This window comes from Mytilus trossulus, chromosome 2, assembly GCF_036588685.1.
Source record: "Mytilus trossulus isolate FHL-02 chromosome 2, PNRI_Mtr1.1.1.hap1, whole genome shotgun sequence".
NCBI lineage: Eukaryota > Metazoa > Mollusca > Bivalvia > Mytilida > Mytilidae > Mytilus > Mytilus trossulus.
Genome location: NC_086374.1, coordinates 42144833 through 42289011, shown reverse-complemented (window position 1 = coordinate 42289011; position 144179 = coordinate 42144833). Strand labels below are relative to the sequence as shown.

General features: G+C 30.7%; 4 protein-coding genes across 7 annotated transcripts; 2 read left to right on the top strand and 2 right to left on the bottom strand.

The window, feature by feature from the left end:
* The first annotated feature begins 22445 nt into the window (after positions 1 to 22445).
* Positions 22446 to 30358, top strand: LOC134707288 (homeobox protein unplugged-like). The gene is made up of 2 exons (XM_063566931.1): positions 22446 to 23290; positions 29183 to 30358. The coding sequence occupies exons 1-2, from the start codon at positions 22858 to 22860 to the stop codon at positions 29680 to 29682; spliced, it is 933 nt and encodes a 310-aa protein (XP_063423001.1). The 5' UTR covers positions 22446 to 22857; the 3' UTR covers positions 29683 to 30358.
* Positions 30359 to 76059: 45701 nt separating this feature from the next.
* Positions 76060 to 96881, bottom strand: LOC134707285 (Bardet-Biedl syndrome 7 protein homolog). 4 transcript variants are annotated; one of them, XM_063566926.1, is made up of 20 exons: positions 96777 to 96881; positions 95857 to 95919; positions 95349 to 95411; positions 94750 to 94925; positions 93285 to 93471; positions 92668 to 92740; positions 91395 to 91409; positions 89932 to 89998; positions 89309 to 89358; positions 88090 to 88220; positions 86930 to 87014; positions 86536 to 86635; positions 82752 to 82944; positions 82262 to 82336; positions 81806 to 82008; positions 81527 to 81691; positions 80978 to 81087; positions 78454 to 78557; positions 77830 to 77953; positions 76060 to 76958 (listed from the first exon to the last, which is right to left on the bottom strand). In XM_063566926.1, the coding sequence occupies exons 1-20, from the start codon at positions 96813 to 96815 to the stop codon at positions 76822 to 76824; spliced, it is 2160 nt and encodes a 719-aa protein (XP_063422996.1). In that variant the 5' UTR covers positions 96816 to 96881; the 3' UTR covers positions 76060 to 76821. The 4 variants fall into 4 exon arrangements, with proteins under 4 accessions (XP_063422996.1, XP_063422997.1, XP_063422998.1 ...); XM_063566927.1 differs by lacking the exon at positions 86536 to 86635 and adding an exon at positions 84923 to 85022; XM_063566928.1 differs by lacking the exon at positions 91395 to 91409.
* A 168-nt stretch (positions 96882 to 97049) lies between these two features.
* On the top strand, positions 97050 to 121076 carry LOC134707287 (protein disulfide-isomerase A5-like). Its single transcript, XM_063566930.1, has 25 exons — positions 97050 to 97183; positions 99925 to 100051; positions 101758 to 101845; positions 102381 to 102446; positions 103048 to 103093; positions 103548 to 103640; positions 104346 to 104403; positions 104726 to 104793; positions 105210 to 105301; positions 108044 to 108112; positions 108714 to 108850; positions 109538 to 109605; positions 111034 to 111115; positions 111601 to 111613; positions 111998 to 112063; positions 112436 to 112575; positions 113856 to 113926; positions 114429 to 114557; positions 115108 to 115300; positions 115723 to 115790; positions 116271 to 116352; positions 116864 to 116876; positions 118233 to 118301; positions 119883 to 120127; positions 120888 to 121076. The coding sequence occupies exons 1-25, from the start codon at positions 97148 to 97150 to the stop codon at positions 121037 to 121039; spliced, it is 2271 nt and encodes a 756-aa protein (XP_063423000.1). The 5' UTR covers positions 97050 to 97147; the 3' UTR covers positions 121040 to 121076.
* A 1174-nt stretch (positions 121077 to 122250) lies between these two features.
* Positions 122251 to 142334, bottom strand: LOC134707284 (glycerol-3-phosphate dehydrogenase [NAD(+)], cytoplasmic-like). Its single transcript, XM_063566925.1, has 9 exons — positions 142132 to 142334; positions 139342 to 139522; positions 137172 to 137312; positions 135853 to 135991; positions 130778 to 130890; positions 129237 to 129357; positions 127567 to 127676; positions 125045 to 125151; positions 122251 to 124240 (listed from the first exon to the last, which is right to left on the bottom strand). Exons 1-9 carry the CDS (start codon positions 142299 to 142301, stop codon positions 124144 to 124146), a joined length of 1179 nt encoding a protein of 392 aa, XP_063422995.1. The 5' UTR covers positions 142302 to 142334; the 3' UTR covers positions 122251 to 124143.
* Between the last annotated feature and the right edge of the window lie 1845 nt (positions 142335 to 144179).

Below are 144179 nucleotides of genomic sequence, written 5' to 3'. Positions count from 1 at the left end.
TGATAACCCTTTGTTTCTTCGCTTCTCTTTTATACTGTTCTATAAGTTTTGGTTTGTCCACGACCAGCTGGACTTGAATATTTCGTTTACATAAATAATCTTATCTACTTTAAAAAAGAGGTGAACAATTCCAATATTACGCTCGTAAGTGGACTACAAACTAGCAATGTCATGCTAAACTTAACCGACGAGAAGACAAACAATAAATAGCACACAAATCAAAACAAAGAAAACTAACCTGAGCAACAAAATCCCACAAAAAGCATGGGTGATTTCAAAGAGTAAGCAGATCATGTAAATGATGTGGCAGCTATCATGTTGCTCATGTTAGTATAAATCCGGTGATAAGTATAATTCAATAGTTAACATTTCAGGAAAAAGAGGACATTATTGTAGTTTAAACAAGAGGAATATTGCCGTCGTCAACTGTGAAAAGGGTATTCCATAACAGTCGATCGACTCTACGATTGTAAAAGGAAGTCGTGAAAGATTCACGGCTTATTACTATGTACACCAGATGCGCGTTTAGTTTTCATGGTACTCATCAGTGGCTCTAAATAAAAAAAATGCGACTAATGCATATTATTTAGAAGAGATTCAAATGTTAAGTTTCGAATAATTCTAAAGCAGTAACTGCTCGACTCTCAAGTTTTTAAAAGAACGCACACTGTTTAAAATTACAATTCCATAAGTATATTCGATTTGGCCCTTTTGAAATTGATCAAGTGTGAATCGTTATGTTTTTTGTTAATGATTTGAGATTCCCATTCTATGTTTCCACTAAAAAATATTTAAAATCTTGTGTTTCCTATAATAATTCTTCAATTGGGGTTGGTTGAATAGGTGCATTGTGAGCAGAGGTCGTCTTTTTAACCAAGAGTGCTAAGTGGTAAATTTAAAGTAATCTCTTAGACCGACTAACGTAAATCTCAACGAGTTTGTTGACTGTTATTTATCTATGTCACATATAAAAATCAAGCTTGTGTTTTCTATCATGAACGCCTTGATAGAGGATCGATGATCACAATGAACCTAATTAACCATGCGTTCTTAGTTGGTAAATTTGAAGTCATCCTTTTAAAGTGTTGGAGGGAAGCGAATGATACTAAAAGTAAAATAACAAAAATACCGATTTCTGATGAAAATTCTAAATGAAAAATTCTAAAGAAACTAGCAAAATTAAAAACTCAAACACATAAAAAAAAAATAGATAACAATTGTCATATTCTTGAAATAGTACAGGCATTTTCTTATTAACAAACATTTTGGGTTAAACCTGGTTTAAGGAGGCTCGCGAGTATAAGATTTTCAGAAAAAAAATAAACATTATTTTTTTATTACACATTTTATTTATTACCCTAAGTAGTTGTTATTTTATCATATGGTACAAAAAACATTCCAAAAAATCAATTCGTGTTGGCCCAAGGTAACTTTGTAAATGTAGATATCATCGAAAAAGGTCCAAATTATCTCCCTTTGGTGCAAAAATAACATTTTTGGCATTAAAATTGAAATATCTTTCTTAAATCATCGGTGACCTACATTTTTCATTGTTGTTTTCGAATAAGCTTTTAGCTATTTCTGTAATTTAGTTCTTGTATTATTTCGATATTACCGCTATTTCTCCTATTAGTTCAACAGAAAAAAAGGACATTCACAAAAATGTATGCTTCTTTCGAAGGCAGATTGTGTAATTACAACAATATCGACTTCTTTTTCTCAATTATGACATCTTAAACCAAGTTTACTTACCACAAGTAGTGTGAATGGTACAACTCGTTGAGCAGGTTCTTTTTGTCTTTGTGGAGCATCTGAAAACAATCCAAGTATTTGCGGCATACGTGTTGTTCACTGTCGATAGTAATTTATGGACTTGTGTGTCTCTTTTTCGTTTTTTTCTAATGACATTTTGGGTCTCTTATGAGTTTTGAATATCATTTTATATCTTCCGCTTCTTTATATACGTGTATGTTCAATCGAATAATGAATTTAAAACACCGGTATACTTATGTTGCCTTTTAATAATTTTTGTTCATTAATTTTTACGCGGTCATTTTTGGACAAAATAAACAACCTTTCAACCAGTTACTTTAAGAAATTGCATAACTCGTAAATGAATTTGATTCGGTGGGGAATAGGAGCTGCACGATACGAGGAAAAATCAATAAGCACACTTAAGGAACAGGACCTTTAACAATATACAATGTATAGGTTCTCAACTGACTGTATGTCAAGGAAGTTATACATACATATAACAGGAACTCTTAAAGATCAATACCAAATTACCTGAAAGGGTAAGGTTATGTATGTATTTTATGCAATCGAATTTCCTACTTCAATCTCAATCAACGGAATAACAGACAATTAATGTACTGAAACATAAAAAAAATCATAATTTCACTTTAGACACATCGAGCTATATAAACAGCAAACACAGGGAAAAGGAAAATTCAATCAATAATAAATTATGCCTTTTAAGAATTTGTTATCTAATAATATTAACTAGAGCCATAAGGCCTCTACTGATGATACTAACTTAACAGTGTTTTTTTTTTTAATTAAGCTAACGACCATCTTCAAATTTTTGCTCCTGTGTATTTTCAAGTTGAATACAGTGTGTCATTTATTTTTTCTCTTGTATATTTAAAAATTCATGAGATGAGTAAAACTGTATGCGAATATTGAGACCACCCGGATATTAAAATTTTAATCTTCTTATTTATAATAAATTATTTAACCGAACAGCATATTTGTCAGAATATCTGCTTAATTATATTGTACTTAATATCTGTGAAAAGAGAATATTTGCAGAGCACAGTGTAATCACTTGCAGCATAAAAGTAAGTCATTGAAATTATAAACCATTTTAACAGATATATTCATATACCCCATTCTAAAGTAAATCAGTGTTAAACATGTATGTATAAGTGTAAGCTTATGCACGATAAGGCATTTTTTTTATTTCTAATTTGGTGTACGTAATGTTTTTTTCGAATATTAAAGTCGTTTATTGCTTTGATAACTATTATTGGAAATGTCCAGGGAATTATATGTGAATCTGCCCTTTCTTTCCTAACACTACAAAATCTCACTGAGATGATGACTTTGTATTATTTGAAATTGAAGATTGATACCGCTGACATTCAAATTAAACAATCAAATACATTTACTATAGATAAATAAAACCGCAATTCCTTTTTTACATCTTTACACCCTGTTCCTAAAATTAGTTAAAGGATAGCTAATTTTTGAAGCCTTTCCTTTTGGCAAATTCTGATTTGAACTTTGTTTGTGGATACCGTATCTGTATTTCAATTTTGAAATAAAAATAAAAAGGAAGGTTTGATTAAAAGGCCATCTCCAACTAGGATGTACTTCACTAATGGCCTGCAATAAACATAAAACAGCATTAGGTCTTTATTCATAATCTCAGGATACTAATAAATAAACGCACCTTATTCGACATATCCAAAGGAGTAATAATATTTCAAACGCGAATGATTTATTTCTTAATAAGTTATTGGTGTTATTATTGTGTTAAAACATTCTTTCCATAACTTTTTAATAGTTTTATTATTATTATTTTTTTATTTTATATTTATTATTTAAAATTAATAATAACCAAGTCATTTCAAATGGTCAGGTTGCAAATTACCGTATGGTTCTTTTACAGAGATTTTTTTCTGGAGAAAAAAAAACAAAAGTTTTGAATCATATACGCTGATAAAATCAGGAGATAGCTTTAATAGAAATAAATTGTAATTGTCAAACTCCAATTTTATTTTAGAACTTAAAACTGAATGGTACATGTTTAACTTTGCGCTTGCTTTTTATCAGCCTTTTGAAACTTTATGATACTTTTTGTTTTTGACGTGTAATAGTATTTTTATAAATAGTGTTTCTTGGTTTTGAGCTAAAAAAAAAAATGCTGTCTAGTTCAACTGAAAGAAAACAATTTGCATATTAATTGATTTCTGAGAGTAACAATAGAATATTTCAAATGGAACACTGATTTACAACATAATTCAACGTAACCGTCAAGCCAAATGTTCCAGTAGCCTAAATTGTATTTGAATTAATGTTTTTATTTTACATGGAGTTTCAAATATATATAGCGATATGTTTCTGTTCTTGTATACCTGTCTTACGTTTTTATTCTCTGTGTTCCGACGGATATTTATCTAGATTTTTCGGAGTTCTGTCAAAAACATATCTTTTTATATAACTTATGGTGATTTTAGGACTGTTTTAAATCTGGCCTAAAACTTAAATATTAAAAATTAAATATGGTGATCTAAGGACAGTCATACAACACTTTTTTTTTGGCCTGCCCATCGAAACATTATTGTCTAATCTAGGAAATTATAACCCCTAGTCTAAGTGTTGAAGAAGGAATGTTTGGTTCTCAATGCTCTTCAACGTAGTATTTAGATGGCCTTTTCAAAATTTCAATCCTGGTATCTATGACGAGTTTATTTATAGTTCATAGTGAGTTGACTGCGAAGTGTTAAATATTCATATATAACGGAGTTCAACAACAAACCCTGTGTCTTTCATATATTTACGTAGTAGTTGAAACTATATTGTTACTTCCAAAAAAGAACGAGTAAATATAAACAAAAGAGGAAATCCTGACTCTACAGATGCCGAACAACATACTCTTTTTAAGGAAACATACATCTCAACATTTCAGTAAACTTTTTAATAACGAAACCAGTTGTGCTGAAAATAGGACTACGGAAAAAAATTAAACATCAAGTATATCCTAAATTTGGAACGATCTGAAGTTCATCATTATACACCTCAAACAGAACGTCAACATTATACATAATCCTAATCGACATGTTTTATAAACCAAAAAATTACAAAGTAAGACGGCTTCGGTAAACAGGCTCCTGTTGTTTTACATTTTGGAATTTCGTGAGATATGATATAGGTGTTTTTGACCTTGGACATAACTTCTGTATTAGTACCGTAGGTGAAAGACTATCAACCTCAAGGTTACATACTCACCAGTAGTATGTCTTCGGTATTTGTATGATTTATATAATACAATGTATTCAATAAATTTCTCGATCAAACAATTGTGTAAGCTAGCTCAAACTAAAGTACTTGATTCTAACGCAAATATGACATCAGATGTTATTTTAAGTTGTTTTTCCTTACATATTCATTTGGTCATTTGAGTGCTCTAAAACGTTATAGAGTACATTGTTTTTTTCAAGTTTTTCTAATCTTGAACGTACAAAATATGATACATCATAAACACCCCTTGTGCGTACTATAGCATATGACTTGGGAACTTTACCCACACGGGTTCCATCCTACAGCGCTGGTGTAGTATCAGTCCCCATCGATGCTAGTTATCCAGTAACCTTTAACTTGGTACATACATTATTTTATTAATACATTTTGTTAATAGATTTCAAGCTTGTAAATAGTGAACTCACAAAAAAACTGAACTCCGAGGAAAATTAAAAACGGAAAGACCCTACTCAAATGGCAAAATTATGCTTAATATTAAAACTAAATTTCAAGTTTCGTCAATCAGAGTTTACTTTTGACTGTGTTGGTTGTTAAGCTTGTGCTTATTTGTTTTAGGCTTCAGACGATCTTCTATTTTAAACCTGAGGCAGTCTATATCTTAACATATAGTATAGACAGCAGACTACTTGATTGCTAAACACGTGATATTATTTGTCTGATTTTTTTTGTTCAGTTTAGTTGCATTTTTATTGCTGACTCGTATAATGCTAAAAAATAGAACAATAACAGACGAAAAACATAAAACGGCGGCCTAATATCTAGACTTGAAAAATAACCTGCAGGGGTCTACTGAATTTTTACTAATATATAGGTCTCAAATTATTTGAATTATAAGAAACAGTTTGGGTTTCTTTTCATCAGCTTTAATCTACAGTCAGACCATCTGTTTTGTAACTAAGAAATTCAAATCACAGTAGATTGATAAGAATTTCAAGTTGAATAAGCTTGAGGAAAACTAGAGGGGAAAATACGAAACAAGTAAAGAAGAATGCTTAAAAGTTGCAAGTAAAGAACAAATCACAATAATATAGTTTATTTTTTCACATGGATATGTTATATTTCTAGAATTAATAATAACGACATGTTTACCAGATATTTAAGATATCTATTTATTTGCCGCAAAATGTGTGGTATGTATTTTGTTTTTGTTGTTGTGGTACGCAAAAACGAAGTCAGTTTGTCGAAGCATATCCCACTACTTAATATAAACGGCGTCGTTTTAGCCGCTTTTGACAGACAGATTAATATGATAAATATTGAGCTAGAACCTGCTGTGAAAATGGACTGATTTTGAACATTTTAAAGGATTAAATACTTTTGATGTTATTGAAATATCGTTTCCTCGAGTAAATGGGGTACTTTCAATCAATTACAATCATTGCGGGGAACATTTCCCTCTTATATTTGAAAAAATCATTTACATACATACAGACAGATTTTTCACTGAAATAAATCGTTCCTATTTTTATGAAACGTTTATGCATTATTTCATCAAAAGCAGAGATTTAATAAAGCATGTGATTTTTTTTCAGCTTTTAAATAACATTTATTGAAAATTGAAGTTTTGAACCTCTAACACAATTGTAATCAAACTTTAACCACAATGATGTAACAAAGTGATGTAGTTTTCCTGCACTTTTGTAACGAAAGACGAAATATTGTTTTCACGACTTTAAATTTCTGTACCTCTGCCAAATCAAAAAGATAGATTACACCGTTTGTTTTTCCTGTTTGAATTGTTTTACGCTAGTCATTTTGGAGCTCTTTATTGCTTGCTTATCGGTTTTGAAGGCCGTTCTTTAACCTTTAATTGTTTCCATTTTACACATTGTGACTTGGAGTTGTCTTATTGCTACCCATATCACATCTTCTTATTTCTTCTTAAGAATAATCAGAGATCAATATTACAGTATGTGTCTAATGTATATGAGGCACTGTCCTACTTGCATTCATATATTGAAAAGGAGTATTGGCGTCGTATAAATCCCTATAATGCACAAGTTTACAAGCTTAAACATTATTTTTGAAAGGAATCTTAGAGAAAAAAAAATTAAAGTTATATTTTTGTTAGAAAAACATGGCTGCTTAATTCATTTGACCTCCATTTTGCATCTAAATATTAGAATTTTTTTAACTTTAATTAGACATTGGTCGAAAACTGACATTTTTCTAAGACAGTATTATTCAAACATCATCAGGTGTAAGTATTATCCACTTAATAACAATATGTATGCTTTTCCACTTTTGTCTGTTGCTCTTTACTCCACATTTCTTTGATGGACAAAAACCTTTCGGTTTCTAATGAATGATACTGATATCAGGTTCAAATTATTAGTATGCTTGATGGTGAAAAACTTGTATTTATATTAAATAATGATGATATGCAATTGTATACTGCCAAAATCGGCCATGATATATAATTAAAAAAGAAAAAGTGTTTTATATGTTTAATGATTTTTATAAATTAATTTTACATGTTTTATGTCAATATGTTTTAATCAAGTTCCCATTACTCGTTTTTTTATTGTTTTATGTATAAGCTGAAATTAACCTTATATATAGGTCGATTTAACAAAAAGGTTTACCACGTAATTTTTATGTATGTGTTTTGATCAGTTCTTTGTAACGTAACTCTTTTTATAGTGGCTAATGTATACGCTGTTGTTTATATATTTATATGTTTAAGATGTATGTACATATGGTGAGACTTTAATCAAGTATTTGACTTGTCTTGTCTTGTCTTGCTTACACATTTGATACATAATGATACGCTGTTGTAATTGTAAAATGAAAAGTTTTACCTGAACTTATTAAGTTGAAGATTATTAATATGTGTAGTATCATTATTACCTTCAGTCCATGATAATATTTTGCTTTTTTTTCCCATGAAAATTCTTAAAATGAGAGTATTTACCTTTTTATGTAATTTTTAATCAATTATCTTGCTTCTTTTAAATGAAAAGGTAAAACATTACGTAATAACTGTTGAGTATTCTTTATAATATAGTTTATCATTATGTTTAATCTTCTTCATATAAGTAATTTGTATTCTTTTTTAATAAATTATTATGAAACAAATAAGAAAAGCTTCATTTGCATGCAAATAAAAAGAAGTACCTGACCGCATATAACATTTAATACATATATGACTGTGTATGTTTCTCCTACACTAGCTATGACGGTGTCGTAAATCGACTTCCTAAAAAAAATTAGATAGTTTTATGATAAATATTTTTTTTTTTATATTGTAAATTACTTTATTTATCTAGTTGAATGCTTTGAAATATGCATCGATATTGTAACACTCGAATTGGTGTAGAAAGTATAATTGATTTACATGTAGTGTCAGTGTTGCATTATATTTCTAAAATCAAGTAAATATTTAAGTTTGAAGTTTTTGCGTCAGGTCAAGACAAACATAAAAAGAAATTAGAACGGCGATGCAAATTTTTATGAACATAAGGGGCATTACAGGGCATAGTTGCGCTGGTGTGAAGTCAGACGTGACACCAACAGCCGTCATACTCAGTATGCAACAAGAGACTCCTATTTTGACATAATGGAACTTCATTAAAATTCTTCCACGTGGATAACTGTATCATAGGTCTTCTCAATAGACTGAAATTAAGGCAAATATGGCATTGAAATTTCAAAGTGAAAGATGGCAATATAATTTGATTGATAAATATTATAATAACAGGATAATGAGATATCAATCAAAACGGTGTAGAAAACTGCTGTGATCGTCCAATTAACCTCTGGACCATCACACTAGATGATCACTAATTGTAAACTTTAAAAAATAGAATCAGTCAATTAGCCGCCATTGAAATTAAACATTGAATTATGGAGTACCGTCTGTACAGACATAATGATTCTTGGTGGTTTTGTGCTTTACACATATATTCAATATTTCACTTCAACATATGAAAGTAAGCTTAATCCCTCACGTTTTCGACTTAGATATAATTACTAATTTCTGATGATAAAATATCGATATTTTGTTATTATTTACGGATTTCTTTTAAAAATAGTAGTTTGTCTACTGCCTGTTTATTGTGATTCATCTACGCCACGATATATCAAACTTACATTTATTCTTGAAAAACAAAACAAATTTATTTGAATTTTATGTAGTACTTATAGTAATTTTGTTACTTTTGTCTTTGTTAATCTATTCTAACGGCACACGTAGTTGACTTTTCTCTCGACTTTAAGGATCTTTGGCCCCTATAGTTTGACTGGATATATATTTTAAGTCTTGCTCCATTGTGTACACTCATGGTCCATTATGTGAAAGGTAAATACATGAAAAGAGTAGTGAACATAAAAAAAAACCATTAGCAATATAACAAACACCGTGAAAGGTCAATTTAATATTAAGAGTATCAACCTTAGTTTTAGCAGATGATTTTAGCTGATTTTAGATGATTGGCTGTACCGACAGAGTAGGCGTCTTCTTTATCGACGCAAGCATTGCCTAACATTCGAATTCAAACCTAGTTTAATGGACAAAATCGATAAAATAATAGATCAAACGCCTGATCAGGTATAAAAAAATCCAAAACAGCAAAAACATGTCGTTAGTGAGTTGAAACACACATAACGTATATGTCAACCAATTTGCGATGGTAACTTTAAAAATTATAAGGTGTCGATTTTAGTCGGTCGTTCTCTGTTGAAAGAGTTTCGAGTAAGAAGCGCATGCATGTTAGAGAATTCCGTAAAGAGTGTTTATCTTACAAAGTCAATGAACCATGACTGAGGTACATGGCTAATCAATCTCCATGTAAATGAGATGTGCCAATGCTTATACAGCTGCATACCAAATACCATTGACTTATTATAAGATGTTCTTTAATACAAACCTAAACACAAACAACTGAATACAAATTAGCATTGACCTATCAGTAATGGTTCCCCTTGAACTGACCTAATCACAAACTAATATATTTTAACTTAGCAAAGTTTTCAAAGTCAATAGACCATGAAAAAGAGCCAAATAATCTCCATGGAAGTGTGATATAGCAATTGATGCTAATACAACTGTATAAAAAATATCATTGGCCTACCACTATTGGTTCCCCATAAACTGACCTAATCGAAAACTAATCCATATAAAAGCAAAAGACAATAGACCATGACTGAAGGGGTATGGACAAAGAATCGCTATGAAAATGAAATATAAGAATGCTTGTGCAACTGCATACTTAATATGATTGTCAATTAACTCAGTCCAACGTGTTTATAAATCTCTGTCTTTCAAACACTTGAGTTGATAGGGTTTTTTATGAAAGTAAAAAAAAAAAAAAAAAGAGCTGATGTGTTGGGCTTTTTATTTTATTTTTGTTTTAAAGGACTTTCCGTTTTAATTTAGCTTGGAGTTTGTTTGGTTTTATGAAAACCAAAATTTATGCATTATTCCTTTACTTGAACCGGGTCGATACCGATGCTGGCAGATTATAAATCTTCGAGGGTATCATTGAATCAGAAGCCAATGCGTCGGTACTGATATGATTTACATTGTAACTTTACTAAAAAAATCATCGTCGGTAGAATCCACAAATTACCATGGTGAATCTAAGTTCTAACTCTCCCAGGCAAGTTGATCTTTTGTTATTTCTCTGGGTCCCTTTTTGTCATATTGCGAATAACGTTTCTACGTATGTATACAACCCTGCCTTTTAAATGTTCTAGTGATACTTTTCCTGGTTAAAGGTTATCTGGAAAGACGTTTCAGACGCACGAAATTGATTAAGTGTTATTCTAATTCATTTGAAAAGGTATCCACTACTAGTTGCTTAAAATCGCTCAAGATATGAAAAATGACAACAGAGTTTTCTTGAAGGCTATATTTGTCTTCAACTACAATCAATAGAAAATATGTTTTTATTCGTTAGTCATCATTTAGAAATAAATATGTCTTGTTTCCCTATTTTCATTATCATTGTCCTGTGCAGCCGTGATTATCTGTTGTAGTGCAACAAATTACTTTATGGACTTTTTACATAAAATTATCATATTTGGTCAATTTTATTAACAAAGTAACTGATTTCCGTATTTAATTTCACTCCTTAAATGCTTATTTCATATGTAATTTCTTGTCTTTTTTAATGAATCACAAGCTGTGCTAACATATGTCCATCTGTGACATTGGTAATTTACTCACTTCACCAAATATCAAGGACAGGCGCCCTAATGACGAGTTGATTGAGTCAAAACATATTTGAAATATATTGATTCTATCAGTATGAAATTACACTTAATTACTGTTTTGTATAAGAAAAGAAGCCCTTTAAGCTTTTCTCTGAGCTTTTTTTCGCTAATTTTGTGTCCGCGAATGGATGATTTATTTGCAACTTTTCAGATCATTTTAATATACATTACTATGAAATACCTGAGATAATAAATAGGATCTTAAATGACTTTTTTTACGAAATAATGATATCATTCATTTATTTTTTTCGGCTATCAATTTTTGTGGATTGAGGAAACCTTGCATATTCGTGGTTAATTGATCTCGTGGTTTTGACAATCATTTAATACAAATCTTAGAAACAATCCACGAAAATTGGTATCACACAAATAATAATCCACAATAATATCATAAAATCATCTATACTTAGATTGTGGTTAAAATGGGTGACGTCACGGGGAAATGACTTGCACTGTTTATTTTTGGCAATTTTTTTTTAACTTGTATATCCTTTCTTACGCTTATATGACAATTCTATATCAGACAATGTCTACACTTTACTAATTAATATTGGTTTGAACATTGATACAAAATAAACATGTGTTCAAACAGAATTAATAAATTGTTATATCATAGAAAATGCCTTAATAATTCATCAAAATAAACACATGAAAATTCGCTTTTTTGCTTTGGGTGACTTAATAGTCTTTCATATATACGACTAAATATAAGCATAGGCTATCAGATGCATTTACTAAAGACACATTAAAACTCAATTTGAAAATCAGAACAAATCTCTCGAACTTTCAAGTAAAGAGTTGATTAAAGAAAGCAAAAGAACGTTGCATAAGAAGACCTAAAACAATTGTTGACTGCTTTCCCACAGAAAGACTCAATGCTTATCTCAAACAGAAAGAGACAATTCATAATCAAGATAAATAGGTAGCCATTGCACATAAAAGCTCCTCTAATAGAATAAAAACTATCTTCGTGTTGATATGCAAATACATCTTGCATGTTGTTATGATTCCTAAATATGCCTTAAGATACAATATGCGGAAATTCTGAACACGTCATGAATGTTTAAAATCATAATCCAATTCGGAATAACAGCAGCCATATCGAGTATGTATTACAGATTTCTGTGATTCATAGATTTTAGAAGATGTAGTATGAGTGTCAATGAGACCAATCTCCATATAAGTCACAATTAGTGTTATTAAATTATAATCCTAGTACCTTTTTTTTTTGTGAAAGTTAATGTTCATTTGTATCAAAATATCATTTAAGAACTGTGTATCTTCGAAAACGTTAATATATTAGGTCATGCAATGCCCGGCAAGGTAACTATAAATTACCAGAACAATACAAAACATGAACATGACTATGGAGCTCATTGAGAAAATAGTAAAAGTACTGTAAAAATGTGACAGCTAGTTGAAATTGTCTGTAATCATCTTTACTTCCCAACTTTTCGAAAGGAAGAACATGAACTAACACATATAAAGGAAGTAATCGAGAACAAACAACAACAAATAAGAACTGCGATTTTCAACAAAAACAAGGATAATATAAAATGAATAACATAAACGGTACTTGAACATTTTTTTACAATCAGCCAGGTTTTAATCCGATTTTCTTCATAAAACAACTAATGTACCAAGTTAGTAATAAGACAGTTGCTATCTTTTTGTTTGATACGTTTAAGCTTTTGTTTTTGCCATTTGATCAGGGGCTTTCCGTTTTAAATTTTCTTCGGAGCTCAGTATTTTTGTACAATACTGTTTATGTAACTTAACTATAAACTTTAAACTATAAATTTTTCACAAAAAGTGACGCTTTAATTCAAGACAATGCATGTGTAAACACCCTCTTGTTTATAAGTAAATGCAACAGCAGTTTATTTATGTCGATTTCATGAACATCGATTAGGAAACGAATCAAATCAACAAACAAACTGTGGAAATCGCATGGACTTTAAGAGGCCTTAAACAGTGGCAGATTCAGAACTTTTCATAAGAGGGGGGCACAACTGACCTAAGGGGCCCCGCTCCAGTCATGCTTCAGTGATTCCCTATATAATCAACCACGAAAGGGGGCGGCCCCCCCTCAGGCCCCTCCCCAGGATCCGCCTATAAAAAAGTTTAAAAAATGTTTAGAAATTGACATTAAAATAGATACAGTGCAGTGGTAAAAAATTATTCAATATTTCAAAATTGATTATATTGGCATTCTTCTCGTTACAGTCTTTACAAGACATTCCAGGGGATTTATGAATTTAAATATATGACTACACACGTTATAAAAATTCTCTTTGTGACATCCTGTGATTTCGTTGTTGTTTTCTCTTTCTAAAAGGTTGTTTCGATATCATCTCGGGGGAAAGCTGGATTTTGATTCTAAATGACAGCAGTGTTTAAAACATTTAAGTTTTGAAAATAACACTTGTTACTGAAAAAACATCACCTTTGTAGCAATATATTAACTTCACCTGCATATGGGATATACATTTCCAAACTTAATCTGTATTCAAGAGCTAGCAGCTCCTACTCTTGACTTTGCAAAACGTCACCAATTTCTGAGCAGAAATATGATGAACCAAAGGTATGCCAAAAAACGTCTCGTCCTTATTATAAGAAAAAGTTTATCGGAAGGTACAAAGGCCTTATTGATAAATATTCCGTATCAATTTCACAAATAATACACAATGGTCTTGAAGTATAGATTCTAAGTACTGGCAATGTTCACCATCTTTATAACGTGTTATAATACTCTTTTATTTGTCTTTATAAATATTACTTTTACTGTTTAGTCCGGGGTTGGTTTTTTTTGTGATATCCGTTTGACGCGACTCTGTACGTATACATCCCGTCATTGTAGAAACTTACAAAACCTTTGAATAGACTTATTAAGAAGGGATATAATTACGATACTGTTGTCAAGTCATTATAGATTGCGTATTTTGGTGTTAATATTGAGTCACTGATAAGGTCTTTGCGTCGGAACTAAACAAATGTATTCTAAAAACAGTTGTTGGCATGACACGGGTTATGTTCTTCTCATATATGTTATGATGGTATGATACTAAACCCCTAACGGGAAGGATTGTGCCTGATGTTCATATGATGAAATCATAATCTTTCAGTCAGTTAAATTGAAGTCTGGAGCTGGCATGTCAGTTAAGTCTGTTGTTATTTATGTATTATTGTCATTTTGTTTATTTTCTTTGGTTACATCTTCTGACATCAGACTCGGACTTCTCTTGAACTGAATTTTAATGTGCGTATTGTTATGCGTTTACTTTTCTACATTGGTTAGAGGTATAGGGGGAGGGTTGAGATCTCACAAACATGTTTAACCCCGCCACATTTTTGCGCCTGTCCCAAGTCAGGAGCCTCTGGCCTTTGTTAGTCTTGTATTATTTTAATTTTAGTTTCTTGTGTATAATTTGGAAATTAGTATGGCGTTCATTATCACTGAACTAGTATATATTTGTTTAGGGGCCAGCTGAAGGACGCCTCCGGGTGCGGGAATTTCTCGCTACATTGAAGACCTGTTGGTGACCTTCTGCTGTTGTTTTTTGTTTGGTCGGGTTGTTGTCTCTTTGACACATTCCCCATTTCCATTCTCAATTTTATTGTGTTATTGTTCCATGATAATTTTTGTATCCTTGTCTTTCAATATTGCTTATGTGCTTTGTCCATATGCCTTTTGTGTTTCTTTGATACATATGACATGGCTCTGTACTTACACCATCCAGTCATTTAGTTATTGTTCTTCATAAATGTTTGTATTCTTGTCGTTCTTTTTTGCTAATGTGCTTTTTCTATATAGCTATTGTGATCCTTCGACACATGTGACGTGGCTCTGTACGATTACATCCCATCATTGTGCTTTCCTAAATTTGTGCATTCTTTTCTTTAAGTTTTGCTAATGTGCTTTGTCTATATGCCTTTTGGTGTTTCTTTGTTACGTATTTATTGGTTTTTATTGTGATTAAGATCATAAATCAATGTTGACTGCTGTACTTTTTTTTTGACAGTTATACTCGTTATTATTTGTTTATTATTTGAACTTGGAATTATTTTTAATTTAGAATTTGCATAATTTCTTGTGTTTAAAATTTTTAATAAATTCCATGTTTATTTGGTATTATAATCTTGTGAGCGGATAATAACAGTTTCAATAAAATGTATTTTGGTTAGATAATGTTGTGCGCGGCACAGTACATTCTATTGAAAATAAACTATTTTCTTTGTATAGAAAGTGTTGTGCGCAGCACAGAACATTTCAGTACAGAATAAACATGGAATTTATTACAAATTTCAATAACAAGAAAACAAGCAAATTCCATAATTAAGAATAATTCCAAGTTCTATGGATTTTTGTTTTGTTCATACATCGTTGTCTATATAATGGACTTTGAAGCGACTGACATACATGTGAGAGGTTAGCTAGCTCTAAAGAATTGTTTCGTCCTCCATATTCTAAATAAGAAAATGCCTGTACTAAGTCAAGAATATGAAAATTGTTATCCATTCGTTTGTTGCGTTTGAGCTTTTGGTATTGCCATTTGATAGGGACTTTCCTTTTTGAGTTTTCCTCGAAGTTCAGTATTTTTTATTTTACTTTATACCAGGGGCCATCTCAAAGAAAATGACGCATAATAAATTAGTTTCGTTCAAATGTCTTTTAGCGGATTTACTTTAATTGGGAATGTTATAAGCCAAAAATTGAACGACAACGATTATTAAGTGCCTAAAACACAAGGAGCTATTATACCCAAACAGCTAATGCTAATTTAGCATTTCTCGATGCTTATAATTTCATAATTTAGTTCTTTTGATAGATGAGCGTTTCGTTGATACTAAAATTCGAAAGCGTTTACATATGTATACAACATCGAAGACCTCAATTGGACACCGCGTATCTCTTTAGAATAACACCATATATACCTGATTTTATTAAGTTCAAATCCATAAACAGGAGGCTGGTTTTTTTTTAATTTGTGAATTTTATTTTCACAAAACTGCTATCATGGTTTTTATACATTCTTGGCTTTCAAGCACTCAGTTTGGGCGTTCTTGGTGAAGTAAATCCAGAAAAGCGCCTTGAATGCATGAAATTTAGAAAGTGCTGGTTATTTTTTTTAACAGGACTGGGTCGATTCCGCTGCTGGTGAACTATCTATGTCAGAGATGTTCATCAGCTCAGTAGTCAGTATTTTGATACTGACATGGTTTATGAAAATAGTTCCAAATTATTCGTTTATGAATTTAGAAATTAAATAGTTATGGTTACAACTTCCTCAGACAAAGTTAACCGTAGATGGATTTGCTATTATTATATATGTCCTTTTTAATCATATATCTCATCCACAGTTTCGGTTTGTATACATCTTTGTCTTTCAATATTTGGTTTTGAGCTTTCATGGTAAAGATACAACTTAAAAACAGCAAAATTGAATATAAGGTTTATAGCATCACTTGTTGTAAAGGATATCAATGAAAAACCGTATGCCTTAAGTTAAGTTGACACAGTTTTTGCTATCATTTTGCCATCATTTTGTACTGTTGTCTTTTTTGCAAACACCTTTATTCGGTTTGAATACTGCAACTTATTGAAGGATACAGGACATGCATAAACAAATTCAAGTTCCGTGCTTTAACAAAAATAGCTGACACTCTTTTATTAGTATTCCTCACTCAAAACAAAAAAGGAACACATTTCCTCTCGAAGAGGATCCATCTAAGCTTCCAAAATAGCATACATACTGTTGCCAATTGCTTTTCGTATCACCGTTCCATTTCATCCCAAAGACGAAATGATATGTTTTTACTTTTTAAAGACAACGGTGATCAATTGATTTATCTTAGGCTATTACAATTAACAAGTTGCTATAGTTTCACGAAATCATATATTATAGTTTGAATTTCCGCTGACAACTAGATTAACAAAATAAAAGCCAAAAGTCATCTTGTGTGCTACCATTCTTCTCTCATTCATTTTGAATTTTCGAAATTGACGTATCATAACACTTATAAATGGATCTTTTTATGTGTTGTCCTCGTCCGTTTCAGTTTTACCAGATGTTGGCAGTTTTTTTTGGTCTTTAGTTTTCTAAGTGGTGTCTTATGATCTATATATTTGCCTGTTTGTTTGTCTTTTTTTTCACCATTACGTTGTCGGTTTAATTTCGATAAATGAGTTTGAATGTCCCTCTGGTATCGTTCGCCACTCCTTTAAAGTTATATCCATCTCCTCATCAGGACAGTTTGACACTAGAATAACTTCAGCAAAATATGCCTTGATCTTATTGTTACTTTGTTTATGTCATCCCCACTCGACTCAAAAATTGTTCTTCTAGTCGTTGTTGGTGTAATTTTGCCATTAATAATATGGACCCGTTAGATACATATACATGTATATCAGTTTTCTGTATTCATATAATTGTTATGTTCACATGCGACGCTTTTTATTTAGTGAACAATAAGGACAGTTTCTTGAGACAGTTTACTTTCTTTAGCTTTGTTCACACTATTGATTTATTGATGTTAGCATAGCGTCCCGTGAAAAATAATTCATGCATATTCAGCACAAGAACAAATTAACAAAGTCACTATGTATGTTTTGCCCAGTCGGACTGGTGCAATAATTGCAACTGCTATTGGATAATTCGGGTATGTTGAATATGGTCAGAAGTTTTGAATGCAACTACCGACCCCTCGTTGAAATTAAATGATTCTTTAAATGTGACCGTGGCACTCAATCACAATTCTTCTAATCTGTCATTTAGCGTCAACAATCAATACCCTTTGGTCAAATGAACTTATTTATCCGATCACAGACCAATACAAAATAAAACAGAAATCAAGATAAAATGTGTGCTAGCTACAAAATTAAGTAGTCTGACATTGTTTTGTTCACAAATCAATGACAATATAAGGGAATTTGTATGCGACTTTCATACAAGTGAATGATTTAGCTAACTATAAAACCAGGTTTAATCCACATATTTTCTTCATAAGAAAATGTTGGTACCAGGTCAAGGGATATTACAGTTGTTATCAATTCGTTTGATATGTTTGAAACTTTGATTTTGACATTTGATTAGGGACTTTCTGTTTTGAATTGTCCTCAGAGTTCAGTATGTTTGTGATTTTTTCTTTGTAAGCTGTAACATGCAAAAATTCTTAAACAAAATTCTACTAATCTGTCATTTAGTGTCAACAATAAATACCTTTAAGAGCATGTGTGTATCCAATCGCAAAAAAATGCAAAATAAACAAAAATGAAAATAAAATATGTGCCAATTGCAAAATTCAGGCTGAACTTGATAAATTGTGACATGGATTGCTTAGTTTCAATGATGGTCCATGGATTTTTCAATTGTTAAATGCGTAACGAAACTTTTAAAAGTACCAACTGATATAAAATTAATTTAAGGGGAGATGATGCATGATTGCTAATGATACTACTACCAACAATACTACTAAAATGTAAACAAAAACATACGGGTTATTGTATGGCTTTCAAAAAGGAGCAGTCCAATACGGTAGAGTAAGCCAGAAAAATGCTTCGAAATAACAAAATGTGCTACAATTCCAATATTGCCAGTGTACTTTGGTTCCTTGTCAAATGTTGAAATTTGTGGAATAAAGTAATTTGCCAAGGGAAATTAGTATGTGTTTAACCGGCCAATGTAACGCATATTACAAATGTACATGTAATAGTACAGGCGTTACTATACAAAGAAAACAATACTTACAACTGTCCCAAAATAAATTCATATATATATTTTTAACTTTCCCAAAACTAGTAGATTGATAACAGAAATGTATAGAAATAGGAGATATGTGTGATTGTCATTAGTGCTAATCGATACAGTGAATTCAATTTAATGTAACATTTATTTACATCGTAAATGTTCTGTAGAGTAATTGGTGATGACTGGTAGGTAAATGATTTCTTGTTGTCAATCAAATGGTTGTAAAACTTCTATAATTCAAACTTTTTAAAATACGTTTAACCGCAGCTTGAATATGTTTTCATATAATAGAGCGTATTTCAATTAATAGCAACAACAATTCATTTAGGGACGAAAAAATTCAAACGTTTTACACGAATGTACTATTTCTTAGGCAATGTGACATATAATGAACAAAGAGCTAACACATATATGTTCAATTGTAAATAAAACATGCATGTATTTGTACCTTATGTCAGTCTCTTGCATATAAATGAGAAGACGTAACACAAATATGTTACATAATATATATTTTTTTTAATCAATTTCATTTTTATTGGTATAAATTATTGTAATGTCTATATACAAATGCAAATGAAGGCCACTGCGAGATTTTTCATGGTATTTTAAACACTATAGTTCAAGATAAAATAACAAAACTTAGCCAATACGAACTATGAGTACATTTTTTTTTATAAAGGATTGAATCATATTTTCAAATAAAAAATCATTAGTCTTTTTAAATTAAAGTGGAATTCTACTGTCAATTCATATGTAATAAACGTTGCATCATCAAATCCTGTTGGGGTCCTTTGCAGCTTACTATTCGGTGTGAACCAAGGCTCCGTGTTAAAGGTTGTACTTTGACCTATACATTGTTTTGACTAGAATGGAGAGTTGTCTCATCTCCTTAAATTTGTATACTTGGATTTGGATGAATAGGGAAACAAGTTTGGTCAAATAAACATTATATAAAAATGTGATTTCTTCTGTGATGTTTTATACAAATATATGACTTAACGTTCGCAAGATCATAAACCAATGTCATTTCATGTGTAGAACCCCTATTCTGAACCTATAATACACATGATATGTCTTTACCTCCATCACTTTAAGTAGAGCCATCAACTTTTAAATGTTGCACTAGTTTTGTGGGATGCTTCAAATCAGGTTCGAGTCGCATCATCGTTGCAATTCTAGAATCAGGAAACATATTTAACTACTTATCAATGTTAAGAATGATCAGTCGTAAGTAAAGTTAACATATTGAACATACTATCAGTCGTAAGTAAAGTTAACATATTGAACATATTATCAGTCGTACTCGTGCACAATGTTAATTTTCTCCATGGCAATATTTATGTACATTCATCGATAGAATGTAGGTTCTCCTTTAGTTCCTTAACTCTGGAACGACAAACATGGAAATTAAGACAAAAACATAAGGGAGCTTCCTTCAACAATCCCATAAATAGTGTAAAATTTATAGGATATAAATTCAGCAATACTGGAGTAAGTGTACGTTTTTCAAAAATTTCCTGAAATCAAAATCAAAGTTCCATAATTCTGGAATGATAAAACCAAACGTAAAAAACGCAAGGCAGTTTTCTGTCGTAAAGAATAATGGTGCGTTAAATTTGAATGAGAATTGGTAAAATCGACTTTGAGTTATCGTACAAAGTGTGTACGGACTGACGGACGGACATTGGTATACCAAAAAACGTCCTGTGTTTGACGGGCGCATAAAAAAGGTTAATCAGAAAGAAGAAGAAAAAAACACATACAAGAAAAAATTTAACAAACACATAACATTACAGATAAATTGTATGTTGTATGTATATGATTCCCCAAAGAGGCAACAGTAAAAAATCCGTCAAGTTTATCTTCGTGAGATTTTTGTTTTGTTTATCAAAAACAACTACATTTACGCATGTTTTACAGTATGCCCACCAACTGAGTTCTTTAAAGATTTTCCAAACTTCTTACATCGATCATAGGTGATTCGCTTCAATTAACATTACTAAGTTAATTTCCAAACAGAAATGTATGATCGTTTCAGCTACTTTTTGCCCATAATCCTTTTTTTTTAAACACGTAAAATGTCACTAGTAAGTTTTAAACCATCTGTTACTACAACAGTTTTTTTCAATTCTTTTTCTATGTGGATAAATTTACGAAAACAAATAAAATTTAGTTTGGTGATTTATTTTACTTTCCTTTTTAATGAAGTTTGCTTTTGTTGTCTGCTTTTGTCTGTTTTTTTCATTTTCGAAAAATGATTTATTGTGTGCTGTTTTGTTAAGTTTACTTTTAATTAGTTTGCTCTTGCGTCGTGTAATTGGTACTGGATCTTTTATTATATATCACTACACACTAATAGTGTAACTATGCTTTGTTGTCTTTTTAATCTCCAATAAAGAGACGTTTTAGAATAAAGCTTCAATTTCTTTCTAGAGTTTTGATACATTTTTGAAGTATCATTGCTAAAATCTTCAGCCCTCGTTGATTTTCAAGCAAACATTTTAATCTGTGATTTATTGTCGGAATAAATATATAAATGATACAATTTAATTTGGAATCTTGAAAGATCTAAAATTTCCTTATAAAATTTGATATAATTTATCTTTCTCATGTATATATACAAATGTATATATTGTATTCATTTTTGAAATATTTAACAAAAACATGAAATCTATAGTTTCATGCATACATATACACGTAATCTGGGAATTGATATTCAATACAGGAGAAATTATTTGTTACCATATGCGCTTTTTGAGGATTTTATTCATTATTATGACTTTAAAAATATCTAAATTTTGTGCATTTAATCACATGACACTTATATATTCATTTATGACTTTCTAAATATTTTGTTTATTATTCTGTTTTTATGAATTATAATAAAAATTATCAAATGAGAAGCAAATTCAATATTTTTTAAAATCTTTTCAACACAAAAATAATTTGATATGCATACATTTTTGTAACTCGATTGAAGATCAAACTTCGAATTTACACAGGTATAAACAGTTGCAAATTATTTATTTCGCATAATTTCGAATACGTTGACGAAGTTTTTTTTTATATAAGTATATAATAATTATATATTGTGTATATTGTTTGCTGTACATTTAGAGACAAGAAAATAAGATACATGTATGTGTGGTAGCTATATCGTGTTTATTTATTGTACAAAGCGCTTGTTTTAACACATTTTATCATAATCTGATCAACACAAAATAATACGACCAAATAAGGTTAACGGCAATTTTATCGTTAAATTTTTATTTCTCTTTGTTTTAAACTCTACCTGATAAATACATTTAATCGTTTCACATTTTCTGCAGGCACTTGTACCCGATCAAAGGTGGCCACCTTTTGGTTGCTCAATTTCAGTATTCATTATTAATCTTGTCTCATAAAATAGTTTTCTATGGAAAGTTGTTCAAGCCATCATTTATCTTAATTACCTTCACTTGATTTCATCGGAGGACCAACTATAATTCTGAATTTAGAAAGTGAACCAATGAAAACATTTTATTGACCCATACAAATAGCCGAAGAGGAGGGATTTAACAATGAGCGTGTTTGGAACCAATGGGATTACAGGATATAATTAAAATTCTGTCACGGATTCAATCGTTTCCTAATTTGAGGAATAATACACAAAGTAATTTAAGAATGATATATACGTTATTCACCCCACTCCTTTCAATTTAATATACCTTGGAAGATCAAAACATATTCCTATTGACATTGGACATTTTCATATACACCTAGCGATACATACACATTATAGTTGAGTGTTTACTCTTGGGACTAAACAGAAGTAACTTTAAAAATCGGACTGAGGCATAATTCCGCCATGTCGATGCAACGCCCAGGTATTGGGTCGTTTTCAATTGATTCTCTAATGGCACCAACTGCAGTGGCATCCCGGTATGGACCTTTGTTTTGCAATTCTGGATATTTTTTCATGCCCCCTACAACAGGAATAACAGGATTTCCACCTTCTAGTCAAGCTTCAGATTCTACATTTAATTATCAAAACTTTACAACAGAACAACTTCTTGCAGCCAGAGCACAACAATTCACATTAGGACATTTTCCTAATCCGTATGGTCTTCCAAACGTAAACCCTATGGCTCCATTTGCAGGATTAAATTTTAAATCAAAACTTTCTCCAGGAGCACATGAGAAGCAATCATCACCATCATTGAAATCGTCTGCTGATGAGCACGCGGAGTTAAGAACAGACTCACGAGATGCATTTGACAGGTGTTCGCCGTTAAGCACAGGTATTGTTTCATTGTCATAAAAGTTATCAAAATAAAAAAATAAGAATTATTGTATAATGATGCTGATAAAAGGATAAAGAATGTTTTCGTGTTAAAGCTTAACTAACAAAATAGAATATAGCAATTTCTTTTTTATAATTTAACTTGTTTTAATCTTTGAATGATTTTAAAAAAGAAACGGATGCAATTGCTACAATTTAGATAACTAACCTAACTAGGATATAAATAATAAATTCATGTTAATGTCCGTTTCCAATTCCCCTTTTAAATATTGAAGCTAATATTGTTATTCCAATATGCGAGCGAAAATAAGGAAAAGTAATGCAACTGGCAGATCCAAAAACCGTCCAATCTTATCTTCTGTTCAAATGGTAGATCTGATATTCATAACTTTTAAATGTTTATATATTTAATACCAGAGATTTAAAAGATTAATTAATATAGTAGAGAACTTTTAAGATTTGATAAAAAATAAATACAAGAACTATTAGTATAGGTGTACTTGTGTGGTCAATAATAAGGGTAACCACAGAAACCGTTTTATGAATGGCTGGATTGCAACTCACGAAAAGTCAGCATATATAGGGATAAAATAGACAAAATGACGGGGCGTTCGGTACAACATTGATCCGACAACTGTTTCTTTCAAACTTCTGAATATTGTTTACTCAGAAACAGCACGTTGGCGTCTTATAAATTCAAATTTGATGAATTCCAACCGGGGTATGTGGATTAAATAAAAATCTCTAATTTCACACTTTTGCATTTTGCTTGACCCGATAACGGCTAAGGTCATATGATTTTACTCTCTTTATAGAATTGTTACTTTTCACTTTTTTGTACTAAAGTAATATTTAACAAGGAATAATCCTAGCTTCAATTTTCTGTTATAACTGTCACATCTTTTAATTTTCTACTCTTCTTTTTATATAGCTCTCATTTTACTTTTTGAAATGATTTTTTCAAATACGATAAAATAATTATTTTAAGCTCTTCAAAAACTACTGTGGTTTCATTTTTAGTATTTAGTCACTTCATTCTGTGTTGGTAACCGGGTTTACCTGCAAAACAAAGTATATATGTCATTTGAAAAATATATATACCTTTTACAAATATAATACTTATATTTGAACAGTTTTCCCAAATGTTATTATAACTTTTAAGCATGCGTCCATCCAATTACATTGCTTTAATCTTGTTAAAGAACGTTATTTTTCAAAAATATGCTTGATCTTTTAAGGTTTTTCAGGCAAACTAACTTTTAAGTTCTTCATATTTGTCGGCAACAATTTGTAAAAGATATAGTTGTTGATAAATTAAATTATGCAAAAATGCCAAAACATTTCAGCCATTTCCATTTCCTTTTAGAAAATTATTTCTTTCTGCAAATTTTTTTTTGTTTTTTGTAAAAATACAAAAGCTAAAAGGTCATTCGCTCCTATTAGAATAGACTTAAGAATATTATACAAAAATAATTTCTCCATTTTCTCTGATTTTGTCACGGCTACCAAATTTAAAGAACTTTAATTAGAATTGGTTTAGACATAAAATTATCTTTTCGTTTATCCAAAGAATAAGTCGATGGATAGATGCAACATACACATTTTGTTTAATGGAAGAGGAAGTTATGTTTTACATTCATATACAGTTAAACGTTTTTGGTGATGTTTTCGAGACATTTGAAACAAAATAAATATAATTACTGTTGTGTAATTTTTTTTATATCAACCATTTCAATCCAAAAATTAAACACACATATACACAACAAAAATAAATGTTGAACAACAAATAATTTGTTAGAGTCTCACCTCTTTAAAACATTTGATATAACACAAACTAATATTATTAACAGATCAATTCATTAAAGAGCCGCTCAGGCTAAGCATGTCGACTTTGGAACCTTGCAAAACTAATGTTCCAAGCATGAGCAGGATTCTTATTTAATTTTGCTCTTTGACATCAAAAAATATATATATATAGTCTGCTTCACTTTTCAAAGAACATTCGACGCTATTCTGATAAATACTTTTACTTCGAATTTTGTTTTACAATTAATTTATGTTTCAATAACAAACATAGTGATTTTTATATATTTTAGTACGTATTTGATAGGCATAATTATACATATTTGTAATTCGTAAAGCTGAATATGTGTAATGTTTTTGATATGTCTTATATTATATTCAAACATAACATATTTATGTTATTATAATCTACATACATGACATATATACCTATTCTAAACATAACTTTCTCAAAATCCAACACAAACGAAATCATTTACAGCCTTATAACCACAATAGAAAGTTTAGAAAATTGCACAAATTGTCTTAAAGTAAGATTAAATTAATGTATAAAAACAGCTACATCACTTTAATGAAAAAAAATAAAACGGCATTTAAACTGGAAAATAGCACTTCCATTCAGGAATATTGTGCAATGTGCCGCTTTTCGTAGAACATTTACAACTAATAAAAATATTTCAATTGACGGTGATTTGAAAGAGGTGGTATGCAGTTAATATGAACCGGGGTTAAAATGTAACAATTAGGTATGACTAAAACGATGAAATAATCAAAATATTATTTTACAATTTAACTGTCGATCAAAGAAACTGATTTGTCATACGATGACTTTTCATGTTGAAAGACTTCAAAATTAAGTCCCTAACCACTGTTGCATCAAATAATACTCCATTTCGTTTTTTCAAAAACTTGTAACATTTTCGCATGAGAGATTCTTATAAATAAATCCGCAACACATGTTTAAATCTATTTTAATATTTAGCCATCCTACAAAACAGCCTTTTTAAATAATCGTTTAAACTAAATTTAACAAAATTTGCTTTAAAAGTAATGAGAATGATTTACACTTTGATATGTTGCTTTCAAAAGCGCCATCTCTCGGGGATGGATTAACGATTAAGATTAGAAATGTCTTCTGGAGCTCATACGTTGTAGCTTAGTCATAAGTCCTTTAGAGCAAACATATTGAATCAAAATAAATTCATTATTGAAATAACTGTCTACATTTTTCTTTTTTTTGTATGCAATTTCTTACAGATAAAATCAAAAAGCATTTATACTACATATCATATGTTCAATTTGAAATAATATCTTTTCCAAACTTTTAAGTAAAAAAATCTAAAGATAGTTTGTGAAAATAATAAATGTCAGTGTCTTAAAGACAGTAATTGTGAATTTTCCTCATTTTTTTCAAATTTCTTCCTTTTTATAATTGTCCCTGAATAATATAGTAAATTACTTTAAAATAGAATTATTTCTTTGTTTAACTCATTGACTTTCACTGTACATCTTCATAATTGATACGTTTGTTAATAGTTCAATTATGTTATATAAAATATTGTACTTTGAATATCTATATTATGATGCGGTTGCTCAGGTCGAAATTTTAACGAGTTCTAAACCGTTGAGTTTGGGTACTGACGAAAGAAGTGTTAAATTTAACGACAGATAACATAAAATTCATAGGTATTTTTAACAATTTTATATTTCATAGGCGTTCTCTACCTAATATATAAGTATTTCAAACTTCTAATGACTGTCCTTAATTGATGCAAGTTCAAGAAGCTGTCCCCAAATCTACTTTCAACCGACATAGATCGTCTTTTTTATGAGTAACAAGCTGGGATTGTAATGACTAAGTTTGAAATTCGACATTAAATATACATCTAATATTTCTTAATATTCTGAACTATTTTCTAAATATAAAATCAATTTTCACACAAAATAAGCAAGGTGTTATTACATGTATTCAATTGAAGATTAAAGGATATTTTATTCGAAACAACAATTACGTATGCCTTTGATTTTTACGGTCCTAAATTGGTCAATCTATTTTGCCAATCAAACCCACCCTACCATACCAATCAAATGCTCCCAGGCGGATAATTCTACTGGAAACATTTCCAGGTTACGAGCTATCAAAAAGCATATGTTCAGCATGGAGCACAAGGAATGTATCATAGTGTAGTTCAGATTTATTTTTAATTCGTTTTTACTGTCAATGAACGGTACAAATTAGGCGTAATTTTTCAAAATCAATCAGGTTATATTGTCGTAAGGGCAACATCAGTTCCATTAAAAATTCCATTTTATGATATAATTACTCTTAAATGAGCCTCGTTTTGAACAATTAAGAAAATTCGTACATACTAAACAGCTGTGATTTTCAACATTAAGTATGAATTTGAATCAGTTTACCATATTTTAATTCTGACTCTATGTTCCACATCTGACGTACAAACAACCTTTTTAATGGTGTATTGAAAGTTCGGCCCTGGAGGTTCAAAGACCAACTACATGAAATTATTTTAACTGGGAAACAATTTAAAAAGCATTAAGACTTCATATGGTAACGATGGAAACGATTAGCTAAAATGCAGACTGGTGGGAATAGTAACGGATCATCCATATGAAAAAACAAAAACAAAACTAAAAACAACGAAGCCGTATTGGTACCAATCTTTAAGTTGGTAGCATTGAACCCTAAATTATAAATCATATATATACATGTGTGCAGAATTTGACTTTGGTCTTAATTACTTTCGGCTTACATTGCCGCGACTTCAATATTCTATCACCATATTGCCTTGTAGCTAACACCAAAACAGATGTGGGTGGCTTTTAATCACTTGGGTGGACTGATTTCTAATGGTTAATTTGCTGCTATTCAATACATTAAAATGACTAATAAAATGCACTTAAATGGTCAACAAAATATGGGAACCATATCATTTTCACGCCATTTCGATACACATTCTCACCAAAAGAGTTCAAATCATAGTTTAGTGTTTTGCAACAATTATGCACCATTATTTTATTGCTAAATCTTTGATAAAAAACCTAAGACTTCACAGCCCATCTGGAACTGTTAATTATTGGATACCATAATTAAATGAAATGAATACCATTAGAAAATTAATGGGCGGAGTAGTTCACTGTCGGTCCCTGTCAAGAATTGTATGACACTGGCAATCCTTTGCTTCATATAACAGACAGATATGTTTACTTTAAGGCAATAGTAAATTCAATGAAAACAAAATTAAGATCCATTTACAAGAATGGACTGTGACAACAGATTTTTATGTTGGACTTTTTCATTTAAGAAAGACATTTGTTGTGTAACATGGCTTTGTCCAAAACAGTAAGAAATGTCCAAAAGACGGAAAGCAATGTAAAACGAATTAATGTCAGTTTCTCCTACGATAGCTACAGAAAATACAAGACATGTCTAATATAAATACACAGGAAATTAACAACACTTTTGTGAAACGTTTTATAATTGAACATTTACATCTGGTCAGCCTTACGGGTAGACATCTAATCGATTTCATTATTCATTTATTACATATGGTTAAATAACCAACACCTTTATTTTATAAATAATAATTTATGTGTTTAACCTTTAAACAAAAAAAACCATACAATACAAGTGACATATGTAAATATTTATAAGGTGACTAGTAAGTTGATATATTATTTCATAAGTTGTAAAATTTAAATAGAAACTTTATGTGGTGGATTAAAAAAAATAGCATGCTGAAGAATATTGCAAGTTTTAGACGGAGTGTTTTACGCCGCAACCATTTTTTGAAAATTTTTGATTAATTTTGAATTATTTTACAATACATAAATGACAGATTTGTAACGATTGGAAATTAAATTGAATGGGCATTATGGGGAATGAAAAGTAAAAAATAAAATTCACAATTCAACCACTAATTAAAAAGTATGCGAGAAAAAAATATAATTTTTAAATCATGTTTAACGATTGGTTTTATTTTTAGCCTGGAAAGTGTAAAATAATGTTTCAATCTATTTTAACAGACAAAGAAATGTATTATCAAACTTTTATCGTTAATTTTTACAGACAGTTGCAGTAATAACAGATCGTTGAAACCAAGAGACTCTGATTGTGAAATTAACGAAGATTCTTGCGAAGAGAAAGATATCGATATAGACTGTGATGATCTCAACGATTCTTCTTCTGACCTCAAATCTTTTAAAAACTCTTCAACCGGAAACGATGCCGGTAGTGTAAAGTCAAGACGAAGACGAACGGCTTTTACGAGTGAACAATTGCTAGAGCTTGAAAAGGAGTTTCACAGTAAAAAGTACCTATCGCTTACCGAAAGATCACATATAGCACATAATCTTAAACTAAGTGAGGTTCAAGTGAAAATATGGTTTCAAAATAGACGCGCCAAATGGAAGAGAGTAAAAGCTGGAATGGTTCATGGCAGAACAGGAAGTGACATGTCTAATAAACCGAAAATTGTTGTCCCAATTCCCGTGCATGTTAACAGACTAGCTATCCGAAGTCAACATCAGCAGTTTGAAAAGACATTAAAACAGACATCACCCAGTTAGATGGCTAGTCGTTGAACTAAGATCAGTTTCTTATTTTGTGTTGGCATGTCTGTTTAGATAATGGTTGCCGTTCGCCGGCAAATTTACATTTTACTCAGAACTCTAGGACAAAGATTTGAACTTCACCCGGTTTGTTAAAAACAGAACATGTTTTACTAGAAGACATCATAAACTTTCAGTGCGAGCTTTTTGATTAAAAAGATCTTATCCCGTATTTGTGTACATATTAAATAACCCGTTACTTTCCAAATGATGCTGTTGTTTAATGTATTTCACACTTATGGAATGATTATTAAAATATATGTGTAAGGTTTTCATTTGATATTTAGTAAGAGAGATTTCAATTTTTTTTAACCTAGTCGGTTTAGTAACTTCTACTTGTTATTTGATACTAAACACGGTATATCTATGGAAGTATTGGACTGTTTGATAAGCATACATCGACATGATGTCAAAGTTATATAATATAAATAGATATATGATGACGAGTCTATCAGCTCTCAACATTTATCTCGTCTGGTTAGCTCGAGGACTGAATCTTAACTACCAATGCACAAGGAATATAACTAAACTATAACTATAACGTAACAAACAATGACTCTCTCTATCCAAAAGAATGAAATGTATATTTAAATTAATGTTGATTATAGGTTACCAACGGCCGTTTGAAAACAAACCTGACTGATCTTAATATTTAACTTTTGATTTTATTTTTAAATTAAACATATATATTACATCACTAACACATTGTTATGTGCCGTTTGCATACTATTTTCTAAGACTACACTAGCCCGTCAATCCAGAAATGCCATGGGGCCATGTCAATGAAAGTATCCTAGGTTATGTCCTAAGATAGGTCTTAGGACATTATTTAGGATGGTCTTAGGACGTGTCTGAGACATGTCTTAGGATGTAAAACAAAGCTGTCTTAGGACAGTCCTAACTACGATGGTCCTAGGACCATCCTAACACATATATTTTATTAAAAATATATGTGGAGATTTGTATGAACTAGATTGAATTGTATTTTAGAACCTATATATTAAGAGAGGTAGGATGACTCTTATATAGAAAACAATTAACGCATAATAAAAGTTAAAGTTTTTATGGAATACTAATAAATACCTTATTAAATATAAAAGATATAAATGAATTTAATACGAAAACAAAAGTAAATTGTCAACAAAACTTTGTGATATTCGATCTGCAATTTAAGTACATAAACTAGTTTTGTCCTAATAGGTCCACTCGATTTCATTACATGTATCGAATCAGGATTAGGTAAAAAAGAAGTTTACTTTTCCCATATTTGAATTATTTAAATTATGTGTTGCTATGATGATAGTATTGTTTAGGCTTCAAAAAAGGCAGCACGAAATAATTTAATATAAATTTACAATTAAATCTTTAACATTTTTTTTTTAATTAATTTTACCTAATATGATAGTTTAATGGTGTATTAGTATTTTTACTATTGAGTTTATGCCATATTTGTTGTTTTTATTACGTTTTAGGACGATGTAACCTTTAGGACTATCCTAAGACACCTAATTGTATATCCTAACTTTAGGACCAAGTTTAGGACATATCTTATTTTTAGGAGACTTTCGTTAACCCGACTTAGGACTAAGACGTGTCCTAAGACCATCATAAGACATGTCTTAGTCCTAGGAAAGCTTCGTTGACACGGCCCCTGATTGCTATCGTTACTAAAGTTGTTTTAAGATCGCCATAAAAAAATGCCGATTGTGCGAAGGTATATTAAGCAGATTGATTGAGATTGTTCTACCAAATTTTGCTTTTGTCGAATTTAAAATTGATTTTGGCGACTGAACAATTTTACACATATTTGCTTATGCTTAACTTCAGTGGCATATATATATACCATGTGCGTCTTTTTTGTGGTTGTAACTTTCAAACTTTAAACATTAAACTTTTCAATTCTCAATAACATACGAGACAATTACTCAACAACATAAAAAATACAATGGACATCTTCATGTCCATCCTCTTGCATTTTCTGTTATCTTTTTCGTTCATCTACTTTGCTCACTTTGCTCTTGAAATCGTATTAACTAGGTGGTTTTTTTTTAATTTCAAACTAAGCAAATCTAGATTATATAAAACACTGAAAACAGTATAAGTAAACAAATCCATACATCTTATTGAAATTAAATAATATACAAGACAAGTTATATATAATTATAGTTCCGATAGCAAATATTGATCCTAGACGATTATAGATTGGTTGAGTGACCACTTATATATGAATACTTTATGTAAATAATGAAAAAATCCTAATGACGACTAGTTATACAAAACAAATGATTTCATTATATAGAAACAGCCTCCCTAAATTTTACTGTAACCCTTTTCCTTTTTTTTTCTATTTTCGTCAATATTTTTTTTAAATCTTATGTAAAAGGCAGAACAGGCAATGTTTTTTTTTCTCAAAATATTAAAGTTAATACTATGACAATGTGTATCAGATTCTGAGCATGTTTTAATTCTTGGCCTTGATGAGAAGTTGTTTTTGACTGGATGATCCGTTTATTTTCTGCTCATTATTAAAGGTCGTATGGTGTGACCTTTGAGACTTTTTAAATAGTATGGTTTTTTTTGTTACTCGAGTTGTTGAACTTTAACATCGACTCCATGACCTCTAGCTACAAAATGTTCTAACTCGATGTTCGCACTCAGACATAGAAATCAGCCAACTATGTACTGAAATTAGTGTTTCGTGCAACAAATTTAGTACTCCGAGTATTGCAACATTTAATGAATGAACGGCCTGATCTCTTTAGAAATAGACAAAGTTATAATTTTTAAGGCAGACATAATAAAATTTATTTCAAGATTTTGTTTAATCATACTTATTATTAGTTATTCTTGAATGTTTCATCGAGAAACTTCGTGGACGGTACCAGCTTAAAAACTAATAGATAGGCCAGGAGGTTACCAGGAGCCAATGATTTGGTATGTGCAGATTGGAATAATATTTGTGTTTGAATTTACAGGTCACAAGTACACTCCCTCAATCAAAGTTGTCATGCTTTGATCCATCCAGGTTGCATGTTTTCTACGTTTTTTACCTTTGGCTTTCGAAATTGTATGTTCCCATCGTATGAAGGTTAATCCAAAATTCGCGGCGTGCGAATGCACATCGAAGTGAAATGGAAGTGTAGTGGCTGAAAACGCGGAACTACAATTTTTTAAGTTAAAAACGTTAATGATGCAGTGAAAGTGTGAACATGGAATAAGCTAAATTTAATTCCATATTTTTATTCTTCCAGTCTTGATTGATGCTTATTTGAGCGTACTTTTTAATATACTCAACCTCATAATAAATTTAAACAGGTTAGAAGACTTTAAAAAAATAAACTGACATCTTGCAAAATGAAGATTTAAATTGATTTCGTTCCTTTTTCTTTATATTATTTTCAACCAAACAGCTGAAAAACAGAAATTTACAATTTCATATCTCTGTATATTTTTGTAATTAAAATGATTATGTAACGACTAACATGTTATCAACAAGTGTTCCACTAGATCTTACGCTTTCTCTGTACTCGTTGTTACAGTCTGTTCATTCTCTTAAGGTGAATCTGGAGTTCGTGTTAAACTCGTTGATCAATAACGACATGTGGTAATTTTATTTTTTATTTTATAATATAATGTACTTCATACCCTAGGATTTTTTAGAAACAAAACGTATTTTCAGTTTTTCTGTTTATGAAAATCACTTGTGTATAACGTAACATTTTGAACATTACAGTAAATACTTTGCTTTTGAAACTTGCTTAGATCGTGGAAAAGTATCATCGGTTTTTATAGGTTTTAATATAAACTTAAATCACCAGAAGATACAGTTTCAAGACAGTATAAATCAAATTTTCTCAATTTGTTTATTTTTGTTGTTGTATTTTTCTTTAAAATTCCAGCAAGTTCATAGTGAAATCTGTACAACGTTCGTCTAGCAATTTACGCTATGGTGATATGACCCCTGACAAAAGTGTCTTCTTTAACGCGTGGGGGCATTATTCAAATTCTGAAAAATCACTCACCTGGAATCTAATAGACTTAAACATCATAAAAGTAATAAATATTTCAAAAGAAATATGTTATCCTCTTTCTTCCGATATTAAATATATTTCATGACAAATAAGTGATGGTTAATTTCAACAAGAAAGGGAGTTAACTGTGTTTTCCGTATCAGTTGATAGTAATAAAACCATGGCGTCAAGTAGCCAACTAACTTCGTCCGGCGTTTGTGTTGTTTTCATTACTGATGCATTTCTCTGAGTGCGGTTAAGGTTAAAAACTCATAGCTCATAAAGGAGTTAAATAACCGTGCAAGATGGAAAACTAATTTAAAAGGCGGGCTGTAATATTTTAAGTATATATAGTGTCTCCAAACCGCATATCATTTCAAATTCTTTTAAGTGACTAATAATTTTTAATGTAAAAAGAAACCCGACAGCAGATTCCGATAGCGGTCAAAAACTTTACAAAAAAGTTTTAGTGAAAATGTTCGAATTGCATGAGCTCCGAACGGATCTGTTAAGATTTGTATTGGGTTTGATATTTAAATAAGAAAGGACTGTACATCATTAAACTTTTGCCATTTCGTGACATCTACACGCCCCGTTTTATATTATTATTTTGTAGACTTTTTTGTTCGGAGTATTTCTGGACTTCCATTAAAAATAAATCCTCATCACACTATGATGCATTTATTTTATCATGCCTATTTGTTAAAGGAATAGTAGCAGTTTAATATCATGGAAATATATCACAGTATTGATAAATCCAGTAAGAGTACCCCATTTGATAGAAACGTTACATTTATTTTCCATTGTTTTATTAGGGAGAGGTGTAGATTTGTTCGCACAAGAAAAATGATGAGGGCAAATGACCTTTCGGCAGAGCCCACATTAGAATCGTACACTTAATTCTTTTTTGTCAAGAGAAAATATTCAAGGACATGCAATTTACCAATCTCCTTGAATGTGCGATGACATAGAATAACTAATAAACCAATCATTGCTTTTCATAACATGGCATGTACTGTATCTTAGAAGAGATTTGGGTTAATCTTGTTCAAGAGCGCTCAAACCCAAAGGGTTGGACGCCAGGAATGTATATTTTATCAAATACGAGAGGTGCTACTTGAATAGGAGGGACAGGAATATCATCCACCTAGAAGCCTGGCAGTAATTACGATTAGTTCGGTCTTTAATGGTTTACCTTTATAAATTGTGAATTGGATGAAGAGTTGTCTCATTGGTACTCATACCACATCTTCTTATATCTATATTTAGAGAGATTTTCAAAGATACACCAGTTTTGACGCCTTTCGGGTGAGACTGATTTACATCTCTATATGCATTATATATTTCGATATTCGATAGTATTTTTTTTTTTACAATAATCTTCACCTGGAACTCATATAGTCAAAAGTTCGTTTCAGAATCAACTAATTAATACCAGAAATAATATCATTGATGTTTGATATGATAATTCTTTCCCGTCAACATGTACAAGTATCGCAAATAAGGTTTACATGTCCATGCAGCAGTGAACGTCATATTCCTTGGTTCGGATGGCAACTTGTTTTTATCACTTCCTCTAAACATAAAAGTCGAATAGTCCATATCTATCTTTATAGGAAGCATAGCTTGATATCATGACAGTATTTTTCATCTTAAAAAGTTTATCTGTAACTTGACATACGCATAACAATACATAAAGCTATTCAACAACAATAATTTATCAATGATACTATCTTAATTTGATCGTTTCTCCTAATCGTCTGCTGTTGCTGCTGCACTTCATTTAACAAAGACTGCACTATACGAAACTGGTGTCTCGATTTCAGATCTCTCCAGAAATATAACCGATATTTCTCCCTTTTTAATTAGATATCGCTGTCGTCAGATTAAATGTAAACTACAAATCGATATAAGAGAAGACTTTTCATATTAGTTTTAACAGTGCTTTGTCTGTAGTATGTCTCTATGCTTTCATCTTTTGATCAATGTAATTGACATGGTTCTAAAAGCTTCTTGCTGATTGGCTAATCAAAGAAAGAGCGAAATCAACAAAAGAATTAATTTCACTTCGCTTTGCTTGTTATCCGGTTGCATGCGTCTTTCCTCGTATGGAATCAGTATTGACAACAATTACATAAATGAAGGTATTGGTTGCGCTTTTATCGGAATTAGCTAATTTCAAATCATTAAAACTGAATAAAGCTTTAATTACATGGGTAAATTTGTAAAAATAAAGGTTAAGGTGCGTCTGACTGCAATTACTAATGTACATATGAAATCTATAAACGTATTCAGTTTCTTTTTGTTAGAAATATATGGAAATTCCAGCAAATATTTGCACGCTTCATTGGCTTTTAAATTATTTATGACCACCAACTTCTTATTTGCTTTGATTTTAATCATGTGATTATTAACATTTCTTAGTGTGTCTTGTTTAAACATAATTATTTGCAAGCTTCAACGCCTTAAATTTCGGTCTTGGTGATATGGGAGTTTTTCAGTTTCAATAAATGGACTTTTCCGTATCTATTTTTGGTATCTGTAAGTCAGGCTAACCAACCATTGATTGGTTCGATGAAACGGTTAAAGAAATTTTTCTAACATTATTCTATTGTGCATGATGATGATGATGCTATCTCATATTCAACTTCAAAGCTATTGTTTTGTTGTTTTACATTTAAACGTTCATATCTGTCCAACATAAATTAGGGTGAACTGCATAGTTCTTGTGTAGTATGGAATGTTTTTATTTGGATAGTACGTTTGAATTGTTTTACATTTGTCATTTCGGGCCCTTTTAAAGCTGACTATGCGGTATAAGCTTTGCACATAGTGAGCTATAGTTGTAACTTCTGTGTTATTTTGGTCTCTTGTGGACAGTTGTTTCATTGGCAATAATACCACATCTTCTGTTTTATATTGTACATCAATATATATGTTTACTTCTCAAAAACAGTTTTGCGATACAACTGACAAAACACAAATTCTTTATTTATCATTCAGATAAAAGTTTTCTGTATTTTAAACTTTTATATATTCCAAGGAACTACTTTGTGTTGGCCAATTTTCAGACAACTACATTGTTCGACAACTTCCTCAATTATTATTAATTTAACATCCTTTAAAACAGAAATCATGTTATTTTCAGATCATTTTGTGCATTCCCTACAAAGATACGACCCTTCAAATTTAGATTCTCATTAAACTCAGTTGAAGACGGGCGAAAGATATCAGTGGAACAGTCAAACTCATAAATCGAAAAGAAACTGAAGGTGGCTCTTGGGTACACAAATTTTAGCAAAAAATTAAACCTTTATTTTTTCATTACAAATTTTATTTATTACACTATTAGTTGTTACTTTATGATGTGGTACAAAAAACAGCCCTCAAAAATGATTTGGTTTGGCCTCAGATGACTTTAAAAAATTGAAAAAGCTCCAAATTATCTCCCTTTGGTGCAAAAATGCCATTTTTTTGCCTTAAATTTAAAATATTTTTTTTTACTCATCGGTGACCTACATTTTTTATTATTGTTTTTAAATAAGCTCTACATAAACTAAATAATTGTAAAATTTAAGCGATTTCTTATATTAGGTTATTTTTTTATTTCGATATTTCCTCTTTTTCTCCTATTAGTTCAACAGAAAAAAAGGACATAAACAAAAATGTATGCTTCTTCCAGAGGCAGATTTTAGCTTAAATGAACGGTGAACCCATTTTTTTATTTCATTTTTCTTTTAAGTATATGATAAAGTTCATTTATGAAAAAATATAGCGAAATCCTATATTAAAAAAAAATCATTTATACCCAGGAGCCCCCTTAACATAGAAAAAAAAACAGACAAAAATATTACACAAGAAACAACATATAAACCTATAGACTGAGCAACACGAACCCACCAAAAACTTGGGGTGATCTCAGGTGCTCCGGAAGGGTAAGCAGATTCTGCTCCAGATGTGGCACCCGTCGTGTTGCTTATGTTATTACAAATCTAGTAAATAGTCTAATTCAGTAGGCCACATTCAATGAAAAGGAAGGGGATTGTAGTTACGCCGTAAGAAACTTATCCGATATCATGTGTGAAACAGTTGTTTCATAATGATCAACCAACTCGTGATGGCGTCCGCTAATTTACGAAGGGGTGATTTCAACTTCACCATTTGGTATTCTTGATTTAATAGCTTTCTTGTGAGCAGCAACCCTCTATTGGAAATACAAGCGCGGGAATATCGTATCAATTGGGAGATCAATACTCTATATGCACGAACTGCTGGAATGTTGCTACATAGAAATGGAAAGTTCACAATTGAGAAGCTGAAATCATCTCGTTTGTCGTACAATAAGGTTTTTAATCAACACTCATTGTCAATTTCTAGATGTTAGATGGAAGTGTTGCAAAACTTTCTTTGGGAAATATAATTCTTTTTTGTTTGACACTACAAGTAAGGAATTTTTATATAAAAAATAATCTAGAGTTTTATTCAAATGAGCTTTATAGTGGAATTCGATGATTCTATATTGAAAGCTAATACTGCGATGATTAAATTTAAATAAAGCAGAAGATGTAGACGAATAAACAGAAAACAAATTTCGACCTTCTGTAGCGCTTAGTAGGGAAAAAATGTTATTCCAAACATTAAGGTGATCAATTGTTAGATCTCCAGTATTTCCAAGTATAACCTTTTGGCTGTTTGGAATCTTCTAAGTTTGTTTTAGTGTTATTTTTTTTCGTACGTGATGATTCGTCAGATTGGCTGGTGAAAATGGGATAGTATGAGTACACACACTCGAATGGGTTGAAGGAAATAAGAAATATTGATTGAATCCTACAACCATAGCTAGTATATATTTGTTTAGGGGCCAGCTGAAGGACGCCTCCGGGTTCGGGAATTTCTCGTTACATCGAAGACCTTTTGGTGACCTTCTGCTGTTGTTTCTTCTATGGTCGGGTTGTTTGTCTCTTTGATACATTCACCATTTCTATTCTCAATTTTATTAATACAAATACAGTATACATGGTGCATTTGTCTATGAAATTACTTATTAACTGTAACAAAAAGCTAGTAAAGCTAACTTCCAATATTTTTTTATGTACCACTTTGACTGTTTATGTTTTCGTGTAGGATGCCATCAATATGACCATAAACATTTATTGATAAATATAAGTATACATTTGAACATTCAAGAAGATAAAATCAAACCCCATATTATTGCTTTACCAAGCTTGTGTCACCTGGTGTTAATCAGATAATTATAGCGTAAAATTAGTCAAATTTCTGTCCTCAATATCCAAAGGCATTTATATATATGTTCAATATCAACATTGTCAATATCAGTTACAGTGTCAATGAGTTATATCCACTATCTGAACATTTGGGAATGTTAGCCATCGTTTGAACAATAATGGCTCTACTGCTAAATACCAATCATTTTTAAAGCCTGGCACTTTTGTTGGCACATACCAGAATTATATGTAATTGAATTCATTTCAGTGCAAGCATATTTAAATCATATACATGTTTCATTGCAATATAAACATGATAAACAGAGGTTTAACTTTAAATTGAGAAAAAGTTTTAATATTATGTAAATCCTGCAAACACACATGAACGTAACATGATACTTAAGGTAAATAGTTTCACTTCTTCTTTTGTATCAAGCATCAGCAGTATTAAATAAAAGGAAAAGGTACTATATGTACTATTTTGTAAGTTGATTGATTCATTTAGTTTATCAACTGTTGCTCAGAAAAGTGTATGCTGAATCATCGTTTTTACAACACAATTATCGAATATATATGTTGATTATTTTTTTCTTCTTTGGCATTAAAACTTTTATGTCTACAATAACCGCAGTATATCAAAAATTATCAGCTAATTTAATTTAAAATAACTTTTTTTGTTAACACATCAACATTTGTGACTTTTCTTTTCACATCATAAGATTCTTTAAATTGACATTTTACAGGAACTGATTTACGAGAACCACGAAACTTTCGAACCTAGTAGAACTTACATGTAGCTGCTATGATCAAAAGTTCATGATTTAGAAAAAAAATAATGAAAATAAAACGTTATAAGTTTCTAATGTCCGAAACGCTTTTCTAGAGTAGGATTTATCACAATTCGTTTGTCTTTTAAGACAACAATAAATCGAGGCGTAACAAGCCGTTAAAAACAAAGACTGACCTGTGGCTTAGACAATTGGAACATATCTATCTTAGCTATTATCTTAGGCTCAATTAATTCATGATGATTCCCATAAAACTTTGAAAAGATGACTACAACTTCTTCAGTAGCTTTGTGTAAGCAAATATAAATGAGTATATCAACCATCATATATTTTAGGTTTTACAAACTGGTACCTTAATGCAAACAAAGATATGGTACGAAAGAAGTTTGAACGTGAATGAAACATGCATGTGGTGTTTTTTTTTCTTTTGTTTTCGAATGGCGCAGTAAGAAACATTCGTTTAACCTGTGTATTATTAGATTTTTGACAGAATTAAAAATCATTTCATTATCCATGATTTTACCAAACATGAGGTTAGGTTGATTAATACCAATCCATGTCTGTAGAAAATTGATGTAAATATTTGAATACTTAATAATCTGCAGTTGTCCCTTTGGTAAATGATTTACTTATGCTCGAGGGTGTTTTTTAGTATAGTTTGTTAAATGGCGTGGTCATAAACGTTCGTGTGACCTAGCTGTTATCAGATCATTTGAAAATAAGGGAAATTACAAATGTTTAGCTTCCGGAGAAATAATTCCGCTAATATGAAGTGTGAACATGTGGCGATTAACGATGATAATTCTTTATGATATACATAGTGATCGTAAAATTTATATTTTGAGTTAATGTCTAAATATATTTATTGTTGAACCCTAAAACATTCATTACATTATTTATTTTTTTAATTCTTGAAATAGAAAGTTTGTTTTAATGATAAAGCAAGCGTTCAAAAAGGTGATAACTGGTCTGGCCGGTGGGAACTGTTGTATATTAGTATCTACATCTGATATACTATAGAGTAGGGTTATCGTCCAAGGTGTTTCACTGTATATCTAAGGGACAGTTTTGATTGCTGATAAAACAGATGTAAATAACGTAAAACGAAGTTCGTTTGAGATGCATTCGATAGACCAAAATGCCAGTTGTATCCCTTGGGTAGACAAAATAATATAAATAAAGGCAACAGTAGTATACCGCTGTCCGAAATTCACAAACCTATTAAGAAAATACAAATCTGGGTTACAAACTAAAACTGATGGAAACACATCAAAAATAAGAGGAGAACACCAACACAACAGAAACACTACATTAAATCACACACAGAAACGAACTATAATATAACAATGGCCATGTTCCTGAGTTGGTTCAGGACATTTTTAGGCAAACAATGGTGGGTTGAACCGGATTTTGTGGATAGCCAAACCTTCTGCTTTTATGGCAATGTTAAATATAACATTAAAATGACAATATAACATGACAGGACTAAGACACACACAAATAATAGCTATCAATAGTTATCAAATGTACCAGGATTATAACGTAATGTAATACGTCAGACACGCGTTTCGTCTACATAGGATTCATCAGTGACGCTCATATAAAAAAGTTGTAAAGCAAAATAAGTACAAAGTTGTGCCAAATAAGGCTAAGTTAATCTCTTCTTGGATTAAAAAATCCTTAGCTTTCCGAAAATTTTAAAGTTTTGTATCAAGAAATTTATAAAATGACCATATAATAGATATTCATGTCAACACCGAAGTGCTGACTACTGCATGGGCTGGTGATACCCTCGGGTACCATCAGTGACATCCACCAGCAGTGGCATCGACCAATTTTGCTAAATATGACTTAGTTAAACTATAACTGGTACAAATATGGCTAAGTTAATCTATTCCTGATACAAAAGGTACCAAACCTTGATTGTTTGTAAGGCCTGTTTTGTATTTTGAATGTCAAGCAGTGAGAAGATTTGTTTTTTCATCTTTGACTAAAATTTCAAATATTATATTAAAAGATGGAATGCTTCAAGATCCTTCAAGACTTTTACTATAGTATGATTTCATGGAGTACATGTTGGGTTTCCAATTGAATTTTCAATGCATAGTCAAGTAGTTTACAATAAGTACACGGAACTGATATTCTATGGTGAGTTCTGTTCAAGGACAATATCATATTTGTTATGGAGGTAAATTGGTTGTTAAATACTATTTAGGTCATCCAAATGTAACCATTAAAAAAATGTCCTTACCAAATTTCTTCAACAATATGAGTAGGACCTTAAATACATAATGTTTCATGAAAATGGGTTAAAACTCGGTTGTCAAAATATTTCATAGGTATTTAGGATTTTTTTAATGAAGTTACACGTGCACAGTGCATTCCAGTTTTTCATACTTTTCAAATTCTTCATGATCATGAATTTCAACTATTTAGATTCGCGCATCACTGACGAGTCTTATCTAGATGAAACGCGCGTTTGGAGTGAAAATCTTATGTTTGGTATCTTTGTCGATATTTTTTTATAATGAGATGAAAATAATGAAAACATCAATTGGGTTCAGAGAAAAATGCTAAAAAAAGTTAAAAGGTGCAGAGGATTGACCTATAGATGTTTGAATAGATAGACACATTTCAAATTATAGCGCTTAGTTTGATAAAATATTAATGTGTGAGGTCATCTTGTATCCTTTTGAAGATAACTATAAAGGCGTATATAGTGGTATATAATGGCCAATAATTGCGTATATAATTTACAATAATATGGAGGCTCACCTTGAATGCATATTTTAGTGAAAACTATTTTTTTGTGTGTGATATACGTTTGACGTGGCTCTGTACTTATACATCCCGTCATTGTGTTATTGTGTTATGTTAAACAAAAAAAATAATTCTTGTCTTTTATTTTGCTAACGTGCTTTGTTTGTATGCCTTTGGGTTTTCTTTGCTACTTATTTGTTCTTGTATTATTAGATTTTATAACAGAATATGTTATACGACACATTAAAATCCTCATTAAGAAACCAAATGAAATATACTTAAGTGAATATGCTTGACATAGCTTTTGCTGTTTGTGAGAAATTAATTCACACTCGTCTGCAATCCAGTTGATTGACGTTAACTACAGACACTATTGCAGTTGTATTGTGTTGTACGGTAGTCTTGTTGACATTAGCTTAGATTCGATTTTCCCTCTATTATTGATAATGTCAATTGCTCTATATTTATACTTCCGAAACCTAAGTCTTGTTTGAATATATATAGTAATTACCTTATGTATGTATTAACTGCTATCATGTACCTTCAAGTAGAATTCTTTAGAAATTCTGGACTTTTCATTTCTTGTAGAAATACTGGGGATTTGTTTTCAAATGACATAAGTAAAGTTGGATGTCTTTAATTATAATGAATGTTAAAAATTTTGAAATTAATAATAAGTTTTATTTTAAATTCGTGATAAATTTATGATTTTCTTTGCCCCAACTGTACACAATTAACTTATATTATTATAGTACAGTTTTATTGTGGTAACTTGTATACACTTGAATTTGGAGGTTTGGTCTTCCAACAGACTATTGGAATCCTAATGGGTACCAATTGCGCTCCTCTACTTGTAGATTTGTTTTTATATTCATATGAAGCAGAATTTATCCAAGAGGTTGTACAGAAAGGAGAATAAAATTAGCCAATCTTTCAATTTCACCTTTCGGTATATTGATGATGTACTGTCTCTTAATAATAAAAGATTCAGTGGTCACTTTCATTTAATATATCCAAGTGAACTTGAAATTAAAGATACTACCGACACAGATAAATCTGCGTCAGATTTAGACCTTTTTCTCGAAATGACTACTGATGGTAGGTTGAAAATTTATAACAAACGCGATGATTTTAATGTTCCTATAGTCTACTTTCCATTTCTGTGTAGCAACATCCCAGCGGCACCAGCATATGGAGTATATGTGTCTCAATTGATACGTTACTCTAGAGCTAGCTCAAAGTACGTTGATTTTGTTGAACGAGGAATACTGCTTTCTCAAAAGTTGGTAAGACAGGGCTATGAATTAATCACATTAAGGTCATCACTCAAGAAATGTTAATGTCGCCATCATGAGCTGATTGTAAATTATGACAAAAGTGTGTTAGAAATCATATCTGATATTCTTCATCAGTCATAATAACCTTCCATCATTACCGAACTGAACAAAGAAATGACACGACGGGTGCCGTATACGCATCAACAGTTAATAAAGGATTCCATATACTAGTATCTATTCCACATATGACGACAACTATACTCCAATTGGGTATATCCACAATTCTATTCTTTTTGTCGACTTTGTGTATTTTTACTACACTACAACGAATGGCAAGTGTGGATAAGGATCTGCTTGCTCCGAAAGTTTAGAAGCTACTGAAATTACCGTAGAAGTGTTCACCAGTCTTATGTTCTCTATGTTGTGTTGTATAAATTTTTGACATTGAACGTTAATGACCGAGGAACACTAACCGCACAAATTACAGGGGATTCTTATATGCTCTGGAGGGCAAGCAAATCTTTTTCCACATATAACACCTATCATGTAACTCATATAAGAAAATAAAGATTATTGGTGAGCTATATCAATTGATAACGAATCTCTCAATAACCAATTGGTAATTGACTCATATCACAATTCCATATATATTAGGGACCAAATAGTGTTCCAGTATTCAACATCTCACTAACAGTAACAAAAAGGTACTGCACCAACGATATGGCATGTCATAAAAAGTCCGCTGACCTCTGGGTCGTTAATAACCTGGAGGCGAAACATTAATCAGCAGTGTCTTTGACCCTTACGTTGTTAACATTCATCACTATAAAAGGTTTATACTTTGGTATTCGAAAACAATCATAATAGATACCAGGATTGGAATTTTGTATTTGCACCAGATTCGCGTTTCGTCTACAAAAGACTCATAAGTGACGCTCGAATAAATGAAGTTCAAATTGCACGTTTCGTCTACAGAAGATTCTTCATCGGTACTCGAACCAATAGCCACAAAGTGACGTGAAACATTGACGACACAATGAAATATCCGTGGTCATATCTGAATAAACTCATCATAGATACCATCGATAGTCTTTGAAGGTCTAACAAACTTAAATGATGCTAGTTAACATTCGATGATATCATTTAAGTATTTCCATAAATAACTTGTTTGAATAGCTTTCTGTTAGTATACTTTGAATTTCGTATCAACTGGGAAATTTTTGCACCATTTGCCGGATTGTCCGGTTCTTTTCCATATAAAAAATGGACCAAGTATTTTGAATATTTTTTTTTTTAAATACAGAAATGAAAAGCAACATACGCATGATAAAGCAATAATAAAACATAAAATTGATATTTTACTATTTCTATTGTGTAACTTTACAAATCGTTTTTTTTTTTTTTTAATTTAGTATTTACGTTTGATTCACATCACTTCGAGGATAAACAGAAATTACAATTTGCAAATTATTAAGTATTTTACAAATCTTGAAATCTTGACTTTCAATTAATAAAAAAAGACACTTTGACAAAAGTTTAATATTTCAATTTTAAAGAAAAAAAAACTTTTTAAAACTCTTCACAGATACAAGGCGTATCATTTCTAGACTTGCGTTTCATCTAAATAATATATATAACCATTGGTGCTCGGATTCATGTTGAAAGTGCAAGAACATTGGTACCGTTCATTTTATTACTACCAATGGGTCGATGCCTCTGCTGGTGGACTATTAGTTCCCGAGGGTATCACCAGCCCAGTAGCCTGTACTTCGGTACTGGCATGAACATACGGATTTTTCGTGTTATAAAAATTTGCTGTTACAAAATATTAGAAGTTATTATAAATTAAGGAATGTATCTCCCTCATGCAAAGCTCTGATTCCTTTCACGGATTTGGCTATACTTTTTGGACCTTTTTGATTATAGCTCTTCATCTTTTATATAAGCTTTCTATTTCAAATATTTTGGCCACGAGCATCACTGAAGAGACATGTTTTGTCGAAAAGTGCATCTGGTGCAAGAAAATGGGTACCGTTAATTTTATTATGCATTTTTAACTTTTTTCCAAATATTTTTGTTTTCAATCTTTAATACATGACATAAACTAGCAATTTTAATTTACTATTAAAGTACATAACAGTTTTAAATCATCTTGCATTTATTTGAAAGTGAGTAGAGAAACCATGTTGAAAAATATCTAAATTAGACGTTTAAGCGAGTACCGTTTGTTTTCCCTCTTACGTTAAATTCGCCCTTAAAAAAATAATAGACAATTATTCTTTATTGACGCAGACTCAAGTGAAAGCGAAGTCAAAATCTGATAGTTTGTCTGTGTTTAGCTAGCATTATGTTAAACTGCCTGATATACGTGTTTGCAACTATGTTTTCAATCATTACCGTTTTGTATTTGTAACAGTTGCCACTGGACGTTCAGTGTGAGGAACTAAGCTCGTGTATATAAAGAGGATCGAAAGATACAAGATAAATTCAACTCATAAGTGAAATTTTATACTCCGAAATTATTTGCAGTTCGTATAAAATAACTTTCTTGTTTATATTCTTTCAAATCGTTTAGGGTATATAATATTACATAGGTACATTATTGGTTTCATAATTTGTTAGTAGCAAGTCTATCGGAGAATATAATTCTATTTTAGAATAATTATTGCCAACAAGATAACAACAACCGCTTCCAACGTAAGTAAAAAGACTACTTTTAACGTTTAGATTAGTTTCTGCGACAATCAGTAAGTCGCTTAAACTTTTTAAGTACTTCAAAATTCCAGTATTTGATCCGTGTTAATAACGATTTTGACAAATTAATGATAATAAACCCCAAATCACGCTACCACATCAGTGACAAAATCCCTTGCATCAAAAATTCAATTCCGATTGACGGAACGTGTTGACGACACCTGGGAAGCACATCATTTTAATCCCGCTCTGAATGACAGGTACGAAGCAAATTTGGGGATAATTATTTAAACTTCGTGTTTAAATTTTATGAAATACACGACCATGTAATTTGACTCCTGATAAGATGATCGTTGTCATAATCAAGGGCTAAAACCCCACTTCAGAAGATTTCTAAAGAGGAATTTTCACACATATAACCTTCTTGAGTACTAATTAAGTACCAGATCTCTGTCCACTTGAAGTAAAGGTAACATAATGATAAATAAACTTTACTCAAGTGGGGTAAATCATATCATATTTAATTGAGATCGTGCTGACTCATATTAGTACCGTATTTGGCGGGAATTTAATTTTTAAGTTATTTTAAAGGTGGGATAGATAAACTTGTTAATTCTTACAACCAGTCAACGAACGTAATTGATAACTTTGATTTTAAGGGTAGAACTTTGGCCACATATACCTCCCTTAGAAATAACAATGATTCATCGTAAAAGTTCAAAGACCAGAGATAATCCAAACAACATACTTTATGTTGCTTAACCCAACAGCTTTTATTTAGTTACGCAGCGACATCACATTTTAGCCTTGCTTTTTTACATTAAGGATTATATTTACTAACTCTGTCATGATATCGAACAAAAAAATTGTTCAGCATTTAAAATCATTCATTTTTTTCTTTCAATCTTCTGGTCGATGTTGCGAAATGCAAACAAATAGAAAATAGTGGACAGTAATATATAATTCAAAATAGACTATCTTGTTTTACTATGTTTTTATTCAGTTTTAACATGGCTATTCATTTTGCTCTTTTCAGATTTATGGTAGCATATGGTTATCTAACACTTTAATTATTACTTTCATTTATTATTATTATTATTATTATTATTATTATTATTATTATTATTATTATTATTATTTTATTTTATCATTATTATTATTGTTATTATTAATATAATTGATATTATTATACTAGTAATTATTTTATTATTGTAATAATTATTATTTTTATTATCAATATTATTATTTATGTCCAAGATTTTACTAACTTATATTATACATATATCGTCAACACTGTGTACACAGATTGAAGCATATCAGTAAAAAAAAACTACCGCAAGGAAGTGAAAAATATCAATCTATGCAAAACTGTCATGGTTCAATAAAGGTTACAAGAGAACCCCAACCAAAGGATCCTTTCACAAGCGTTTTTTGGAAAGCGATTTTTGCTTTGATTCATCTCGAAGATAATAGTCGACAACAATTTCTACCTACACTCATGATAAAAAAAAATACCTTTATTATTATTTGTTTAAATTATTGTCAAACTTGGTGTTTTCACATCGTATTATAATGTCGATAACTTCTTACACAATCAATACTTCAACTTTGAAATTTCTTTTACACTATTTACGATTTCGCTTCATATAATTGATATTTCGTTTTTTTCCAGATGACAATTAAAAAGAAACAACTTAAAAGGTCTTACGCTGCACCTCGCAACCCTTCTTATTTATATTGTTTATCGTCTGCAATTGACACTCTGGCGCCACCACCAGCAAGGAGTAAAACCAGCCTCAGCAGTATATATAAAATCAATATTCATTAGTATGAATTTTAATTTCTCCACTGTATAAATTAATCCTTGTTATTGAATTCTACATAAATCACACAAAGATAAGAATCTATCTGTTACAGTTAAATAGAATGAAAATGACTTTCATTGTCAAAAGAATCTTAGAAAGTCATCTAAACAATCATGTGAGTTAACAGATTCTCATGATGAATTAATTGACTCAGTCTTATCGCCGAGTTGTTACAATTAGTTTCAGTTTGACATGCATAGTATTGCAGCGATGACACCTTTCGTCAAGAGTCGACCAAGTTCATATGTAAATATAACATTTACAGAAAACATTTAATTAAGCAAACATTCTTTGCATAAAGTTTAGATTCGACTTAGTCAATTTAGAATTAGTCCAATCACAGCCAGTGATTTATTTCAAATTCGTTTCGTTGTAGAAAATTATTAAGACAAATGCTAACATCGAATATATAAATATCAGTTGTGCATATCTACATTTATATTTTACAAATATATAATTATGTGTCATTACTATGATAATTGTTATTTTGTAAATTAACAATTACAACATAAATGGAGAAAGAAAAAAATATAAAAACAACAATTGCATATGCTAGCAATAAATTAACAACGCGTCACATCGTACTATCATTTTTTACCGCAATTAAATTATTTGGTTATTAAAGTGTTATCCCTCTTCTTCCCAGTTCATCTAGATTTTTGATTGTAAGTTACTTAAACGTTTACTATTACCTACTGTTTTTACAATTTATATCAACACTTGTAATATTTTTTTTTAATAAATTATTTAGATAAAATGAAAAGTAGGATCAAAATTAAATTCGTCAGAATGAGTATGGTAAAATCAGCGTGTACCAATTTGAAAACAAATTGTATTTTTCACTTTGTACTATTCGTAAATTAGATCTAGCTTAGTACTTTTATGCAACGTAAGATACATTTAAACTAATTTTCACTAAAATAGAAATTAAAGGTGCAGGCTGAAAATTGTAAAACCTTCTACCCCGAAACCCTTGATCACATTGCAAACACTCTCAGTTGGAGTTCAATAATTATTATTAAGTTTATTGTGAAAAGATAACTTTATTAATTTATTACTCTTTTCCTTCCTTCTCTGTTATGGTGTTTTCTGGTTTTTAAAAACGAATAAACAAAATAATATGCACAGACCCATTTCTAATGAGAGCAAAATTGTCCTTTTCACTCATATACAAAAGCAACCTTTAAACCTCGCGACACGCAGACGACAGTTTGGCGCGAGACATGGTGTTTTCAAACGACGATAATCTCCAAAACTAAAAATTTTCTTTGGAAATTTTCATTTGAATTTCTTAATATATGATGATTAACTTTGAAGTTATATTTCCGAGTGTGAGGTTTTAAGTCGTTTAGATAATTTTCTCCCAGCATGAAGGTGAATATAAACTTTCACTTCATACATTTATTGTTCAAATTTTGTTGGGTGAATAATGTGGGTGCGATTAAACTGCATGCTAATAATTTGTCAAAAATTATTCCGAATTATTAATACACTTATCATTGATGGGAATCAAATTAAGCTAGGAATTTTTATAATTGCCAAGGTACAGTATATTTAAAATTATTAATATAACTCTTTTGAAGTTTGACATTAAACAGTTTTCCCTTCAATTAAAAATACGGAATACACTTCTATTTTCTGTCAAATGAACTAACCGTTGCCATATATACCAATTATGTTGTCCATTCGTAAATTCATGTTTTTATTTCATAAATCATTGTTTTTATTTTGTTTATATAAAATATATACCCGAATAATTAGTAATTTTAAAAATGAACAGTTGTTGGTCGACAATAAATTGTTTTCTTTACTCTATTTTCAGTTTGCTTTAAATGGTTAACATATTAAAAATACAATGATGTAAACAACTTATCACTTGACCACAGTAAACATTTTTAGCCTAAAATGATAAGCTTATAAATAAGGTAATTAATTGAAATACATTGATTTAAATTGGATTCATCATTAGATATAACTATCTTAAAAATACCAGCTAGTGAAAGATAAATTGCTTCCGAAACTGTTATGTAACTTTAAAGATTATACTTTCCTAATATTTTACACCATATAAATCATCTTCTAAAATAAAACATGAAATCGTGTTGACAAAAACAGGTGTTATGTTCCATGCGTTTAAGGGTACACATGTCTCGATTTTGACCGGTTGAAATGAGTCCTAGGTCAGTCATTGAAAGAAACCTCGTGTCCACGGAGATCAGCAGGAAGAAGGTTCTCATCAAAATATGCCCCAGCAATAAACACATCTAATTGTTTTTAATTTTCTAAATTTTCCATATGCATAAATAAACTCATCATAGATACCAGATTGAGATTTCATATTTGCGCCAGACACGCGTTTCGTCTACTAAAAACTCGTCAGTGACGCTCGAATAAAAGACAGTTAAAATGGTAAAGTACTAAATTGAAAAGCATTGAGGATGAAAAATTCCTAAATGTTGTGCCAAATACAGCTAAGTTAATTTATTCCTGCGGTAGACAAGTCTTAGTATTTAAAAAAAATGCAAAGTTTTGTAAATAGTTAATTCATATTTATGACCTTATCAATAATAAATTATCATGTTACTAAGTACTAATAATATCAAAATTTTAATTACTTGAATAATATCATTTTGGTCCATGAGTTGGTCTTATAACATATAACCTTTTGTTTATTTTATATTTCAAAACGTAGAAAAAAGACACTACATAGGAAAGGATGCAAGTGAAACTACTCAGTTGAATATTTTTGTATTTTTTCATTAATCCCTATCCTATCTGAATAAATCCTTGTATGTTATTGTCCACATTTGTTTAATGTATCAATTCTAAAAACATATTATTTTTAGTTTTTAAAAATTATTTATTACATAATAAGTGCGTATTTCAGTTAAACACAATAATATCGAGAGAGGAAAAATTCGAAAACATTTGCCTTGAACCTACAATTTGAAGTTTTAAAACTTCCTATCGATTAAAAAAATCAGGCAGTGTCTGATTGACCATTTCTTTTTAAAGAAGTTGCTACTTTTTTCTGAAGTACCGAGTGAAGAAAGATAGTTAGTAGGTTTCGTATTGCTACGGTTTCCTAATATTTTACACCATATAAATCTTTCCATTTTTTGTTTTGTTTTTGTAAGCTGGTTCAATGTACTCATGACGTTTTTTAAAAACTATACGAGAGACTTCTGTTATTCATTTTAAGATGCTGCATCACCACATTAGTCTTACTCTTTGAAAACCATACGAGGAACAGCAATTTATCAAGTGGAATAGGGATTCTCATTTATCATGGTAGTTTACCTTTGATTTTTCATGTTGTTCGTGTTGGGCATTGTTATATAATAGTTCGTTTCTGTTTGTGTTACATTTTAACGTTGTGTTTCTTTTGTGTCGTTTGTTTCCTCTTATATTTGAGTTTGAATTCACATTATTATAAGACGTGTCACGGTACTTTTCTATCCAAAATTCGAGTATTTAGTTGTGATATTATATTTGTTATTCTCATCGGATTTTGGTTAATGCTTAGTTCGTTTCTGTGTGTGTTACATTTTAATGTTGTGTCGTCATTCTCTTATATTTAATGCGTTTCCCTCGGTTTTGGTTTATGACCCAGATTTATTTTCTTTTTCTATCGATTTATGAGTTTTGAACATTGGCATACTACTGTTGGCTTTATTTATTCAATCATTAGGGTTTTTTGTGTGTAATGTTTTCGACTATTGTTGTATTATCGTTTGTTTCTTGTCATTAATCAGTCGTGTTATCTTATTCGGCTTATTTAAGCTGCACTAGAGGATGTTCTGAATGTATAGATTATGTCAAAAACAATTGGTGTCATCTTTTAGATAACTTGACACAGAAGTGTACAAATATGTATAGAAAATTGTAATTCATGAGTTTACTTTAAAGCTTTTACATTAAAACAGTAGATGTCATGATTCAACGTCTCACAGAAGCAACTCAAAAACACTATTCTGTTTTTTTAATTTACTTTATTTACTCGATTATATAATATTTATTTAAAACAAAAGTGTACTCTTATCAGTTTCCTGTATAACAGTGACTACAAAATTATTTAAAAGATAACACTTTCTTGATTTTTCTGTTCGGCATTCGCCTTTAGCAGAGAAGTTATACAGGAATGGAAGCAAACGGTTCCATATCATTTTCCTGAAAAAGTGCTTTCATAATATTTTATTAGAAAATCATAATATAGAATAACTCATATAATAAAAACTCTTCCAAGAATGTAAATGTAAGAAACGCTGTTTTTCTGTACAGGTTTAATCCACATTTTCCTCCGAAAATAACTGTACCAAGTAAGACATGTAACTTGTTTCTACTCATTTGGTTGGTTGATAACGTTTAATTTTGTCAGTTTAATGTAAATCATCCCTTTTTGAATTTATTTTGGAGCTAATTATTTTTGTTATACATTTTACGTCAATAAAAAATCATAAAGGGCAACTAGAATTAAAACAATTAGAAGGCTGAATCAAAAGTGAAGCTTAGCAGTGTTGTAAACCAAAACTTCCAAATACGACTAATTGCTTGTATCTTAAATTTTAATTGAAAATGAATCAAGTTTCTTTCCAAAATGTGTCCTCTAATAATACACTTTGCTAACATGTTTGATGAAACTAAACAATAATATTTTGCCTATTTTATTGTTGTTTCCTCAAAGCATATCTAGCACTTCTGTTTATTCCAAAAAAACATATAAGTAACCAAAAAAAGAAGCGATTGCGATTATAGCATCAGGAAAATATTCTTGATTGTTAAGGCCATTACTTTTTTTTTCTCCGACTTTTTGAAATTGATAGATGTCTACCATCGTTTATGATTGTACTGATATGTGAGTGAACCCTGACATGTCAGAGAAATAAGGATAAAAAGCAAAATCACAAAAATACTTAACTCAAGAGGAAAATCAAATCGGAAAGTCCCTAATCACATGGCAAAATCAAATGCCAAAAACACATAAAAACGAATAGACAAGAACTTTCATATTCCTGACTTGGTACAGGCATTTTCCCATGTAGAAACTGTTCTTGTTTACATTTAATTTCATAGGTACAGACATCATAAACCGTTATTCGACTACGGAAAAGCACTACATCAAGTAACGTAAAATATGTTTCAGTTCATCGCTTTCTATTGCCAATACATGTACCTGTGAACACAAATAATCAAATATAATAGTTGTAAAAAATAATTGTTCGTTGATACCCGTTTGAAAGCAAAGTGATTTTTTTTTATACTGCAGCTAGTAAACTTACTCAATAAATATAGAATGAACACAGGGATTTGACGTACAAAAAGTAAAATAACCAAAAAAAATTCGATAAAATTCAAAACGGAATGTTCAAACGGCAAACATCAAAAGCTCAAACACATCAATCGAATTGAAAGCAACTGTTAGATTTCCGACTTGCTACAGGCATTTCCTTATGTAGAAAATGGTGGAGTATACCTTTTATAGCCAACCTAACCTCTTAAATGTATGACAGATGCATATAAGTCCATTATATTGACAACATTGTGTGAGCAAAACCAACATCATGTCACGATACTTTCTCTTGATATCAGATAGATGAAAAATCAGTTTTGTCTTAACATTTGCATACATAAGATTGTAGCAATTTAATTTGCAGTATTTAAACTGTATTACCACACTGTCAGTATAAATGTTTGTATGCGGCACCAAACTGTTGAATGAAACCTCGCACTTATCTAGTTGCTAAGCCTCGTACAATTTTTTTTGAATGAACTGCGTCTTCAATGTTCGTTTTTAAAGTCTCACATTTTCCTTCTAGATTACTAATGCATAACAAAAAGTAAGAGGGACAGAGGGTATTTACAGACATAATTTTTTACAGGGTAATTTCGTTAAGGGGATGAATAGGGACTATGGAGGTAATTTACCAGTAGGTTGTCCTATGTCTTGTTCATTAATCTGAATCATCTAAATTAACTATAAATAAAATGTTTGTTAAGCTAATCAATGTACTTAATGCCGATACTTTTCAAATTAACGAAGTAATGAAAAATAAAAATAAGATGTTGAAGATAGAAAAAAAATTAAAAACAGTATTTATTTTTTTTAAACTCCAAATATAATAGAGTTATATAAATATCAATAGGGAATGTAAAAACAATAATATATACATCAAAGGATAGAAAGTCAAACATTACCTTTTAAACGAAAAACAATACATGAAAAGATCACAATCTTAGGTCACCTTAGCGCGAAAGCATCGCAATGCATAAATACCGCGAGGGTATCGTCAGCTCATTTGTAAGAACTTCAGTATTACCAAGATTTATAACAAACATTTCTTAAATTAGAAAAATTATAAAAAAGACAAGGTTTCAAATCCCTTAGCCAAAGGTGGCCTTAGACGGATTTTACTATTTCAAAGTCTTTTTGGTCATATAACTCTTTAACTCTTTAGGTTATTTTACATTATTGGATTTCAAATATTTAGAGCGTTCCTGCTAAGGGTTAAATCAACGTTTCGGACGCATGAAAAACATTACCGGTACCAATTTTCCTGCACCAGATGCGCATGTTTCTTCAGTGATGCTCGTGGCCAAAATATTTGACATCCAAAGCTTATATTAAAGATGAAGAGCAATAATCAACGAAGGTCCAAAAAGTATAGCCAAATACGTGAAAGGAATTAAGAGCTTTCCATGAGGGAGATACATTCCTTAATTTATAATAATTTCTAACATTTTGTAACAGCAAATTTTAATAACACAAAAAAATCCGTATTTTCATGCCAAATTTATTACATGTTGTTTTCATATTTAAATACGACTTATAAAACTTAATCTGCGTATTAAATAATATACCTTGTATACAAAAGTTAACCGAACGTCATTTAAGTTTGGTTTATTGTTATTTGACGTATGATTTGAAAAAAATTGTCAATGTTATTCAGACCTCGTAGCCAATTTTAAATCAATGAAATTAATTAATGAAATGAGGCTCTTGACCACTACACAAATTTCGGGTGAAAATCAATTCGTTTGATGTGTTTGAGCTTTTGATTTTTTCCATATAATTAGGGACTTAATATTCCTAATATCACCTAATATTCCCCAACTTATACGAGTTTACATTTAAGTACCAGACTTTGTAAGAATCAGGCAATTTAGGTAAAAATCAAAACATGATCAGAAAAAACCCACCGAGCGAATCATGCTATTTAATACTTTACAATCATCCTAAGTTAAAAATTGTTAGTCTTTCTTTTGTGTGTTTCTGGTGATATCAAATAACTTGGTTAGCAAATTGGTTTGAATGATAGCAAATTACAGAGTTATCTCCCCTTATTCGTTAATTCCTAGTGCATTTCAACCAAATTGTATCTTCTATTACCAGAACAGAAAACGGAAACGAATGTTAATTTTGTGCATAACTACATATTATGAACTGAAATCATTGTCAAATGGGTTGGATTTTTTGGTCATGTTTTCACGAATGCCTGATTCTTAAAATACCAGGCTTCTTGCTTTAATTTACTGATGAGTCTGTTGCGTCACTGATGAGTCTTATGTAGACTAAACGCGCGTCTGGCGTACTACATTATAATCCTGATAACTATTTACACCACTGGGTCGATGCCACTGTTAGTGGACGTTTCGTCCCAGAAGGTATCACCAGCCCAGGAGGCAACACTTCGGTGTTGACATGAATATCAATAACGTGGTCAGTTTTATAAATTTCCTGCTTACAAAACTTTGAATTTTTCGAAAAAAATAAGGATTTCCTTATCCCAGGCATAGATTACCTTAGCCGTATTTGGCATAAATTTTTGGAATTTTGGATCCTCAATACTCTTCAACTTTGTACTTGTTTGGCTTAATAAATACTTTGATTTGCACGTCACTAGTGAGTCTTATGTAGACGAAACGCGCGTCTTGCGGACTAAATTATAATCCTGGTACCTTTGATAACTATTGAAGACGTGAACTATAATAAAGTTTGTCTTTTCGTCTATTTTTTATCATTGTGTTTTTGTAAGTTGACTAGTTGTTTAAAGATGCACGTTAATTAATTTTTATTATAAACATCAAATCTTTGTCAATTCTGCAGTAAAACCTATGAATTGAGTTTACAGTTTTCATATTAAGATAACATGTTAGACTTCACACCCTGATAGACGATTTATACCTAGTAGTTGTTTCACTCATCTCCACCCATAGACAGTGTGTGTTAATGTTTAATTACTGTTGTTGTTGGTTTTTTTGTATTGTTGAGAGATTTTTATGTTTTCATGGTTTCACTTGTTCATTTTGTACCCAGAGATTTCCGGATGACTGTTACTTTGTTACTTCAAAGCCAGTTTTACTAAGAACGGATAAATAATTAATTTCTCGTTCCGCTAATTTATATAAGGCATTTAAACAGTAGTTCCTGTAATACAATTGTAAAGTTGCAGTTGACAATTTATTGAATGCCAATAACTGCAATATCCACAATGCTAAGGAACGCAGATTTGTTCAGAATTTTGAGATCTGGGATGCGATAGATTGAAAAACTAGTAACATATTATAGGAATAACTTGCATCTTGGTCTTGATTTCTGCAATTTGTGCTGATTGAACCAATTAGAAATAGTTCAGTCTATTATGTTTTTGTAGTTTTCTGTAAATTTATGTCATTATAGTGAATTATGTATGTGATCTTAACTTGCATGTTGTCTGTTATGCTGTTTTTCTGTGCATATAACTCAGGTTCACTATTTTTGATATCATATCTTTTTGAATGCAATGTCAGCTGTGTATAAACAGAACTTGTTTTCTGCTGACTGATTGTTCGTAGTCTGATAGTAAAATTTCGAGCAAATTTAATTTCGCACATTTGAACCAGTTATCATACAACTGAATAATGCAGAAAAGTTGTTAAGAAAATTTGTAATAAGCTTTTTAAATGGGAATATTTGCCTCAATTTTTTTCCATCTGTATATTTTTTTGATCCGGTTGGTGTTGATTGCATTTGTTCTAAATAAATTCTTTATTATTCGGATGTGAATAATTCAACTTCAAGATATAATAATAATTTAAACATCATCAAAAAGATCTTAACTTAGTAAATTTTCCATTAAGTAGGTTTTTCTTCAATTTGAGAATACATGATAATTATGATTACTTGTTTAATTTCAACACATATGTGCCTTCCGCAGAGACAATAATCAATTATTATCATTATTATTATTTTTTTAGCGCCATGAGAAAGATTTATCCTACGTCAGTCTTTAATTTTTTAAATGAAATGTGCGTTTTTTGTGATTGTGATATTTTTTTGGTACATTTAAACACTGTCAGATACTTCTGTTTTATAATCTTTTTTTCTTTCTTCATGGCATTAAATCTGAAAAATAAATATTTCCATACTCATGTGTGAAAATTCTAACTTTAAGGCCACTTAAATGAATGAGATATTGTACATTTGATTTTTTGAAAAACAAATCTGTACAGATTTGCAGTTAATAAAACGTAGGATCAGATACATTAACCTTTTTATATTTCCGATAATGGAACCGCCCATGCGACACATGAAAACGACAGCAGTTCTCATACTGGAAATTATTTAAAACACATTTGGTTTTCTTAGGTTTCTTTTGGAGAATGTTTCAGAATACTGTGATCCTCAATATTTTAATAAACTCATCGGGTCTCTGACCGATGATTAGTAAAGAACAAGCGACATAATATTCCAATACAAAAGTTGTGTCAATCAAGACAAGAAACTAATTAGATACAGACAATGAGGTATTTGCTTGCACAATTGTCATCGTGTTTATGATATTTTTCTTGACTGACAAATTGACCCTGCCAGTTTTATAATGAAAACCTTCCATTGAAACCATCCATATGGGAATATCATGCAATTTATGATAAAAGATATGAGCTAAACTGCACACTAACTTCGATTGACAATAAAACAAATTCAATAAACGCGAAAAAGAATAACTGAGCAAAACGCAAATCTTTCAACAATTATTTTAGCTTTTAATCTGATTAACTGAAATAGCCGATCGTTTTCAATAACGCGTCTGATTATTAACTGTCCTTACAATAAGTTTCTGCCTCGTTTGATATTGGTAATAGCTGGTCAGAATGTACAAATTGGTTATTTGGTATCCACATTTTCCAGTGGTAGGATTCTCGTTAAACCAACATTCCGTGTCTTCATTTATATCCGGCAGATTATAAAGGTGACGATATCATAATATGCTGTTAATAACAAGAGAAATTAAGTTCTGATTGTTTGGTTGATTGCTTGAAAGACTGATAGCGTCGTGCGGTAAAAACACTTTTACCGACGACTACACATTCGAGTTCTGTACATTTTCTGCATTTAAATGTAATATATTGTTCCTCCTTTGCTTAATCTTTTTAAGAGCATCAATTGAGTTATATTCATGTAGGATTTTTATTATCAAGCTTCTGTTTCTTTAAGTAATGTTAATTTTCATCTTTTGTTTTTGTTACAATTTTTATGCTTGTTTGTATTAAGTATTCGTTTGGTGTTTTTCAATCTTATTTTACGTGCTTATCCTTATTGAAAATCGTGTCTCATATACTTCAGTGTGATAACTGCATTTCACTGACAGAAAGAATAACAGTGAGACAAACTTATTATTTGACGACGGTAAGTAATTTCGCTTTTTTTTTCGTTTTGCCAATGGTTTTGTCCGTTTTATCCGAAATGTGATTTGTGATTATCCCGTCGATATAGTATGTTGTGTTTTCAAAGCAGGACCTTTTTTATACCTGACCTGCAGTATTTTAATAAATGTGCAAATCAGAGGTTTCATATTCTTCATGTGATTGATACTAATTTTATTTATTTTTTCTTAGTATAGGTATAACTTTATTGTTTAAATGATCATGGGATAAAAATGACCTGAATTGTCCAAGGTTAAATTGAATATTTTTTTACTAATTTATGTATGTGTGAAATTAACATTTGTTAACGACAAGAAAAAATAAGTCTACTGAACAATTTTAATAAAAATTAAGAGCCTATGCATTTTCATTTAAATTTAAGCCTTTTAGCCTTTTAACGTTTTGAAAAGCTAAACAAAAGCCTTAAATACTACGGTTGTTTTTATCCACATGCGATATATCAAAATTAGTACATAAGAAATTCTTAAACATCTTGGATAGATTTCTTTAAACGAGTCCTACTTCTTATGAGTAAAAGCTAATATGACGATGCTGCATCAAAGGAACAAATGTTCCTCCCATCTTTCTTTTATCCATGTATTACTTTTATGTAACTTTGTTTTCTTTCTGAATTAGACGACAATTATACTCCCTTCCTTTTGGTCAATTAGTCAGCAAAAATGATAGATTTGAGAATTTCTTTAAGTATATGCTTTAGTAGGAGGTACGAACATTATGACAAAGCTGTCTGTTGAAGGATCAAAGGGGTAGAATGAACAAAAAATAGATTTTGCCGATGAGCAATTTGTTTTATGTGCAATTAGAGTAGTTTTTCCTACGTTTAATCTTTGTATCTTCAAAATCGTAAACGTTTTTAAAAAAGAACAAAAGAAGTAAAGCAAATTAGCGGAAATATACCAAATGGTGAAAAACTTTATATTTTCTTAAAGAGCTTGATGAATTTAGAATGCATCATATTTTCATGTGCAGTTATTTTTAGAAAAAAAAATATGCATTCAAAATCAGAATTTCCTGGTCATTATTAAAGTAAACGAGGATGTAACGATTGTTCGACACTTAAAACTCCATCAACTTTCAATTTACATCAAATTGACGATGCACTATAATGGTAATTACACCGCTATATAACGTTTCGTAATATTGGACCGAATATTTCATGTAAATATGATTCTGCATAATGTATAGGCATAGAAAGTGCATTCAAAAAGGACAACAATCATATTTCCATTCAGATCATCAAACAGTTTCAGATCCAGAAAATTTATTTGATGAAATGTCTTGATGATACTTTGTGATTGTCTCTGCTTTTGTAGTTGTCAGCATTACAAAGTCTTTTCGGGCAATCAGTGATAAAGCTTAATAACTAAAACAACAATTACTTCTCTTTGAAGAGAGAATGTAAGTGATAGTTAGAGGAGTCACTATAACCGTTTATAGAAAATAACACTCATACATATGATCTATCATTTGAAGGGTTGAACAAAAACGTACTGCTGCTATACTTTTAAATGCAAATTATGTCGCGAGACAAATGAGTGAAAATTTAAGATGCTATGTATGTGATTGTATATAAATCACTCATTTGCAGCGCGGTAATCAAGCATATCCACTGAGGTTTGTTTGGATGTAAAACTGTTGTGGTGACTCAATTTATTGGTATATAGATTTCAACTGAAAGCTGAAAGCTGAAGGCCTTTAATACAAATCCAATTTATGTACGTAATTCATCTGCATGTATTTTTATATTTACCATGAAATTTATCATTTTTTGTCTGCTTAAAAAGTTTTTGCTTTTTGCTTCTGTATTTTTTTATTTTTAATATACTCTTTTTTAATGTCTTGAGGTATAGATTCTGGGTACTGCCGTTGTTTGTCATTTTAATAACTTATTATAGTATTCTTCTATTTGTCTTTATAAGTATTACTTTTACTGTTTAGTCTGTTATTGGTGGTATCCATTTGACGTGGCTCTGTACTTCCCGTAATTTTTATTGTTTAATGATACTTTTTGTATTCTTGTCGTTCAATTTTGCTAAAAATGCTTTGTTCATATGCCTTTTTATGTTTCTGTGTTACACAAGCCGTGAGTCTGTACGTATACATCCCGCCATTGTGTTATTGTTTTATGCTAATGTTTGTATTCTGGTCTTTCATTTTTGCATATATGTTTGTCTATGTGTCTTTTATGTTTCTTTGTTACATATGACGTGGCTCTATACTTATACATTTCGTCAGTGTGTTATTATGCCAGTCATGGTAAATGTTTGTTTATATATTTTTGTTTTCATAGTGACACAATGTCAATGTTGACTGCTGTACCCCAATTTTCAATGTTTACCTATTATGTCTGTTTGTTTTATTCACATATCTTTGTGAATACAATTGAATTTTATGCGACTGTCATACAAGTGAGAGGTTTAGCTACCTTTAAAACCAGGTTTAATCCAAAATGACTGTTCCGAGTCAGAAATATGACATTTGGTTTTCATTCGTTCAGTGAGTTTGAGCTTTTGATTTTGCCATTTGATTAGGGGCTTACTGCAAATGTCCGATAAAAGTTACTTCTTTGACATTAATTTCGAATAATATAATGTTTCAATTACATCATAAAAACTACATTTTAGCAATGTAAGAAAATATGCTTTTAGTTGTAGCCACCAAATATAAGATTCAATATTGACTTTACCATGCGACGGTTATATAATCTTGAAGACCTTCGAGCAACATTCAAGATGCAGCATATCAATGAAATTATTGTATTTGCTTCTTCCTTTCTTATATTCATTCAACTAAAGTATGTTTATTATATAACTTATCAAGCTTTCACTATAGTTCGTCTCCTTTTTTCATTTTACATATAGTTGTGGTTAAAGATTCATTTAAGCGATCAACCTCTTTCATTTAAAATTCTTATATTCTATTGTTATACAAAACTCAGTTAAGTCTACTTATTATGCTAAATTCGAATATCCAGACTGGAAACAAACGTTCTCTGTAACAATCTGTGAATTACACTTTGGGGCCATACATCAGATAATGTATCCAAACCTTCCACATATTCTTAAATAACGATATCATATGTAACAAGAAAAGACACAAAATTAAAACAATCATACAATATGAAAGGATGTCCGTAGTTATTGAGAGCATTTGTAAAAGAGGGACGAAAGATACCAAAGGGACAGTCAAACTCGTAAATCTAAAACAAACTGACAACGCCATGGCTAAAAATGAAAAAGACAAACAGAAAACAATAGTACACATGACACAACATAGAAAACTAAAGAATAAACAACACGAACCCCACCAAAAAATAGGGGTGATCTCAGGTGCTCCGGAAGGGTAAGCAGATCCTGCTCCACATGCGGCACCCGTCGTGTTGCTTATGTGATTACAAATCCGGTAAATAGTCTAATTCGGTAGGTCAAATTCATGAAAGGGAAGGGAATTGTAGTTACGACGTAAAGAACATATCCGATATCATTTGTGAAACGGTTATTTCATAACGGTCAACCAACTCGTGATGGCGTCCGTAGAATTTACGAAGGGATGTGACTGTTTATTTAACGCATCATGTAAATGTAGCGGAATTTGATGAGACTGTTGTTAAAGTGAGAGGGTTAGCGCTATAGAACCAGGTTTAATCCACCATTTTCTACATTTGAAAATGCCTGTACCAAGTCAGGAATATGACAGTTCTTGTCCATTCGTTTTTGATGCGTTTTGTTTTTTGATTTTGACATGTGATTATGGACTTTCCAAATTGATTTTCCTCTGAGTTCAGTATTTTTGTGATTTTACTTTCAACTTCACCCTTTGGAACTCTTGGTTTAATAGCTTCCTTGTGAGCAGTAACCCTCTATCAAGAAAATCATGATAGGAAATGCATGTTAAGTACTTACTATACAAATGCCGCGGTAAACCGAAGCATATGCATAAAGGAGATGTGAAATGTATGCCAAAGAGATAGTAACCAGACTTCAATCATAATTCCCACCTTTTCATATTCATATATTTATTACAGATCATGCCAGTATTTATATTGATGTATTGTTCAATATGTGTATTATTTGTGTAAAAGGAAACAGATTTGTAAAAGCAAATTTGCTTGTTTCTGAATCCAAATATTTATTTCATTGTATAATATCGTTTAATATTTTCAACAAAACTCATGTCGATAGGAAGGAGAGTTTCTAGATTTTGTTAACAAATATAAACACTTTTTTTTTATAAGAGGTTGAATTTCTTCAATCGCACTAATATTAAATTCTGGCAAGTGAAATCCTACCGCAATGAATGTATTTGTGAATTTATTTAGTAATAGTTCTGACAAATTTATGATGTCTATATATACAAAATTGTTCTGGAAATATTGCGTTCATTGAAGTCAGAGACTGTACTGCAAATACGCACATCGTGCATCATCTTGGAAATAAATACTGCATAAAAAGTCAATATCAGTATATCGCTGTTCAATAGCCATTATTCGATTTAACTGAAACAAATTCGGGTCAAAAACAAAAACCGGAGAATTATTACTATAAGAGGAAAACAACTGAACAACAGAAATACAGAACTGCTATAAAAAAAAAACGCCAACATACATATCTATGGACTATTTGATAACAACCGCAATATTTATTTAAAATAGTTGGTTGCACCTGGTTTTATGGCCAGCCAAACCTCCTGCTTTTATTTCAACATATAAACCACAGAATAACAGAGAACTAGAAACTAATTAACAGTACACAAGTACAGCACAAAAGAATTATGAACTGTGCGTCACACGAATGTATCAACGCTACAATAAGTTACGTCACAGGTAAATTTCTAAAACTGAATATAAAATTGAGATTAAGTATGAAATAGTGTTATTTGATGTATTTTAACCACTACAAGAATGTTAATATGGAAATATTAATATGTTAGTAATATTGTAATTATTCGTACTTTCTAACCATGTCGGCTATTTCTCTAAATCAAACTGTGTAATAACAAATTCATTCATAAATCCTGTGCATATAGATGCTCCATTCTTAAAATCATATAAATGAAGTATAGATTATTAATCATCTTTACTTTAACATACATATAGAAAATGAAAATAGAATTAAAACCATAAACGAGAAGAAATATCCAACCAGAATTACAAATTACAAATGAAACATAACTACATACATGAATGTTAAATGTATAAATACTGATACACGTCCCACAGCCTCGGCAAAACAGTCATATTCGGAAACAGGTATTAAGCAGACCAGATGACGTATATGATAAACCACAATTTAAAAAAGTGGTAAATAAAGGCAACAGTAGTATACTGCTGTTCGAAAGTGATAAAGGGATTTAAAGAAAACAAATCTGGGTTACATACTTAAACCGAGGAAAACTTAAATGTCGTTAGTTAGTTTAGACACAGACTAAATTTTATTGATACCATTACGAACTTTTTTTTTTTTTTATCTATACGACGTATATAAATCAACCATTTCGTAAATGGTATCAATAAAATTTACAGATCGTCATTATGTTTTTTTCTCCAGCTAGCTTTGTTGGAGCAGTTTCTGTGTAGGGAGCACTCTCGTATATATATCCGTAAATTGTAAACATGCGGGTGCATATCGATCGTAGCAATTGAGATATGTAAACACCATACGCTGGGGCAGAGGGTATGTTTCTACGTCGTACTGGGAAGGGTGCACACTTAGTAACCTTTTTGGAATACATACTTTCTTTTGAAATTATATCAATCCTCAAAATTCAACAGTTTTATTTTAGATCAAAATGTTTAGCATTTAGATAATATCATATTTAGTATGTTTACTGATAGAATCAGTAGTGTTCTTCACGAAATAGGTACTAGTATTATTAATCAAAATTCCAAAATGTTGTGTGCAAAATACGGCTAAGGTTATCTATTCCAGAGATAATAAAAACAAGAAATATATCACCAATTTGTATAGAAAAGAAACGGCTCTGCAGATAAAGGCCGCCTTTTTAAATGTAGAAAGAATAGTATTGAGCACTTCAGAAAGATGTTTATTTGAACATTTTTATGATCCAACTATGTATCGCTCTTTAATATAAGGAATGATGTAGAGTTGTGGTATCCATGCAGTAAAATGACAGTAAATTGTCATCGTTTTCATTGAAATCTTAGACTTTACTGCTACCACGTGCATATCGACTCAACATGAGAAGGAACCTATACTTGTAACATTATGGTTACTGCCCAGAGATTCCACAAGTTACCAATTATTCTACGAAGCTTTGACTCGGGCAGTTTTAGATCTTGAAATATTGTATAACATTGTATATAACACCTGTTTATTGTGGGATTTTTTATTGGGTTGAATTCTCATTGACGTAGAGACAACCTCATCCGTTCCACAATGTATAAAAAATGAACAATTATAGGTAAAAGAATGGCCTTCAACATGGGACCTTGGCTCACACCGAACAGCAAATAATAAAGGACCCCACAATAATTACTGTAAAGTGTAAAATAATTAATGTCCGTTTAATTTTCAGCTTGTTCTACAACAATCAAAATTTAAGAACCTACATGCTAGCTTGGTAGAAAATAACTAACGATAGTAAAAACACACCCAAAATTAGTCTCAGGCTAAAGTAAAGTTACAGTTACTAAGACACCCGTTTTTACCATAATTATTTCCTGGCTCGAAAAGAGTTTTTTTTTCTAGTAAACACCAGTATAAAGTGTTTTTTGTTAAACTTTTAAATATTAAAATTCAAAAAAAGTTATTATCTTTTCTGGTACGTCCGAAGCGATTTTTCACTTACTCAATTTGATAGAACCGATGCATCTTACTGGAAATATCTTCATCAGGAACGCTCAAAACTGAAAGTTTGGAAGATTGGGAAGTAAAAATATTTGATGAGACATTTGACCAAAACGATATACGACTTAACATTGGCATCTTTCATTTTAAAAACAAAGTATTTGAATTTATCAAACAATATTTACAATAGTGATATGAACATCTACATGAATAAACTGTTATGACAATTTAAAATATTAATCGACCATGAGGTACCCGAGATCAATCTTCTACAGAACTTAGAAAGAAAAATATATGTGTTATAAAATGATCATCAACCATGATAATGAAACCCTTTGAACAAAGAAGTACAAATGTCGTCATGCTAACCAGTCACATTAGAAATATGGAATAGCTTACAACATGTCAATTCAGGCTTATTAATTACGATATAAAGCATTTACAACAAGGAAAGATGCATGTTCATGTTACTTTGTTGTTCTATGGTATAATGAGCAACGACAATACATACAAATCACGTCTGTTGTCGTTAGTTATACGGACTTCTTCTGTACTAGACAACGTGCTGAATTGTAAAACACACTTTTTGTGCTATTTAGTTAATAAAGACATTAGAACGTGTTCCAGCTTCAGTATCATATAAAATGTTATTTTGTTGAATTAAACTCTAACAAACTATTAGATACTACGAGTACCTTTAAGATTGCTATGTATTGTCTTAAAGGAGTATGTTCAATAAGATCCCTTTTTGGCCACAAAATATAACAGTTTTACAAATTTGTTAAAATGTATACGTTTAGTTATTTATTGGACAATAGATTGCTTCTGCTAAAAAAATATGGGCTGTGTTTGACAATACAATGCACATATATCGGGTACTAGCATCATTAAGTCATGCTAAATTACTGAAATCGTCACAACTGTAGCGTTTTAGTTATATTTTAGACGGTATCCGTCTTAAATGAAAGTGGCCGCATTTGTGTTCATTCTTAATATTAAAATGTAAGTTGTATTTGATGATAATACATAACATATATAAAGGTTGATGATGAACACGGATGCGGCCACTTTCATTTTTGACAAAAAACATCTGAAAAGTGACAATTTTTGACATATTTTATAGATTTTTCATATTTCAGCTAGAATCATGGTGTTTTTAATGAGTAAATCAGTTAAGATCTTTTACATATACTTATTGAATCAACTTAAATGGACACTTAAGTGTTTAAAAAATGTCTAAAATGTTTCGTCAGATGAACTTGAAAAACTCATAGATAGAAAATAAACTGACAACGCCATGGCTAAAATAAAAAGACAAACAGACAAATAATACTACACAGAATAGAAAACTTAAGACTAAGCAACACGAACCCCACCAAAAACTTGGGGTGATCATAGGTGCTCTAGAAGGGTAAGCAGATTCTGATCCACATGTGGCACCCGTCGACTATATGGTATGGGCTTTGCTCAATGTTGTATGCCTCAATGTGACCTAATGTTGCTTAATATTTGATAGATGGTTTCTTGTGTATACTTGTGTCATTGGTAATCATATTAATTTTATACACAATATGCACTTTTGAGAACGTTTTTGTTTTATTTCTTCCAAAGACCTCTGCTAGATATTTTAGTCAAAACGACTTACAGTTATGGCAAAGGCTGATAAACCCTTTCATATGCATCATTAAGTCAACTTACGGGGACTATGCATAGTTGTTAATCTTAGGACTGATCAGTTTAACAAAAACTGTAACAAATGCAAATAAACGGTAAAGCAAATACAAAGTTATCTTTAAGTAGTCTCCAATATTAATCAGAACACCAAATTACAAGTATATGACTTGTTTTATTAATTACGATCCTCCCTAATATGGACGCCTTTTGTGTCCAAATTGTCTTAATCAACTTCTTTAAATAGGATTTTTTCAAACATCGGGTACTTTTATGAATTGGATATTTTCTAGACTTTCGCCATCACAGTAGCCTACAAATCACCTTTGCTGTGACAGCAGTTTCAAACTGCTTACGCTTGTTGGAAGAAATTAAACTTTAACTGTTTATATGTTTTACGTTATCTCACTCGATCGGATAAAACGACAGCTGCGAATTTTTTTCTGTGATTCTTGATTAATATGCATTGTAATATACTCAACACTTTTTTATTATTTTTTATTTTGTAAGAATAGTTTAAAAGTCTAGTGCAATAGGTTAATTGTATACGGAGAGCGTTTTAGATATTCTGAGCAAAAAGTAAAATTACAAAAATTCTGAGCTCCAAAGAAAATTTTATCTGAAAGTGCCAAATTAAATGGCAAAATCAAAAGCTCAAACACATCAACCGAATGGACAAGAACTCTGATAAATTCCTGACTTGGTACAGGCATTTTCTTAAGTAGAAAATGCTGCTTCAAATTATAGCTAGCTAAACCTCTCACTTATATGACATTCGCATAAACTTTCATTACACTGACAACGATGTGTGAACAAAACAAACTTACATAATAGGTACAAATGTCATTAATAGGGGTACAGCAGTCATGTTGTGTTATTATCTTAATCACTATAAGAAAAAACTAAATGTTAACAAACATTTACCATTGAACAAAGACTCAAAAGTATAATTACAGAGCTACGTCATATGTAACAAAGAAACACAAAAAGACATATAGACATTTGCTTTAGCATATTAGCAGAAATGAAAGACAAGAATAACAAAATTGTTATAGAATAATAACACTATGACGGGATGTATATAAAGTACAGAGCCACGTAAAATGGATGCCACCAAAAACAGACAAAACAGAACATTTAAAGTAATATTCATAAAAACAAGTAAAAGAAAACTAGAACATATTATCAAGATGATAATAGAAAATGCAGCTGTCGTTTTATCAGTTCAAGTGAGATAACATTAAACTTATAAACAGTTAGAGGTTAATTTCTTTCACCAAGCATAAGCAGTTTGAAACGAGTGTCACAGCAAAGTCGATTTGTATACAACTGTGATGGCGAAAGCCTATGAAATTACCCAGGCATTATGACCAAGGCATCAAAATCAATGTCTGTCCATATTAAAATGAAAGTTAGAAGCCAACGAAATACAAAAAGTCTCTAACTATGGGATTATTTGTGTCTGCTGAAAGAGAGACAACTCACCAAGAACATAGAACATTAGAAAAATCATTACAAACCTATGATTTGATGACTTTTTATAGATCTATTTAGATTTACTGTGTCAATTAGACGGTATGATATCCTTTCTTTATATATCTATGCAAATGACTTAGACAAAGCAGTTCAAACATAAACAGTTGCATTTTTAAAAATACCAGACAGTTGTTCTTTTCCATTTAAGGGATAAATATTAAAATTTCATAAAATCTGCCATTTATGAAGCTTTGATCTATCTCGTGTGTTTATAATTGCAATCTGCTATACACAGTTAAGCCGTAATATTGTTATAACTTTTAAAAAATACGCATAAAGTTGTGATGACCAGAATACCATTAAGGAATTTATGAACATGGGTCTGTTGTGAACAAAAATCTGATGCACTGGCCTTGCCAGTTTCATGACAAAAAGTATACGTCTGATTGTCGGAAATTGTGCATGCAAGCGCAAATTTAATATTAATGATTTTAAAATATATGAAATTTTCAATTTCCTTTACATCTCCGGCCTTGACTTTAAAATCTCTTTAGAATAAAATCCAGTACGAAGATTTAAAGTTCAGCGCTGTAGATCCTAAAGATGTCCAACGCTGGAGATGGAATGTACAGTGCTGATGATATACAGCTATGCGCTGGAGTTTTAAAGTCCAAATACTGGAGATTTGGTATGCAGGGCAATGAGTCCCAGCCAATTACAAACCAGAGTTCAATTTGCGTAAAAATACATCTAAATTTTAATCTAGCACTAGTATACAACTAAACTTGACATTTAGCATTGAATGTAAGTATCCTGAATTAATTCCGGGAATCAAAATATAAGAAAGTTGATACTTACTCAAGTTGAATGCAATTAATATGTTTTGAATCAGTATTAGGAACCAATAACTGCTTCTTTGAGATAAGTTTTTATACAAAAGGAACAGATATCGATGTTATTCATTTATTTTGAGTAAAACATCACAAGAGTATTTTTTTAAAGGCTGTACGGTGACCTTTATTTGCATACGTCCACGTAACATTTACTCAGGTGGGTAATTGGCTGAGACTCATTGCCTGCAAACTAAATCTCCAGTAATTTTTTTTTAATCAAACAACGAATGGAAGGTTTCTTAATAATAATCGCATTTGAAGCCAAGTGTGAAAACAACATAAGAGAAATTTTGCTGAAAGTATGAACAAACTGATAACGCCTCGGAAAGCTAAAACAATATGGTAGATAAATAAATTCTCACAAGACATTTTGTTATGACTTCGAGAACTATTGCAACTTGTTTCTAATTGCACGAGAAAGTTCTTTCACATCAAAGGATTAAAAACTATAATTCCAGTCACGGTTCATTAAACAGTGACTTGTAAAATATTACTTAATAATAACACAATAATTAACTTCCATAAACGCGTCGATAACCAAAGTGACGTCATGGTGTTACTCTAAGCAGGTAAGTGAACAACCTTAGCTAGTTAACGACTTATTGCAATCTACGTGGTAATTCAGTCATAATGCTAATTGTCTAGATATATAATTTGACGAATATTAAACAGCGTGATGTTTTGTAATTTTTTGTGAAATGAAGTGTAATAAGATGAAAATGTTGTTTTAATTAGGATGCTTTCTATCATTAATACTTTATCACACCATGATTTGGATATAGGAACAGTTTAAACAGTTTAGCATTGAACAATTGAATTTGAAATTTCTACAATTTGTTAAAACATCAAAGAGGTGCAAATTAGTTGTTTTTCTTCAGCATTCTGAAGCCTATTTGTCATTTATTACTGTTCTTTTTCTCTTTGTTCAGATTCCGTATCATAATCATACATGACCTATATAGGGTCACGTTGGCTTTAGGAAGGGAGTCTTGCTAGGGAGGAAGCGAAACTACATCACTCCTGGAATATGATGTAACTCATTGACAGTTAAAGTAATGGCATTTCTATGTTCGCATATCCATAAAGATTATTAGGCAATATTATAGAGAATCGAAACAGGGAATGTGTCGGAGAGCAAACAATGCGGCCAACGAACAAAAACAAATTGGTCTCAATCGAAGAGAGAAAATCCCGCAACCAGAATCCTGCTTCTTCTTCCCCCTTAACAATATTGTATATAGTACTAATTTAACGAAATGAACGTTATGTACTTTACTCCGGAACAAGCAAATGATTGAAAAGAAACCAACATTTTTTTCAAATTAGCTTATCAGTCTACTATAGTGTTATTCTGTTCATAGCTTGGTCTATCGTCATGTTTGAAACTTTTACGAGTTTACAGATATCTGTGGGTTTTTTTTTTGTTTATTTGTTTTTTGTTTTTTTTATTTCCAATGAAACCGTAGGAAGTCATCTATCATTTTAATTAGTTGATATGATCTAGTCAAAACAAGAATATTAGCAAGGAAGGCGACGTTTGTTTGTAAAGCTTACAGATTAACACCATAACAACAATTTCCAAATTATATTGATTCATCAGGATTTTCGTTATTAAAACTATCATAAGTAGACATCGTTGGTTTTTCCTGTTTGAATTGTTTTACACTAGTCATTTTTAAGCCCTTTATAGCTTGGTGTTCGGTTTGGGCCAATGTTTTGTTTTGACGGCCGTACGTTGACCTATAATAGTATTTGGTAATTAATTCAATTTATTTCAATATTTATTAGAAAGAACGTAATAGAGGAGTGATCCAAATACAGACAATAATATATTTAAACAACATATACATGATATATAGATACAACAAGTTATAAGTAAATTCTATGGGTACGATAACATTCACAACTCATAGTGAAAACATGATATATACCATGTATACAGCATACAGTTGACGTTACTTTGTACTCATACGTCCCGTCATTGTGTTATTGTTCTATGATGCTTTTTGTATTCTTGTTTTTCATTTTTTGCCAAAGTGCTTTGTCTATATGGCTTTTTGTGCTTCTTTGTTATATATTTTTTTGTAGTGATTAAGATAATAACACAATATAGTCTGCTGTACCCTTTTTGGGGGGCATTTTTACCTATTATGTCTGTTTGTTTTGTTCACTCATCGTTGTCAATATAATGGCATTTGATGCGACTGTCATACTTGTTGTAAGTGAGAGGTTTAGCTAGCTATATAACCAGGTTCACTCCACCATTTTCTACATAAGAAAATATAAGAAAAAATATGACAGTTATTATCCATTCGTGCGATGTATTTGAGCTTTTGATTTGCCAATTGATTAGGGACTTTCTGTTTTGAATTTCCCTCTGGGTTCGGTATTTAGTTTTTACTTTTAGAAATTGTGACTTGGATGGTGAATTGTTTCATTGGCACTCATACTACATCTTTTTATATCTATAATCAGTAAATTAAAACAAAACATCATCATTTGAATAATGTTCAACTACAGCTTCATCTAGTTGAGTATATATATCTAGCACCTGGTCTTAAGAGATGCATAACCCATGTTGAAATAATGTATCTATAAGCTGTCTCTTCGTGGTTTTTGCAAAGCTTAATATTACAAGATACACACAAAATGGTGTTTAACGATCATCCGAATGTCTGTATATAACAGGAACCTTCTGTGTGGTCGGATGGTAATTAAAATAGTTGGACTTTTAAAAGCCGGACTATGTAGAAACGTTGTCTAACTGCGATTTAATATCAGGTCTATTCTCTATTATGTCACACACCAACTGAAACAAAGGAGTTGGGGGTGCTGTCATCGTATTGGTCAGAGACGAAGAATCCAGGAAATGTTGTCTTCTTAAGTGGCTTAAAGGCCGCGAATCATTTCGGCATCTTTGCTATATGGTATCATTGTAATCACCAGCACATACGATATGTTGTCCTACTTTTAGAAGGAGAGCCAGGTTGTGTCAATCTTTCTTCGTATAGGGTTGCCAGGTCTGCTGATTGTGCCTTCAATTCCCTCTCTGTCGTTTAATCGTCGAATATCTGGAGGGATATTTTTGCCCAACATTTTAAATATATCATCTGACGATTTGAATAGGTCTGTTGTTTTCCTGACACAAACAACATGTTGTCCAATCAGTTTCCTAAATATCTGCTGAGGCATTTCAGTTTTTTTTAAATCTAGATAACCTAATGATGATTGTGGCCAAGTTAAAATAATTTTCACCCAGAAGTTTCAGAGAAGAATTTTGTAAAGTTAACTTTGACAAAAACAAAGTGATGAGAAAAGCTCACCATTAAGACCATTGTAACTAAACAGTTAATGACAAGGATAACAATGATGTGCAAAATCTCACATGGTCTTGTATGTCTAGTTTGCTAAACAGAAGTTATTAAAAACTTATTTTAATCCTGCCAACAAGTTCATGTACATGACCAAATTTAAGGCTTCAGTAGCTGTTTTCTGACGTTTCTCCATGCTGTTTTGATATTTTGGGAATTTGGAGTGAACTTGAATTCAGAATATCTTTATATCTTATCCAAAATTAAATAGCCTCAGGATGATTTTTTAGCTCACCTGGCCAGAAGGGCCAAGTGAGCCTTTCTCATCACTTGGCGTCCGGCGTCGTTCTGCGTCTGTCGTCGTTAACTTTTACAAAAATCTTCTCCTCTGAAACTACTTGGCCACATTCATCATTGGGGTATCTAGTTTAAAAATGTGTCCAGTAACCTGGTCAACCAACCAAGATGGCCACCAACTCAAAATAGAACAAAGGGGTAAAATGCGGTTTTTGGCTTATAACTAAAAAACAAAAGCATTTAGAACAAATCAGACATGGGGTTAATTTGTTCATTAGGTCAAGATCTATCTGCCCTGAAATTTTCAGATGAAATGGACAACCCGTTGTTGGGTTGCTGCCACTGAATTGGTAATTTTATGGACATTTTACTGTTTTGGTTTATTATCTTGAATATTATTATAGATACAGATAAACTGTAATCAGCAATAATGTTCAGCAAAGTAAGATTTACAAATAAGTCAACATGACTGAAATGGTCAGTTGACCCCTTTAGGAGTTATTGTCCTTTATAGTCAATTTTTAACCATTTTTCGTAAATCTTAGTAATCTTTTACAAAAATCTTCTCCTCTGAAACTTCTGGGCCAAATTAATCCAAACTTGGCCACAATCATCATTGGGGTATCTAGTTTTAAAAATGTGTCCAGTGACCCGGCAACCAATCAAGATGGCCGCCATGGCTAAAAATAGAACATATGGGTGAAATGCAGTTTTTGGCTTATAACTCAAAAAACAAAGCATTTAGATATATCTGACATAGGGTTAAATTGTTATCAGGTCAAGATCTATCTGCCCTGAAATTTTCAGATGAATCAGACAACCCGTTTTTGGTTTGCTGCCCCTGAATCGATAATTTTAAGGAAATTTTGCTGTTTTTGGTTATTATCTTGAATAATATTATAGATAAAGATAAACTGTAAACAGCAATAATGTTCAGCAAAGTAAGATTTACATATAAGTCAACATGACTGAAATGGTCAATTGACCCCCTAAGGAGTTATTGTCCTTTATAGTAAATTTTTAACAATTTTCATAAAATTTGTAAATTTTTATTAATATTTTCCACTGAAACTACTGGGCCAAGTTCATTATAGATAGAGATAATTGTAAGCAGAAAGACTGTTAAGTAAAGTAATATGTACAAACACATCACCATCACCAAAACACAATTTTGTCATGAATCCATCTGCTTCCTTTGTTTAATATTCACATAGACCAAGGTGAGCGACACAGGCTCTTTAGAGTCTCTAGTTATGTTTCCCTCTGTTCAAAATATCAGTCAACAACACTAACAAGAGTGCACACGCTGAAATGTCTCTTCTGTTTTACGTATCATTGAATTTATATTGAAAGGCACGATTTTTTTCATATCAGCTTATCATAGTAAAGGAAATGTGGTCATGGTTAGATAAACCAGGCAAGACAGGCATGTTCACCTTACAAATTTTCAATACTACAAATATAGCTGACCTGTTGCTTTTGGTATCTGATAGACTGAGCAAATTATGAAACTGTATTCACTTACCACGAAAATGAGGTCAAGGTCAAAAATACATGCCAGACAGACAATAGATAAAGGAAGATGGGTGTGAGTGCCAATGACACAACTCTCCATCCAAATAACAATTTAAAAAAAAGGAAAACCATTATAGGTCAATGTACGGCCTTCAAAAATACAAACAAGCTATAAAGGGCCCCAAAATTACTAGTGTAAAACCATTCAAACGGAAAAACCAACGGTCTAATCTATAAATAGCACACCTTAAAATTACATGTATTGCATTCACCAAATACAGCTGACCTATTACTTTAAGCATTTGAACAAGACCAAAACACAAAAACTTAATTTTAACCAATGATCCATGAAAAATGTCATATATTACAAGACATATGTTCTGTTAATGGTAGCCACTGTCCAGATTTATGACTAATGAGTAAATGTGATTGATGGAAGGATTTTACTTGTTCTTGCTCTTATCCAAAAACTATTGCAATCACAGTAAGTTATGTATAACCAATAAAAACTAGTACTGTAACTGTAATATAAATATCATGAAATCTTTAAAGAAATGAAAGTACAGCTAAATTTAAATACCTCTAATGACAATTAAATACAAGACCCAATCCAAACAGAACACATAAAAGTGTACAATATTGGTGCAAAAGTTAGGTCTTTGGATGACAACTATGATATAGATTAAAACAATAATTTTTTACTTTTTTTCTTTAAAAGTTTTGCTCCAAACAAATGTTATCAAAGATGAAGGTACTGTAAATTCAAAAATTATAGCGATGTTTTTATTTTTGTGACAAATGTCATATGGTTATATATAATCCCAATAATTAAAACTATATATTTTTTTAAAGCAATCAAACAGCACTTTTTTTTCATTATCGCAAAAATTACAATCACATTTTAGTCTAAAATGAAAAAATCCCCATAACAATGTTAAATGCATGGAATAATTTCTTTGTTTACAGTTTATGAAATGTTATCAAAGATGAAGGTATATGATACTTCTATTAGTACAACAAAAAATAAGGAGGATAACACAATGTTATATGTATAATTTAATCACATGACATGTACAAAATTTAACAAGTCAATACAAAACACAACAATGTATAATGGACGGAACTCAGCTAAAAATCATGTCTCTAAAAATACAAAAGTTTCTGTCATGAAAAAATATTTTCATTCAATAAAGACATAGTAACTTGACAAACTTGAAATCTCATACAATTCAACACTTTGTTGTATCTATTTAATTGATTGCAGTTTGTTAAGACAGTTTTATACTTCAAAATATGATTATTGAAAGATATCACCAATGCTTTCATAACTAGTAACTATTTGAGGAGTATAAAAGTTCATAAAAGGTTATGAAATCAGGGACTACTTTTATACTATTAAAATATAAACTTGATTTTTTATTATTGTTTAAGTTTCTACAATAAAAAAACACTAAATTAAATTTCAGAAACAAGCAACTGTTATGAAACCACAAAAATAGTTTTCTTTTTCTTCTTTTAAAAACATTTTAGTATCAATAGTACTTTGCATATTTTATTAGAATTGTTCTTCTCTTTAAATGTGAAATTAAATAAGACCTTCTTTAAAACATACCGGACACCACAGATTTCAACAACAAAATTTGTATTTCTACCTTGTAATCTTATAATCAAAATGGAATGTCTCAAATCCTTTTCTCTCAATAATTTCAAACAACAAATGCTGTTTTTTCAATATTGCAGATTAATTTCTAGAGAGTCACTGTAAGTCTTGCGACTGGATTTCATAAGGATTGATAAATGTTTAATTATGCTGATGTGTTGAAGAATTCAACAAGTGTTTGAAGATCATAATTGTCCAGAACTTCTAACAGAGCTGGAACTTTTCCCTTTACATTCACTCCCTTGAACTTAAATTTGTCAATATACAAATCTGTTATCATACCTGAAAAATACAAACACAAACATATATAGCATGCTTTATCTCAGATGAACACAATAATGAAAAATGTGCTCCATCAAATATATTTCATTTTGTTAATGTCCTTATGAAATGGTATCATATTAATTTATGTTGAATTTTAAAATTCAATTTTTCATTTTCAATTACAACTAGAATAAAACATGATCACTTTGACCCCTTATTTGACCATAAACCCTTTAATTTATAAAAACCATATATAAAAATTCAGAGAAAACAAGAATGTGTCCAGAGTACACGGATGCCCCACTTGCACTATCATTTTCCATGTTCAATGGACCATGAAATCGGATAAAAAATATAATTAGGCACTAAAATTAGAAAGATAATATCATAAGGAACATGTGTACTAAGTTTCAAGTTGATTGGACCTCAACTTCATCAAAAACTACCTTTACCAAAAACTTTAACCTGAAACATGCACTTTCATTTTCTATGTTCAGTGGACCGTGAAATTGGGGTCAAAAGTTTAATTTGGTTTAAAAATTAAAAAGATCATATAATAGGGAACATGTGTACTAAGTTTCAGGTTGATTGGACTTCAACTTCATCAAAATTACCTTGACCATAAACTTTAACCTGAAGCGGGACAGACAGACGAACGGACAAACGAACGGACAGACGAACGAACAGACAGAAAGACGGACGAACGGAGTACAGACCAGAAAACATAATGCCCCTCTACTATCATAGGTGGGGCATAAAAACGAGAATAAATATCAGTGTTCATAGGACTAAAATAATATTTGTACAATAGGTGTAAAATATAATGCATGGAGAGACGGACTTATGAAGAATAAAACAATCACTAAAATCTTCCATAATAATACTATACCATATAATCTTTCAAGGTGGCATGGTTGTCTTTTGAATTCCGCCTGTAATGCATCAGCTTCCTCTAGGATCTGTCTGTATTCAGGAGACATAAAAGTCAGATCTTCCTCATGGACCTGTAACTCCTGAAAACATATATCATGTTTGTCTACAAAACTTTCTATATTAGTCAAAATAAAATAGATTTACAGATAGATGATACAAATAAATTACATAACATATCATTGATAGTCAATTTATTTCTTTGCAAAAATCTCTAAATCTTTCCTAGCATAGTTAGTCAAATTGGTTCTTCACAAAAATCTCAAGCAGTCCAGTCAAGATTTATTATAGTGGATAGTGTAAATTCAATTATTATTGAATGAAAAAAGTATTTTTTCAGTTTCTTTCACCACATGCCATTTCAAGGAATCTATGAAGTAAAAAGTAAAAATACCATTTTACACACATTCATAATTTTGACAGGCAAATGTGTGAGTCCCTGAAAAATGTTTCTCTCTTCAACTAGTAATAGATTTGTTTGTAGTGACTATTGGTATAAATCAGAGTTTAAAAAATCTACCCAGACATCGTCAGAAAATTTTAGAAACTGCATAAAAAATGTCTGGACCATTTGATTTCTTACCTTTAAAGCATCTATTAATTGCACTTTCTTTGCCAAGAGTAACTGGTACTCTAGTCTGGGATGTATAAGGTTTAGAGTATATGCTATAGACTCATCATTTATATCTGTAAAATACAACAAAATATAACTACAAAACAAACATGTAAGTAATTAATATTGATGCAAACTAATCACTGACAGCCACAATTCTGTCCTCTTTTCCTCAAATGTGACATTACCAAATCTTCTTTTTAATTCCTATAATATAAGGTCACTTTCTATTCTACTTTAAATTTTGTCAATATCAATAATAAATATAACTAAAAAAAAACCTGTCTGCAATGATACTAGACATGACGCTTTTTTTAGAAATTGAATAAGGCCACAACAATTTAATTTCTTGTTCTACAGATTTTTGGACTCCAAAATTTGGGGCGAGCGAGCGATTTGAAAATTTTAATAAAAAAATATTTAATTTGCAAATTTTTGAGGCGAAGCTTGAAAAGTAGAGGCGAGTGATTATAATTTTTTTTTGTAAACATAAAATAGTAGGTTTTGACTATATTAAAACTTGATTTATCACTTGTAATTTGACATTTCTTTAATTTCTGAAGTATTGTTACATATTCACCAAGAAATAATTAAATCTGGTCTATGTATGACAATGAGACAATTCTCCATCCAAGTCATATTCAGTTTGGGGGCAACCCTTAATGTTATAAATTTATCCCTTTTACATGTTTTATGAGGGATCAATATAAGTTATAATATATTTGTTTGTTCAAAAGGGTTCATATTTTCTCAAAGAACTATATATCTATCTGGTATTAAAATAAATGGTCAAAACATGTCCAAGAATTTTTGTAATATTCCTGGACTTTAACCATGTTAACACATTTACTTTAACAGTTTAATAATTGTTCAAAATATTAAAGTGGACCCCTCTTTTAGAAAAAGTTGTTTAAAATATGATGTAACTCTCCTCTTTTTGAGTACAAAATTATGAGTTTTCAAAGTTTTTTTTGTATAAGAACTAAACAAATTCTTGGTCATGTTGGTATTTCTATTTTCTTTTCTACATCAGTAAATGACCCCTTGTCTGAGGGTGGGTTGTTCTCAACCTGATAATAGCAAACACAGGTCACAGTACGACCTTTTACACAGGGCTTTGATACAGACCAAACAGCAAGCTAAAAAGGAGCCCAAAATTATTCGCGTACACAATTCGAACAGGAAAACCAACGATCTCATATGATATCCGAACGGGAAATTACCAATGAACAACATCAACAAACGATGGTGAACGACAGGCCCCTGAATCAATCAGGACAGGTGCATAAACATCCAGCGGCTATGGATAGTTTTGTTTAGCCAGCATACAATATAATTGCAGTTGAAGGCAAATCCTTCAGAAGTTCTTTGTACTTTATTCTAACAACGAACATTTGTTGATAGGGAATATAAGTAAGGGGAAAAGAAACTATTTTTTTGTTCTTAAAAAAGGTATTTCCGTTGTTCTAAATTTATATCGGAGCACTCCTGCTTTGGATAAATAGGTTTCATGCTAAAACAAATATTCTTACAGATATTTACACGGTGTGGTGGGGTGCTTTTATGTTTAAAATCGTTATATAAAGGTCAGACTGTGCTTTTAGAAACGGATGTTGATATCTTTTTGAATATTTACACAAAAAAACGGTGCGGGAAATGGACATGATTGCATTTCCGGATGCGGGAAGCGGGAATATAAAAAAAAATAAAAAAATTCTGTTTTGAAAAAAATAGATGCGGGCGGGTTCGTCGAACAAGGAATGAAATTGGTGTGGCCTAAGCTTGATAATAAATTTGTGCTCTTTTGAACAACACAAGAGTGTACAAAAAAGATATAAAAACTTAATGAAGTTGTCTAATGTTTGGTAGAATTTAATTACCAAAGAATTTATTGCCAAGCAAATGAAACTCTTCCACAGGTTCACTTGATAGTTACCTGTCAATTTAAACTTTTGTTTTTGCGATTGACTAATCACTAAAAGACCTCTTACATGTTATCAAAAGGGGTTGAATTTAAAAAAGAAAATGTGGCTAGATTGCTAATGAGACAACTCTTCACAAGAGATCAAATGACACAAAAACTAACAACTAAAGGTCACTGTATGGTCTTCAACAATGAGCAATGTACAGAAAGCAATTTACTCTCCGACATCAGGGCATATGAAGGAGAAACAAGAATGTGTCCCAAGTATATGAATGCCCCATCCCCACTATCATTTTCTATGTTCAGTGGACCATGAAAATGGGATAAAATCTCTAATTTGGCATTTAAAATTAGAAAGACCATATCATAGGGAACATGTTTACTAAGTTTAAAGTTGATTGGACTTCAACTTCACCAAAAACTACCTCGACCAAAAACTTTAACCTGAAGCTGGACAGACCGAGGAACAGACAGATGAACAGACGAATGAAGGAAGGAACAAACAAACAAACGGACGGACACACAGACCAGAAAACTTAATGCCCATAACTGGGGCATAAAAAAACCTACCATAACTAATATCAAGCCTGATTTTTTTCTTAGTAGCTTCCTTTGTTAATACATCTTTGAGAATGGATATCGTAGAAATGTTATCTGATCTGAAGACAGCTTCTCCCTTCCTAAAAACATAGAAAAATTTAAATTGATTTTAATTCTTTAAAAGACATCACACCTTCAACAAAGTGACCTAAATGTTGATGAACACTGTTGAAGTATATAAGAAGAATGCAGTGATATAAAAACTATCAAAATATATTTACATCCTATGGTAAAGTTAAGGTAATCTATTATTTATTAGATGTTTTCTGGCTCCAGAAAAATATTGACTATAATGTAACCTAGTCTCTTGCCTTGTTCCTTTTAATTCTATGGGTAAACAGTATTACAGCAATTTAATACAATTCAAAATTTACTGAAATGTGTCTTGGTAAACTATGTAAACGTTTATTTAGGGTCCACATTCCATGAATAATGCAATTATACAAGTAATGTCAAAAGAATCCAAAACTCATGTTTAATCTAATGACCAAACCGAATGCAATGTGTTAAATGACTTACGAGTAGACACATTCTAACAAAGTGTCCAGGAATGTTGACATAAAATGGAATGTAATAGTTTCTCCTGGAGGGGTCCTCTCAGGTAATTCAGGTAGACAAAAACTGACCCATGAATGAATTTCTGCTAAGCTGAACTGTCCAGTTAACTTCACTGTGTTGAGTGGTCTGTGAAAATAAAATTAATGTTATTATACCTCAATCTTGGGGTTTCGTAGACAATTAAAAAGATCAACTTATTTTTATTCTACAGTATAAAGTTTAAAGTTTAATGAAACCTACCTGTTATCATCAAACACATGTGTCCTTTGATGGAGTGATAGTGGTTTTATGTTATATTGTTTGACTTGGCAGGTTTTTGGTTGTACTCTTGGAGTGACATAAGCCTGTAGTGTACCATACTGTCCCTCAATAGATCTAATTTTAAGCTCAAGTCTGGTAGTATTGGCTTGACATCTGTATGTAGCTAGTAAATAATTCCCTTCCTACAAAACAAAGACATCATATAAATTAGATTTAACAAACAAACAAAAATTGAAATACAAAAGTAAACATTAAAATGATTGAAAGTCCAGTCTTTGACATTATATGTTTATGTCTGCGTACATAACAGATTGAAGTTGCATTTAAAAAAATGACTTTCTTAAAATTTCTGAACAAATGAATCTTTCAAAACATTTCAAATATTACGTTTTTTTTTTATTTCAAAATTATTTCACTCAGACCTTTACAACATACCTCAGGATTACAAGCACTGTAACTGACCACAGCGGAATTCTTCTCTACATCTAAGAGATCTATAGGAACATCACTCTAAAATATCAACAAAATTCTTATGTGACAAATAAAGTTTTTAAACTTACATTTTATCAATTATTTTCTGATCTTTATTTCTTTCAACATAGATGTAGATTTGTGTAGAAAGCAAGTAAATTTTATGAAATGACTTGAAATCATAATATTTTCTATTTTGTTGTAAGCAGTGAAACATATTGAGAACCACCTTTTCTTTTCTGTTTTAAGGTTCCGCATGCTTATCTTGTATGTGTTGTGAATATTTTAAGTCGGATGTTTATGACATTACTTGGTACCTGGGTATTGGCGCTTAGATATATATTTTGATTATAAAAATAATACAACGCAAGCAGAGACTTTTGGTACTTTAACTGGTAGGAAATCTAACCAATAGTTTCTTAAAAATGTAGAACATATGCTATTTAGTTCTCACCTGTAGTAAGACATTATCTATGGGTAATTGTAATTCTAGACTTAGTGTATAACTTGCATCCTCTCTGTTTAAGACAAACTTGTCATTGATATTAAAGCCTGGTACTGCTGATATGGCTGTCTTGCTGCCTGCTGATTGCTGGTATTTCTCTCTCTCTGTAGACACTTTCACTTGTAAGTTATCTAGTTCCTGTCTAATAGTATAATTTTAACAGTTATCAATAAACTCATTATAGATACCAATCTAAACTCTTTTTAAACTGGACATGTAAAGACTTCTAAGGACTCAATAATAATGCTTAAGGATGTTTGCATGTTATGTTTTGGAATTTTTGTCAGATTTTCGAAATCCTCTTGTTTTATCCATTTGAATGCCTTAAAAAAATTGCCTGTTGACCCTTTTTTTTTATATAAATCTTTTACATATTTAATAATAAGCCATCTGTAAAAGTCTTAAAAATGTTTACTCATTTTCAAATAGTCTAACCTAACCTTGCCAATGATAAAGCTAAGAAAAGTCAAGAGAGAACATTTTCCCGCCAAAATTTCAATGGATAATATCTCGAAAACAAGCACATTGACCTCTATATTATTTTGCTCTTTTGATTCCTTTATTAATCCCCTATAAATATAAACTGGTGTTTTTGAAAAGCTTATTATTTTGAAACTGAGAAGCGAACTCCCTTAAATCAAAAAAAAATAAGGCCAAAATATTTTATGAATGATTTAAGCTGGAATACTATTGTTTATTGTTGTAATTTACATAAAACAAATGACTTTTAAAGATAAATCTCTTTTTTACAATGAAATATATAGTAATTCAAATCTAAAATAAGTAAATCAAAAGCTATAGCTACATGTACAGCTAGGCTTCAACTTAAACTGTGATTATTGTTAATAGGTAAAGTGGTTACATGCTTTTTAATATTGGAGTGGAGATAAAAAAATACTGAAATGTTATAAGTAAGTCATGCCAAAATATATATATATATAAACAGTGAGATGTTATTGGTAGGCTAAATTCATCTTAGTTCGATTTATAAGTATGTTTTATCATCTTGTTTAAATTAACTGATCAAAATCTTTTTTTTCTTTTTCTAAAAGGCGTTACGGGAGTCTTTCATTGTCATAATTTATAAAATTGCAGAAAATATTCAGTCTAGATTTTAATCTGAATAATCAAATGTGATATAATTGAAAGACATTAAATCTTTATCAGATTTCTTTATCTCACCATTGCAACTAATCTAGTTATACATATACAAAACAACAAAAATTGTTCAGACTATATTTTGATTAAATCCATATTTTTTAAGATTGGTCCTAAAAGAGGAGATTACTGTTATTATTTAAATTTAGAATTTTTTAATTATAAACTGTAAAAATGTTTTTATTTTTATTTTAAAAAGCATAATCCAACAAAATGTGCTGACTTTCCATAAACTCTCGCTTAAAAAAAAGCACAGCGGCCTGTAATCTTTTATTGTATTTTTGAAAATAGAATGATTTTAAGGACATTTTTACAAAATGTGAAAAGTTCTGTCATTTTTGTTTATTATTCTTTGAAGAACAGAAAAATTATACATGTGTGATATAGTTGGAAAAGCATTATCAAAAAAAAAAAATAGATACATATGGTTTAAATTTTTTAATGTCAGGTTATATCATTTACAAAGCATTGCTAAAAATTAAAACATTTGCTAATCTAGCAATCTAGCTAAAGCAGACACATGTTCTTCCATATTTTTGGATCTATTACAAAAATATTAACATCAAAAATGCTTAAAAGTTGATCCATAAAGTTTGAGTTATAGCTCTTTGATCCTGAAAACAACTTAGAAAACTACTATATCATTTACAGAAATTGTACTTATCAACAGACAGCAGTTGGTCCAATTATAGATGAAAAATGTTATTTCTTTCCTAATCAAAACACAAAGAAGGGCAGATGCATAATCAAATATACTTTTACTACAATCATATATTTCTTATTAGAAAAATATCCTTATACTATTAGTAATTTTGAGTGTTCAGTTTTCTATACAATATTGTCTACTTGCATATTTCAAAATTATTCAGATATTGAGTATAAATATAAAAGTGGATTTTAATTATAACTACATGTATGTATCTAAGTTCTCAAATATATATTAAACCAACTGAGTAACCTACTTGAGACTACCAATTTTAGAGCTTGCTGCTGCTGTGATGACCACTTCAGAAGGTCCCATACCTTTTGTCTGTTGTTCAGATGTTAATCCTAATACCCAGCCTGAAAAAATCCTTTACTAAATCTACCTACTCAAAATAAACATGCTTCAGATACCACACCATTCCTGCATGTGATTATATCAGTATAAAACTCTATATAATTAAATACCTCATATATTATATTGTTAGTATAACAGTTTTTATAAAAATCTCAAAGTTCTGTACTTTCCAATGCAACTTGAACTATTGAAATGTTGAAATTCTGGCACCTTTTGACGTACCAATTTTTAGTCAAAACTGGAAACATTTTAAAGTATAAAGTTAGGATGTACATTAAAGAAAAGTTTGTTGAAAGACTAGAAGTAAGCATTTATATTTAAAAAGCAAGCTGCCACTCTGAATGGTACAGAACAATGGATATATGACAACTATTAATGTCACCTGACAACTGAACACATGCATATAAACGATGCTAGAAAATTAAAACAAAAAGTCTTCCCACTAACATATATTTCAAATATCCAAATAAAACTCTAAGATATCTAAATAACCAACAATGCCCAAGAAATAAATTTCTCCTTTATGATATGGGGGTAGGAAATGGAGAGACACAACTCAACAGTAGGATGAGCTGTGACCTGTATTGCAATAGTCTCGTTATTAAGAGTTTTGAAGATCATCATAATAAAGATAATTAAAATGTCAATTACACCATCCCTATGCAAATACTTGTTAAAAGTTTTATAGATTTTTCCCCAATTGATATTGTCATATTTTGGTGGCAGTGTATTAAGTATTCTTTCTAAATAGGATCTTAAATTACATCTTATCCTTATAGTTTGGAAAAAAATACATCATCATTACTAGATTGTTTTCGTTCTTTGCCTCCTCATAAAACATTTTCAAATAAATTTCAAAACTTTGTTAACTTTATATTTATGGCAGAGATACTGGGTTGTCAGGTATATTAGTCACTCTAGGGAGGATTTAGGAAAGGTTTGGTAAAGGTTGGTACAGAGATTTCAAATCAATTTCTTTTAAAATGTTTCATCAAATGAAAAAAACAAGAGCTTTGTAATGACAACATTTCAAAAAGTCATTGTTTCTCTGTTCACAGATAAGCTAGCTGAAAAAAGGTGGAACACTCTCCTTTTAATGAATCACACAGGATTTGGGAGAGAATATGGGTTCAGAAAGGAGACAAAGTGGAATAAAAACTCAAAACCACCATCAAATGTGCTAAGAACTGTGATATCAAACATTCTGTATGCTGTATATACTTGCAAAAACCACTTGCATAAACTGTCATGGAATAAATCTCTTTGAATGGTTTGAAATTGTCACTTTCAATAGTATGTACCAGACAGCTTGGTATACATTTATCTTTCAGCAAATTCTTAATCTTCAAATTACAAGTATAAAATAACTTATTTTTTTAGTTCAAGTAAACAAATAATACTGTAATAGGATTTTGATCAGACGAGAGCTCAACCAAAATTGTTATTCCATGACAGTTATATTGTATAAAGCCTGATAAGCCTGCAGTGTCCCTGTGCTAGGCCAGTGAGTTTTACCTAAGGCCTACGATTTTGTCCTTGCCTTCAGCTGTAAGGGAGAAAGTGTCAGGACCTCTTTCTTTAATAAGAGGTTCTGAGGTCAAAGTTGACACCCATCCTGAAGATAACAATCAAAACTGATCAATAAAATAACATATTTGATTACTATAATAATCAATCTTAATAACAAACCATATTTTATTTTGTTTTCCAAATGTTTATTTAGTTAAGGTTCGGTCTTGCCTTATATTATATAACTCTGACAAATTTATCTTTTTTCCTTTTTTTCCTCTCATGGGAATATCTTGCATAAAAATTGGATGTTTAATCGATCTCATGATTTTGTTTAGACAGAATTTAGAAAACATAAGTCTTAAATTTGTTTAGCAATACAACTATATAGATGATATACCTGCATAAGTACTACAGACGATTTCGTCATACCCTGGTGTGGCCACACATCCACCTTGTACAGAAGTTACACTCTCAGATAATGTCTACAAATAAATAATAGCATACATTTCATACAAAAACAATCTTATCTAGTCTCATATTTAGGTTATGTTAGTAATCTTTCAGCTTTAAAACTTGAAACTATCAGTAGAAAATTGATTATAATTCACAACTGTTCATAGTTCAATCAAGGTATGCCAAGTTCTAATTTTGAAACCATGGTAAACAGGCAATCTCCCAATAGTAAGCACTATATTAATACATTATATACTGTGTACATATATAATTCTATTTCAGTGAAGTAATGTGTAATGTGTTCTTTGTCAAATGTGTTACTGTCTCATTTATATTCACTAAACATCTTCTTTTATCTATATTTCTGCTGTGGGCTAAAGATAAGCGCAAGGAACTCTACTTCTTCCTTTTTTACAAGTTACAACCAATTCTGTACTGAGTAAAATACAAGTTAATTCCATAATTCAATATCAAAGTACAAGTTATTCTTTTAAATCTTATAAACATCACTATAAATGGTAAGGAATATCAAACTAAAACATTAATTCTAATGCAATTTGGATGTAACATTTTTTTTCATTGGCTAACAAGTGCCGTCCAATCCACAATTGACCAGGCGTATCTAAGGAGAGACCCGCCATTTTGAATTGATGAATCAACAAATGTTCGATTTCTACTATATAATCAAAAATAAAACAACACCTACCTTTAATGAAATTTTATCCAAATTTGAAGCGTACAGGTAATGAAATAACCTCCAGTTTGTAAGTTGTCATTTGTATGACGTCACGTTTAGCCATGATGTCTTTGTGCCAAAATTATTCATGAAGTTTCGCGGATTTTTTTTTATTTGACAAATTTAGACATTTTTTCAAGTTTTATCGTATTTTTTTCTTTTTGTAATGCATTAGAATCGGAATAACAGTACTGTAGTTGAAGAGTTGCCACCGTCAATTTTGATTTGACGGTCGCAAATCTCCGTTTTACTGTCTCCGCTCCGCGTTGCCAGTAAAACTGCATTTGCGACGTCAAATCTACAATTGACGGTGGCAACTCTTCAACTACAGTACTGTCATTCCTTAAATAGCATGCAATGATAATTACATGATTAAATCTTTGTACTGGTTCCTCTGCTTCATCATAACTGTATATTTCTACCAGTCCATCATCCCTGCCAACAATCAGATCTAAAACACCATCTGCTGTGATATCAAAGTTATCAAGAGAAAGAACTCCTGAAATAGTAAACCAAATGTGGTATCAGAGTTAAAGCATTTATAATTTTATCAAGCACAACAAATTTCTGCAAGCAACTTTTGGTTTGAATGCAACATGTGTATGATCATCTTCACTTTACATTGTGGTTAATAGTTAAATATTGTTAAAGTCCATTAACTCCAGTAATGATAGTCATATTATACAAATATAGCCTTTGTATGAGGTCGATACAAGGATATATTGACCTTAAAGAAGTATATTGACTGAGGACGAAGTCCGAGGTCGATATACTTCTTTGGATCGATATATTCTGTATTACATTGTCTCCTTGACAATAACAACATATTAGTTGTTATTTCATTTACTTTTTTTTTTGGACATCTTATGTATTTGAAGATTTTTTCGTCAAAAAATCGATCATAGATATCATGTGTTTCATAATGTTAAACAAAATCCTGAAATTCATTACATGACGTCACAAAGTATATCGGTTTTTAAATATTCTAAAAATAACCGTGCGATATGCTTTTTGCCGGTCAATATGCTTTTTGCTATCCGCCGTTTTCTCTCTACCTTGGAAAATATAGTTTAGCATGTGACTATCCCTAAACGAATCAAATTTGTTTAAAATATGATGGTCAACAAAATACGATATCAAACAACCCTACCAAAGATATTATAGTCAAAATATTTCAAAGGTGTTGTTGACATCACAAGGCGAAACTGATACAATATGCAAACAAATGGTCAAAGACCCATAACTCATGTAAAACTTAGGGAAAGTTGATAAAATCAAATTGGTTGTGCAATATGGTAAACTGCACATGATGACAAACAATATTCTAAATAATGGATGCTTTCAGTAAAACCAACTCATGGAACAACTAGTAAAAATAATAGTCAACGTCCCATAACTTATAAAGAATCGTCAAATCAAACTTTAACCTTTAATACAAGAGTTCTGCCACACATACACAAAAACACTGTGTAGCCAGCTATCTAAATCTTTCCATTTTTGTAAACATGACATTATTTAAGTCTACTGATATTGACATTTATCTAACACTTTGTTTTGTTACTTGTTATAACTGGCAACATATCATACCTCCATTTCTTTTCTCATTAGGTAATTCCCATCTATGTGAAGGAGCAAACCTGAAAATAATGTTTTTTTTATAGAGTATAGGTATTATTTTTAAAGGTAACTATCAAGATGCATTTAAAAAAAAAATGCAAGCACAGACACATCCTTTTCCATAAACAATGAAGTTATATTGTGTACAACTTTTTTGTGATATGTATGAATAAATCTATTGCATATAAGGATAGTTTTTTCATTGTTTAAAACAGACACTTATGTGCCATTCTTTGTAAGAATCAGACAATTAAGAAGGATATGTTGGCAAAAAAAAACCTGGCAGAAATCTCTAGATTAAAATGCAAGCAACATGAGCAAATTACATGGTTATCTCCCCTTAACTGTAATTTCTAGTGTATTTCAACCAAATTATATCAGTGCAGATTGGCACTTGTATCATATAACTTCTAGAAATGAACAATAAACTGAAAATAACACTTTATAAAGTGGAGCAAGTTGGGTTTTTTCAGGGTTAAAGTGACTAATTCTTTTCTAAGATACTCTTATCAGTATCAATGTTGATAACTGGTTGATAGTCTTCCTTATGTGGCACTCTTTTTTCAAATAGTTGATATGAATAGAAGTTTTACCTGCCAATCTGTACAAGTCCTACTCTCCCATCAGATGTACCATATAATATCTCATTGCCTTCCTCTCCTTCAATATAAAATGAAATCATTACACAACTGGCAGTCATTTAAGTTTACATTTGCTTTGTTTGATTACACCATTATAAATACTTCCATTTTTATTTATTATCAAACAAAACCCAAATCCTTTATTGATTTGTATAGGTTGAATATTCTGTCAAGAAAGAGTCAACCAATAAATGTATATTGAAATCTAAAATATTATATATCAGTGTGTATCCCTTGTTTAATGATACAAAGATTCTAGAAAAAAAAACTAAATATATGTATATTTATATATAAAAGCTGGTAACTTTGAAAAATTACTCAGTAGAAATTATTCCAACATTTTAATTCAACAGCATTTGATTTTATATTTTTGAATAATACTGCTTTACTTTAATCAACCCATATTCTTATTTCAATAAAATGCCGTCCAAATTTTTATAATAAAAATATCTACAATACAAAAAAGAACCTTTAAGAATGTCTTATTCTCATACACTAAAAACAAGTTACAGAGAATAGTGTGTTATAAGTAGATTTAATTAATACATCAGTATTACAAAACTCTGCACTTTAAAAATTACAAGATGTTTAAACAAGTGTGACAGGACTCTTAGCCAGCATTAATCAGTTGAGCTAGGAAAGAACTCCTTTAGCTCAGTCGGTTAGATTGCTGACTTCAAACACGGAGGTCATTGGTTTCTATTCCGGGAGAGGTCAATGTGATTTACTAGTGATATTCATGCTCTAGTGTTACATTTAGAACCCAACTAAAGAAAAGATATGTTGGTTTGAGGTGATATCTAGTCAGGGTTTGTGTTGTGAATAGTCATAATGGTTTGCTGACTATTTGAGGTGAGGGTAGTTTTACCTGATTCCTTCCTTCCCTTAAGTAATAGGTACTAAGCTGGCTGTAATCAGTTGAGCTTGGAGAGTACTTATTTAGCTAGGTCGGTTAGATTTCTGATATTTTATACACAGAGTTCATCTGTTCGATAATCATAACAGATAATGTGGTTTTCTAGTCAGAATCATACTCTACTGTATAAGTATTGAAACAGTTTTTTGTTTACTAGTCAATAATAGAGAAATTAATAAACACATGCAATTAATGTTAAAAATATCACTCATATGTGGTGTCTTTCAAATGAAAATTCAGGAAAAACAGGTGATTTCCTTGTTTTTAATGAACATCAGAATATTTCAAGTTTGGACATCAAACTTTCTTGCTAGGACTCTGAGTTCTGAGGTTTGATATCTGAAAATCATAGAACAAACAAGAACAGAGCTTTTATAAATTTAAAGTTGGTATTTTAGGTGGTGGTGGTTGTACATTTAAGTGTACAAAGAAACAAGTTGATTAGTGCATGGTTTACAAATCTGTTACTTTAAGTAATGGTAATTCACAACATATATACCTCCATCAGATATATCTATAATAAATGAAACATGATAACATTTCCTTTATATCATATAGGAAATAAGTTTTAAAAAAAATGTATGATTTATATTTCAACATCAGTTTAAAGGAATAAAAATATATGCAAACTTATGTATGTAACTTGATATATATACTTGTTCATTCTATATCAATATCTGTATCTGTGAAGAATACTGGTAAAAAGCTTTCAATATGATAGTCTGAATTGGCAAACATTTTTTTTTTACTTTCCTAACTACATTGTTATGTTATTGTCTGCTCAGTTTCAATGCTTCTTCATAGTATAATTTCAAGGTAACCATGTATGAAAGAATTTGAATGACATAGCAACATCACAGACCATCAGAAATGAGCTATTTAACCTCATCATAAAATGAAGCATCCAGTGTAGCCTAGAAAAAAAGTAAATATCTTCTACCATAATTGTGATAGGATAAAAACATCTGTATAAGAAAATGATGACCAACAACCTCGACAACTCAGCCACTGAGTCATCAAAAGTGCTATCAAAATGTGAAACAGTGATTAAACTGCAAACCATTTTGAATTTAAATAAAAAATGTATTGTTTTAGCCATAGTGCTGTAATTTTATCCATCAAAATAACATTCACCTATAAAGTCAGGAAATGGCTGCAAACATGTTCCTTAACCAAGAACAAAACAAGTGCTAACATATACATGATTTAGACAACATTTGTCTAGAATTGTGTATAAACCCCTAGCATGTGTATTTTTGTGAAACCATTTTCCTCCTACCATAACATATGGGAAATGGAACTTTTAATCTGTTTTCCTCGTTGTAGCAAATTCCTCCATAACCATGGTCTATAATAATGTAACATATTATTTTGGCTGAGGAACGATGATATACAAATTTTTTGAGGCCATAACATAAAATTCTTTATGATTCCATTAAAAAACCTTTAAAAGTATTTTGTGATGTTTTAAGACATTAATTAAATGAACAGAAGTCTTCAAGTTAGCCTTTGAGATATTTTCAGTGAATATCCCAATGTGTGAAATCAATGTTCTTAAATATAACTAAAAAACCAAGAGTTTAAAAGGAAAAATAATCCAATAGTATCAACAGATTCATTAAAGAAAGTAGCAACTATTGTCCAAATCATGTCCTTAGTATAAATTGAACATATTTTTTTAATGAATTTACCATTAAGATTGGAACAGTAAAAAGAGTAGTATATTTTTTTCATTTTTATAAAATATTGTAAATATACAATATGGATATTACCTGCTTCTTTACCATATAATTGTAATACTACAGGGGGACCTGGCACCTCTACTTCATATAACAACTCAGCATCCTATAATGGACAAAAAAATATACTGTGACTCATGTTATTTACATTTAAATACTAAAATATATGAACTGTGAGATTTAAAGTTGAACACAATTGCTTTTACTGTGTACAGTTTCTATTCTTCTGTTGGTATATTTTTTTAATATGCACTTTTTGGTTTTCATTTTAATATGTAAAGCTCTATAAGCAGATAAACAAGTATATAAACTAGCTAAGTGGCTCCAAATGATTAAGTGCAATTTTCTAGTATCATCAATATATCCCTGTTATGTAATTTATAGTAATCAACCATTCAATGAAATAAAAGACTCTTATAAGGGACATGTGGCCAAGTGGTCTGAATAGTTCATGATGTTTCACTAGCCTTCATTTAAATCAGGGGGAAAAGACAGAAAATAAGAAACCATGTGTTCTATAAACTGATCTAACCATAAAGCAAAATAATAGGTGATGTTGCCTGCACAGCCAGAAAAGACATTTCCAGTTTTCTATTCCATCAGTCTTAGGTAAAACTAAAATACTATTGTAACAACAAATACTAAGATACCTGTAAAACTCTAAGTACTCTATCTTGACAGGCTAGAACAGGGGTAATATCATCATTCTTCTCCATTGGTAGACAAAGAACATCACTAATTTTATCAGCAGACAGGAAGTAGTTCGTGTCTTTACAATCTTTATAATGGTTATAGACATAGTTTCCACATGTAAATAAGTCAGCTCCTTCTACAAACCTATAACATTTAAACAAATCAGTAGTGTTGTGTATTTTTAACATTCTATAGATTTATTTGCTTAGAAAACTATTCTAATTGATATAAATCTACATACTATTACTGGTATTTCTGACAAATTTTATGAATAATTCATAATTATATACACACTGTAATGATGAGTTTTTATATCTAAAAAGCAGGCAAAATAATAGTGCATCATAGATATAATAGGTTGGCGTTAATAATGCATATAATTTTTGTCCAGCTGTGTTTTTTTTATTTAAATATATAGTTTTAACATCACATAATAAACAAAATATACATGTATGCAAATGATCTCAGAGTATATAGTATATTTTGTACATCACAGGAAGAAGAAAGATGTCATTAAAATAAATCTATTGAAGGTGTACTGACCCTCTATAGCTAGTCTGGGAAAATATGAATAATTCATTAGCTGAAATTGGGCTTAAAATTAGTTTCCGGTAACTACATGTACTTTTTGTACTAATTTGTTCTTACATGTATGTAGTGCTAGTACAGCACTGTCCCAGGTAAGTAGGACAGATGAATGCTCACAGTCATGCTTAACCCTCCCACATTCATTATTTGCTTATCAACAGCCTAATATAGTGGTTGTAGTTGGTAGCTTTCTTCAATTTTTAAAATTTTGTGAGTCCAAGGGCTTTTTGTCACTTAAAAAGTGGTATGGGCTTCCTTCATTATTGAAGGCAGTACATTGACCTGTAGTTATTCACATCATTATCTTTTGGTCTGACTGGTTGATTGTTGTCTCATTGATAATCAAATCATGTCTCCTTATTTTTATGCAATAGGTTCCGTCAACCTTTAAAAAAATCTTGTTTCCAAACACATCTTCAAATTCATGAAAAAACTCATTAACTGGTACCTTTCATATTAAGTAGCTTGAAAGTAATTTGATTGTCTATTTATTTCTAAATAAACATGTTCTTTATTTTTTGTGAAATAAATGTATTTTTAGTGTTTAACACATCTTTTTATTCATTTGTGCATACATCATTATCCAATGTACTGTAAATTCAGAAATTATTGCGTGCACTTATTATTGCGATTTTGTCATTTTAGACTCAAATGGGATTTAAATCTTTGCGATGTTGAGAAAAATCCTTTTTTATTCATATAAAATATTTCAAAATGCGAGTTTAAATTATTGCGGTTATAACCCTGTCGCATTTTTTCGATTATAAAAACATCGCAATAATTTCTGAATTTACAGTAATCATCATGTTGAAGAGTTGTCTACCATAAACTTACATTGATTGTATTGGTTCTGATAAATTTGTATCAAAAGAAAGAAAGTTTTTGCCTTTCTTTGTGTAACCTTTGATCTCTGACCCAGTTGATACAAATACTCTTTCTCTAGCACCCCCTACTGGTCCTCCAAGTTCTACTCTTGTTATACCCTTTGGTGAAACTGCTTTAAATATAACCTGCAAAAAAACAAAAAAAACTATCTTATAGAATATTGTAAATGTTTAAAAGTAAATTAATTAATTAAAATAAATATTTCATGAAAAGCTGAAACTTGTTCAAATATATGACAAATAATTCCCTAAAACAATCATGCAATAAACAAGTTTTTTATTATAATAAATGATAAAACTCTTTCAATTTTGATACATTTAACGGGTGTAAAATGGTTTTCCTTATTCATATGGCAGCAATGTTCTAAAAAGATACTATTCATGAAATCATGAAATGCAAGACATTATTTATTTAATTAATTCATTAAATCCATTTCTATTGACAGCTCAAGAATTCTATATTAAACAAATGCCATTATACTATACTATACCTCACACAATTTCAATAAATTATTTGTTTCATCAATATCCTAAAGTTTTATTTTTTACCTGAGCATCTCCTTTTTTCATCTGAAGACATTGTAACAACCCATCTTGATCACCAACTACAATCTACAGTAAGATAAAGAAAAAATATTCAGTGATTAGTTAATATGTACTATTAGTACTAGTAGGAGCTCTGGTCCTACTTTAAAGTTTCACTTTTCTTTTGTGTCTTTCATTATTTCATATCAACATAATAAAAGCAGAAAGGTTTAGATCTGATAGAGTTCCATTCTTTCTTTTGTTTGTATTCATACATGTATCAACACTATAAAGGCAGAAATGTAAGTATGTAATAAATATACCAGTCTGTTTTAATCTCTCAGTCTTTGGTGCTCTAGTTATCTCATCATCGGTAATCATACCACATCTTCTTATTTTATATCAACCTCAAATCTAATATTCATCATATTGTTTAACTTTGCCATTAAATGGTGTCTCAATTCAATCATCTTAATAATAAAAAAAAATCCTTAGTAAGAACTTTGTAACTTCAGGTAAATGATGAACTCACCCTTTGTGTTTTGCCTACAGCTCCAGGAAATAACTTTGTTGTTTTTTGTGATGTTACTCCAACCTATAAATAATATAAGACATATCAGATATGTTATACTGTACATGTCAATAAACAATCAAAAATGTGTCCATAGTACATGATGCCCCACTCGCATTTTAATTTTCTATGTTCAGTGGACCGTGAAATTTACGGTCAAAACTTTAATTTGGAATTAATATTAGAAAGATCATATCATAGGGAACATGTGTACTAAATTTTGAGTAGATGTGACTTTAACTTCACCAAAAACTATCTTGACCAAAAACTTTAACTTGAACTTTGCACATTCATTTTCTATGTTCAGTGGACCATGAAATTGGGGTCAAAACTATAATTTGGAATACAAATTTAAACAGGGTCATAATGGGGGTACTTTCCTGATGAATAAAGGTAAAAATTCTTGCCAAATGATGTTAACATAATTTTTCATGTTTTTGGTGTATGACCATAAAATGTAAAATTTCCTTTAGACGATAAAAATCATCCACTGATTTTGGCAAATCAAGTCATTTTTTTTCCAAAAATGACAGAAACGATAATTATTTGAGACCTCAGGCTCTGACAAATCACAATACGGATATTAGAAGAATCACAATAGGGATATATTTGAAGAATCACAGTAAATGTTGACCAATTCGACACCTACAGTAGCTAAAAAATAACTGTTTGACACCTGACGTTAAAGGGCATAACTTCCCTCAGAGTAGACATAAGGCTGTAGCCTGTCTTTAACAGTTAAAGCTTGGATATATCATAAGCACCAAAAACAAATTATCTGCATCTTTGAGTTTGAGTGCAGCCTTTATGGAATTCATTAAATTAAGTTAGCAATTGAACAAAATATTGACATGTTATCATGTAGTTAAATGAAATTCAACCTGGAGGTAATCAACTCGAGATAAGTTTAATTCCATCATCTTGAACGTATTTTGTATTTTGGAATGTTGAATGTTGCCAAGTATTGAACTTCCGGTATTGCTAAAATAAGCATCACGTATATCGTTGAATTATTTTTTTTCTCTCTCTCTCTCTCTTTTGAATAACGCATGGTCGTGTTTTTTAACATTAATTTAATTCGTGGTACACAATTTTCATCTCACTTTTATTCATACAGACAACATTATATTGGTATTTGGAATCTGAGAATGTATAAAAAAGTTCGGGAAAATGAGATTTTTACCTTAACTGTGAAGAGCTCTACCCAAACGATAAGGCTACCGGCTACTTACCAATACGTGGCATTATAAGGATGGCAAGGATATATTTATTGCTTTTAGTCTTAATGGTAATGTTTTTTTTTATACTTTACAATAATTTGCAGGTACCCGCAAACTTTTGCACCATTATAAATTAAAATGCATTGATGATTGAACAAAAAAAATCCACTGACTGAATACATCAATTCTGTCATAGATGTACACATGTACTTAGTTATGATATACATGATATACGTGTATATAGTCAAGCATGTTAACAAAATGACTGTAAAAGAATAGTGTCGGCATTGTTTTCTATATTAACCATCAAGGATCAGTTACTGAGTCATCAGTATCATGACAAGACAATTGCCATTTCATACACATACTTTATGAAGCAAGTTGTATACAATACATATCTTCAAATAAGGAGATTTACACAGAAAATCTTCATAAACAAGCAACTTCCAACACTTCACAATACAAGGTGTCTTTTTCCCCCAAAAAGCTACCCTAGATCAACAGGTCAGCATGACCATGATGATCGAGACATTTTATTCATAATGATGATGATGATAATTATAACAGAAAATAGACATGATAGAAACAAGACTTTCTGTATTAATTGGTTTGTAAAACTGCTGTCAGTTTATGGATTTCAAAGTTCAAATAACATATAATCAGAACATTGTGATTTATTTAAAATAAACTTTAGTTGATATTATCATGATTATTGAGTTTTTTAAATACAAAATTATCTGTACATTATCACAAATTCACAGCCCAAGGCTGTGACTGTCACATGACTATCTTGTATGTCATCAATTTAACATGAAGCAGATATCTGAAACAAAGCAAATTAATAAAATCATAGATGTTTAAATGACATGAATGAGCCACATCATTTCTGTTGCAGTTGATATCAATAAGTGAAAAACTTTAAATATTTCCCAAACATTATAAACAATGCCTTCAGAGATAAGGTAAATCACTAACATGACTAAGGAGATAAGGTCACTAGGTCAAATGTAAAATTCAAAACTAATCTACATGTAAATGAAGTTTTGGTTCTTGTTTATCTCTTAGAATCTTGACTAATCTTTTTTTATATGTTTTTTTATATTATAAAAATATTTTAATGAATGAATCTTTATGATTTAATATCATTCTTTTAACCAATGATGTTGACTTGTAACTATATGCAGTCTGCACCAAAAACTTTTTCAACTGATAGTCCGATGACCAATATTCTGACATTTTTCTTATTGGGCCAAACAAAATTTTGCAAAAACTTACTAGTCCGAATGAAATTTTACTAGTCTGGGGCATCGGACTAGTGGCTTACCGTGCAGACTGATATGATATTTATTTTCTTATTTGTGCCCTTAAACGCAAATAAAGTATTTTTGAACAAAAACTCAAACACATATCTATGGGAAACAGCTAGCCTAGACGAGTGCAGCAAAGTTTATTATTAAATAATTCAACTGTCCTCATGCAATCACTTTGCCAGCACAGTAAGACCACTGCAGCATGCATGTCTTACAAACATATCTTCAATGAAAAATAATGAAATAGAATCATTTATATCCCAAAACCATATTTTTATACAGAAAAAACTTAATGCAGTTATAATACAGTGATATTGTTGGCTTTTTTCAAAAGTACCTCTACCCGTTTTTATTGGGAAAATATGCGTAATTTTCATCTAATTGGAAATTTAGGAATAAACCATGAATTTGACTGAAACTTCAATTTACAGACCCCATTTCAAGAGTCAAACCCTGCTTTGAAATAAGACACCTTTTTGTCAGTGATGATACATAAATAGACCCTCAAATCTGCACATATAGTAATTTTAGCTATGAAAAAAAATAAATGAGTGTTTTTCAGTTTGAATTCATGCACAATTACTACTGAAACAGCACTGTTAGGGAAAAAAAGTTGTCTTTTTGGGAATAATTTTAAGCCATTTTTTTTTCAAATTGGGATTCTTCTCCAGGGGAAAAAGCCTTTATTCTCCATTAATTTAAGGCAAACAATATCACTGTAATATTATAAGCTTATACAAAACATGTTTACAGGGGGGACGGGGAAACTTCACTGCACTATAAGACTGAGCTTCGAATGGTCAAGCTATGAAAATGTATTTTCAATGTTAACTTTTACTGCGAATGACCAGTCCGTGGTATCATACAAAGAACTTTAAACTCCTAACTTTGTTAAGGTGACTTATTGTTATGCTAAAATGATTTAAATATTATGTTTGTCTCTAATATTTAATTAACTGTGCATTTGTATTCAGATATCGCAGATCAAATTTATTCGTTCATTGTGTAATCATACGTTTTTTGATTGAGTTAAGTCTGCCAATTGATATTTTATCGTGTGTTTTTCTATGTTGTGATGTTATGCTATTGTTTCAGAAAAAGGGAGAAGGTTTGGATCCATTAAAACGTTTAATCCCGCTGCAAATGTTTGCACCTGTCCTAAGTCAGGAATCTGATGTACAGAAGTTGTCGTTTGTTTATGTAATATATACGTGTTTCTCGTTTTGTTTATATAGATTAGACCGTTGTTTTTCCCGTTTGAATGGTTTTACACTAGTAATTTTGGGGCCCTTTATAGCTTGTTGTTCGGTGTGAGCCAAGGCTCCGTGTTGAAGGCCCTTCTTTAACCTATAATGGTTTACTTTTTAAATTGTTACTTGGATGGAGAGTTGTCTCATTGGCACTCACACCACATCTTCCTATATCTATAAAACACATGTTCCCAATATAACAACAAACCCATGTGCTATCGATAGTTAATAAATACATTTATTTTGTAGGTAAACGTTTCTGTTAAGTTGGGTGCTAGACAGAAAGTTTCTCTTATACAAGATATCGATGATCCAAAAGAGTTTAAGAAGACACTGAGGACGAAAACAAATCTATTGATTATTTATGCCAAATCAGGTGATAGAATTTTACCATTTTCCCTCTTTTAAAAGTAGAAATATAAACCCAAAAGGTTGTCTCTCTCAAGTACATATATAAACCCAAAATTTTGTACTGAATCATCCATTGATTTATTATGTAGAGTGCCTATAGCATGTATAGTCAAATTATTGTCAACAGCTTGCAATTTTTAATTTATCCTCAATTTTAGTTAACAATCATGTTGTACATGTTGTATGTTACACAGCTGTTTGATTCCCATTGTTAATTTCAATGCAGGTATCTGTTATGTGAAAATCAGTTGCTTTTCTATTAGTTATCAATAAAATATTGAAGGGACACTGTTAGATACATAATGTAGAGAATAAGTAGATCAAATACTCGTAACCAGCAAACCTCATAAAAAATTTGTTTACTAAATTATTATAAATAATAAATGTCAAATTTTTTTAATTAATTAATAACTTAAGTTAAGACATTAAATGTCATTTTTTTTTAAATTAATTTAATGGTTTAGTAAGACATTAAATGTCAAATATCTTTAATTAAATATGTTTTCTTCATTACAGGGCTATTTGTTATGTGTGTTTCGTCTATGAATATTACCAGTTATACGTTTTTTGTTCAGTTATTCATGTATTAAAGTGGTACATCCTTATACATTTATAGATAGTGAATTCTTTTGCATTAAGGTTATCTCTTAGACTAATGGCTTATTTCTCATAAGGTATAATACCACTGAAACATAGTACCTCACATCTGGTTTCATAAGAAAAAGTTTTGAAAAAAATAAATTTTGAATTTGATAGTTTTTAGGAAATTAACCTTTCATTTCACATGTTTCATTGCAGAAAATTGTACATGTCTACTTGGCAGGGTTCATGTGACCTTGACCTCATTTTCATGGTTCATTGGTCAATGTTTAGTGTTCTTGGTTAATGTTAAGTTTATATGACAGTTGTAATAAAGATTTATATTTAGGACTATCAACATAATACCAATGCTTTGTAAAGAAGGCGAGACATTCCAGCATGTGCACTCTTGTTTTCATTATATTCATATTTTGTGTACCCTTTTGGTAATATTGCCCTTCAACAATAATTTGTTCACATTTATCCTGTTGTTTTGTTATTTTCTTTAAACTTAATAGATTGAAGGAACTTTAAACAGTCTAAAAGGTAAGCCAGCAAAAAAAAGAGCATAGATCTCCAATGTAGCTTGATAATTTCTGATGGCCAATTCTAGTATAAAATGTATATGCTTGCTATGATAAAAGTTGCCTTCACAGTTTTTCTTTGCCTGCTGAGACTGCCTTGATATTTTATATGTAATAACAGCCGATTTCATTGAGTGTGTAGAGAAAGGTAGAATCCTTGGTTAGCTTGCTTGTTAGCGAAACCGTGAAGTCATTATTATGTTAGGTAAACTACCCTCTTTTAAGAGTAGACTAGCCAGACAGATAACCTGTCTGTTAGACTAGACTACTTTGAAAGAAGGGTCATATACCTTACCTAATAATGACTTCACGGTTCAGCTAATATGCAAGCAAACCAAGGATTCTACCTTTCCCTACACACTCAATGAAATCAGCTGTAAAATATCATTAGTGCATTGAGTCTTTGCTTGAACTGCTTTTAACAGAATATTGGTCCTTATGGTAAAAGAAAATTCCTGTTTGTCTTTAAAATGTATCACCACAAGTTAATTAATGATTTTTGTTACAGGCAAAGAGTATGGGAAGCTTAAAAATATGTTTGAAGATGTAGCTGAACAGATGAAGGGTAAAGCCACCCTGGGTCTGGTCGACTGCAGGTAAAAGACATTGGTGATAGGTTCTCTAATACATAAAAAAAATCTAAAATCACACATGAATATTTATAAGACATTGAGCTAATATCTTGATTAAATGAAATAATTCTTTTACCCTTTTTAAATGTTTACTTAAGAAATACACAAAAGTAAGAATTTGTTGAATTATGTCAAGTGTCTTTCTTATGGATTTTGCTTTGTTACAGGAGCTACAGTTGTTGTGGTTTGAAACCTTTATTTAAAACATTTGAAAGAGCATTCATTGATTAACAGACTACACCAAACCATACAAAAAAAAAAGAATATTTATGTTTTGCCAAGTTCCCACTGTCAGGAAATAAGTATGAAAAAAATTTGGTCTAATTGTTATATAAAAAACACACTTGACAAATGTCATGAATGTCATGAATGTATGAAACTTTAAAAAAAGAAAAAACACATGTGATACTAGCAAAATGATTAAATTTCTACAAAGCAATAGTTACAAAAGTTCAATATTGATTTCTGTCAATTATTTATTTATTGATTTCCATTGCAGTGATGCTAAAAAGTTATGTAAGAACCAGAAAGTGTCTCCCAGTACTATAGAAGTAAAACATTACAAGTTAGTATTGAAAAATTCATCATTTTAGTATGGTCTCCTTTTAACTTGATGTAGATATAGTTTTACATGGGATGAAATTTCAAAACTGTCTGCATGTACCTCAGATGATCAAAATGAATTTATTTCATACCCTTTTACTTTTTAAGGAGTGAAAGAAAACAGATTAACAAAATGATTGCATCAATTGCCATAGATTCATAATTGCTGTTTTTTCCCAGAAAATTTCATTTGAAAAAGATTTGTTAATTGCAGTATAAAGAGAACAACTATACATTGTTCATTGTTGTTTCAAAAATTAATTGGCTCTAAATTTGATAGAAATGCTTGTCAGATCTTCTGATTCTTTATTCTGAAAATCTTAAGAGTTGTTTAAAATTTAATTGTAAAAAATCCACATACTTTTGTGACTTCATAGAAAAAAACTCAAGAAACAGATTTATCAACATTACAAAAATAGCTATATATGGTCAGTGACCCTATCAAATTTAAAATTTATACTGTCAATGCATTTTGACTGCCCAAATAGCCTAGTTGCAATACCATAAATATGACAGTTACACTACTTTTGTTTTCATTCAAAAGATTTTTTGTATGTTTTTAGAGATGGATCCTTCAATAAAGATTATGATAGAAAACTGGTTTCTAAGGTAACAGTACTCATATTATTATATAACAAGTGCAGATATATTTTTAAGGATAGGTACCATTTTTTAATTCAGGAAAGATTAATTCCTAAGTTCATCATGATTATATTTTTCAATTACTGAACCAAAATCACTAAAGGAAACATTTATTTGGTTGAACACTTTTACCATGGTTCACATATTATCATGAAATAAAAATGAAATGTTACTTTATGAATAACAGTAAATCAACAGCATTTTATTTTTAAGAATATAGAGTGCAGGAGGTCTGGTCAAACTTTAAATTAAATGTATGCTTCTTAGTTAAGCATGTGGCATGTAGAGGTAAGGGCAAAGACTGGTTGGCTAAGGTCAGTGTGACAGGTTTTCCTGCAGACTGTTACATTGTGAACAAGTACTTATGTAAATATTTCCATGCAATTTGACATATATACTAATCTCTGGTATATTTTTTTAGTCTTTGGTGAATTTCCTGATGGATCCTACAGGAGATATACCGTGGGAGGAAGAACCAACAGCTGGAGATGTGGTACATGTAGAAACTCCAGAGGTATGTCCTGTGATTTGTGACATAAATATAGTCTGTAAACCAACAAGTAAATTTGAAGTGTTATCTAGAGTATAGGCTCTTATAAAATAAGGGTGCAGTTAAGTTAACAATAATTAAGGTTACAATAATAAAACAAAGAATTCCAATATAGTCTGATTAGATTTATAAAACAAGTATTGCATGGCATAAATATAAGAAGAAGAGGTATGAGTGCCAACTCTCCATCCAAGTCACAATTAAAAAAAGTAAACTATTATAGGTCAAATTACTGTCTTCAACGCACAGCCCTGGCTCATGTCGAACAGCAAGCTATAAAAGGGCCTAAAAAAATGACTAGTGAAAAAACCATTCGAACAGGAAAACCAACGATCTAATGTATATAAAAAAGGAGAAACACTTATAAACTACTTTAAAAATCAACAAGCGACATCTACTGAACATCAGATTTCAGACTGAGGACAGGTGCAAACAATTGCCTGAATATGTTAAATACAATGTTATAAACGGTAATTCACACTGAGGTTAGCTAGAAATTTTGTCAAGGGATATATTTCTTCTACAGTTTTTCTTACAGCAAGCCAATTTATGAAAATCATGTACACAAATTAAGCTATTCATACCTCTTGTTATTTATAAACAAAAATATTTAACAGGATCCAGTACAAATTGACAATTTGACATAGTAAATATTGTTATATTTTTCAGCAATTTGGTAAACTATTGAAGCAAAAGAAGAAAATACTAGCTATGTTTTATGCTCCATGTAAGTAGATATGGAAAAATTGTTCTATAAATTTGTATACAAATAATAAGCCTTACTTAAAATAAAAGACAATTCCATTTTCAAACAATATAGCACTAAATTATATAAAGAATTCCACTGCTTGTTAAGAAACATTGATCTTTTAACCTGTCACCTGTTGCTGAATTTTTTCTTTTAATCTGTTTTACCTAGAGCTCCTTGTCATGATTATAGTGGAAAATTATTTGTTTTTTATAGTTAAAATTTTCCAAATATAAGAAAACTCATATGTCAATAGTAGTACATGTATTATACAGTTAACTTAATTTATTCTCTATTATAGGGTGTGGATTCTGTAAGAGAATGAAACCTGATTTTTCTGCTGCAGCCACAGAACTTAAAGGAAAAGTGGTGGGTAGTATTGGGAAAATAAAGATTTATTCTGTTTTATGATTAAAGCAATGTATGACATGTATGGGGTTCATGTCATTGAAACAGCAAACCAGCAACACAAACCATCACAAGCATCTAGATGGCAACATACAGTCAAAATAGATAGCTGGATATTCAATATGTCTAACACTTTAAATCATCAAGAGTTTAAATAATTATGAATGCCATCTACAACAGTTTTAGCTAAAATAAAAAAACATATATATAACACATATTAGTATGCATACATTTAAGAAAAAATTCATTCAAGCCATTGACTTTTTAGAAATTTTCATATGGCGTGGGACATTATTTTTGAATTTTATCCTATGGTTTTTGATATTGTAATGACTTCTTAGTGTATTTTTATGTATTTCTATATTATTTGTTTACAGGCACTTGCTGGTATTGATGTAGATAAGCCTCATCAGATGCCCCTACGAGCTGAATATAACATAACAGGTTTTCCAACTATCTACTATTTTGAGTATGTACTTTTGCACACAGCTTAAGAATATCACTTTTACTTATAGTATCTTGTTCACAAGCTTGTTACTAAATATATATATATTTCTTAGTAAAAGTAGCAGTAGTATCAAACTACTGTAAACCAAATTATTTGCATGCATACTATATTTAGTGTTAAAATCTCTCTAGCTAACTTAGGGCTAATTAATTTTTTCGCAATATTATTATATTCTTGATCTATTTATACAAGGAAAGATCCAAGTTTCACATATTCTGGACAAATTAATTTCAGATTATTTGTCTACTTGTGATATTCACCAAAATAAATTGTTTGCTAAAATAAGTTGGTTTACAGTATGCAATCTTCACTTAGGCTTTGTTTTACTTAATTTTCCTTAATCACGTAAATGTTGTATATGGAAATAGGAAAGAATATGACAACTTTTCATCAATTATTTTGCTTTGACACAAAGGCTATTTATAGTATTGCTTAATGGTACATTATTGTCTCACCTCAATGAAGTCCAAAAAATTAGACAAAGCTAAAGGCGTGCTGTATTCTGGCAGGGACGGCTTTGGTCGCTGTGTCAATTATACTTTAGAATGAACTACTAATATTAAATCAACAATATTTGGTATGTGTAGAAGCATTTGCACCTCACATTTCCAAGATTGCTTACTTTCCAACATTTGCATAGTAAACACAGGAAAATTTGTGTTAAGTTCAGTTTAAGATGAACCACTAACATTAAGTCAACAATATTTGGTATGCATTTGTACTGCACCTTGATTTATAGAAGTGAGATACTTTTTTATTTCTTCAGTTATAGCTATGTTCTAAAAGTTTCCTGATTTTTGAAAAGAACAAAATTGACAAGTTTGGAAAATCAGAACTTTCATTGTTGTTTTATGATATAGAATTTTACATTTGTTTTGACATAACTTTGTTTCAAGCATTTGTTCATTATGCAGCTTCTCAAGTAAGAATCATTTATTTGCATTTTAGTTGTTGTTATGTTTTAAATATTTTCATGGAAACAAATTTCTGTTGTCAGCATGCTGCACAGATGATATTTTTATTTTCAAAATTGGTATATTTATATTTATTTATTTAGTCCTTGGGTCATGTTTCTTGCAGGTTTTGCACTAAAGTTTTATATTAGAAACAACACTTGCTGTGTTTCAATAACTTAGATTTATGAATTCATTTATATTGAAAAAAAATGACTAAATTATATATCCTTGAAGATATTACATGTCTGATTTCCTAGACATATAAAGAAGCTTTTTAACATGACAAGACATATTGTTTGTTTGCTTTGAAATCTGTAAAAGTTATTCTACTCCTTTTAACCCAATATTTGCTATTGTTCACATGTTTTGAGTCTATAACTGTATTTAAAAGCAGTTACAGTGACTCTTATAATGTTTTCATATGAATGATAACTTTTTTTAATCTTATGGAATATTTGTCGACATTTCTATTTCAAGAATTCTTCAATTGGAAGTAATCTCAGAAATTGTGTATCAACATTGAAAAATGTTAAATTAATTCTTGCACTACAAATTGGTTATCTCTAGAAATGAATCAGTTTAAAATAAGGATAAACATTCTTTCAACTTGCTTCATAATGACCCATTGGTTTTTCTGTCTTTAAATCTTATTGTTTAAACATATTTTATTTGCTCAAAGCGAAAAAAGATCAGACACAAGTAAAACATACTTATAAAGTCTTCTCCACAATACAATATATTTAACAATACAAATTGAACGTGAGCATGCATCATATAATATAAACAACATAAATATTACTTATCTATACTGAAAAAAGTAGAGGGAATGAGGAAAGAACGACAGAGATTAGGTTGATGATGATAAGCATGATGATGTGCGTTTTACCTATGTTGATACTATACTATGAGGAATCGTTTTGATCTCTTTATAAAATTGAATACTTGTTTAACAATTTGCACATTTTGATCATAGGAAAGAGTTTAAATCTTATAATGAAATAAATACTTACATTACATCAGCTTTATGTTTGGTCACTTCAAATAGTTTTTCTTATTTAGCTTTGAAACAGATTCGAGGTTTCCTAGTACGTATGAACAAATTTTCAGAAACCACTATATACAAAGTTTTGTATAATTCATTCCAGAGTTATATTCCTTGTTGAAAGAGACAATAACCAAATTTGACAAATATTTGTTTTTATTTTACATATAGCTTGGTTTGCTAAACCATTTTCATATTTAAATGGTGGGGTAAATTTCCTTATTTAAAAATTTAATATTCTTTCAATTCACAGTGGAGTTGATATGCATTCTCACCAGGTTAGCCACACACACTTATTAAGAGTTAGCTTTTTCTTTTTTTCTGTATATGGAATCAGTTTGATATTACCCTGACTTTGTCATGTATCATTGTCATCTGACTGGCTGTTTGTTGCCTTTATGTATATATTTAATTTAATGAAGAGAATGAGTTATATGTTTTCAATAACAAGATCCAGTTTGTGACTTACCTGTTACAGCACATAAGTTGTGTTGCTCTTTTTTTTGTCAAAAATAAAGGCACCAGTAAATTAATGTAGAAGATGAAACATGTGAAAAAAAATTTAATCAATGAGTATTCTTTTTAATTATAAGGAGTTTTCCTGTTGTAATATAATAATGATTAAAAATGTACAGCATATTGAGTCCTCATTGGATATTGACTTTATACTTTGAAATTAATTAATAAGTTTTGTTTTGTTTACAGAAATGGCAAGAAGAAATTTTTATATGGAGGTGAAAATACCAAAGATTCCATCATTGAATGGTGTTTAGAGTAAGTTAAGTAGAATTGTGTTAGCTTATTTCACAGAGCTTAAGGAAAGCACTATTGTTTTAAATAAATTTATTTTCCCTTAAATAGATGAAATTGCAACAGATCTTATTCCGATATAAAAAAAATCAAAATCTGAGAAAAATAGAAATAAGAAAAAGTTTTGAGATGATCAGAAATTCTGCCAATCTGTATCTAAAAGGGAATCTGAAACATAAACATAAAAATTCAAAAAATTTATTGACATACAGCATAGTATAAAACAAATAAACATAAGCTCTCGTCAGTTATTTTACAAAATATAATTTAAAAAAAACAAACAATCAAAACAAGCATCATGTGCATATAAAACATATTACGAAAGAAACTAAAGTTTTCTTGATATAAAATATTTTTCACTCTAAAACTATAAATATGTTACCTAATCTTCTGGTTATTGGGGAAACTCCATTTACAGGATCCCAACAAAACAAAAATTAGAAAAGATATCTACGATTTGTAATATAGCTGTTCATATTGAATCAATATCTTTCTATCTACGATTTCTTATTCTCTTTTCATCTAGAAGACTTTATTACTCAAATGATTTGTTTTTGTTTTCCAGTCCTAAACCCCCAGCAGAGAAGAAGAAAGAAGCAGAATGGGCTGACGAGGAATCAGATGTGGTTCATTTGACAGACAGTACCTATGATGATTATTTAAAAAACAATCCATCAGTCTTAGTCATGTTTTATGCTCCTTGTAAGTAGGAATATAGGAAGTCTTACCGGTTATTCCAAATGAATTATATATTTAGAGTATTGGTGTCTCTTAACAGGAAATTTTCATCGGTTTTGTTTTTAAATAATAGAGGGTTACAGGTGATTCCCTTACAAATTCTATATCTATTATCTATTATTTATAACCAGTTCTCTAATGGTAAGCATTTTCTTTGTGTGGCTTAGTTAGTTGATAAACAAATAGAAATGAATACTAATGCAAATTGTCATTGTCCTTAGTGTATGGGAATGTCACATTTTTATATCACATTTTAGGATGGGTTACCAAGTTAGAGTATGTGTGTGTTATCACTTGCTAATATCAATGTGGGTTATACATAACGTGCCTTAACCATAAGTGACAAATATATATATTGAAACCAACTAATGTTCAGGAGCTTTTAATTTTTCATAATTTTTGCAAGAATACTATAATCGCAGTGAATATGTAAAACTTTGATCCTCCCTTAATATTTAGATACATCAAGGAAAAATCGTGAAAATGCACTTTGGGTAGGAAGGTTAAGTAGTAAATTAAGTATCCTTGAAAATGATTTAGTTAACAGATAACTCAGCAGGAAGTGAGTATTTGTTATAATTGTTTAAATAATCTGTTCATTATAGGATGTGTTCATTGTATATAATTGTGTATATAATCTATTCATTATAGGGTGTGGTCATTGTAAGCAAATGAAGCCAGAATATACAGAAACAGCTAGTAAGATGAAAGAACAAGGTGTAAGTTAAAACAACTTTCAAAAATATTCTAATATTATAAGGTATGACATTAAGTTTCACACAGCATTTGCTGCAGGTGTTAAGCAACTAACAACCAATCAGTTAATCACTTGCTTCAATATACATAATTATAGATTATAATATCAGCCTTAAAATGTAAATGTTCACTTACATTCCAAATCCTCATAAATGTTTGCTACAACTAATATCTGTTTTGCCTACATTATCAAATAATTTAATTTTGGATGTAACTTGTCTTCTGATTGGCTGACATTATTTTGTTTTGAGCCCATAGACAAAATTTAGTCATGTGACCATGACGTCATCATTTTTTCATGGTTTTCTACGGTTTAAAATGGAATTTAGAATTAAATTATAAGAAATGACTGTAATATTTTTTCTGTCTATTCGAAATAACATAAAAAATTTGGTGCACTGTTAAATAACCCGCTAGGCGCTTTATTCAGTGTGCACCATTTTTTTTTATGTTATTTCTTCATAGACAGAAAAAATATTACAGTCATACCTTAAACAGAATTCTGTTAAAGATAATAAAACAAGCTGGATACATCTACTGGGTTTATTAATCATTATTACTTTTTTGTATTGTATAAATCAGTTTAATATTCTTTTTGTGACATATTCAGTGTTGTCATCAGCTTTAGTAATGTTCTTTCAACATATATTTATCATTACTTCAAATACATCATGTTTCAGTAAATGACAATGTTAGTAATCTTAAGTATTGTACACAGCAAAACAAAAAAATACTTTTGAATATTATGAAAATACTGTAAACTAAAACAAAATTCTCCAGCAGATTATTTTTAAACTTTTGTTCAAGTAGAGTATTAATCTTTTGGAAAATATGATACTTCAATATTGATTATTACATTGATACAAGTGGATTATCCCATTTATCCAATCAAAATAGTTGAATTATCAATTTTAAAGTCCGAGCTGAAAGCGTTACTATGTAGTAATCTGTTTCTCTAATGATTAAAAGATTGATTTTTTTTTTCTAAACCAAAGTCCCCTTGGAGTGCCTTCCATTTTCCACAAAGTTGTCAATTTCTAAACACTTGTTAGAACACTTTGATCATTTCAGTGAGCTGAGAAAGGTTATGACCCTTTGACTCAGCCAATCATCTTCTGAGATCACCTGCAACCACACATTGATTAATTTTTTTTATACAATGGGTTCGTAAAGGGATTTATTTCCATAGAATTAGAGAAACATATTTATACACAAAATATTAAGAATGTTGTAAAACTGCAAATTACTTCTTGTTGAGAAGTAAAGGGCTAAACAGAAATAAAGTACCAGTATTCACATAATAAAATTGATTTACAGTACCACTTAAAATCTGACAAATTTACATAATCAAATTATGTATGTTTTTATAATGCATGTAATTATTATTACAGATTGAAGGAACTTTAGCTGCTGTAGATGCTACACAACATAAAACTGTTGGAGATAGATATAAAATTCAGGGGTTCCCCACAGGTACTGTATAATCCATATTAAACTTTTTTTCCAATGTCATGAAAACATTTTGAAAACACGAATTAGGCATAGTAATTTTTCCTTTGTTTTGAAAATTTGATTGGGAAATATACCATTGCTATTAGATTGATAAATCACTGATATAAATCAAATTTTGGATCTTGTTATTTGAACTCATACAAATGTTTTAACACTGTAGATTCTTATATTTTTGCAATTTTTTTTATAAATACATGCTAGAAATTTTCCTATTTAAATTTTGATAGCATTATTTATATGCAGCATTCCTCAAATCACATAATTAAATTGGCACTTTTATCCAATGCTCAGCATTCACAATGATAAATGCTAACGAAAATTTCTGAACTAGCAGTATTTTCTAATATAGTCCTTATTTAACATTCTTTACTTGCTAAACATGCAAAGTAGATTATTTACTTCTTACTGCACTAATTAACTGAACAATTGTTATTTCATCTTTTCAGTGAAATACTTCAAGTAAGTATTCATTCTTAATTTTCTTTCTTTGATATTATTACGGTGGCTGGTGCTATTGTATAAATGTAATCAGATGTAAATTTTGAATTAAAAGGTTCATCACCATAACCTCTATTTTTTTTATTAAAGTTTCTTTCACATTTTTTTTATGAATTATATTTGGTATATATAGTTTGATTTCCTTTTGTGCATGTTCATTACTAAAAGGATGTTTTTTTCTTTGAAACATACTTACTATATTTCATTAAAAAGATAATTTTAGTACATTTTTTTTTTAAATGTTTTGAAAAAAAATCCACTTTTATTGCCATAAGCATGCACACATGTTTTTCCATTTGTATACATGCCTAGTACATGTACTGTATTATGAACTTCTTTTTTTAGGGATGGTGAATTTGCTTTTGATTTTAATGAAAGGACAGGAGAAAAAATTCTTGCTTTTATGAAAGAGTAAGTAATTTTTAACCCTTGTTATTGAAGAATAAGAATTAACAAACAAAATAGTTACTGGCGTTTCCATACCTTATGTTCCTTATATGTTTTGACTTTGATAAGAGTCAATGTGAAAATGTTTTTAATTGTTATAGATCCTAAATCACTAAATGAGGTAGATGTATCTTCAGGGATTGACCCAATTCTGAACAATAGAAATGTAACACCACTTTTGTTGCAATCAATGTGCAAGAGATTTAAACATTTCTAATTGACAGAAAAAACTCTTCTTTTGTCTGTACAGACTTTTTAATATTTCAATAGGCCTGTTTGACAACCTAATGTTTGAGTCGTATCTATCTTGAGTATATTTGATGTTTTATATTTCAGTCCAAAGGAACCACCACCACCACCCCCACCAGAGGCTAAATGGGAGGAAGTGGAAAGTGATGTCTTACATCTTAGTGATGACACTTATAAATCTGTTCTCAAGAAGAAAAAACATGCTCTAGTTATGTTTTATGCTCCATGTAAGAAAAATTCACTTAGAAAAATAACTCAGTTATGAAATTACAAATATTTTTATTGCCCCTGCCATATATATCGGAGAGGGCATTCAGGCTAACCCTTGTCCATCTGTCCTTCCATTTGTTCATACATTCAAAAGTTGTGTTCCTTTCTCTAACTTTAATTTGCATCTACCAAATGTTACTGATACACAATGCTTATTACCACAAAACATAGATCAAGTTTGATCTTTGGTGGCTTTACTTTAACTGATCTAGAGTTATGCCCCTTTATCAATGGCAAAAATGTTTAATATTTAATTTCCTTTCTCTTACTTAAGTTTGCATCAACCAAATGTTATGAAACTTATACACAATACTTATAACCACATACTACAGATCAAGTTTGCATTTTGGTGGTGTCACTTTAATAGTTCCAGAGTGATGCCTTTTTAAAGATGTTTTTCATTTTAATTCTCTAACTTAAGGTTGCCTCAACCAAATTTACAAAACTTATACACAATACTTATTACCACAAAATTCAAATCAAGTACAAATTTGGGTAGGGCAACTTTTACTGTTCTTCAGATATGTTCCTTCATTACTTTATATGATATGCAAGCTGGCAGACGCATCATCTGTGTCCTAATGGACATGTTATCCATTAATTTTTCTATCTGGCAAAGCAAATAGAACAAAACTATCACATTATTATCCTACACCTCCAGTGATATTTTTCTTTTAGTGTGGAAGCTATAAGCAAAAGGGGATGGGGGAGGCAAAGTATTTAATATTAGTTTGTAAAATATTGAAATCATATCACCAAACAACCTCAGCTCTTAACAACACACAATATAATATCACACTTTGGAGACTGCATATGTTAGAATAATAACCATGTTAGGACCTCATGCCAGTCTAGTTGTTTAACACCCCCTTCTCTAGTACTGTTATGATATTTTCTTTCATTTGTATGTATCTATCCTAAGGCACACTTCTCATATGTTCTAATGTTGTATTACTACTACATGATCTATATATAGATTTGCAAAGTATTATGAATGCAAAACTTTTTTTTTCAATTTCTTTTTTTATATAAGATGTATTTATTGAATTATGCTATTATTCTGATTAGTTTCATCCTCGTCCACAAAAAGTTTCTAATTGCAATATTTTCTATATTATTTCTTTGTATATTAGTGTATTTCCGATTGTGGATGCAAGTCAGATCTGCTCATAATCTTGAAAAGTGGCAGATATAAGTGACACCATTTTTACTATATCAATATATAATATATCTTTAGGGTGTGGTCACTGTAAAAAAGCTAAACCAGAATTTATGGCAGCGGCAGCTAAGTTTAAAGATGATGCAAAGGTAGGACTTATTGACAAGATTTGCAATCTTTCCTTTATTTATATCAATTGTTTTAACATATGTCAACAAAACAGCCATAAGAATACGCAAGAAACTTGACTATAGGAGTTAATCATCATATCTTGAACAATAGACAGCTGTCTTTTTAACAATGATTTATCTAGCTCTTTATTGACCAAATTTTAAAAACAGTTATGAAATTATTTGTTACTTGATATCTGAATTTTCATAAGTTAATGTATCTTATCGAATATACTATAAACAATTCATCTATGATGTTATTTGACATAAAATGTAATTGTAGCATTTTCAGCAGTGTATTTTATTTTTTATTTACACCAATGTCTACACAGTGTTTTTACAGTACATCTTATCTGTTCTGTGTAAGAAAATATTACCAGTTTAGCAGTGGCTTGTACAATGTCTGTTTAATCTTTTTAGGTAGCATTTTTCAGTATTGAATTGTACATTGTACATCATTGTCTGTACATATCTGTTTCAGGTAGCATTTTCAGCAGTAGATTGTACAGTGCATTCAACTATCTGTACTACAAATGAAGTAACAGGATATCCTACATTGAAATACTTTAACTATGGTAAAAATCCACAGAATTATATGGGAGGTAGAGAGGTATGTAAAATATTGAATGGAGTTATCTCCCTTACATACATTAAAAAGTGTAGCATTGATTGATGGTTATACATTTGAATGTTTTTTTAAATACAATTTTTAAAATCTGTTGAAACACTCTTTCAAGGGTTTAGGAGATGTTGTTTTTTTATGTTAATCATTCCGTTTATAGATATAAGAAGATGTGGTATGTATATGACAAACAAGAAACACTTAATATGAACCACACCAACAAATGACAACTACTAAACATCAGGTTCCTAACTTAGGACAGGTGCAAACAAATGTAGCAATTTATATGTTTAGTCAGAATTCAGCCAGCCATCAAATTAGTTTGTTTGAAATAACATATCAACTTGATCTTGGTTTAAAACACTTTCTGCCTAATACAATTTAACCTAAGAAGTAGAGATAATAAGGCCTTATTTGGTGAGAACAGATAATTCAGGTAGTGAGGAGTAATACTTTTTCACCTCGATCAAGAAATTTATGTGAAATAAACACAAAAATTAGAGAAAAGATTATCTTATGCAAATGCTTTGTTTTACAGGAGGCAGATTTTGTCAACTTTATGAATGACCCACAAAATCCTGGTGCAGCTCCATCAAAACCCCCTCCTGAGGCCCCAGAGGAGCAGTGGAAAGAAATTACAGGGTACAGGAACATACATTTTCCAACAACCAGTTCATTTGATTCTTTTTTAAAAGAGCATAACTCAGTCCTAGTTATGTTTTATGCACCATGTAAGTACAATGAGATGTAATTCTGAGCACCGGTATATTGTTTAAAGAAGAGGGAAGAGGAAGGTTTTTTAAAAATTAAAAAAAAATTAAAATATACCATTGGTTCTCCCCATCAATTGTACTGAAATATAGAATTTAAAGGAAATTCATGTCCTATATTTTTTAACAATACATGTGTACATAAAGAAATGGCAGTTTTCACTATAAAAAGGCATACTGTTAAAATACATTTTTAAAAATGACAACTAATCTGAAGTAATGCAATTTCAAGTTGAACAGATATAAGGGTCCTGTTCTGTTCTATTATTTTTGTTTTCATGTCCATTAGTGATGTGTACCACGCACTTTATATTTTGTTATATGGAATATATATTTCGAACATATGTGAGAGAAAGTTGTAATGTTTATAATATTCTATTTAGGGTGTGGACATTGTAAAGCTATGAAACCAGCTTATGCTGAGGCAGCTTCTTTACTTAAAGATCAAAATGTAAGTTATTAAGATTAAACCAACTTTTTTTTAAAAGATTTAAACTATTGTTTCAGTTCTTTTGTAAGACATTCACCTCACAACCAACAAGGATGTGCCATTTATGCCACTAAATCTATATACAATATTGTTGTCCATACTGATCATGTCAATAACAATATGAAAAAAGTGACATGCAAAATTTGGTTTAAATCTATACATTTGTTTGCAAAACAGTTTTAGTACCAGTATTTATATCATTAGTGAAGTCAATTTGCAGGCAATCTTGTCCAATTTTGTCTAGCCTGTAACAAATTGTTGGAGAATATAGGACATATGAAGTCTTAAGTTAATTAGGGTATTTACCATCTCAGTCTCATAAATGGTCTTACAGCTTTTAACAGGTAATAATTTATCAGTAATAACTTTTCAACAACTCTTTAATTTGGAGTTAAAGAAGTTTAGCAAATAATTTAGTATTACTTTCAACTTTGATTTTAGGTAGATGGAGTTTTAGCTGCTGTTGATGCTACGATAGACAGTCAGATTGCTGGCCAATATAAAGTTCAAGGTTATCCTACAAGTAAGTTTGATGCTACACTGATAAAACTCATTTCTTGATTTAGGGCATTATGATCCATTAATTTTAAAGATTCCCTTACTGTTGTTTCATTGTTATTCATAGTATGATAAATAACTATGTGAGTATCAGGAATTGTAAAACTATTGATTAAATAAATGTTCAAAACACATATTTCCTGAAGTTTTATTTGAACAGCTTTCTCTCATTTGGTTATTGTCAGTATATTTGCTTTCTATAAATAATATTCAAATAAGAATTAAGTTATGATAAAGAAAAATATTGAAATTTAAAACCGACAAAACAAACAATTTTTAAAAGTAACATTAATGATGAATTTAACTTGGTAATTTCCATTGAAGTAACAGTCAATTTTCAAATATCTCTTCATGACATACATCTGACCATGTTGTACAAACAACATACATGTATATATAAAATATAAATTTGAAGATTTTCTACTCTTCATGTTCAGACTTATTTGCATTTATATTTTCTTTTCCTTCCTTTTCAGTAAAATATTTTAAGTAAGTATACTTTCTTGTATATTTTCCTCCAGGATATAAAGTGTATGATTTTCATTTTTAATCACGAAAGATTAGCATATGACATAGAAAAATGAACTTCAATAATTAATTTATATTTCTACACAGAAATACACAAACAGCCAGGGCCCAGTTTCACGAAGCTGTCTTAGGACTGAGACATGTCTTAGGATGGTCTTACGACATATCTTAGTCCTAAGTGGGTTTCACAAAGTGGTCCTAAATTAGGACATCTCTTAAAGTTGGTCATAAAGTTAGGACAACGCGAGAGGTGTCTTATGATGGTCTTAGGACAGTTATACGTTTATTTATATAAATTGCACTCATTTTTTTTATATTAATTTTGAAAAAAAATCTTATTTTAACCTAATTATCTATTCTCATGTCCCTGCTTATAACGTTATCTGTCTAGATTGACGGATTATCATGATTTGTCAACAATGAAAATTCGAGGTATTCATATAAGATTGCACGAATTTATCCCGTAACCTTTTATAACCAATAGTGTCAAAATTAAATTCAACTCACTTGTACCGGCAAAATAATGTCATCATTTTATATTCTTTTTTTTTCCTAGTTTTGCATTATAAATTCCATATTCATATTGATGTATATTGTTTAAAGATAATTTATAAATAACTTTTATTTTTCTATTTTTATTTTGCAAATTGTGTCATTATATTAATCCATACGTTTAGAATCATTTATGGTAAGACATACTACCGTAAATCATATTCATATTTGAAAATTTAAAGAACTTGCGACACTCAGGTTTATGATGTCTTAGCTAAGATTATCCTAAGATAGCTTCGAGACGAGGTCTGAGATATGTCCTAGGATAGTCATAAGAGGATCATAAGACATGTCCTAAGATATATCTTATGACATGTCTTAGGATAGCTTCGTGAAACCGGCCTCAGAATCTTATGTGAACATTAAGCAGGGGAATATCACTAGCTGCAAAACAACGCTGGAATAAAAAAATCCCCATTTTTAGCTCCTAACTCCAAATGCTCATTGTAAGGTAAAGTAATCACTTGGCACTCAAAAAGTCGCCTGTGGAAGCACTGAACCTATTGCAACCAAACTTGACCACAATGATCCTTATAACTTGATTTGCTTGAAATATTACTTCCACTAAAGTTTTGCTTTTAGAATAGCAAAACAGTGTCTTGATTTTTTTGAATGACAGCTTGCAACAAAAAGTAATTTGAAATAGTAAAATGAAATTGTAAATTATGAATAGGCATATTTGAAGGTAAAAAATAGGTATTTCTTGTAGTAGATAAATACATTGATTGGCTTTACAATAGATAACACATTTAATTTGGTTTACAGAAATGGTGTAGAATCATTTGAATATTCAGGAGGCAGAAAAGTGACAGATTTGGTTAGTTTCATGAAAAAGTAAGTAAATTGATCAAGATTCTTGAAAAAAGAACAGTTTGAAAATCATTATTTAAATGAATCTAGACAAATGGAAAGACTTTGTTCATAGCGTTTTTCATTTTTGTCGAGCCTTCGACTTTAGTCGAAAAAGCGAGACTAAGCGATCCTACATTCTGTCGGCGTCGTCGGCGGCGTCAACAAATATTCACTCTGTGGTTAAAGTTTTTGAAAATTTAATAACTTTCTTAAACTCTACTGGATTTCTACCAAACTTGGACAGAAGCTTTATTGTGATCATAAGATAGTATCCAGAAGTAAATTTTGTAAAAATAAAATTCCATTTTTTCTGTATTTTATTTATAAATGGACTTCGTTTTTCTGCGGGGAAACATTACATTCACTCTGTGGTTAAAGTTTTTAAAATTTGAATATCTTTCTTAAACTATACTGGATTTCTACCAAACTTGGACAGAAGCTTGTTTATGATCATAAGATAGTATCCAAAAGTAAAGTTCGCAAAAATAAAATTCCATTTTTTCTGTTTTTTACATATAAATGGACTTAGTTCTTCTGCGGGGAAACATTACATTCACTCTGTGGTTAAAGTTTTTAAAATTTTAATAACTTTCTTTAACTATCCTTGGTTTGTACCAAACTTGGACAGAAGCTTGTTTATGATCATAAGATAGTATCCAGAAGTAAATTTTGTAAAAATATAAATTCATTTTTTCCGTATTATACTTTTAAATGGACTTAGTTTTTCTGCCAGAAATCAACACATTCACTCTGTGGTTAAATTTAATGACTTTCTTATACTATTTTAAATTTGTACCAAACTTGGACAGAAGCTTGTTTATGATCAAAAGCTAGTATCTAGAAAGGAAATTTTGTTAATATTTGGTACCTGTGTATCTGTATTTTACTCATAAATGGACTTAGTTTTTCTTCCAGTAAACATTACATACAGTCTGCAGTTAAAGTTTTTAAAACATTTATTCGATTTATAAACTATCCTGAAATTTTACCAAACTTGGACAGAAGCTTCTTACAATCAAAAGATAGTATCAAGAGGAATATTTTTATTTATTGTTTTCCTTATTTTTGTTGAGCCTGGGAGTTTAACAGCAAAAGTTGGCGAGACACTGGGTTCCGTGGAACCCTTATGAATTTTCTTCTACCATGATATTTTTCATATATAAAAGTAACATGCATATGAAAAGACATTTTAAATTTTTACCTTATTCTGTTAAATATTTCACTGAAATTTGAATATGTTGAAGATTTAAAAAATATTTTATGTTACAGCTAATTTCCTAAAGCATGTAGAGCAAGACTTTAGTTAGCTTTCTTGCTTTTATATTGTACAATCATTAGGATAACACCCAATTAAATTCAAATATTATATATACAGGTTAAACTATGCCTAAATATATTGTTTAAAGATGTCAATCTTATTAACAAAGCTGGTACATGTATAAACAATTATACAAACAAAGCAAGCAAGCCAACCAAAGTTTTGCTTTACTTGCATTAGGAAATTAGCTGTAATAGCTGAAACATTGAGGACATTTATAAATTATTGTATATTTGTCTTTTCAGTCCACAGCCTGCAGCACCCACACCACCACCAGAACCTGAATGGAGCTCAGTTAAAAGTGCAGTGAAACATTTATCTGATTCAGATTTTAAAAGTCAACTTTCAAAATATAAAGCATCATTAGTGATGTTTTATGCACCTTGGTGTGGCCATTGTAAAAGTTCAAAACCAATCTTCCAGAGTGCTGCTGATTCATTAAAGGATAAAAATAAAGCTTTTGTAGCAGTTGATTGTACTAAAAGTAGAGGTATGTTTTAAATAATGTTGTCATAAGATCTTCCTGTTCATCTGTAATCGCTGCCATGTAAAATTGGCTCCAGGTTTTTATGCCCTTCCTATGATGGTAGAGGGGCAATATGTTTTTTGGTCTGTGTGGCCTTTTGTTCATTCATCCGTCTGTCCCGCACAGCTGTCATGTCATTGATGTGATACATTCTCCAAAATTCAGAGGTATCTGCAATAGAATATTTCTTTGGACTTTAATACCTTGCACTCAACATGCTCAAGAAAAAGTCTCAGTGGTCCGAAATTATGTAAATGTGACACTCCACCAAATTTCTGATAAAAACAGTCAAGACTCCTCTTTTGAAGTCATCTAGGATAATGGGAAGGCCAAGATAATAAAGTGCAATCACATTTCAAGGTTACACAGGAGTGGATTTTTGGGGAATATTTTGAGTTCCACTAACTTAAGTGCAAAGCATCATCATCTTGATTGAACTCATTGATTTTTAAAAGTAAACATTATAGGTCATAGTACGTTCTTCAGCACAGAGCCTTTGCTTACATAGAACAGCAAGCTATAAAGATTCTTCTTTTATTTTCATGAACTTTAATGTCTTATAAGGGAAGTGTAAAGTATATTCTACAATTGACGAATGTAAAGATAAAACTCCTATTATAAAGTTTTTTGGTTTCAAAACAAACAAAAAAACATGTCCATGTTCATATTCTTTTTAATTCTCAATTGCTTTCAAAGTCTTAACATCATATGTTTTGTGTTTCAGAAACTTGCAGCGAAGAGAAAATAGAAGGATTTCCTACGTTTAAACTTTACATTGGTAATAAATTCTTATCAGAATATGAAGGAGGAAGATCAGAAAAAGACTTTTTAAAATTTATACAAAATTCTCCAGAGGCAGCAAAAACAGAATTATAGCTATTTTTTATATTTATTAAAATTGAAATCCATTTTATGTATGCGTTATTTTGTCCCTGAAAAAAATGTTGCTTTTGGCCAAAAAGTCATTGGAAAATAATATGTGGTTGTACTATTACATTTATCTAACTGTTGAAGTCTACTCCAAACATGTTATGACATCCTTATTTTATATAGTTATGTGGTTTATAGAGCTTGTGAATTAAATTTGTGTAAACAATTATTTTTTTCCTAAAGGATATCAATTTATAATTGAACAAAGATTTTTGAATAGGGCTTCATCTGTACATTGGTGTAATTTTCAATTGTTAGTATGAGTGCCAATGAAATAACTTTCCATCCAAGTCACAATTTGTAAAGTAACCCACATGAACATAAGCTCAAAATCCAATAAAGAGCAAGCATACAAATCCTTAGTAAGACTATCACTAGAGTATGCTTGCTCTGTTTGGGATCCATACTTACAACAAGGCATAGATAAAGTTCGAAGGTGGTCTGCACGTTTTGTTACCAACAAATACAGAAACACCTCAAGTGTTGGTAACATGTTACAACATCTTGAATGTCACAGACTTTCTGACAGAAGAAAAGATTCAAGATTTGTAATTGCTATATAAAATTGAACACCAAAAGGTTGCAATACCTAAAAACAAGAGTGCACACACTGAAATGTCTCGCCTTCTTTACTAATCATTTTGATATTATGTTGATAGTCCTAAGTATAAAGCTTTATTACAACTGTCACATAAACGTTACATTAACCAAGATAACTAAAAAAAGACCAATGAACCATGAAAATGGGGTCAAGGTAAGATGAACCATGCCAGGCTGACATGTACAGCTAACAATGCTTCCATAAAACAAATATAGTTGACCTAATACTTATAGTTTAATAATAATAGACCAAAACACAAAAACTAAACACTGAGCAATGAACTGTGAAAATGAGGTCAAGGTCAAATAAAACCTGCGCAACTAATATATAGATCATAAAATATTTCCACAAATATAAGGTATTGAGCAATGAGAATCATTCACTCTTAGTTTGGTTGTAATTGGTTCATAAGTTTAAGAGTTTAAGATGAAAATGCTGGACAAGAACACTGACGGTAGACACCAAAATGATGGCAATATTGTTCAGTAATTATGAATTATGTCACTGTAGATTTTAGCGCTTACCTGTTCAATAATGCATAAAAAGTAACTCTCTATCAAATTCGATAATTTTATTATCAAGTACTATCAACAAGGTAAACTATACATTAACAAATAGAATATCTATAACAAATACCTAAACAATCCATAAGCTTATGCTTAGTTATAATATAAAAATATGAAAAATATATTAAGGAATAACTACTAGTATTACTAAGAAAAAAGAATCAATATTCATTTTATTTGTAGAAATAATATGTGAACAGGCTTTTTACACAGCACTCACACTTTGGGACTGCATAAAACATTATTTCTAATGTAAAAGAAGAAGGTGGTCCAAAAAATTTGTCGATTATAGCTCCTACATAACAGTCACACTAATTTCTATTATTGATGTCATTTGTAAAAAAAAAAACTCTGATATCTGAACTTGCCTAGATTTGGTAGGCTAATAGCCTTTAAATCTAAATTGAACATAATATAGCCTTATTTCTACCCTTTTTTGCCAAAAAAGGAAGTAATTCTTAAGTAAATGAAATTCACAGCAACTAAAAAAAGAAATGTATTGTTTTGTGCACCATCAATAAAGCTGTGAATAACCATTAATTATTTTATAAATACATAAAATATCTCCCCTACCTTTCTTTTATGATCTAGCAATATTTTAATAAAAAAAAAAAATACAACAGACACTACAGCTTGAATAAAAACAATAATTGCATTTTATTTGGTAAACAAACTTGTATAACATATTATGCACTCTAAAAAATACTAACTCTTTTAGATATATATATCAATAAATTAATAACATTATATTGTTTTCCTTAATTTGATTTTTAATGAAAAGCACCATGAATTCTAACTATCAAACTGAAATATGAAGAGCACACTATTTTAGTTAAACAGATCACCTACAATTTTAATGGATCACTGCTGATTTCATTACCAGTTACAAAAAGATAAGTCTGAATTACATTTAGTATAAGCCTATATATTTCTTAGTTTTGTAAAATACCATACCATAGCTGAATGTTGAGGGCAAGAATTGTAGCTGCTTTTCATAGGAAGGAGAAACATATCAAATTATTGAAGGTAAAACAAATGATCTTATTTATACAGTCTTTTCTACAAGTTTTAATCAACTAATCTTGACTCACAAAAAATGGAAATTCTAATATTCCATAAACTCAAAAATGGTGGTTCACAAAACATTTTTTTCTACACTTAAAAAAAAAAATGTCAAACACTTGTTTAATTTGTAAAGTTGAAATAGCAAGAACTGAATTCACATTGTATTCATTGCACTGAATCAAATTAAATCAATGTCATTTGTCATTGATCAAGGACTTTATAAACTACTAAACAATAAAAACAGTCAAAATAACATGACCTGCATTTAGCCTATATAAAAGAATACATTAAAACTAATTCTAAAGATATAATACAGAATCAAGGAGCATGGCACAAAAGAACTTAGGTAAGAACTCATTTTCTGGTCTAAAAATATCTATTCCACAGTGGTCAATTTCAACAAATCTCATATGAAAAATTACTCGCAAGTCATCAACAATTCAGTAGAACATAAGATCAATTTTAATCATAAGATTTTTTGGTGACAACAATATTATTGCACAAAAACAATGTGTAGCCACATAACTGCCATGTGCCACAATCTAGTACCAAAGCTTTCCATAGGAGAACTTGGTAAATAAATAATTATTTGTTTGAAGAGAAAACACATAGTAATATGAACTTACTAAGAAAAAAATATTTAAATTAAAATTTTGCAGTCCACAAACTACGAATCAATACATACTGTTTTATAATGTTATAATGTATATAAGACAACAATTCAAAATTCTGTACTGCTAATAAAAAAAATACATAATAGTACATTAGGGCAATGTGTAGAGAAGCAGATAAAAAATTGTCAATAATGTCTAAATATTTTATATATGTTCTGGATGGTTTCGTAAACAATTGATGAACTCTTCTGGTTGAGATTCTCGTAAACAGATATAATGCACCGACACAAATAAAGGAAACCTGAAAAATAACAATAAATGAAAATAAACTAAATTTGTTCTAGTATCAGAAGCATAAGTTTAGTTTTATCAAAATTTGTTAAATTAAACAAGAAAAATCCAATAAATACAGTACTGAAAATGAATTCTACAAAACATTTTGTTTCCATCACAGCTTCCCAACTGTAATCATACTTGCTGCAACATGTGTGGCCTGTATGTAAATGGTTCTGTGTTGTGTTATTTTATGTGGCATAAATGCACTGAGGTGATCGCCATTTATGAAAACAAAGCTGAAAATCTTCCTTTCTTTTAGATAATATCTAGTTAGAGAATCTCCCAATTAACCCCCTTCAGGTTATGAAAGATTATGCCATTCAGTTCTATGAGAAAATACAGTATGCCCATAAAACATTTAATTAAAGTCAAAATCAGTGTATAGTAAAAACGTTTTTCTGATTATGGAATTGATATGATCAAACATTGTATATGCCACAAATGTGTTAATGCATATTCAAAATTTATTGATATTTTTGCAGACATGTCAAAAATGGAATTTTTCACATAACTGCCAATTCTCAATATTCTAATCCCTTTCTGGCAAAATCTAGAATATTTTGAATTCTTTAACATTGATGACAGGCAGATTACTATCTAAAAAAAACACCTTTAGGAAAGAGGAATATGACAAGTCCTAACTGCTCAAGGTAAAACTGCTAACAGATGACAGGGAATTAAAATAAAGCTCTGATAACAGTAACAGAAATGTTGATATTAAAGTTGATACACATGTTTATATTTACAATGAAAGAGACTGTTAACTTACCTTTCAATTAGATTTTTATCTTTTAACATTTTGAAAATTTCTCTAGCAGCTAAGGGTCCTTGGAAGCTTTGACCTTTCAGTAACTCTTTTTCTAATTGTTTAACTGTCTGAAAAAGAACACAAATTTTATTAACTAGATATAGGAAGATGTGGTGTGAGCGCCAATGAGACAGCTCTCCATCCAAATAACAATTTAAAAAGTAAACAATTATAGGTCTGTATTGTGTATGAAAATTCAGACCAACAAAAACGGACTTTGTTTCACAATTTAATAATGCAAATTTGTATAACTTTCATCTTTCCTTTATAAGATACATCAAAATTCATGAAACACATGGGTTATTCCGTGTGCATCATATTTTTGATGTCCTTTCTTCCTAAAAAGAAAAAAAAGAAAAGTCATTCCTTATAATTTTATTTCAAATTCCATTTTTAAGGAGTAAATCACAAAAAAAACATTGATGGCGTCAGTCACCCCACAAATTTATGTTTCTAAGCTGATAAACACAAAAACTTCAGAAGACATGTTACATATCGAATTAATATTATAAATTATATTAGATTAATCTAAAATGAATAGGAAGCTATGATATCAAATACTAATTACCAGTAATTAATTGATTATGACAATGTGCTCTGTCATCAGTTTAATTTTCTCTAATTTTCATGCTATTTTCACATTTCCTGACCAGTGTGAGAAATATAGATTCTTACACTGCAACAAGTGTATTACGATTTTTCTCCACTCTCGACAGTTAAATTTTATTATTTAAAGCGCGAGGCTTCCCGAGCCCTTTAAATAATAAAATTTAACTGTCGAGAGTGGAGAAATATCGTAATACACAAGTTATAGTGTCGGAATCTGTTTCTCTAATGCTTTGGATGTTCTTTTTCAAAGATTTTCAGAAAATTGTGCTCTTTATATGCAACGTCATCAGGCAAGGTCGCCTTTTTTCATGACGTCACATTAGGAAAATTGAGAAGCAAACAAAACATTTTGACGTCATAATCAAATTTCGCCTAATCATTTGCCGAGAACAGATTTTTCACTAGTGAGGAGAAATATTTTTCTCACACTGATCAGGAAATGTGAAAATAGCACAAAAATTAGAGTAAAATATATCTAATCTCTAGTGAAAAATTTGTGCTCAGCAAATGATTGGTGGAAGTTTTATTGCGACGTTTAATTTTCTTTGTTTCTTCTGAATTTTCCTATTGTGACGTCATGAAAAAAGGCGACCATGCCTGATGACGTCACATGAAAAGTACACAACTTTCTTCAAATCTTTGAAAAAGTAGGATAAAAATAATTAGAGAAACAGATTCCACCACTATAACTTGTGTATTATGATATTTCTCCACTCTCAACAGTTAAATTTTAACTATTAAAAAGCTTGGCAAAGCCTCGTCCTTTACATATTAAAAAATGAGTGGAGAAATATCGTAACACACTTGTTGCAGTCGTGGAATCTATATGTAATATTGAGCTGAAAATGTTCAGATAGCAATAAATACTGATAAAAGTCTTTCAAAGCATTTGATATCTTGACAAATTGGTCATTACTAACAATTTTTGTTACTAGCCATAAAATATTTTAGAGCTTATAAAAATTTACCACACATCAAAAGATTATTAGTGGAAATCTACACACCTAAAATAAATGAATATACAAAGCGACTGAATGGAATAGTCATAAGCTTCACAGAAAAATTCTTGAAAATAATATTACTTTTATAACTACTGCTCATTGGCATGATTTGTTTAATCTGCTTTTTCTTTTAGGTACACTTATTATTGCACTTATGATAGTTAGTCAACATAGTTATGAAATCATTTTAAAAGCTTATAAAATTTTAGGCAAAATTTAGTGCAATAAGTTGTTACAGAGTAGAATAATGTTTACATCTGTATTGCAATTTAGGGGTAAAATTAAGAGATTAGCCATGTGTCTGTTATTAGCCTAGACAAAGTGAGGACATTTAATTATTGATATTTATATTGAAATCCATCAACTCAAAAGATATTCAAAAATATGTTCATTTTATTATTATTAAAAATACACATGTACAGGTAACAGAATAATTAAGCAAATTATAGGAATCTCAAACTAAAAGCATTTTATTGTTCATACTGAAACAAATTCACTAAGCAACTGGTCCTTATCTATAAAAAAAAACTGAAACTTTGAAACCAGCAATAAAGAAAACAAATAACTCATTAAAAAGAAAATGCACTTACTTTGCCTTCCTACAAATAACAATGTTCAAAAACATCTTATTTTTTTAAATCATGTTCAATTTTAATAGTTTTATTTTTCAGTTTCATATCATGTCAGCAATGAAATATGTAGGTAGTTTTTACCAAACCCAGCACAGTAATTGAAGTTGTATTAACTTAATTTTTATGTAACATTTAAATTCTGCCGAACAACTGAACAGAACCAAACAATATATAAAATCTTGTAAGTCATTTTTGTCAGATTTAAGAGGATAAATCACATGACACCCATGTGACATCTTACCTTATCTGATTTAACTATATGTTCCCCTAACATTCTATTCCTGCCACCATGGCAGGTTGCCACCAGATCTGATATTCCACAACTTTCAAAAAACGTAGCTCTTTGTGAACCTTAAAAAAATATATGCTGATTGTTTATAGAATATCTGTGTTGGTTCATATCATACATATATTAACAAAACTTTTGATAAGGTTAAAAAAGTAACAAATATCAACAGTTTAATCTTTCCAGAAAATATACTGTAGCTGTTTTTTGTCGAGCCTGCAACTGGTGTTGCAGAAAGCTCAACATAGGGATAGTGATCCGGCAGCGGCTGAATTAGCTAACTTCTTAAAATCTTTATATTTTAGAAGGTGGAAGACCTGGATGCTTCATACTTTGTATATAGATGCCTCATGTTACGAAGTTTCCGTCAGTCACATGTCCTATGTCCTTGACCTCATTTTCATGGTTCAGTGACCACTTGAAAAAAAAGTTCAGATTTTTTGTAATGTTGAATTCTCTCTTATTATAAGTAATAGGATAACTATATTTGATATGTGCGTACCTTACAAGGTCCTCATGTCTGTCAGACAGTTTTCAATTGACCTCGACCTCATTTCTAGGATCAGTGAACAAGGTTAAGTTTTGGTGGTCAAGTCCATATCTCAGATACTATAAGCAATAGGGCTAGTATATTCAGTGTATGGAAGGACTGTAAGGTGTACATGTCCAACTGGCAGGTGCCATCTGATCTTGACCTCATTTTCATGGTTCAGTGGTTATAGTTAAGATTTTGTTTTTTGGTCAATTTTTTCTCATACTATATGCAATAGGCCTACTATATTTGTTGTATGGAATGATTGTAAGGTGTACATGTCTAGTAGGCAGATGTCATGTGACCTTGACCTCATTTTCATGGTAATCAGTGGTCAAAGTTAAGTTTTTGAGTTTTGGTCTTTTTATCTAATACTATATGCCATAGGTCAACTTTATTTGGTGTATGGAAATGTTTTATGATCTTTATGTCAGTTGCGCAGGTTTTATTTGACTGTGACCTCATTTTCATGGTTCATTGCACAGTGTTTAGTTTTTTGTGTTTTGGTCCATTTTTCTTAGACTATAAGTAATAAGTCAACTATATATGTTGTTTAGAAGCATTGTTAGCTGTACATGTCTGCCTGGCATGGTTCATCTGACCTTGACCTCATTTTCAAGGTTCATTGGTCTTTGTTTAGTTATTTTAATTAATGTTAAGTTAATGTGACAGTTGTAATAAAGCTTTATACTATCAACATAATATCAATAATTAGTACAGAAGGCGAGACATTTCAGTGTGTGCACTCTTGTGTAAAATATGTAACAAATTGGTTTTACATAATTAGTGTTTTACATTTTAAAAGCATTTGAATTTTATATTTTTCAAAACTGCATGAAAATAAACTCACATTTTTGTCAATTTTTTAACAATTGCTTTAATAAAGAAACTCTAAGATTTCTGAATTACAGTAATTGAATGTAATACTCTTTTAATGAGAGAAACATAATTTCTGGTAATAATTTAAATAAATTTTCTCACTTTATGTGATAGTTTGTTTCAGAAATTCAAACTATAATTTATAAATGTTGTGATGCTGAGGAAGAGATCAATTTGCGACCTGACTTGTGTGTGTGTGACAAGGATGACTAACCTGGAATAAATATTTCTGAGAATTTGATCATTTCCATCAGTCCCAGCCTGATTACTGCTGCTTTTGTGTTATCTCCATGCCCCAGACCATCAGCTATTCCAGCACCAATACCTACAATATTCTGTAAACAAAATATAATCATTAGTAGAAAATTAAAATTAATATTACATTGGTTGCAATGAATTACATTGATTTCCCAGTTAAATTAAAACCGATAATTTCACATGTTAAATCAACGTGGTTATTTCTCTCTCTGATGTCATACAACAATAGGAATTGTTAAGACGTCGATAACAGCGGCTCAAAACAAATTGTGAATGCTTAGAAAAAAGTTATAGTTCCTTACATGTTTAACATTAATTTCTTTACAAAAAGCCATATGCCAATGTAATAAAAAAAATAACTAATCAAAGAATTTAAATATCGAAAAATATTCAACTTGCAATTGTGACCCAATAACACTGATAATTAACTCGTGCGCTACACGCATTTGTGAATTAATGTGTTGTTTGGTCACTTGTTGAAGATTTTTCTCTATTTGAATTCTTCGATTAGTTATTCTATAAATAATACAACAACAAAAAAGCTGGAAATTTCGTATATTACCAAAACCCTGTAAAATCTACTGAAAATACTATTTGTATGATAATTTATTGATGTCGTTTCGTTAACTTTAAAATATAATCTTATCAAATGTAGAAATGAACCAAGGCTATGTGTTAATGTTTGACCAAAAGTTGTCTGGAACAGTTTTACTAACACAAAATAATCAGTGAGTAGATAATCGAAAACTTCACTTCTTGTTATCTTCCTTTGGTTCTGCATGTGTGCATTATATGGTTGAGATTTTACTTGTTTACTCTAACCTTACTTCTATATATAGAACCATTACATGGTAATACTACTTTCAAAAATAGCATTGTTTTATTCAATACTGTAAATTCAGAAATTTATGCGAGTTTTTAGTAATGCAAATAATGCGACTGGGTGAGTATCGCAATAATCAGAACTAGCACTCTGATAGCTGAAGCAAAGATCTGTATGCAGATTTTTAGGTATCGCAATAATTTTAATAGCATTTTTGTCCATTCTTGAAAAATCACAGTAATATATGCACGCAATAATTTCTGAATTTACAGTACACATATTCAAAATATACTGTGTGGGCTTACTTGGCCCAAAATTAACCATATAATGGAACATCATTACAAAATATGTAATTCATTACAACAAACCAAATACATGTATGTATTTTTAACCTTGAGAAAATAGAAAGTAACTTGTTAGTAAATATTTTAATTATCCAGTTTTGAGTTATGGTCAAAAATGAGTATGGCTGAATTTCTTTTCACGGATGACCATAAAAAATGTTAATTTTCATATTCACAAATTTTGAATAGGGCCAGTAGGATATCACATTTATATGGTTCCTTCTACTAATTCTTAGTATTTTATAACAGATTGACATAGCGGCCCCTTTTCAGATCATTTTACAATTTTTAAGATTTAGAATATGAAGTCAAACAAAAGTACATATAAACCTTAAGAGCACCACATAATTCCACTGTTGCTTGATCTGTTACTACTGAACATCTGAAATATGGAGTCTCAAATAGGGACTTCAATATTTCTCCTGTGCCATTTACTGCACATCCTTAAAAACAAAATATATGCAGATAGTATGTACTTAAAAAAAAGAAGATTTTTCAAATTTGTAATCAATATAGGTTTTACTGTTCAAAACATCAGTAGGCAAAAAGTAACTATAATAATTGATAGAGAAAGCTTTTGTTAGTTTAAGGCAGGTATGGTGTAATGAAAATATTCTTTCAATCTAAATTCAATGGTTTCTCTAATGAAAAAAGTTATATACCGAACTCCATGGAAAATTCAAAACGGAAAATCCTTTATCAAATGGCAAAATCAAAAGCTCAAACACATCCAACATATCTGTAATATGCCTGACTTGGTACAGGCCTAGGTATGTCCTTATGTGGACAATAGTGAATTGAACTTTGTTTTATAGCTAGCTAAACCTTACCCTTTTGTTTTCTTCTTTTTTTTAAGAATAAACAAATTCCATAAACTTGTCTTTAGATGAGAAATACTTGTCTATAGAGAAGTCGCATTTATGTTTTGTACCTTTTGAATGAAATTTTAAACAGATATATCATGTTAAAGGGAAACTTCGCAAAAAAATCAAAAATTCATATTATGTCCATTCTGTATAAAAATGCTCAAATTTATAAATATTAAAGTTTTATTCCGCTAGATAAGAGAATCACCATCGATTTTAAATTTTGAGTATCAGTTCTTTGCGTTCCGCCATTTTGTTATCTTGTCCAAATAAAAATCACGATATGTCTATAAACCATAAAGAAACAAAACTACAGTAACCGATGTTGTCGTAATTACGTGTCGATATCTTGTCAATCGTACGGTTGTTTTATCTGACTAACTAACTTGATTCGGAAAATGTTCTTATATTTTTAATAACCATATAGTCTGTTATTTTTAAACTGTTAATATTGGAATTAGTTAAAAAGTCAAAGTTCAAATCATAAATAAGAGTTCCGTGAAAATTATTTTCGAAAATCTAATTCGTTCATAATTCTTTAAAGTAATATACTTTATTCAAATAAATTAGGATCTTCGCTCCACTGATCACCCGCATGGCTTAAGGTATTACTCCCAAAGGTATTGTGAGGGGTGTAAGGTGACACGACCAGGTATTCAAGCGATTTCCTGTCGGGCCTGCAAGTTCATGCATCGTAGGTATTGATCAGTGTACACGGCCGATAACTTATAACTTTCCATTTTGAACTATCAGGTGCATGTATAATATACATCTCTGTCTTGCGTGTCCGAAAGTGATATAATATACTAGTCATTACTTAACTCATACGCTTGTTTATAAATAAAATTTCTGGTGTAAAGAATATTATTTATAAAAAAAAAAATGATACAAAAAAAACTAGAGGCTCTAAAGAGCCTGTGTCGCTCACCTTGGTCTATGTGAATATTAAACAAAGGAAGCAGATGGATTCATGACAAAATTGTGTTTTGGTGATGGTGATGTGTTTGTAAATCTTACTTTACTAAACAGTCTTGCTGCTTACAATTATCTCTATCTATAATGAACTTGGCCCAGTAGTTTCAGTGGAAAATGTTAATAAAAATTTACAAATTTTATGAAAATTGTTAAAAATTGACTATAAAGGACAATTACTCCTTAGTGGGTCAATTGACCATTTTCAGATTTGCTCTAATTGCTTTGGTTTTTGAGTTATAAGCCAAAAACTGCATTTTACCCCCATATTCTATTTTTAGCCGTGGCGGCCATCTTGGTTGGTTGACCGGGTCACGCCACACATTTTTTAAACTAGATACCCCAAAGATGATTGTGGCCAAGTTTGGATTAATTTGGCCAAGTAGTTTCAGAGGAGAAGATTTTTGTAAAAGATAACTAAGATTTACGAAAAATGGTTAAAAATTGACTATAAAGGGCAATAACTCCTAAAGGGGTCAACTGACCATTTCGGTCATGTTGACTTATTTGTAAATCTTACTTTGCTGAACATAATTGCTGTTTACAGTTTATCTCTATCTATAATAATATTCAAGATAATAACCAAAAACAGCAAAATTTCCTCAAAATTACTAATTCAGGGGCAGCAACCAAACAACGGGTTGTCCGATTCTTCTGAAAATTTCAGGGCAGATAGATCTTGACCTGATAAACATTTTTACTCCATGTCAGATTTCCACTAAATGCTTTGGTTTTTGAGTTATAAGCCAAAAACTGCATTTTACCCCTATGTTCTATTTTTAGCCGTGGCGGCCATCTTGGTTGGTTGACCGGGTCACGCCACACATTTTATAAACTAGATACCCCAAAGATGATTGTGGCCAAGATTGGATTAATTTGGCCAAGTAGTTTCAGAGGAGAAGATTTTTGTAAAAGTTAACAACGACGACGGACGCCGGACGACGGACGCCGACGGACGCCGGACGCAAAGTGATGGGAAAAGCTCACTTGGCCCTTCGGGCCAGGTGAGCTAATAAAAAAATTGAAGATATACAAATATACGTATTTTTTCCAAGGGTTAATTTGGGGAAAATCAGAGACATATAATTGTATTATATGTCTCTGGGACAATGTAATATTTACTCGTTGTCAATAGTAAAGGACATAGTAGGATCATTCCAGAAATGTTGATTAAAAAAATGTGCGCACTTGTCGACGATTCGTTTATACGCCCGGATAGAAAGTTACGGAACTACAGCGCAATTTTAAAATATATACATGTATACATTGAACATAAGAAAGAAACATACATTTTGTGCAAATTGGGGTAAAAGTTTTGTAAATAGACTAGTCCACGTATACCAACAGTATGTAATCATCCAATTCGATAGACTATTGTATACCAAAAGAAGAAGAAGAAGAAGAAGAGGACCAATTTGATTTAAATACAGGTCGATCTATAACTTGCTTTGGTTCATCGAAGTTATGAACATAGTAAAATCACAGATTTATATATCAATTAGATTGTTCTCGAATAAAGAAAGAAATTCGTCATCACCACAACTGTTCCGACATATGCAACTGGAATAATCCCCGAGGGATGTGAATATTTTCTAGGAAAGCTATTGAGTATTAAAGTTTCAAATCATTTTCGGGATTTATTTTCTTTCTTGATATTCAATGACAGCAAATTTAAAGAATAAACTGCTTGTCAGATATATTTGTCCGCTTTAGGGGTATTCTTGCCAGTTGAACAGACTTATAATTACATTCAAAAATAGGGAAAGATGACATTAAATTCGTTGTCTTTTGTTTTTAAACATCTTTGGTCAAATAGTTATTAAGTATTATACGTTGTGAGACGAAGACTACTTTAATAAGGACGTCCCCGATTATGATTAAATTTGGTTGACGTTTTTCACACTTGATAAAGAATATCTTTTCGTAATTTTTCGATTCCATTCCAAGAAGACCTTAAATTTGCTGTCAATGTTTTAAGACTTCTCAAGTACAAAAGTATTTTTTCTTTATTCGTTCATATTATATTCCGCTTCGGTAGAGTTATCTTCAGTGAGTTCCAGTTATTAATTTGTACGTGGCTTTTAAAAAGTCTAAATCTAAGTGTTCAGTCTCATTCATTTATTTGCCTAATAAAGACAAATAAAAATAATTTGGTAAAGCTATTTATAATTTCTAAGTTCTCCTTTTTATTAGACATCAATCAAGGACAAAAGGTGTAAATCATTTCAATCGGACATATGAATTAAGTTTCCCGTCTTTAACCAAAAAATGTGTATTTCTTAGTAAATTAACTTATTTGAATTCAAATAAATAATAGCACCAAACATAATTAAATAATTCCACGGCGATCAATTTTTATTTGTCACCAACTTGAATATATATTTTAAATATGTGTATTGGATGCTCCCCTTGTCTTATAATTCACTGATCCGAATAGACAGTCACACCTGGCAAGGTGTGCCCGAGAGGCGTGGTTAAATACCGAATTGCAAATAACAATTTACCTTTCAACAGCCATCTACGAGTATTGCTACAGAACCGTGAATACACACATCGTATCAACCAAGTCATAGCAGAGATAGTAAAAGGTCAATAAGAGTACACCAACATATTGTCTTTACAGATTATTGTACTTTACTTTGTTCACCTTATCAGTCCGAAAATACATTAATTAAAAATCAATTTATAACTTTTTGTGTTGTCTACAAAAATAATTCGAATATATACGTTTAACATAGAAAATTTATCTCATGAATATGTACAATTGAACGTATGTGCGTTTTATCTTCTTATTATCGGATGGTTATTAGATAAAGCATAAGTCATCGGCGCGCTTACGATTACGTTAAAATATGATTAAAAACCAAGACTTTTAATGATTGTTTTTTAAATCCCGGCATGCAAAAACCAGGAGAAAACGTCACGACCTACAGGAAGTAGTTAATATTTTTTCATTAAATATTGAATTTCTCCTTTATTACTGCACATATAGCGATAAAACTTTGTGAATATATATATTATGTCATAATGAACATATTTAAACCATAAGTAAAAAATCGTGAATTTTCCCTTTAAAGAGGGGTATTTGCGAAAAATGCCAGTCAAGAAAATGTTAAGTTTCGCGAGCCGTAAAAATTCCAAAATTCTTACATAAGGTGTGTTAAAAGGCTAATTTTAGTATTATTTGTGTAATAGACATTACAAGAACTTTAACTGTGACACCTGTTAACCGTTAAATAGTAATATTTTCTTAGCATCTGAATGAACTCTAGAGAACTGTCGCAATTAATTAATGCTATTTATCTATGGTCGTAAAGTCGCCACTGAAGAACACTTAAAGTTTCTGGTTATTTTAACATGTTTAACATTCAAAGATAAAGACAGAGTTAATGTATTTTCTGGTCAGTTTTAAGGTTGTTACTCGATGTGAAAAGTTGGTTACATGTTTGCAATATATAAATATTGTATAAGAACTCGATGTTGTCTTTTTAATTCATATTGAGGTGTAACATAAATGGTGGCAGCGGTGGGATTAATTAGCCAGTATAGTACTAGTACAATGTATACCTATTGTTGTTTCACAGAACTGTTCCTGAGCTACTTCTCCAGCCAGATTAGCTCCCATCAATGCACAACATTCAATACCTAGAACTTCTTTAATCACATTAGATATCATTTTCATCCCAGAATCATCAATGGACACACCCTTAATATATAATATGTAAAATCAACATATACTTAAAAGATTAAATTAAACAGATCTTGGTCATTTACAAATGAAGTAAATGTAGTGAAAAGCTTTATTAAATTCTGTTCCTAAGTGAGTTATATAAAAAAAACAATGCCTAATTTTGTTACATGCAACATGTCACGCCTGGAATTTCAACCATAGAGTCAAAGACCCAATAAGTTCTCACCAGTTGTGTGGAATAAAAGTTTACGTTGTTATCAAATGTTTTGGTTTATAGTTACTGTGGATTCATTTATTTTTGTGGATACCAATTTACATGGTTTGAGGAAAACTTGCATATTTGTGGATAATTAATTTCATGGTTTTGGAAAAGTCTGCATTCATTCCTCTTGAAAATTAAATTTTGTGGTTCCCCTAGGCCTGTACCCGAAATAAACGTAAATTGGTATCAAACGAATATTAATGAATCCACAGTATGTCTTATTTTATTTTGAAAGTTTTAAAAATTACAATTCTAACTTGAGTTGGTCCGAGAACATAGTTATTTCGTAATGCATTTCTTTTAGATCATACATGTTGAAGAAAATTAAAATAATCCCACCTATGATTCCTCAATAATATTTTTCAGTGTGTTTAACTACTTTTAGGACAAATTCTATCAAAATTGAAGAAATCTTCATTGACTCTAACTCAAAATATGGACAATTTTATGTTGAAAGGGTCTTGAAATCTTTTGATAGCTTCTGATTTTCCAAATCTAACCATTTTCAGCTGGACCAAATCACTACTTTACTTTAAAATTCATGACCCAAATTCTTTAAGTGTCATTTCAAATCCCTACTTGCTATTTGAGGCATTAAACAATTAAAACATGGAGAAATAAATTTGGAAGGGGTATAAAATAAATTGACAAGTAACACACTGTCCAAACTAAGGACTATTTTCTTGGACAACGAAAATCAAAGGACGATAACTGTGTATTCTGACCAGTTTTCTTTCTTTTGACTAGCAAAACATAGGAAATGTGTATCAAACATCTAGGGCTACCTTAATACACATTTTATATATATATATAATTTGTCAGCATGAAATTCTAACGCTAACAATGTTTGGTTAAATTTTCAGACTATACGACATGTACAAGATTATAAAAACATCTTATAATCATAAAAGAGATAAGAAAAATAAAAATTACCTTGATAAGAGATACTGCAATAGCTGAGGATTTTATTTTTCCTTTCATTTGCTCACAAGTTTTGGCAACAAACTGATGAGGTAACACAAATATGAGTATATCTGCATCTTCTGAAGCCTTTATCAAATCTGGTATAGCCACCTACAGATATACCATCAGAATATATACAACAATGAAGTACTGACACATGTTAACATAAATACAATGTACATCAAACAGAAAAAAATGGGGAATGTGTCCATGGGACACAGATGATGCCCCTGCTTGCATATCATAATGATGTTATAAAGGGACATAACTGAAGAAAAGTCAAAGTGATGCTACCATAAATAATTCTTGATCTGAGTTTTGTGATAATAAGTTTTGTTTATATAACATTTGGTTGTGGCTAACTTAGTTGGAGAACAGAAACAAACTAAAGGCTCTAAAGAGCCTGTGTCGCTCACCTGTATTTACTGATGCTTTGGAAATTATGTAAATTAAGGTTAAAATCATAATTTATAGTATAAGATATCATTAGATATACTATAATAATATCTAAGATAATAGCAAACAAGAATGTGTCCCCAGTACACGGATACCCCACTCCTACTATCATTTTCTATGTTCAGTGGACCGTGAAATTGGGGTCAGAACTCTAATTTGGAATAAAAATTAGAAAGATCATATCATAAGGAACCTATATACTAAGTTTCAGGTTGATTGGACTTCAACTTCATCAAATACTACCGTGACCAAAATTTTTAACCTGAAGTTGGACAGACGAACTGACAGACGACCAGACGGACGAATGGCTGCACAGACCAGAAAGCATAATGCTCCTGTATTATCATACAAAATGTAGGTGGGGCATAAAAACTGCAAAATTTCCATAAAATTACTAACTGAGGGGCAGCAAGCCAACAATTGGTTGTCGTATTTGTCTGAAAATTTCAGGGCAGATATATATCTAAATCTGATAACATTTTTGCCACCAGTCAGATTTGCTCTAAATGCTTCAGTTTCAAAGATATTTATATAAACCAAAAACTACAATTTACCCATGCACTATTTTTAGTCATGTCTGCCTTCTTGGTTCGCGGACAGGGTCATCAGACACATTTTTCAAACTAGATTCTCTTATGATGATTGTGGAAAAGTTTGGTTACATTTTGTATGAGTAGTTTCAGAAGAGAAGATTTTTGTAAAAAATTATAAAAATTTAAGAAAAAATGGTAAAATTGACTATAAAAGGCAATAACTCCTGCACGAGTCAACTGAACATTTTGGTCATTTGACTTATTTGTAGATCTTACTTTGCTGAACCTTATTGCTGTTTACAGTTAATATCTATCTATAATAGGTTCTCCAATTCATCTTAATATTTCAGAGCAGATAGATGACCTGCTTAACAATTTAACCCAATGTCAGATTTGCTCTAAATGCTTTGGTTTCAGAGATATAAGCCAAAATCTATATTTAACCCCCAAAATCTACCTTTTACCACTATGTTCTATTTTTAGCCATGGTGGCCATCTTGGTTGGTTGGCCAGGTCACCGGACACATTTTTTAAACTATATACCCCAATGATAATTTGTGGCAAAGTTTGGTTTAATTTGGCCCAGTAGTTTCAGAGGAGAAGATTTTTGTAAAAGTCAGATTGAGGTGAGCTAAAAATTCAACAAATTTTTCATTTGTAAATAGACATATAACTCTAACTCAAGCCAGTAAAAGTGATACCACCAAAATGCAAACATGATCTGAATTTTATTGCAATAAGCCTTAAGCATGTTAAGTATAAGTTTCATAACATTTGATACATGTGATAGAGGCAAACTAAAGTTAGAGAAAAGAAAAAAAAATCAGCAATCTTTTTGTCTAGGAAGGGGCATAACTCAGGAATAGTAAAAGTTACGCCACCCAATTTAAAACTTGATCTTTATTTTATGGTAAAAAGTATTGTGTATAAGTTTCGATGCAAACTAAAGTTGGAGAATGTAGAAACGAAAAAAAACAGCAATTTTTATGTTTAGAAAGGTGCATACATGTAACTTAAGAATGGTAAAAGTGACACCACCCAATTTCAAAATTCATCTGTAATTTATGGTAATAAGCATTGTGTATAAGTTTCATAACATTTGGTTGAAATAACTATATAGTAAAAGAACGGAAACCAACTTTGGGACTCACCACATTTTCAGGTATTTTAATACCTGGTAGGTACTTTATGTTTTCATGTTCTGTATTTACTATTTCTGTTAATTTTCTACCATCCACCATTTCCTCATACATCCACATTTTAACACATGTTTCAAATTGGTCACTGCGTTCTGTTGCATTTTTACCCAGTATCTTAGCTATGGCTGAGCCCCTTAAAAGCCAAGTTATTAATGAATTTTAGGTTCAAATGTACAAAAGATTTATACATCAGCATATGATAAGGTTTCCATTATCAAATGATATTTAATCAGTTGATACATTATTTGTGTAGTATCTGCTTGTGCAAAATGTTGTGTATAGATGCATTTATACCTATATGTGAAAACCACTTTTACTGTCATAATTGATTTTTTACATGTTTCAAGTTTAATAACAATAATTTACAGTTACATGTATGTATTAACACAAATAAACCAATTTTAAGCCATCAGACTCTACCAGACTTTTACAGACTGACAATAATTACCATATATATACATGTACCAAGCTTGTTTCTACTGTTCATTTAAATTCATTGCCTTTTTAAATCCTAAATTAATTTTAAATTTTGCTAACAAATTAAGCTTTGGAAGTTTTCTGTATTTAAAAACAAGAGTGCATATGCTGAAATGTCTCGCCTTCTTTACTAATTGTTGATATTATGTTGATAGTCTTAAATATAAAGCTTTATTACAACTGTCACATAAACTCAACATTAGCCAAGAAAATGAAACATTGATCAATGAATCATGAAAATGTGGTCAAGGTCAGATGAAACAAGCAAGGCAGACATGTACAACTAACAATTTTTCAACACAACAAATATAGTTGACCTATCGCTTATAAATTAAGAAAAACAGAGCAAAACAGAAACACTTAGCAGTGAACCTTGAAAATGAGGTCAAGGTCAAATAAAACCTGCGCAACTGACATATAGATCATAAAATATTTCCATACACCAAATATAGTTGACCTAATGCATATATAGTATTAGAAAAATAGACCAAAGCTCTGACTTTCACCACTGAACCATGAAAATGAGGTCAAGGTAAGATGACACATGTCAGCTAGACATGTACATTTTGTACACCTTACAATCATTCCATACACCAAATATAGTAGACCTATTGCATATTGTATTAGAAAAATAGACCAAAACTCAAAAATTTAACTTTGACCTCTGAACCATGAAAATAAAGTCAAGGTCAGATGACACCTGTCAGCTAGACATGTACACCTTACAATCATTCCATACACCAAATATAGTAGACCTACATGTATTGCATATAGTATAAGAAAAAACAACCAAAACACAAAATCTTAACTATAACCACTGAACCATGAAAATGAGGTCAAGGTCAGATGACACCTGCCAGTTGGACATGTACACCTTACAGTCCTTCCATACACCGAATTTACTAGACCTATTGCTTATAGTATCTGAGATATGGACTTGACCACCAAAACTTAACCTTGTTCACCGTGCCAAGAAATGAGGTTGAGGTCAATTGAAAACTGTCTGTCGGGCATGAGGACCTTGCAAGGTATGCACATACCAAATATAGTTATCCTATTACTTATAATAAGAGAGAATTTAACATTACAAAAAAAGTTAAACTTTTTTTTCACTGAAGTAGTCACTGAACCATGAAAATGAGGTCAAGGACATCGGACATGTGACTGACGGAAAGTTCGTAACATGAGGCATCTATCATTGATCTTTATATATACAAAGTATGAAGCATCCAGGTCTACTACCTTCTAAAATATAAAGCTTTTAAGAAATTAGCTACAAATTACTACAAGGATAAAGAAATAGTGTCATCATATCAATCTCTCTCTTTAACATTTTTTTGTGATTTTCAACATTACACTTCGGGACTTATAGTCGCCGTCAGCTAAAATTCGTAGCGGTTATCGGTAAAAAAAATCTAAACAATCAACCGCGTTCTCTCGAGATATAGTTTTTCTCATTCCATTCATAAATCGCAAAAAGAAAAACCACTACTGACCTACCTTTTAAGTGATCGCACTGTAATAATCCTGACCTTCACATTTTCCAGAATGTTTTCCATTGTAATTCCGCCATCTTCGTTTCTATGAGGATCATTTGTTTACATGTGAAATTCGTCATTTACGCAGTTTCCTGAAATGTTCTTTTCATTGATGTGATACGGTTTCCCGCGCTTTATGCAAATGTTATGAAATTGAACTCCAGGGGAACACTTCCGGAAAAAACAATGGCGGATTCCACCATTGAAAATAGTCTTGGAAAATGTGAAGGTCAGGATTATCACAGTGCAATCATTTAAAAGGTAGGTCAGTAGTGGTTTTTCTTTTTGCGATTTATGAATGGAATGTGAAAAACTATACCTCGAGTGAACGTGGTTGATAGTTTAGATTATTTTAATTGATAACCGCTACGAATTTCAGCTGACGGCGACTATAGTAGCTGGCTAATAATAATTTTCCGTGCATAAACTTGAGAAACCACAGGCTATATTGGCTTCTATTTAAAGCCCAGGGCCTAGTCCAAATAATAATCATTAATGACGTCTTGAAAGAATAATGTACTTTTTTGCTGAGACGCTTTTCTGAGAAATCTCGGACTATGTTACCGTGTATGCCAAAATGTTTTTGACGAGGTTGTCACATTGACATTGCGGGGATTTATGGAGGACAAACGATCAAGGACATCTTTTTTTAGAACAAAGAATCAAATATTTTATTGAGAAATAACTCAAATCATTAAAGTTTATCTACATAAACATTAATACTCACCAGTTACCAGAGCCAACGATGCAGACAGATTTTTTGGACATCGTTAGCCGGACCGGAAAAAGTACACGATTGAAAAAGTTGAATCGGTTACGGAGAAGCCGATGTTCTCGTACTTGATGTGAAAATAAATGTATGCGAAGACAAGAACAAATGCATCTTATATTTAACATGTCAGATATTACTTTACATAATTGTATATTAAAGGTAACTTTAAGCCAGTGATTTTCATTGATTAGTTATGGAATTATATTGGTTAAGAAAAGTTATTCAAAACTGTTCAGGTATGAAAAAAATCATCCTGTGAAGCGTGAATAAAGTCAATCCGGATTTTAATATTAAATACTGCTTAAAAAATCCTTAAGAGTACTTGCATTGGTAGGCTTGTCGTTTCACTCTCCATTTAATACTATCATCAATATCTTAAAAAAATTATTACTATTATCATTATTATAAATTTATCACTATTTCATTGAACTCTTTAAACATGCTGGCTGTAACTATCTTTTCAGTGTCGAATGATTTACCTAGGCGTTCAATATCGTAGCTGCTACGTAGGGCTACGTAGCTTTTGACTATTGAACGTGTAGCTATAGACTAGCTGATACATACTATTGATAGCAGCTATGTAGCCCCTCGTATATACATCATACCGTTGGGGTTCCTGTTTGAATGGTTTCACACTAGCAATTTTTTGGGGGCCCTTTATATAGCTTGCTGTTCGGTGTGAGCCAAGGCTTATATTGACGACCATACCTTGACCTATAATGGTTTACTTTTATAAATTTTGACTTGGATGGCGAGTTGTCGTCTCATTGGCACTCATACCACATCTTCCTTTATCTATTAGCTTACATTTTATATACTTTTAGCTGCTTTAATATCTTTTATGAATTTTGCGTAAATGCCTAGCTCATCATAATTACTATCACCATGGTTATAGTGTCTTTCTTATTTTTTACATATAGGTATATGTTCTGACTTTATTTTTCTCATTATGCTGATTCCACACACATTGTTTTGGCAATCTTATATTCTTTTAATTTACTAATTTCTTGCCAGTCACACACCATTTTTGTAGTAAAAACTGAAACATAAGAGAGAGTCTAGATATTTGTATATGAAGATTATGATAGCTCATATGAAGATCTTTTGCACATGTCAAAATCTTCCACTGTAGTCAGAAGATAACGCGTGAAAATATTTTTAAAAAGTTAAACAATCAACATCCCCATGCCGGAGAAACAACCCCTCTTCATGTCGACTTGTTCCTTTATTCATAAGACTGACTTGTATGCTGGAGTTTTATATGAAGAAAGAAAAGAAGATAACATTATCCTTGAACCTCACTTTCCGCTATTTGGATAATGTCCTCTCACTAATATATACAACATATACAACGCAGTCTGACTCATATCTTGATTTACATCTTGGAACTAGAGGGTAGGTTGTGAACAAAATGTACATCTGTGAAAAGATATGATAATAACTTCACAATCATTAACTTTCCTTTTCTATATAACTGTATTTAAGCAGCGTCTGTATATGCAGTACTAGTATATATCTCAAAGTTGATACGATATTTCAGGTCTTGCGTTTCCTATTACGCTTCCTTAGAGAGAGTTGCTGCTCACTAGGAAGCTTCTAAACCAAGAGTTTAAAGTGGTGATGTTGAAAGCTTTCCTTCGAAAAAATTGACGAATGCCATCACAAGTTTGCTGACCGTTTCACAGGTATCGACGGATTTGTTCCAATCGTCGTAACCGAATTTTTTCGAATTAGACTTACCGAATTAAATGTATCACCAGGGTTGAGTTCAATATCGTAGCTGCTACGTAGCGACTACGTAGCTGCTATCAACATCTATGTAGCAACTAGTCTATATATATACCCGTTCAATAGTCAAAATCTATGTAGCACTACGTAGCTGCTACGATATTGAACTCAACCCAGGCTTGTACTGTAAGTAACATGAGCAACATGCAAGCTAGTGCTTCGTGTCGGACAGATTCTGCTTACACTTCTATAGCACATGAGATCATCCCCAGTTT

Bases quoted from the DNA above. Each gene is read 5' to 3' on its own strand.
- LOC134707284 (XM_063566925.1), bottom strand. From the start codon at position 142,301: ATGTTAAATATAAGATGCATTTGTTCTTGTCTTCGCATACATTTATTT. The intron at 125,152-127,566 runs GTAAGATGTCAC...GTTCTTTTTCAG, and splicing joins ATATAGTTAAATCAGATAAG to ACAGTTAAACAATTAGAAAA. The intron at 124,241-125,044 runs GTAAGTTAACAG...GTTATTTTTCAG, and splicing joins GATAAAAATCTAATTGAAAG to GTTTCCTTTATTTGTGTCGG.
- LOC134707285 (XM_063566926.1), bottom strand. From the start codon at position 96,815: ATGATGGAATTAAACTTATCTCGAGTTGATTACCTCCAG. The intron at 82,945-86,535 runs GTAAAACTCACT...TTATACTATTAG, and splicing joins GACAAAATCGTAGGCCTTAG to ACAGGAACTAGATAACTTAC. The intron at 82,009-82,261 runs GTATGTTGTAAA...TTTGTTTTGTAG, and splicing joins ACAGTGCTTGTAATCCTGAG to GAAGGGAATTATTTACTAGC.
- LOC134707287 (XM_063566930.1), top strand. From the start codon at position 97,148: ATGGCAAGGATATATTTATTGCTTTTAGTCTTAATG. The intron at 112,576-113,855 runs GTAAGAAAAATT...ATATATCTTTAG, and splicing joins AGTTATGTTTTATGCTCCAT to GGTGTGGTCACTGTAAAAAA. The intron at 113,927-114,428 runs GTAGGACTTATT...TATCTGTTTCAG, and splicing joins AGTTTAAAGATGATGCAAAG to GTAGCATTTTCAGCAGTAGA.
- LOC134707288 (XM_063566931.1), top strand. From the start codon at position 22,858: ATGTCGATGCAACGCCCAGGTATTGGGTCGTTTTCAATTGATTCTCTA. The intron at 23,291-29,182 runs GTATTGTTTCAT...TAATTTTTACAG, and splicing joins GTGTTCGCCGTTAAGCACAG to ACAGTTGCAGTAATAACAGA.